Here is a 144179-nt window from a genome sequence, read left to right as displayed (position 1 = left end):
TCATGTCAGAATCTCGTCAATGTATGTCCAAGGGTTTGGCGGATAGAGACATTTAAATTTTTCGAGATTATTCGATAGTCAATTTTTGAATAGGCAAATATCTCCCGATCTGTATTAATGTGACAGACAAAACTTATGTCACTTTGAGGGAACGTATATGTCAACTTCATGTCATAGTCACGTCAATGTATGTCGAAGGGTTTGGAGGTTAGAGACATTTAAATTTTTAGAGATTATTCGAAAGTCAATTTTTGAAAAGGCAAATATCTCCCGATCTGTAGGAATCTGAGAGACAAAACTTATGTCACTTTGAGGGAACGTATATGTCAACTTCCTGTCAGAGTCACGTCAATGTATGTCCAAGATATTGAAGGATAGAGACATTTAAATTTTTAGAGATTATTCGAAAGTCAATTTTTGAAAAGGCAAATATCTCCCGATCTGTAGGAATCTGAGAGACAAAACTTAAGTCACTTTGAGGGAACGTATATGTCAATTTCATGTCAGAATCTCGTCAATGTATGTCCAAGTGTTTGGACGATACTGATATTTAAATTTTTCGAGATTATTCGAAAGTCAATTTTTTAAAGGCAAATATCTCCCGATCTGTAGGCATCTGAGAGACAAAACGTGTGTCACTTTGAGGGAACGTATATGTCAACTTCATGTCAGAATCTCGTCAATGTATGTCCAAGTGTTTGGACGATACAGACATTTTAATTTTTCGAGATTATTCGAAAGTCAATTTTTAAAATGGAAATATCTCCCGATCTGTAGGAATCTGAGAGACAAAACTTATGTCACTTTGAGGGAACGCATATGTCATCGTCATGTCAGAGTCACGTCAATGTATGTCCAAGGGTTTGCAGGATAGAGACATTTTAATTTTTCAGGGTTATTTTAAAGTCAATTATTCAAAGGCATATATCTCTCGATATGTAGGAATCTGAGAGACACAACTCATGTCACTATGAGGACATTTACATATCAACTTCATGTCAGAGTCAGTACAATGTACGAAAAAGGGTTTGAAGAATAGAGACATTTGAATTATTCCAGATTATTCGAAAATCAATTTTAAAAGGCAAATATCTCCCGATCTGTAGGAATCTGAGAGACAAAACTTATGTCACTTTGAGGGAACGTATTTGTCAACTTCATGTCAGAATCTCGTCAATGTATGTCCTAGGGTTTGGACGATAGAGACATTTTAATTTTTCGAGATTATTCGAAAGTCAATTTTTTAAAGGCAAATATCTCCCGATCTGTAGGAATCTGAGAGACAAAACTTATGCCACTTTGAGGGAACGTATATTTCAACTTCATGTCAGAGTCACGTCAATGTATGTCCAAGGGTTTGGAGGATAGAGACATTTGAATTTTTCGAGATTATTCGAAAGTCAATTTTTAAAGGCAAATATCTCCCGATCTGTTGGAATCTGAGAGACAAAACTTATGTCACTTTGAGGGAACGTATATGTCAACTTCATGTCAGAATCTCGTCAATGTATGTACTAGGGTTTGGACGATAGAGACATTTTAATTTTTCGAGATTATTCGAAAGTCAATTTTTAAAAGGCAAATATCTCCCGATCTGTAGGCATCTGAGAGACAAACCTTATGTCACTTTGAGGGAACGCATATGTCAAATTTATGTCAGAGTCTCGTCAAAGTATGTCCAAGGGTTTGGAGGATAGAGACATTTGAATTTTTCGAGATTATTCGAAAGTCAATTTTTGAAAAGGCAAATATCTCCCGATCTGTATTAATCTGAGAGACAAAACTTATGTCACTTTGAGGGAACGTATATGTCAACTTCATGTCATAGTCACGTCAATGTATGTCGAAGGGTTTGGAGGATAGAGGCATTTAAATTTTTAGAGATTATTCGAAAGAAAATTTTTAAAAGGCAAATTTCTCCCGATCTGTAGGAATCTAAGAGACAAAACTTATGTCACTTTGAGGGAACGTGTATGTCAAGTTCCTGTCCGAGTCACGTCAATGTATGTCCAAGGGTTTGGAGGATAGAGACATTTTAATTTTTCGATATTATTCGAAAGTCAATTTTTAAAAGGCAAATATCTCCCGATCTGAAGGAATCTGAGAGACAAAACTTATGTCACTTTGAGGGAACGTATATGTCAACTTCATGTCAGAGTCACGTCAATGTATGTCCATTGGTTTGGAGGATAGAGACATTTAAATTTTTAGAGATTATTCGAAAGTCAATTTTTGAAAGGCAAATATCTCCCGATCTGTAGGAATCTGAGAGACAAAACTTATGTTCCTTTGAGGGAACGTAATTGTAAACTTCCTGTCAGAGTCACGTCAATGTATGTCCAAGGGTTTGGACGATAGAGACATTTTAATTTTTCGAGATTATTCGAAAGTCAATTTTTAAAAGACAAATATCTCCCGATCTGTAGGCATCTGAGAGACAAACCTTATGTCACTTTGAGGGAACGCATATGTCAACTTCGTGTCAGAGTCTCGTCAAATGTATGTACAAGGGTTTTTAGGATAGAGACATTTTAATTTTTCGAGATTATTCGAAAGTCAATTTTTGAAAAGTCAAATATCTCCCGATCTGTATTAATCTGAGACACAAAACTTATGTCACTTTGAGGGAACGTATATATCAACTTCTTGTCGGAGTCACGTCAATGTATGTCCATGGGTTTGGAGGATAAAGACAATTAAATTTTTCGAGAATATTCGAAAGTCAATTTTTAAAAGAAAAATATCTCCCGATCTGTAGGCATCTGAGTGACAAAACTTATGTCACTGTGAGGGAACGTATATGTCAACTTCATGGCAGAGTCTTGTGAATGTATGTCCAAGGGTTTGGAGGATAGAGACATTTAAATGTTTAGAGAATATTCGAAAGTCAATTATTAAAAGGCAAATATCTCCCGATCTGTAGGAATCTGAGAGACAAAACTTATGTCACTTTGAGGGAACGTATATGTCAACTTCATGTCAGAATCTCGTCAATGTATGTCCAAGGGTTTGGGGGATAGAGACATTTTAATTTTTAGAGATTATTCGAAAGTCAATTATTAAAAGGCAAATATCTCCCGATCTGAGGAATCTGAGAGACAAAACGTATGTCACTTTGAGGGAACGTATATGTCAACTTCATGTCAGAATCTCGTCAATGTATGTCCAAGGGTTTGGGGGATAGAGACATTTTAATTTTTCGAGATTAATCGAAAGTCATTTTTTAAAAGGCAAATATCGCCCGATCTCTAGGCATCTAAGAGACAAACCTTATGTTACTTTGAGGGAACGCATATGTCAACTTCCTGTAAGAGGTACGTAAATGTTTGTCCAAGGGTTTGGAGGATAGAGACATTTTAATTTTTCGAGATTATTCGAAAGTCAATTTTTATAATTCAAATATCTCCCGATCTGTAGGAATCTGACAGACAAAACCTATGTCACTTTGAGGGAACGTATATGTCAACTTCCTGTCAGAGGTACGTAAATGTATGTCCAAGGGTTTGGAGGATAGAGACATTTTAATTTTTCGAGATAATTCGAAAGTCAATTTTTAAATGGCAAATATCTCCCGATCTGTATTAACCTGAGAGACAAAACTTATGTCACTTTGAGGGAACGTATATATCAACATTCTGTCAGAGTCACGTCAATGTATGTCCATGGGTTTGGAGGATAGAGACATTTAAATTATTAGAGATTATTCGAAAGTCAATTTTTAAAAGGCAAATATCTCCCGATCTGTTGGAATCTGAGAGACAAAACTTATGTCACTTTGAGGGAACGTATATGTCAACTTCATGTCAGAATCTCGTCAATGTATGTACTAGGGTTTGGACGATAGAGACATTTTAATTTTTCGAGATTATTCGAAAGTCAATTTTTAAAAGGCAAATATCTCCCGATCTGTAGGCATCTGAGAGACAAACGTTATGTCACTTTGAGGGAACGCATATGTCAAATTTATGTCAGAGTCTCGTCAAAGTATGTCCAAGGGTTTGGAGGATAGAGACATTTGAATTTTTCGAGATTATTCGAAAGTCAATTTTTGAAAAGGCAAATATCTCCCGATCTGTATTAATCTGAGAGACAAAACTTATGTCACTTTGAGGGAACGTATATGTCAACTTCATGTCATAGTCACGTCAATGTATGTCGAAGGGTTTGGAGGATAGAGGCATTTAAATTTTTAGAGATTATTCGAAAGAAAATTTTTAAAAGGCAAATTTCTCCCGATCTGTAGGAATCTAAGAGACAAAACTTATGTCACTTTGAGGGAACGTGTATGTCAAGTTCCTGTCCGAGTCACGTCAATGTATGTCCAAGGGTTTGGAGGATAGAGACATTTTAATTTTTCGATATTATTCGAAAGTCAATTTTTAAAAGGCAAATATCTCCCGATCTGAAGGAATCTGAGAGACAAAACTTATGTCACTTTGAGGGAACGTATATGTCAACTTCATGTCAGAGTCACGTCAATGTATGTCCATCGGTTTGGAGGATAGAGACATTTAAATTTTTAGAGATTATTCGAAAGTCAATTTTTGAAAGGCAAATATCTCCCGATCTGTAGGAATCTGAGAGACAAAACTTATGTTCCTTTGAGGGAACGTAATTGTAAACTTCCTGTCAGAGTCACGTCAATGTATGTCCAAGGGTTTGGACGATAGAGACATTTTAATTTTTCGAGATTATTCGAAAGTCAATTTTTAAAAGACAAATATCTCCCGATCTGTAGGCATCTGAGAGACAAACCTTATGTCACTTTGAGGGAACGCATATGTCAACTTCGTGTCAGAGTCTCGTCAAATGTATGTACAAGGGTTTTTAGGATAGAGACATTTTAATTTTTCGAGATTATTCGAAAGTCAATTTTTGAAAAGTCAAATATCTCCCGATCTGTATTAATCTGAGACACAAAACTTATGTCACTTTGAGGGAACGTATATATCAACTTCTTGTCGGAGTCACGTCAATGTATGTCCATGGGTTTGGAGGATAAAGACAATTAAATTTTTCGAGAATATTCGAAAGTCAATTTTTAAAAGAAAAATATCTCCCGATCTGTAGGCATCTGAGTGACAAAACTTATGTCACTGTGAGGGAACGTATATGTCAACTTCATGGCAGAGTCTTGTGAATGTATGTCCAAGGGTTTGGAGGATAGAGACATTTAAATGTTTAGAGAATATTCGAATGTCAATTATTAAAAGGCAAATATCTCCCGATCTGTAGGAATCTGAGAGACAAAACTTATGTCACTTTGAGGGAACGTATATGTCAACTTCATGTCAGAATCTCGTCAATGTATGTCCAAGGGTTTGGGGGATAGAGACATTTTAATTTTTAGAGATTATTCGAAAGTCAATTATTAAAAGGCAAATATCTCCCGATCTGAGGAATCTGAGAGACAAAACGTATGTCACTTTGAGGGAACGTATATGTCAACTTCATGTCAGAATCTCGTCAATGTATGTCCAAGGGTTTGGGGGATAGAGACATTTTAATTTTTCGAGATTAATCGAAAGTCATTTTTTAAAAGGCAAATATCGCCCGATCTCTAGGCATCTGAGAGACAAACCTTATGTTACTTTGAGGGAACGCATATGTCAACTTCCTGTAAGAGGTACGTAAATGTTTGTCCAAGGGTTTGGAGGATAGAGACATTTTAATTTTTCGAGATTATTCGAAAGTCAATTTTTATAATTCAAATATCTCCCGATCTGTAGGAATCTGACAGACAAAACCTATGTCACTTTGAGGGAACGTATATGTCAACTTCCTGTCAGAGGTACGTAAATGTATGTCCAAGGGTTTGGAGGATAGAGACATTTTAATTTTTCGAGATAATTCGAAAGTCAATTTTTAAATGGCAAATATCTCCCGATCTGTATTAACCTGAGAGACAAAACTTATGTCACTTTGAGGGAACGTATATATCAACATTCTGTCAGAGTCACGTCAATGTATGTCCATGGGTTTGGAGGATAGAGACATTTAAATTATTAGAGATTATTCGAAAGTCAATTTTTAAAAGGCAAGTATCTCCCGATCTGTAGGCATCTGAGAGACAAAACTTATGTCACTTTGAGGGAATGTATATGTCAACTTCATATCAGAGTCTCGTCAATGTATGTCCAAGGGTTTGGACGATACAGACATTTAAATTTTTCGAGATTATTCGAAAGTCAATTTTTGAAAAGGCAAATATCTCCCGATCTGTAGGAATCTGAGAGACAAAACTTATGTCACTTTGAGGGAATGCATATGTCAACCTCATGTCAGAGTCACGTCAATGTATGTCCAAGGGTTTGGAGGATAGAGACATTTAAATTTTTAGAGATTATTCAAAAGTCATTTTTTAAAATTCAAATATCTCCCGATCTGTAGGAATCTGAGAGACAAAACTTATGTCACTATGAGGGAACGTATATGTCAACTTCCTGTCAGAGTCACGTCAATGTATGTCCAAGGGGTTGTAGGATAGAGACATTTAAATTTTTAGAGATTATTCGAAAGTCAATTTTTAAAGGCAAATATCTCCCGATCTGTAGGAATCTGAGAGACAAAACTTATGTCACTTTGAGGGAACGTATGTGTCAACTTGCTGTCAGAGTCATGTCAATATATGTCCAAGGGTTTGGAGGATAGAGACATTTTAATTTTTCGAGATTATTCGAAAGTCAATTTGTTAAAGGCAAATATCTCCCGATCTGTAGAAATCTGAGAGACAAAACTTATGTCACTTTGAGGGAACGTATATGTCAACTCCATGTCAGAATCTCGTCAATGTATGTCCAAGGGTTTGGAGGATAGAGACATTTTAATTTTTAGAGATTATTCGAAAGTCAATTTGTGAAAAGGCAAATATCTCCCGATCTGTAGGAATCTGAGAGACAAAACTTATGTCACTTTGAGGGAACGTATATGTCAACTTCATGTCAGAATCTCGTCAATGTATGTCCAAGTGTTTGGACGATACAGACATTTTAATTTTTCGAGATTATTCGAAAGTCAATTATTTAAAGGCAAATATCTCCCGATCTGTTGGCATCTGAGAGACAAAACTTATGTCACATTGAGGGAACATATATGTCAACTTCCTGTCAGAGTCACGTCAAAGTATGTCCAAGAATTTGGAGTATAGAGACATTTAAATTTTTAGAGATTATTCGAAAGTCAATTTTTAAAAAACAAATATCTCCCGATTTGTAGGAATCTGAGAGACAAATCTTATGTCACTTTTAGGGAACGTGTATGTAAACTTCCTGTCAGAGTCACGCCAATGTATGTCCAAGGGTTTGGAGGATAGAGACATTTAAATTTTTAGAGATTATTCGAAAGTCAATTTTTAAAAGGCAAATATCTCCCGATCTGTAGGAATCAGAGAGACAAAACTTATGTCACTTTGAGGGAACGAATATGTCAACTTCATGTCAGAGTCTCGGCAATGTATGTCAAAAGGGTTTGGAGGATAGAGACATTTGAATTTTTCGAGATTATTCGAAAGTCAATTTTTGAAAAGGCAAATATCTCCCGATCTGTATTAATCTGAGAGACAAAACTTATGTCACTTTGCGGGAACGTATATGTCAACTTCATGTCATAGTCACGTCAATGGATGTGGGAGGGTTTGGAGGATAGAGACATTTAAATTTTAGAGATTATTAAAAAGTCAATTTTTAAAAAAACAAATATCTACCGATCTGTAGGAATCTGAGAGACAAAACTTATGTCACTTTGAGGGAACGTATATGTAAACTTCCTGTCAGAGTCACGCCAATGTATGTCCAAGGGTTTGGAGGATAGAGACATTTTAATTATTCGAGATTATTGGAAAGTCAATTTTTAAAGGCAAATATCTCCCGATCTGTAGGAATCTGACAGACAAAACTTATGTCACTTTGAGAGAACGTATATGTAAACTTCCTGTCAGAGTCAGGTCAATGCATGTCCAAGGGTTTGGACGATAGAGACATTTTAATTTTTCGAGATTATTCGAAAGTCAATTTTTAAAAGGCAAATATCTCCCGATCTGTAGGCATCTGAGAGACAAAAATTATGTCACTTTCAGGGAACGTATATGTAAACTGCCTGTCAGAATCTCGTCAATGTATGTCCAAGGGTTTGGACGATACAGACATTAAAATTTTTCGAGATTATTCGAAAGTCAATTTTTAAAAGGCAAATATCTCCCGATCTATATTCATCTGAGAGACAAACCTTATGTCACTTTGAGGGAACGCATATGTCAACTTCATGTCAGAGTCTCGTCAATGTATGTCCAAGGGTTTGGAGGATAGAGACATTTAAATTTTTCGAGATTATTCGAAAGTCAATTTTTGAAAAGGCAAATATATCCCGATCTGTATTAATCTGAGAGACAAAACTTATGTCACTTTGAGGGAACGTATATGTCAACTTTATGTCATAGTCACGTCGATGTATGTCCAAGGGTTTGGAGGATAGAGACATTTTAATTTTTCGACATTATTGGAAAGTCAATTTTTAAAAGGCAAATATCTCCCGATCTGTAGGAATGTGAGAGACAAATCTTATATCACTTTGAGTGAACTTATATGTCAACTTCATGTCAGAATCTTGTCAATGTATGTAAAAGGGTTTGGACGATAGAGACATTTAAATTTTTCGAGATTATTCGAAAGTCAATTTTTAAAAGGCAAATATCTCCCGATCTGTAGGCATCTGATAGACAAACCTTATGTCACTTTGAGGGAACGTATATGTCAACTTCATGTCAGAGTCTCGTCAATGTATGTCCAAGGGTTTGGAGGATAGAGACATTTTAAACTTTTCGAGATTATTCGAAAGTCAATTTTTGAAAAAACAAATATCTCCCGATCTGTATTAATCTGAGAGACAAAACTTATGTCACTTTGAGGGAACGTATATGTCAACTTCATGTCATAGTCATGTCAATGTATGTCGAAGGGTTTGGAGGATAGAGACATTTAAATTTTTAGAGATTATTCGAAAGTCAATTATTAAAAGGCAAATATCTCCCGATCTGTAGGAATCTGAGAGACAAAACTTATGTCACTTTCAGGGAACGTATATGTCAACTTCATGTCAGAATCTGGTCAATGTATGTCCAAGTGTTTGGACGATACAAACATTTTAATTTTTTGAGATTATTCGAAAGTCAATTATAAAAATCAAATATCTCCCGATGTGTAGGCATCTGAGAGACAAACCTTATGTCACTTTGAAGGAACGCATATGTAAACTTCATGTCAGAGTCTCGTCACTGTATGTCCAAGGGTTTGGAGGATAGAGACATTTAAATTTTTTGAGATTTTTCGAAAGTCAATTATTAAAAGGCAAATATCTCCCGATCTGTAGGAATCTGAGAGACAAAACTTATGTCACTTTGAGGGAACATATATGTCAACTTCCTGTCAGAGTCACGTCAATGTATGTCGAAGGGTTTGGAGGATAGAGACATTTAAATTTTTAGAGATTATTCGAAAGTCAATTTTTAAAAGGCAAATATCTCCCGATCGGTAGGAATCTGAGAGACAAAACTTATGTCACTTTGAGGGAACGTATATGTCAACTTCCTGTCAAAGTCACGTCAATGTATGTCAAAGGGTTTGGAGGATAGAGACATTTTAATTTTTCGAGATTATTGGAAAGTCAATTTTTAAAAGGCAAATGTCTCCCGATCTGTAGGAATCTGAGATACAAAACTGATGTCACTTTGAGGGAACGTATATGTTAACTTTATGTCACAATCTCGTCAATGTATGTCCAAGGGTTTGGACGATAGAGACATTTTAATATTTCGAGATTATTCGAAAGTCAATTTTTAAAAGGCAAATATCTCCCGATCTGTAGGAATCTGAGAGACAAAACTTATGTCACTTTGAGGGAACGTATATGTCAACTTCATGTCAGAGTCACATCAATTTATGTGCAAGGGTTTGGAGGATAGAGACATTTTAATTTTTCGAGATTATTCGAAAGTCAAGTTTTGAAAAGTCAAATATCCTCCGATCTGTAGGAATCTGAGTGACAAAACTTATGTCACTTTAAGGGAACGCATATGTCATCGTCATGTCGGAGTCACGTCAATGTATGTCTAAGGGTTTGCAGGATAGAGACATTTTAATTTTTCAGGGTTATTCGAAAGTCAATTATTCAAAGGCATATATCTCTCGATATGTAGGAATCTGAGAGACACAACTCATGTCACTATGAGGACATTTACATATCAACTTCATGTCAGAGTCACGACAATGTACGAAAAAGGGTTTGAAGAATAGAGATATTTGAATTATTCGAGATTATTAGAAAGCCAATTTTTAAAAGGAAAATATCTCCCGATCTGTAGGCATCTGAGAGACAAACCTTATGTCACTTTGAGGGAACGCATATGTCAACTTCATGTCAGAGTCTCGTCAATGTATGTGCAAGGGTTTGGAGGATAGAGACATTTAAATTTTTCGAGATTATTCGATAGTCAATTTTTTAAAAAGCAAATATCTCCCGATTTGTATTAATCTGAGAGACAAAACTTATGTCACTTTGAAGGAACGTATATGTCAACTTCATGTCATAGTCACGTCAATGTATGTCGAAGGGTTTGGAGGATAGAGACATTTAAATTTTTAGAGATTATTCGAAAGTCAATTTTTAAAAGGCAAATATCTCCCGATCTGTAGGAATCTGAGAGACAAAACTTATGTCACTTTGAGGGAACGTATATGTCAACTTCCTGTCAGAGTCACGTCAATGTATGTCAAAGGGGTTCGAGGATAGAGACATTTAAATTTTTAGAGATTATTCGAAAGTCAATTTTTGAAAAGGCAAATATCTCCCGATCTGTAGGAATCTGAGAGACAATACTTATGTCACTTTGAGGGAACTTATATGTCAACTTCATGTCAGAGTCACGTCAATGTATGTCCATGGGTTTGGAGGATAGAGACATTTAAATTTTTAGAGATTATTCGAAAGTCAATTTTTGAAAGGCAAATATCTCCCGATCTGTAGGAATCTGAGAGACAAAACTTATGTTCCTATGAGGGAACGTAATTGTAAACTTCCTGTCAGAGTCACGTCAATGTATGTCCAAGGGTTTGGACGATAGAGACATTTTAATTTTTCGAGATTATTCGAAAGTCAATTTTTAAAAGACAAGTATCTCCCGATCTGTAGGCATCTGAGAGACAAACCTTATGTCACTGTGAGGGAACGTATATGTCAACTTCATGGCAGAGTCTTGTGAATGTATGTCCAAGGGTTTGGAGGATAGAGACATTTAAATGTTTAGAGAATATTCGAAAGTCATTTTATTAAAAGGCAAATATCTCCCGATCTGTAGGCATCTGAGTGACAAAACTTATGTCACTGTGAGGGAACGTATATGTCAACTTCCTGTCAGAGTCACGTCAATGTATGTCCAAGGGGTTGTAGGATAGAGACATTTAAATTTTTAGAGATTATTCGAAAGTCAATTTTTAAAAGGCAAATATCTCCCGATCTGTAGGAATCTGAGAGACAAAACTTATGTCACTTTGAGGGAACGTATGTGTCAACTTCATGTCAGAATCTCGTCAATGTATGTCCAAGGGTTTGGAGGATAGAGACATTTTAATTTTTCGAGATTATTCGAAAGTCAATTTGTGAAAAGGCAAATATCTCCCGATCTGTAGGAATCTGAGAGACAAAACTTATGTCACTTTGAGGGAACGTATGTGTCAACTTCATGTCAGAATCTCGTCAATGTATGTCCAAGTGTTTGGACGATACAGACATTTTAATTTTTCGAGATTATTCGAAAGTCAATTTTTAAAATGGAAATATCTCCCGATCTGTAGGAATCTGAGAGACAAAACTTATGTCACTTTGAGGGAACGCATTTGTCATCGTCATGTCAGAGTCACGTCAATGTATGTCCAAGGGTTTGCAGGATAGAGACATTTTAATTTTTCAGGGTTATTTTAAAGTCAATTATACAAAGGCATATATCTCTCGATATGTAGGAATCTGAGAGACACAACTCATGTCACTATGAGGACATTTACATATCAACTTCATGTCAGAGTCAGGACAATGTACGAAAAAGGGTTTGAAGAATAGAGACATTTGAATTATTCCAGATTATTCGAAAATCAATTTTAAAAGGCAAATATCTCCCGATCTGTAGGAATCTGAGAGACAAAACTTATGTCACTTTGAGGGAACGTATTTGTCAACTTCATGTCAGAATCTCGTCAATGTATGTCCTAGGGTTTGGACGATAGAGACATTTTAATTTATCGAGATTATTCGAAAGTCAATTTTTTAAAGGCAAATATCTCCCGATCTGTAGGAATCTTAGAGAAAAAACTTATGCAACTTTGAGGGAACGTATATGTCAACTTCATGTCAGAGTCACGTCAATGTATGTGCAAGGGTTTGGAGGATAGAGACATTTTAATTTTTCGAGATTATTCGAAAGTCAATTTTTAAAGGCAAATATCTCCCGATCTGTTGGAATCTGAGAGACAAACCTTATGTCACTTTGAGGGAACGCATATGTCAACTTTATGTCAGAGTCTCGTCAAAGTATGTCCAAGGGTTTGGAGGATAGAGACATTTGAATTTTTCGAGATTATTCGAAAGTCAATTTTTGAAAAGGCAAATATCTCCCGATCTGTTTTAATCTGAGAGACAAAACTTATGTCACTTTGAGGGAACGTATATGTCAACTTCATGTCATAGTCACGTCAATGTATGTCGAAGGGTTTGGAGGATAGAGGCATTTAAATTTTTAGAGATTATTCGAAAGAAAATTTTTAAAAGGCAAATATCTCCCGATCTGTAGGAATCTGAGAGACAAAACTTATGTCACATTGAGTGAACGTGTATGTCAAGTTCCTGTCCGAGCCACGTCAATGTATGTCCAAGGGTTTGGAGGATAGAGACATTTTAATTTTTCGATATTATTCGAAAGTCAATTTTTAAAAGGCAAATATCTCCCGATCTGAAGGAATCTCAGAGACAAAACTTATGTCTCTTTGAGGGAACGTATATGTCAACTTCATGTCAGAGTCACGTCAATGTATGTCCATGGGTTTGGAGGATAGAGACATTTAAATTTTTAGAGATTATTCGAAAGTCAATTTTTGAAAGGCAAATATCTCCCGATCTGTAGGAATCTGAGAGACAAAACTTATGTTCCTTTGAGGGAACGTAATTGTAAACTTCCTGTCAGAGTCACGTCAATGTATGTCCAAGGGTTTGGACGATAGAGACATTTTAATTTTTCGAGATTATTCGAAAGTCAATTTTTAAAAGTCAAATATCTCCCGATCTGTAGGCATCTGAGAGACAAACCTTATGTCACTTTGAGGGAACGCATATGTCAACTTCGTGTCAGAGTCTCGTCAATGTATGTACAAGGGTTTTTAGGATAGAGACATTTTAATTTTTCGAGTTTATTCGAAAGTCAATTTTTGAAAAGTCAAATATCTCCCGATCTGTATTAATCTGAGAGACAAAACTTATGTCACTTTGAGGGAACGTATATATCAACTTCTTGTCTTAGTCACGTCAATGTATGTCCATGGGTTTGGAGGATAAAGACAATTAAATTTTTCGAGAATATTCGAAAGTCAATTTTTAAAAGACAAATATCTCCCGATCTGTAGGCATCTGAGTGACAAAACTTATGTCACTGTGAGGGAACGTATATGTCAACTTCATGGCAGAGTCTTGTGAATGTATGTCCAAGGGTTTGGAGGATAGAGACATTTAAATGTTTAGAGAATATTCGAAAGTCAATTATTAAAAGGCAAATATCTCCCGATCTGTTGGAATCTGAGAGACAAAACTTATGTCACTTTGAGGGAACGCGTATGTCAAGTTCCTGTCCGAGTCACGTCAATGTATGTCCAAGGGTTTGGAGGATAGAGACATTTAAATTTTTAGAGATTATTCGAAAGTCAATTATTAAAAGGCAAATATCTCCCGATCTGTAGGAATCTGAGAGACAAAACGTATGTCACTTTGAGGGAACGTATATGTCAACTTCATGTCAGAATCTCGTCAATGTATGTCCAAGGGTTTGGACGATAGAGACATTTTAATTTTTCGAGATTAATCGAAAGTCATTTTTTAAAAGGCAAATATCGCCCGATCTGTAGGCATCTGACAGACAAACCTTATGTTACTTTGAGGGAACGCATATGTCAACTTCCTGTAAGAGGTACGTAAATGTTTGTCCAAGGGTTTGGAGGATAGAGACATTTTAATTTTTCGAGATTATTCGAAAGTCAATTTTTATAATTCAAATATCTCCCGATCTGTAGGAATCTGACAGACAAAACTTATGTCACTTTGAGGGAACGTATATGTCAACTTCCTGTCAGAGGTACGTAAATGTATGTCCAAGGGTTTGGAGGATAGAGACATTTTAATTTTTCGAGATAATTCGAAAGTCAATTATTAAAAGGCAAATATCTCCCGATCTGTATTAACCTGAGAGACAAAACTTATGTCACTTTGAGGGAACGTATATATCAACATTCTGTCAGAGTCACGTCAATGTATGTCCATGGGTTTGGAGGATAGAGACAATTAAATTATTAGAGATTATTCGAAAGTCAATTTTAAAAGACAAGTATCTCCCGATCTGTAGGCATCTGAGATACAAAACTTATGTCACTTTGAGGGAATGTATATGTCAACTTCATATCAGAGTCTCGTCAATGTATGTCCAAGGGTGTGGACGATAGAGACATTTTAATTTTTCGAGATTATTCGAAAGTCAATTTTTGAAAAGGCAAATATCTCCCGATCTGTAGGAATCTGAGAGACAAAACTTATGTCACTTTGAGGGAATGCATATGTCAACCTCATGTCAGAGTCACGTCAATGTAAGTCCAAGGGTTTGGAGGATAGAGACATTTAAATTTTTAGAGATTATTCAAAAGTCATTTTTTAAAATTCAAATATCTCCCGATCTGTAGGAATCTGAGAGACAAAGCTTATGTCACTATGAGGGAACGTATATGTCAACTTCCTGTCAGAGTCACGTCAATGTATGTCCAAGGGGTTGTAGGATAGAGACATTTAAATTTTTAGAGATTATTCGAAAGTCAATTTTTAAAAGGCAAATATCTCCCGATCTGTAGGAATCTGAGAGACAAAACTTATGTCACTTTGAGGGAACGTATGTGTCAACTTGCTGTCAGAGTCATGTCAATGTATGTCCAAGGGTTTGGAGGATAGAGACATTTTAATTTTTCGAGATTATTCGAAAGTCAATTTGTTAAAGGCAAATATCTCCCGATCTGTAGGAATCTGAGAGACAAAACTTATGTCACTTTGAGGGAACGTATATGTCAAATTCATGTCAGAATCTCGTCAATGTATGTCCAAGGGTTTGGAGGATAGAGACATTTTAATTTTTCGAGATTATTCGAAAGTCAATTTGTGAAAAGGCAAATATCTCCCGATCTGTAGGAATCTGAGAGACAAAACTTATGTCACTTTGAGGGAACGTATATGTCAACTTCATGTCAGAATCTCGTCAATGTATGTCCAAGTGTTTGGACGATACAGACATTTTAATTTTTCGAGATTATTCGAAAGTCAATTATTTAAAGGCAAATATCTCCCGATCTGTTTTCATCTGAGAGACAAAACTTATGTCACATTGAGGGAACATATATGTCAACTTCCTGTCAGAGTCACGTCAAAGTATGTCCAAGGATTTGGAGGATAGAGACATTTAAATTTTTTGAGATTATTCGAAAGTCAATTTTTAAAAAACAAATATCTCCCGATTTGTAGGAATCTGAGAGACAAATCTTATGTCACTTTTAGGGAACGTATATGTAAACTTCCTGTCAGAGTCACGCCAATGTATGTCCAAGGGTTTGGAGGATAGAGACATTTAAATTTTTAGAGATTATTCGAAAGTCAATTTTTAAAAGGCAAATATCTCCCGATCTGTAGGAATCAGAGAGACAAAACTTATGTCACTTTGAGGGAACGAATATGTCAACTTCATGTCAGAGTCTCGGCAATATATGTCAAAGGGTTTGGAGGATAGAGACATTTGAATTTTTCGAGATTATTCGAAAGTCAATTTTTGAAAAGGCAAATATCTCCCGATCTGTATTAATCTGAGAGACAAAACTTATGTCACTTTGCGGGAACGTATATGTCAACTTCATGTCATAGTCACGTCAATGGATGTGGGAGGGTTTGGAGGATAGAGACATTTAAATTTTAGAGATTATTGGAAAGTCAATTTTTAAAAGGCAAATATCTCCCGATCTGTAGGAATCTGAGAGACAAAACGTATGTCACTTTGAGGGAACGTATATGTAAACTTCCTGTCAGAGTCACGCCAATGTATGTCCAAGGGTTTGGAGGATAGAGACATTTTAATTTTTTGAGATTATTCGAAAGTCAATTTTTGAAAAGGCAAATATCTCCCGATCTGTATTAATCTGAGAGACAAAACTTATGTCACTTTGAGGGAACGTATATGTAAACTTCCTGTCAGAGTCACGCCAATGTATGTCCAAGGGTTTGGAGGATAGAGACATTTTAATTTTTCGAGATTATTGGAAAGTCAATTTTTAAAAGGCAAATATCTCCCGATCTGTAGGAATCTGAGAGACAAAACGTATGTCACTTTGAGGGAACATATATGTCAATTTCATGTCAGAATCTCGTCAATGTATGTCCAAGGTTTTGGACGATAGAGACATTTTAATTTTTCGAGATTATTCGAAAGTCAATTTTTAAAAGGCAAATATCTCCCGATCTGTAGGAATCAGAGAGACAAAACTTATGTCACTTTGAGGGAACGAATATGTCAACTTCATGTCAGAGTCTCGGCAATGTATGTCAAAAGGGTTTGGAGGATAGAGACATTTGAATTTTTCGCGATTATTCGAAAGTCAATTTTTGAAAAGGCAAATATCTCCCGATCTGTATTAATCTGAGAGACAAAACTTATGTCACTTTGCGGGAACGTATATGTCAACTTCATGTCATAGTCACGTCAATGGATGTGGGAGGGTTTGGAGGATAGAGACATTTAAATTTTAGAGATTATTGGAAAGTCAATTTTTAAAAGGCAAATATCTCCCGATCTGTAGGAATCTGAGAGACAAAACGTATGTCACTTTGAGGGAACGTATATGTAAACTTCCTTCCAGAGTCACGCCAATGTATGTCCAAGGGTTTGGAGGATAGAGACATTTTAATTTTTCGAGATTATTCGAAAGTCAATTTTTGAAAAGGCAAATATCTCCCGATCTATATTAATCTGAGAGACAAAACTTATGTCACTTTGAGGGAACGTATATGTAAACTTCCTGTCAGAGTCACGCCAATGTATGTCCAAGGGTTTGGAGGATAGAGACATTTTAATTTTTCGAGATTATTGGAAAGTCAATTTTTAAAAGGCAAATATCTCCCGATCTGTAGGAATCTGAGAGACAAAACGTATGTCACTTTGAGGGAACGTATATGTCAATTTCATGTCAGAATCTCGTCAATGTATGTCCAAGGGTTTGGCGGATAGAGACATTTAAATTTTTCGAGATTATTCGATAGTCAATTTTTGAATAGGCAAATATCTCCCGATCTGTATTAATGTGACAGACAAAACTTATGTCACTTTGAGGGAACGTATATGTCAACTTCATGTCATAGTCACGTCAATGTATGTCGAAGGGTTTGGAGGTTAGAGACATTTAAATTTTTAGAGATTATTCGAAAGTCAATTTTTGAAAAGGCAAATATCTCCCGATCTGTAGGAATCTGAGAGACAAAACTTATGTCACTTTGAGGGAACGTATATGTCAACTTCCTGTCAGAGTCACGTCAATGTATGTCCAAGATATTGAAGGATAGAGACATTTAAATTTTTAGAGATTATTCGAAAGTCAATTTTTGAAAAGGCAAATATCTCCCGATCTGTAGGAATCTGAGAGACAAAACTTAAGTCACTTTGAGGGAACGTATATGTCAATTTCATGTCAGAATCTCGTCAATGTATGTCCAAGTGTTTGGACGATACTGATATTTAAATTTTTCGAGATTATTCGAAAGTCAATTTTTTAAAGGCAAATATCTCCCGATCTGTAGGCATCTGAGAGACAAAACGTGTGTCACTTTGAGGGAACGTATATGTCAACTTCATGTCAGAATCTCGTCAATGTATGTCCAAGTGTTTGGACGATACAGACATTTTAATTTTTCGAGATTATTCGAAAGTCAATTTTTAAAATGGAAATATCTCCCGATCTGTAGGAATCTGAGAGACAAAACTTATGTCACTTTGAGGGAACGCATATGTCATCGTCATGTCAGAGTCACGTCAATGTATGTCCAAGGGTTTGCAGGATAGAGACATTTTAATTTTTCAGGGTTATTTTAAAGTCAATTATTCAAAGGCATATATCTCTCGATATGTAGGAATCTGAGAGACACAACTCATGTCACTATGAGGACATTTACATATCAACTTCATGTCAGAGTCAGTACAATGTACGAAAAAGGGTTTGAAGAATAGAGACATTTGAATTATTCCAGATTATTCGAAAATCAATTTTAAAAGGCAAATATCTCCCGATCTGTAGGAATCTGAGAGACAAAACTTATGTCACTTTGAGGGAACGTATTTGTCAACTTCATGTCAGAATCTCGTCAATGTATGTCCTAGGGTTTGGACGATAGAGACATTTTAATTTTTCGAGATTATTCGAAAGTCAATTTTTTAAAGGCAAATATCTCCCGATCTGTAGGAATCTGAGAGACAAAACTTATGCCACTTTGAGGGAACGTATATTTCAACTTCATGTCAGAGTCACGTCAATGTATGTCCAAGGGTTTGGAGGATAGAGACATTTGAATTTTTCGAGATTATTCGAAAGTCAATTTTTAAAGGCAAATATCTCCCGATCTGTTGGAATCTGAGAGACAAAACTTATGTCACTTTGAGGGAACGTATATGTCAACTTCATGTCAGAATCTCGTCAATGTATGTACTAGGGTTTGGACGATAGAGACATTTTAATTTTTCGAGATTATTCGAAAGTCAATTTTTAAAAGGCAAATATCTCCCGATCTGTAGGCATCTGAGAGACAAACCTTATGTCACTTTGAGGGAACGCATATGTCAAATTTATGTCAGAGTCTCGTCAAAGTATGTCCAAGGGTTTGGAGGATAGAGACATTTGAATTTTTCGAGATTATTCGAAAGTCAATTTTTGAAAAGGCAAATATCTCCCGATCTGTATTAATCTGAGAGACAAAACTTATGTCACTTTGAGGGAACGTATATGTCAACTTCATGTCATAGTCACGTCAATGTATGTCGAAGGGTTTGGAGGATAGAGGCATTTAAATTTTTAGAGATTATTCGAAAGAAAATTTTTAAAAGGCAAATTTCTCCCGATCTGTAGGAATCTAAGAGACAAAACTTATGTCACTTTGAGGGAACGTGTATGTCAAGTTCCTGTCCGAGTCACGTCAATGTATGTCCAAGGGTTTGGAGGATAGAGACATTTTAATTTTTCGATATTATTCGAAAGTCAATTTTTAAAAGGCAAATATCTCCCGATCTGAAGGAATCTGAGAGACAAAACTTATGTCACTTTGAGGGAACGTATATGTCAACTTCATGTCAGAGTCACGTCAATGTATGTCCATCGGTTTGGAGGATAGAGACATTTAAATTTTTAGAGATTATTCGAAAGTCAATTTTTGAAAGGCAAATATCTCCCGATCTGTAGGAATCTGAGAGACAAAACTTATGTTCCTTTGAGGGAACGTAATTGTAAACTTCCTGTCAGAGTCACGTCAATGTATGTCCAAGGGTTTGGACGATAGAGACATTTTAATTTTTCGAGATTATTCGAAAGTCAATTTTTAAAAGACAAATATCTCCCGATCTGTAGGCATCTGAGAGACAAACCTTATGTCACTTTGAGGGAACGCATATGTCAACTTCGTGTCAGAGTCTCGTCAAATGTATGTACAAGGGTTTTTAGGATAGAGACATTTTAATTTTTCGAGATTATTCGAAAGTCAATTTTTGAAAAGTCAAATATCTCCCGATCTGTATTAATCTGAGACACAAAACTTATGTCACTTTGAGGGAACGTATATATCAACTTCTTGTCGGAGTCACGTCAATGTATGTCCATGGGTTTGGAGGATAAAGACAATTAAATTTTTCGAGAATATTCGAAAGTCAATTTTTAAAAGAAAAATATCTCCCGATCTGTAGGCATCTGAGTGACAAAACTTATGTCACTGTGAGGGAACGTATATGTCAACTTCATGGCAGAGTCTTGTGAATGTATGTCCAAGGGTTTGGAGGATAGAGACATTTAAATGTTTAGAGAATATTCGAAAGTCAATTATTAAAAGGCAAATATCTCCCGATCTGTAGGAATCTGAGAGACAAAACTTATGTCACTTTGAGGGAACGTATATGTCAACTTCATGTCAGAATCTCGTCAATGTATGTCCAAGGGTTTGGGGGATAGAGACATTTTAATTTTTAGAGATTATTCGAAAGTCAATTATTAAAAGGCAAATATCTCCCGATCTGAGGAATCTGAGAGACAAAACGTATGTCACTTTGAGGGAACGTATATGTCAACTTCATGTCAGAATCTCGTCAATGTATGTCCAAGGGTTTGGGGGATAGAGACATTTTAATTTTTCGAGATTAATCGAAAGTCATTTTTTAAAAGGCAAATATCGCCCGATCTCTAGGCATCTGAGAGACAAACCTTATGTTACTTTGAGGGAACGCATATGTCAACTTCCTGTAAGAGGTACGTAAATGTTTGTCCAAGGGTTTGGAGGATAGAGACATTTTAATTTTTCGAGATTATTCGAAAGTCAATTTTTATAATTCAAATATCTCCCGATCTGTAGGAATCTGACAGACAAAACCTATGTCACTTTGAGGGAACGTATATGTCAACTTCCTGTCAGAGGTACGTAAATGTATGTCCAAGGGTTTGGAGGATAGAGACATTTTAATTTTTCGAGATAATTCGAAAGTCAATTTTTAAATGGCAAATATCTCCCGATCTGTATTAACCTGAGAGACAAAACTTATGTCACTTTGAGGGAACGTATATATCAACATTCTGTCAGAGTCACGTCAATGTATGTCCATGGGTTTGGAGGATAGAGACATTTAAATTATTAGAGATTATTCGAAAGTCAATTTTTAAAAGGCAAATATCTCCCGATCTGTTGGAATCTGAGAGACAAAACTTATGTCACTTTGAGGGAACGTATATGTCAACTTCATGTCAGAATCTCGTCAATGTATGTACTAGGGTTTGGACGATAGAGACATTTTAATTTTTCGAGATTATTCGAAAGTCAATTTTTAAAAGGCAAATATCTCCCGATCTGTAGGCATCTGAGAGACAAACCTTATGTCACTTTGAGGGAACGCATATGTCAAATTTATGTCAGAGTCTCGTCAAAGTATGTCCAAGGGTTTGGAGGATAGAGACATTTGAATTTTTCGAGATTATTCGAAAGTCAATTTTTGAAAAGGCAAATATCTCCCGATCTGTATTAATCTGAGAGACAAAACTTATGTCACTTTGAGGGAACGTATATGTCAACTTCATGTCATAGTCACGTCAATGTATGTCGAAGGGTTTGGAGGATAGAGGCATTTAAATTTTTAGAGATTATTCGAAAGAAAATTTTTAAAAGGCAAATTTCTCCCGATCTGTAGGAATCTAAGAGACAAAACTTATGTCACTTTGAGGGAACGTGTATGTCAAGTTCCTGTCCGAGTCACGTCAATGTATGTCAAAGGGTTTGGAGGATAGAGACATTTTAATTTTTCGATATTATTCGAAAGTCAATTTTTAAAAGGCAAATATCTCCCGATCTGAAGGAATCTGAGAGACAAAACTTATGTCACTTTGAGGGAACGTATATGTCAACTTCATGTCAGAGTCACGTCAATGTATGTCCATCGGTTTGGAGGATAGAGACATTTAAATTTTTAGAGATTATTCGAAAGTCAATTTTTGAAAGGCAAATATCTCCCGATCTGTAGGAATCTGAGAGACAAAACTTATGTTCCTTTGAGGGAACGTAATTGTAAACTTCCTGTCAGAGTCACGTCAATGTATGTCCAAGGGTTTGGACGATAGAGACATTTTAATTTTTCGAGATTATTCGAAAGTCAATTTTTAAAAGACAAATATCTCCCGATCTGTAGGCATCTGAGAGACAAACCTTATGTCACTTTGAGGGAACGCATATGTCAACTTCGTGTCAGAGTCTCGTCAAATGTATGTACAAGGGTTTTTAGGATAGAGACATTTTAATTTTTCGAGATTATTCGAAAGTCAATTTTTGAAAAGTCAAATATCTCCCGATCTGTATTAATCTGAGACACAAAACTTATGTCACTTTGAGGGAACGTATATATCAACTTCTTGTCGGAGTCACGTCAATGTATGTCCATGGGTTTGGAGGATAAAGACAATTAAATTTTTCGAGAATATTCGAAAGTCAATTTTTAAAAGAAAAATATCTCCCGATCTGTAGGCATCTGAGTGACAAAACTTATGTCACTGTGAGGGAACGTATATGTCAACTTCATGGCAGAGTCTTGTGAATGTATGTCCAAGGGTTTGGAGGATAGAGACATTTAAATGTTTAGAGAATATTCGAAAGTCAATTATTAAAAGGCAAATATCTCCCGATCTGTAGGAATCTGAGAGACAAAACTTATGTCACTTTGAGGGAACGTATATGTCAACTTCATGTCAGAATCTCGTCAATGTATGTCCAAGGGTTTGGGGGATAGAGACATTTTAATTTTTAGAGATTATTCGAAAGTCAATTATTAAAAGGCAAATATCTCCCGATCTGAGGAATCTGAGAGACAAAACGTATGTCACTTTGAGGGAACGTATATGTCAACTTCATGTCAGAATCTCGTCAATGTATGTCCAAGGGTTTGGGGGATAGAGACATTTTAATTTTTCGAGATTAATCGAAAGTCATTTTTTAAAAGGCAAATATCGCCCGATCTCTAGGCATCTGAGAGACAAACCTTATGTTACTTTGAGGGAACGCATATGTCAACTTCCTGTAAGAGGTACGTAAATGTTTGTCCAAGGGTTTGGAGGATAGAGACATTTTAATTTTTCGAGATTATTCGAAAGTCAATTTTTATAATTCAAATATCTCCCGATCTGTAGGAATCTGACAGACAAAACCTATGTCACTTTGAGGGAACGTATATGTCAACTTCCTGTCAGAGGTACGTAAATGTATGTCCAAGGGTTTGGAGGATAGAGACATTTTAATTTTTCGAGATAATTCGAAAGTCAATTTTTAAATGGCAAATATCTCCCGATCTGTATTAACCTGAGAGACAAAACTTATGTCACTTTGAGGGAACGTATATATCAACATTCTGTCAGAGTCACGTCAATGTATGTCCATGGGTTTGGAGGATAGAGACATTTAAATTATTAGAGATTATTCGAAAGTCAATTTTTAAAAGGCAAATATCTCCCGATCTGTAGGCATCTGAGAGACAAAACTTATGTCACTTTGAGGGAATGTATATGTCAACTTCATATCAGAGTCTCGTCAATGTATGTCCAAGGGTTTGGACGATACAGACATTTAAATTTTTCGAGATTATTCGAAAGTCAATTTTTGAAAAGGCAAATATCTCCCGATCTGTAGGAATCTGAGAGACAAAACTTATGTCACTTTGAGGGAATGCATATGTCAACCTCATGTCAGAGTCACGTCAATGTATGTCCAAGGGTTTGGAGGATAGAGACATTTAAATTTTTAGAGATTATTCAAAAGTCATTTTTTAAAATTCAAATATCTCCCGATCTGTAGGAATCTGAGAGACAAAACTTATGTCACTATGAGGGAACGTATATGTCAACTTCCTGTCAGAGTCACGTCAATGTATGTCCAAGGGGTTGTAGGATAGAGACATTTAAATTTTTAGAGATTATTCGAAAGTCAATTTTTAAAGGCAAATATCTCCCGATCTGTAGGAATCTGAGAGACAAAACTTATGTCACTTTGAGGGAACGTATGTGTCAACTTGCTGTCAGAGTCATGTCAATATATGTCCAAGGGTTTGGAGGATAGAGACATTTTAATTTTTCGAGATTATTCGAAAGTCAATTTGTTAAAGGCAAATATCTCCCGATCTGTAGAAATCTGAGAGACAAAACTTATGTCACTTTGAGGGAACGTATATGTCAACTCCATGTCAGAATCTCGTCAATATATGTCCAAGGGTTTGGAGGATAGAGACATTTTAATTTTTAGAGATTATTCGAAAGTCAATTTGTGAAAAGGCAAATATCTCCCGATCTGTAGGAATCTGAGAGACAAAACTTATGTCACTTTGAGGGAACGTATATGTCAACTTCATGTCAGAATCTCGTCAATGTATGTCCAAGTGTTTGGACGATACAGACATTTTAATTTTTCGAGATTATTCGAAAGTCAATTATTTAAAGGCAAATATCTCCCGATCTGTTGGCATCTGAGAGACAAAACTTATGTCACATTGAGGGAACATATATGTCAACTTCCTGTCAGAGTCACGTCAAAGTATGTCCAAGAATTTGGAGTATAGAGACATTTAAATTTTTAGAGATTATTCGAAAGTCAATTTTTAAAAAACAAATATCTCCCGATTTGTAGGAATCTGAGAGACAAATCTTATGTCACTTTTAGGGAACGTGTATGTAAACTTCCTGTCAGAGTCACGCCAATGTATGTCCAAGGGTTTGGAGGATAGAGACATTTAAATTTTTAGAGATTATTCGAAAGTCAATTTTTAAAAGGCAAATATCTCCCGATCTGTAGGAATCAGAGAGACAAAACTTATGTCACTTTGAGGGAACGAATATGTCAACTTCATGTCAGAGTCTCGGCAATGTATGTCAAAAGGGTTTGGAGGATAGAGACATTTGAATTTTTCGAGATTATTCGAAAGTCAATTTTTGAAAAGGCAAATATCTCCCGATCTGTATTAATCTGAGAGACAAAACTTATGTCACTTTGCGGGAACGTATATGTCAACTTCATGTCATAGTCACGTCAATGGATGTGGGAGGGTTTGGAGGATAGAGACATTTAAATTTTAGAGATTATTAAAAAGTCAATTTTTAAAAAAACAAATATCTACCGATCTGTAGGAATCTGAGAGACAAAACTTATGTCACTTTGAGGGAACGTATATGTAAACTTCCTGTCAGAGTCACGCCAATGTATGTCCAAGGGTTTGGAGGATAGAGACATTTTAATTATTCGAGATTATTGGAAAGTCAATTTTTAAAGGCAAATATCTCCCGATCTGTAGGAATCTGACAGACAAAACTTATGTCACTTTGAGAGAACGTATATGTAAACTTCCTGTCAGAGTCAGGTCAATGCATGTCCAAGGGTTTGGACGATAGAGACATTTTAATTTTTCGAGATTATTCGAAAGTCAATTTTTAAAAGGCAAATATCTCCCGATCTGTAGGCATCTGAGAGACAAAAATTATGTCACTTTCAGGGAACGTATATGTAAACTGCCTGTCAGAATCTCGTCAATGTATGTCCAAGGGTTTGGACGATACAGACATTAAAATTTTTCGAGATTATTCGAAAGTCAATTTTTAAAAGGCAAATATCTCCCGATCTATATTCATCTGAGAGACAAACCTTATGTCACTTTGAGGGAACGCATATGTCAACTTCATGTCAGAGTCTCGTCAATGTATGTCCAAGGGTTTGGAGGATAGAGACATTTAAATTTTTCGAGATTATTCGAAAGTCAATTTTTGAAAAGGCAAATATATCCCGATCTGTATTAATCTGAGAGACAAAACTTATGTCACTTTGAGGGAACGTATATGTCAACTTTATGTCATAGTCACGTCGATGTATGTCCAAGGGTTTGGAGGATAGAGACATTTTAATTTTTCGACATTATTGGAAAGTCAATTTTTAAAAGGCAAATATCTCCCGATCTGTAGGAATGTGAGAGACAAATCTTATATCACTTTGAGTGAACTTATATGTCAACTTCATGTCAGAATCTTGTCAATGTATGTAAAAGGGTTTGGACGATAGAGACATTTAAATTTTTCGAGATTATTCGAAAGTCAATTTTTAAAAGGCAAATATCTCCCGATCTGTAGGCATCTGATAGACAAACCTTATGTCACTTTGAGGGAACGTATATGTCAACTTCATGTCAGAGTCTCGTCAATGTATGTCCAAGGGTTTGGAGGATAGAGACATTTTAAACTTTTCGAGATTATTCGAAAGTCAATTTTTGAAAAAACAAATATCTCCCGATCTGTATTAATCTGAGAGACAAAACTTATGTCACTTTGAGGGAACGTATATGTCAACTTCATGTCATAGTCATGTCAATGTATGTCGAAGGGTTTGGAGGATAGAGACATTTAAATTTTTAGAGATTATTCGAAAGTCAATTATTAAAAGGCAAATATCTCCCGATCTGTAGGAATCTGAGAGACAAAACTTATGTCACTTTCAGGGAACGTATATGTCAACTTCATGTCAGAATCTGGTCAATGTATGTCCAAGTGTTTGGACGATACAAACATTTTAATTTTTTGAGATTATTCGAAAGTCAATTATAAAAATCAAATATCTCCCGATGTGTAGGCATCTGAGAGACAAACCTTATGTCACTTTGAAGGAACGCATATGTAAACTTCATGTCAGAGTCTCGTCACTGTATGTCCAAGGGTTTGGAGGATAGAGACATTTAAATTTTTTGAGATTTTTCGAAAGTCAATTATTAAAAGGCAAATATCTCCCGATCTGTAGGAATCTGAGAGACAAAACTTATGTCACTTTGAGGGAACATATATGTCAACTTCCTGTCAGAGTCACGTCAATGTATGTCGAAGGGTTTGGAGGATAGAGACATTTAAATTTTTAGAGATTATTCGAAAGTCAATTTTTAAAAGGCAAATATCTCCCGATCGGTAGGAATCTGAGAGACAAAACTTATGTCACTTTGAGGGAACGTATATGTCAACTTCCTGTCAAAGTCACGTCAATGTATGTCAAAGGGTTTGGAGGATAGAGACATTTTAATTTTTCGAGATTATTGGAAAGTCAATTTTTAAAAGGCAAATGTCTCCCGATCTGTAGGAATCTGAGATACAAAACTGATGTCACTTTGAGGGAACGTATATGTTAACTTTATGTCACAATCTCGTCAATGTATGTCCAAGGGTTTGGACGATAGAGACATTTTAATATTTCGAGATTATTCGAAAGTCAATTTTTAAAAGGCAAATATCTCCCGATCTGTAGGAATCTGAGAGACAAAACTTATGTCACTTTGAGGGAACGTATATGTCAACTTCATGTCATAGTCACGTCAATGTATGTCGAAGGGTTTGGAGGATAGAGACATTTAAATTTTTAGAGATTATTCGAAAGTCAATTTTTAAAAGGCAAATATCTACCGATCTCTAGGAATCTGAGAGACAAAACTTATGTCACTTTGAGGGAACGCATATGTCATCGTCATGTCAGAGTCACGTCAATGTATGTCCAAGGGTTTGCAGGATAGAGACATTTTAATTTTTCAGGGATATTCGAAAGTCAATTATTCAAAGGCATATATCTCTCGATATTTAGGAATCTGAGAGACACAACTCATGTCACTATGAGGACATTTACATATCAACTTCATGTCAGAGTCAGGACAATGTTCGAAAAAGGGTTTGAAGAATAGAGACATTTGAATTATTCGAGATAATTCGAAAATCAATTTTTGAAAAGGCAAATATCTCCCGATCTGTAGGAATCTGAGAGACAAAACTTATGTCACATTGAGGGAACGTATATGCCAACTTCATGTCTTAGTCACGTCAATGTATGTCCAAGGGTTTTGAGGATAGAGACATTTTAATTTTTCGAGATTATTCGAAAGTCAATTTTTAAAAGGCAAATATCTCCCGATCTGTAGGAATCTGAGAGACAAAACTTATGTCACTTTGAGGGAACGTATATGTCAACTTCATGTCAGAATCTCGTCAATGTATGTCCTAGGGTTTGGACGATAGAGACATTTTAATTTTTCGAGATTATTCGATAGTCAATTTTTAAAAGGCAAATATCTCCCGATCTGTAGGCATCTCAGAGACAAACCTTATGCCACTTTGAGGGAACGCATATGTCAACTTCATGTCAGAGTCTCGTCAATGTATGTCCAAGGGTTTGGAGGATTGAGACATTTGAATTTTTCGAGATTATTCGAAAGTCAATTTTTGAAAAGGCAAATATCTCCCGATCTGTATTAATCTGAGAGACAAAGCTTATGTCACTTTGAGGGAACGTATATGTCAACTTCCTGTCAGAGTCACGTCGATGTATGTCCAAGGGTTTGGAGGATAGAGACATGTAAATTTTTAGAGATTATTCGAAGGTCAATTTTTGAAGAGGCAAATATCTCCCGATCTGTAGAAATCTGAGAGACAAAACTTATGTCACTTTGAGGGAACGTATATGTCAACTTCATGTCAGAATCTCGTCAATGTATGTCCAAGGGTTTGGAGGATAGACACATTTAAATTTTTAGAGATTATTCGAAAGTCAATTATTAAAATTCAAATATCTCAAGATCTGTAGGAATCTGAGAGACAAAACTTATGTCACTTTGAGGGAACGTATATGTCATCGTCATGTCGGAGTCACGTCAATGTATGTCTAAGGGTTTGCAGGATAGAGACATTTTAATTTTTCAGGGTTATTCGAAAGTCAATTATTCAAAGGCATATATCTCTCGATATGTAGGAATCTGAGAGACACAACTCATGTCACTATGAGGACATTTACATATCAACTTCATGTCAGAGTCACGACAATGTACGAAAAAGGGTTTGAAGAATAGAGATATTTGAATTATTCGAGATTATTAGAAAGCCAATTTTTAAAAGGAAAATATCTCCCGATCTGTAGGCATCTGAGAGACAAACCTTATGTCACTTTGAGGGAACGCATATGTCAACTTCATGTCAGAGTCTCGTCAATGTATGTGCAAGGGTTTGGAGGATAGAGACATTTAAATTTTTCGAGATTATTCGATAGTCAATTTTTTAAAAAGCAAATATCTCCCGATTTGTATTAATCTGAGAGACAAAACTTATGTCACTTTGAAGGAACGTATATGTCAACTTCATGTCATAGTCACGTCAATGTATGTCGAAGGGTTTGGAGGATAGAGACATTTAAATTTTTAGAGATTATTCGAAAGTCAATTTTTAAAAGGCAAATATCTCCCGATCTGTAGGAATCTGAGAGACAAAACTTATGTCACTTTGAGGGAACGTATATGTCAACTTCCTGTCAGAGTCACGTCAATGTATGTCAAAGGGGTTCGAGGATAGAGACATTTAAATTTTTAGAGATTATTCGAAAGTCAATTTTTGAAAAGGCAAATATCTCCCGATCTGTAGGAATCTGAGAGACAATACTTATGTCACTTTGAGGGAACTTATATGTCAACTTCATGTCAGAGTCACGTCAATGTATGTCCATGGGTTTGGAGGATAGAGACATTTAAATTTTTAGAGATTATTCGAAAGTCAATTTTTGAAAGGCAAATATCTCCCGATCTGTAGGAATCTGAGAGACAAAACTTATGTTCCTATGAGGGAACGTAATTGTAAACTTCCTGTCAGAGTCACGTCAATGTATGTCCAAGGGTTTGGACGATAGAGACATTTTAATTTTTCGAGATTATTCGAAAGTCAATTTTTAAAAGACAAGTATCTCCCGATCTGTAGGCATCTGAGAGACAAACCTTATGTCACTTTGAGGGAACGCATATGTCAACTTCGTGTCAGAGTCTCGTCAATGTATGTACAAGGGTTTTTAGGATAGAGACATTTTAATTTTTCGAGATTATTCGAAAGTCAATTTTTGAAAAGTCAAATATCTCCCGATCTGTATTAATCTGAGAGACAAAACTTATGTCACTTTGAGGGAACGTACATATCAACTTCCTGTCGGAGTCACGTCAATGTATGTCCATGGGTTTGGAGGACAAAGACAATTAAATTTTTCGAGATTATTCGAAAGTCAATTATTAAAAGACAAATATCTCCCGATCTGTAGGCATCTGAGAGACAAAACTTATGTCACTGTGAGGGAACGTATATGTCAACTTCATGTCAGAGTCTTGTCAATGTATGTCCAAGGGTTTGGAGGATAGAGACTTTTAAATGTTTAGAGATTATTCGAAAGTCAATTATTAAAAGGCAAATATCTCCCGATCTGTAGGAATCTGAGAGACAAAACTTATGTCACTTTGAGGGAACGTGTATGTCAAGTTCCTGTCCGAGTCACGTCAATGTTTGTCAAAGGGTTTGGAGGATAGAGACATTTAAATTTTTAGAGATTATTCGAAAGTCAATTATTAAAAGGCAAATATCTCCCGATCTGTAGGAATCTGAGAGACAAAACGTATGTCACTTTGAGGGATCGTATATGTCAACTTCATGTCAGAATCTCGTCAATGTATGTCCAAGGGTTTGGACGATAGAGACATTTTAATTTTTCGAGATTAATCGAAAGTCATTTTTTAAAATCAAATATCGCCCGATCTGTAGGCATCTGAGAGACAAACCTTATGTCACTTTGAGGGAACGCATATGTCAACTTCCTGTAAGAGGTACGTAAATGTTTGTCCAAGAGTTTGCAGGATAGAGACATTTTAATTTTTCGAGATTATTCGAAAGTCAATTTTTATAATTCAAATATCTCCCGATCTGTAGGAATCTGAGAGACAAAACTTATGTCACTTTGAGTGAACGTATATGTCAACTTCCTGTCAGAGGTACGTAAATGTATGTCCAAGGGTTTGGAGGATAGAGACATTTTAATTTTTCGATATAATTCGAAAGTCAATTTTTAAAAGGCAAATATCTCCCGATCTGTATTAACCTGAGAGACAAAACTTATGTCACTTTGAGGGAACGTATATAACAACATCCTCTCAGAGTCACGTCAATGTATGTCCATGGGTTTGGAGGATAGAGACATTTTAATTTTTCGAGATTATTCGAAAGTCAATTTTTGAAAAGGCAAATATCTCCCGATCTGTAGGAATCTGAGAGACAAAACTTATGTCACTTTGAGGGAATGCATATGTCAACTTCATGACAGAGTCACGTCAATGTATGTCCAAGGGTTTGGAGGATAGAGACATTTAAATTTTTAGAGATTATTCGAAAGTCATTTTTTAAAATTCAAATATCTCCCGATCTGTAGGAATCTGAGAGACAAAACTTATGTCACTTTGAGGGAACGTATATGTCAACGTCCTGTCAGAGTCACGTCAATGTATGTCCAAGGGTTTGTAGGATAGAGACATTTAAATTTTAAAGATTATTCGAAAGTCAATTTTTAAAAGGCAAATATCTCCCGATCTGTAGGAATCTGAGAGACAAAACTTATGTCACTTTGAGGGAAAGTATATGTCAACTTGCTGTCAGAGTCATGTCAATATATGTCCAAGGGTTTGGAGGATAGAGACATTTTAATTTTTCGAGATTATTCGAAAGTCAATTTGTTAAAGGCAAATATCTCCCGATCTGTAGGAATCTGAGAGACAAAACTTATTTCACTTTGAGGGAACGTATATGTCAACTTCATGTCAGAGTCACGTCAATGTATGTCCAAGGGTTTGGAGGATAGACACATTTAAATTTTTAGAGATTATTCGAAAGTCAATTATTAAAATTCAAATATCTCAAGATCTGTAGGAATCTGAGAGACAAAACTTATGTCACTTTGAGGGAACGTATATGTCAACTTCATGTCAGAATCTCGTCAATGTATGTCCAAGGGTTTGGAGCATAGAGACATTTTAATTTTTCGAGATTATTCGAAAGTCAATTTTTAAAAGGCAAATATCTCCCGATCTGTAGGAATCTGAGAGACAAAACTTATGTCACTTTGAGGGAACGTATATGTCAACTTCATGTCAGAATCTCGTCAATGTATGTCCAAGTGTTTGGACGATACAGACATTTTAATTTTTCGAGATTATTCGAAAGTCAATTATTTAAAGGCAAATATCTCCCGATCTGTTGGCATCTGAGAGACAAAACGTATGTCACTTTGAGGGAACGTATATATCAACTTCCTGTCAGAGTCACGTCAAAGTATTTCCAAGGATTTGCAGGATAGAGACATTTAAATTTCTAAAGATTATTCGAAAGTCAATTTTTAAAAAACAAATATCTCCCGATTTGTAGGAATCTGAGAGACAAATCTTATGTCACTTTTAGGGAACGTATATGTAAACTTCCTGTCAGAGTCACGCCAATGTATGTCCAAGGGTTTGGAGGATAGAGACATTTAAATTTTTAGAGATTATTCGAAAGTCAATTTTTAAAAGGCAAATATCTCCCGATCTGTTGGAATCTGAGAGACAAAACTTATGTCACTTTGAGGGAACGTATATGTCAACTTCATGTCAGAGTCTCGGCAATGTATGTCAAAGGGTTTGGAGGATAGAGACATTTGAATTTTTCGAGATTATTCGAAAGTCAATTTTTGAAAAGGCAAATATCTCCCGATCTGTATTAATCTGAGAGACAAAAGTTATGTCACTTTGAGGGAACGTATATGTCAACTTCATGTCATAGTCACGTCAATGGAAGTGGAAGGGTTTGGAGGATAGAGACATTTAAATTTTAGAGATTATTAGAAAGTCAATTTTAAAAAAAAACAAATATCCTCCGATCTGTAGGAATCTGAGAGACAAAACGTATGTCACTTTGAGGGAACGTATATGTAAACTTCCTGTCAGAGTCACGCCAATGTATGTCCAAGGGTTTGGAGGATAGAGAAATTTTAATTTTTCGAGATTATTGGAAAGTCAATTTTTAAAGGCAAATATCTCCCGATCTGTAGGAATCTGAGAGACAAAACTTAAGTCACGTTGAGGGAACGTACATGTCAACTTCATGTCAAAATCTCGTCAATGTATGTCCTAGGGTTTGGACGATAGAGACATTTTAATTTCTCGAGATTATTCGAAAGTCAATTTTTAAAAGGCAAATATCTCCCGATCTGTAGGAATCTGAGAGACAAAACTTATTTCACTTTGAGGGATCGTATATGTCAACTTCATGTCAGAGTCTCGTCAATGTATGTCCAAGGGTTTGGAGGATAGAGACATTTAAATTTTAGAGATTATTAGAAAGTCAATTTTTAAAAAACAAATATCTCCCGATCTGTAGGAATCTGAGAGACAAACCTTATGTCACTTTGAGGGAGCGCATATGTCAACTTCATGTCAGAGTCTCGTCAATGCATGTGTAAGGGTTTGGAGGATAGAGACATTTGAATTTTTCGAGATTATTCGTAAGTCAATTTTTGAAAAGGCAAATATCTCCCGATCTGTATTAATCTGTGAGACAAAACTTATGTCACTTTGAGGGAACGTATATGTCAACTTCATGTCATAGTCACGTCTATGTATGTTGAAGGGTTTGGAGGATAGAGACATTTAAATTTTTAGAGATTATTCGAAAGTCAATTTTTAAAAGCCAAATATCTCCCGATCTGTATGAATCTGAGAGACAAAACTTATGTCACTTTGAGGTAACGTAAATGTCAACTTCATGTCAGAGTCTCGTCAATGTATGTCCAAGGATTTGAAAATAGAGACATTTAAATTTTTAGATATTATTCGAAAGTCAATTTTTAAAAAAACAAATATCTCCCGATTTGTAGGAATCTGAGAGACAAAACTTATGTCACTTTGAGGGAACGTATATGTAAACTTCCTGTCAGAGTCAGGTCAATGTATGTCCAAGGGTTTGGAGGATAGAGACATTTAAATTTGTAGAGATTATTCGAAAGTCAATTTTTAAAAGGCAAATATCTCCCGATCTGTAGGAATCTGAGAGACAAAACTTATGTCACTTTGAGGGAACGTATATGTCAACTTCATGTCAGAATCTGGTCAATGTATGTCTAAGTGTTTGGACGATACAAACATTTTAATTTTTTGAGATTATTCGAAAGTCAATTTTTAAAAGGCAAATATCTCCCGATGTGTAGGCATCTGAGAGACAAACCTTATGTCACTTTGAGGGAACGTATATGTCAACTTCATGTCAGAGTCACGTCAATGTATTTGCAAGGGTTTAGAGGATAGAGACATTTAAATTTTTTGAGATTTTTCGAAAGTCAATTATTTAAAGGCAAATATCTCCCGATCTGTAGGAATCTGAGAGACAAAACTTATGTCACTTTGAGGGAACATATATGTCAACTTCCTGTCAGAGTCACGTCAATGTATGTCCAAGGGTTTGGAGGATAGAGACATATTTTTAGAAATTATTCGAAAGTCAATTTTTAAAAGGCAAATTTCTCCCGATCTGTAGGAATCTGAGAGACAAAACTTATGTCACTTTGAGGGAACGTACATGTCAACTTCCTGTCAAAGTCACGTCAATGTATGTCCAAGGGTTTGGAGGATAGAGACATTTTAATTTTTCGAGATTATTGGAAAGTCAATTTTTAAAAGGCAAATGTCTCCCGATCTGTAGGAATCTGAGATACAAAACTGATGTCACTTTGAGGGAACGTATATGTCAACTTCATGTCAGAGTCACGTCAATGTATTTGCAAGGGTTTGGAGGATAGAGACATTTTAATTTTTCGAGATTATTCGAAAGTCAAGTTTTGAAAAGTCAAATATCCTCCGATCTGTAGGAATCTGAGTGACAAAACTTATGTCACTTTAAGGGAACGCATATGTCATCGTCATGTCAGAGTCACGTCAATGTATGTCCAAGGGTTTGCAGGATAGAGACATTTAAATTTTTCAGGGTTATTCGAAATTCAATTATTCAAAGGCATATATCTCTCGATATGTAGGAATCTGAGAGACACAACTCATGTCACTATGAAGACATTTACATATCAACTTCATGTCAGAGTCACGACAATGTAGGAAAAAGGGTTTGAAGGATAGAGATATTTGAATTATTCGAGATTATTAGAAAGCCAATATTTAAAAGGAAAATATCTCCCGATCTGTAGGCATCTGAGAGACAAACCTTATGTCACTTTGAGGGAACGCATATGTCAACTTCATGTCAGAGTCTAGACAATGTATGTCCAAGGGTTTGGAGGATAGAGACATTTAAATTTTTCGAGATTATTCGATAGTCAATTTTTTAAAATGCAAATATCTCCCGATCTGTATTAATCTGAGAGACAAAACTTATGTCACTTTGAAGGAACGTATATGTCAACTTCATGTCATAGTCACGTCAATGTATGTCGAAGGGTTTGGAGGTTAGAGACATTTAAATTTTTAGAGATTATTCGAAAGTCAATTTTTAAAAGGCAAATATCTCCCGATCTGTAGGAATCTGAGAGACAAAACTTATGTCACTTTGAGGGAACGTATATGTCAACTTCCTGTCAGAGTCACGTCAATGTATGTCCAAGGGGTTGGAGGATAGAGACATTTAAATTTTTAGAGATTATTCGAAAGTCAATTATTGAAAAGGCAAATATCTCCCGATCTGTAGGAATCTGAGAGACAATACTTATGTCACTTTGAGGGAACGTATATGTCAACTTCATGTCAGAATCTCGTCAATGTATGTCCAAGTGTTTGGACGATACAGACATTTTAATTTTTCGAGATTATTCGAAAGTCAATTTTTAAAGGCAAATATCTCCCGATCTGTAGGCATCTGAGAGACAAAACGTATGTCACTTTGAGGGAACGTATATGTCAACTTCATGTCAAAATCTCGTCAATGTATGTACAAGGGTTTGGACGATAGAGACATTTTAATTTTTCGAGATTATTCGAAAGTCAATTTTTAAAAGGGAAATATCTACTGATCTGTAGGAATCTGAGAGACAAAACTTATGTCAGTTTGAGGGAACGCATATGTCATCGTCATGTCAGAGTCACGTCAATGTATGTCCAAGGGTTTGCAGGATAGAGACATTTTAATTTTTCAGGGTTATTCGAAAGTCAATTATTCAAAGGCATATATCTCTCGATATTTAGGAATCTGAGAGACACAACTCATGTCACTATGAGGACATTTACATATCAACTTCATGTCAGAGTCAGGAAAATGTACGAAAAAGGGTTTGAAGAATAGAGACATTTAAATTTTTCGAGATTATTCGAAAGTCAATTTTTAAAAGGCAAATATCTCCCGACCTGTAGGAATCTGAGAGACAAAACTTATGTCACTTTGAGGGAACGTATATGTCAACTTGCTGTTAGAGTCTCGTCAATGTATGTCCAAGGGTTTGGAGCATAGAGACATTTTAATTTTTCGAGATTATTCGAAAATCAATTTTTAAAAGGCAAATATCTCCCGATCTGTAGGAATCTAAGAGACAAAACATATGTCACTTTGAAGGAACGTACATGTCAACTTCATGTCAGAGTCACGTTAATTTATGTCATGTGTTTGGATTATAGAGACATTTAAATTATTAGAGATTATTCGAAAGTCAATTTTTAAAAGGCAAATATCTCCCGATCTGTAGGAATCTGAGAGACAAACCTTATGTCACTTTGAGGGAACGTATATGTCAACTTCCAGTCAGAATCTCGTCGATGTATGTCCAAGGGTTTGGACGATAGAGACATTTTAATTTTTCGAGATTATTCGAAAATCAATTTTTAAAAGGCAAATATCTCCCGATCTGTAGGCATCTGAGAGACAAACCTTATGTCACTTTGAGGGAACGCATATGTCAACTTCATGTCAGGGTCTCGTTAATGTATGTCCAAGGGTTTGGAGGATAGAGACATTTAAATTTTTCGAGATTATTCGAAAGTCAATTTGTGAAAAGGCAAATATCTCCCGATCTGTAGGAATCTGAGAGACAAAACTTATGTCACTTTGAGGGAACGTATATGTCAACTTCATGTCAGAATCTCGTCAATGTATGTCCAAGTGTTTGGACGATACAGACATTTTAATTTTTCGAGATTATTCGAAAGTCAATTATTTAAAGGCAAATATCTCCCGATCTGTTGTCATCTGAGAGACAAAACGTATGTCACTTTGAGGGAACGTATATGTCAACTTCATGTCAGAATCTCGTCAATGTATGTCCAAGGGTTTGGACGATAGAGACATTTGAATTTTTCGAGATTATTCGAAAGTCAATTTTTAAAAGGCAAATATCTCCCGATCTGTAGGAATCTGAGAGACAAAACTTATGTCACATTGAGGGAACATATATGTTAACTCCCTGTCAGAGTCACGTCAAAGTATGTCCAAGGATTTGGAGGATAGAGACATTTAAATTTTTAGAGATTATTCGAAAGTCAATTTTTAAAAAACAAATATCTCCCGATTTGTAGGAATCTGAGAGACAAATCTTATGTCACTTTTAGGGAACGTATATGTAAACTTCCTGTCAGAGTCACGCCAATGTATGTCCAAGGGTTTGGAGGATAGAGACATTTAAATTTTTAGAGATTATTCGAAAGTCAATTTTTAAAAGGCAAATATCTCCCGATCTGTAGGAATCTGAGAGACAAAACTTATGTCACTTTGAGGGAATGTATATGTCAACTTCGTGTCAGAGTCTCGGCAAGGTATGTCGAAGGGTTTGGAGGATAGAGACATTTGAATTTTTTGAGATTATTCGTAAGGCAATTTTTGAAAAGGCAAATATCTCCGGATCTGTATTAATCTGAGAGACAAAACTTATGTCACTTTGAGGGAACGTATATGTCAACTTCATGTCATAGTCACGTCTATGTATGTTGAAGGGTTTGAAGGATAGAGACATTTAAATTTTTAGAGATTATTCGAAAGTCAATTTTTAAAAGGCAAATATCTCCCGATCTGTATGAATCTGAGAGACAAAACTTATGTCACTTTGAGGGAACGTAAATGTCAACTTCATGCCAGAATCTCGTCAATGTATGTCAAAGTGTTTGGACGATACAGACATTTTAATTTTTCGAGATTATTCGAATTTCAATTTTTTAAAGGCAAATATCTCCCGATCTGTAGGCATCTGAGAGACAAAACGTATGTCACTTTGAGGGAACGTATATGTCAACTTCCTATCAGAGTCACGTCAAAGTATGTCCAAGGATTTGGAAAATAGAGACATTTAAATTTTTAGAGATTATTCGAAAGTCAATTTTTAAAAAAACAAATATCTCCCGATTTGTAGGAATCTGAGAGACAAAACTTATGTCACTTTGAGGGAACGTATATGTCAACTTCCTGTCAGAGTCACGTCAATGTATGTCCAAGGGTTTGGAGGATAGAGACATTTAAATTTGTAGAGATTATTCGAAAGTCAATTTTTAAAAGGCAAATATCTCCCGATCTGTAGGAATCTGAGAGACAAAACTTATGTCACTTTGAGGGAACGTATATGTCAACTTCCTGTCAGAGTCACGTCAATGTATGTGCAAGGGTTTGGAGGATAGAGACATTTTAATTTTTAGAGATTATTCGAAAGTCAATTTTTGAAAAGGCAAATATCTCCCGATCTGTAGGAATCTGAGAGACAAAACTTATGTCACTTTGAGGGAAAGTATATGTCAACTTCATGTCAGAATCTGGTCAATGTATGTCTAAGTGTTTGGACGATAGAGACATTTAAATTTTTTGAGATTATTCGAAAGTCAATTTTTAAAAGGCAAATATCTCTCGATGTGTAGGCATCTGAGAGACAAACCTTATGTCACTTTGAAGGAACGCATATGTCAACTTCATGTCAGAGTGTCGTCACTGTATGTCCAAGGGTTTGGAAGATAGAGACATTTAAATTTTTTGAGATTTTTCGAAAGTCAATTATTAAAAGGCAAATATCTCCCGATCTGTAGGAATCTGAGAGACAAAACTTATGTCACTTTGAGGGAACATATATGTCAACTTCCTGTCAGAGTCACGTCAATGTATGTCCAAGGGTTTGGAGGATAGAGACATTTAAATTTTTAGAGATTATTCGAAAGTCAATTTTTAAAAGGCAAATATCTCCCGATCTGTAGGAATCTGAGAGACAAACCTTATGTCACTTTGAGGGAACGTATATGTCAACTTCCTGTCAAAGTCACGTCAATGTATGTCCAAGGGTTTGGAGGATAGAGACATTTTAATTTTTCGAGATTATTGGGAAGTCAATTTTTAAAAGGCAAATGTCTCCCGATCTGTAGGAATCTGAGATACAAAACTGATGTCACTTTGAGGCAACGTATATGTTAACTTTATGTCACAATCTTGTCAATGTATGTCCAAGGGTTTGGACGATAGAGACATTTTAATTTTTCGAGATTATTCGAAAGTCAAGTTTTGAAAAGTCAAATATCCTCCGATCTGTAGGACTCTGAGTGACAAAACTTATGTCACTTTAAGGGAACGCATATGTCATCGTCATGTCAGAGTCACGTCCATGTATGTCCAAGGGTTTGCAGGATAGAGACATTTAAATTTTTCAGGGTTATTCGAAAGTCAATTATTCAAAGGCATATATCTCTCGATATGTAGGAATCTGAGAGACACAACTCATGTCACTATGAGGACATTTACATATCAACTTCATGTCAGAGTCACGACAATGTACGAAAAAGGGTTTGAAGAATAGAGATATTTGAATTATTCGAGATTATTAGAAAGCCAATTTTTAAAAGGAAAATATCTCCCGATCTGTAGGCATCTGAGAGACAAACCTTATGTCACTTTGAGGGAACGCATATGTCAACTTCATGTCAGAGTCTCGTCAATGTATGTCCAAGGGTTTGGAGGATAGAGACATTTAAATTTTTCGAGATTATTCGATAGTCAATTTTTTAAAAAGCAAATATCTCCCGATCTGTATTAATCTGAGAGTCAAAACTTATGTCACTTTGAAGGAACGTATATGTCAACTTCATGTCATAGTCACGTCAATGTATGTCGAAGGGTTTGGAGGATAGAGACATTTAAATTTTTAGAGATTATTCGAAAGTCAATTTTTAAAAGGCAAATATCTCCCGATCTGTAGGAATCTGAGAGACAAAACTTATGTCACTTTGAGGGAACGTATATGTCAACTTCCTGTCCGAGTCACGTCAATGTATGTCCAAGGGGTTGGAGGATAGAGACATTTAAATTTTTAGAGATTATTCGAATGTCAATTTTTGAAAAGGCAAATATCTCCCGATCTGTAGGAATCTGAGAGACAATACTTATGTTACTTTGAGGGAACGTATATGTCAACTTCATGTCAGAATCTCGTCAATGTATGTCCAAGTGTTTGGACGATACAGACATTTTAATTTTTCGAGATTATTCGAAAGACAATTTTTTAAAGGCAAATATCTCCCGATCTGTAGGCATCTGAGAGACAAAACGTATGTCACTTTAAAGGAACGTATATGTCAACTTCATGTCAAAATCTCGTCAATGTATGTAAAAGGGTTTGGACGATAGAGACATTTTAATTTTTCGAGATTATTCGAAAGTCAATTTTTAAAAGGGAAATATCTACTGATCTGTAGGAATCTGAGAGACAAAACTTATGTCAGTTTGAGGGAACGCATATGTCATCGTCATGTCAGAGTCACGTCAATGTATGTCCAAGGGTTTGCAGTATAGTGACATTTTAATTTTTCAGGGTTATTCGAAAGTCAATTATTCAAAGGCATATATCTCTCGATATTTAGGAATCTGAGAGACACAACTGATGTCACTATGAGGATATTTACATATCAACTTCATGTCAGAGTCAGAACAATGTACGAAAAAGGTTTTGAAGAATAGAGACATTTTAATTTTTCGACATTATTCGAAAGTCAATTTTTAAAAGGCAAATATCTCCCGATCTGTAGGAATCTGAGAGACAAAACTTATGTCACTTTGAGGGAACGTATATATCAACTTCATGTCAGAATCTCGTCAATGTATGTCCAAGGGTTTGGAGGATTGAGACATTTGAATTTTTCGAGATTATTCGAAAGTCAATTTTTGAAAAGGCAAATATCTCCCGATCTGTAATAATCTGAGAGACAAAGCTTATGTCACTTTGAGGGAACGTATATGTCAACTTCATGTCATAGTCACGTCAATGTATGTCGAAGGGTTTGGAGGATAGTTACATTTAAATTTTTAGAGATTATTCGAAAGTCAATTCTTAAAAGGCAAATATCTCCCGATCTGTAGGCATCTGAGAGACAAACCTTTTGCCACTTTGAGGGAACGCATATGTCAACTTCATGTCAGAGTCTCGTCAATGTATGTCCAAGGGTTTGGAGGATTGAGACATTTGAATTTTTCGAGATTATTCGAAAGTCAATTTTTGAAAAGGCAAATATCTCCCGATCTGTATTAATCTGAGAGACAAAGCTTATGTCACTTTGAGGGAACGTATATGTCAACTTCATGTCATAGTCACGTCAATGTATGTCGAAGGGTTTGGAGGATAGAGACATTTAAATTTTTATAGATTATTGGAAAGTCAATTCTTAAAATTCAAATATCTCCCGATCTGTAGGAATCTGAGAGACAAAACTTATGTCACTTTGAGGGAACGTATATGTCAACTTCATGTCAGAATCTCGTCAATGTATGTCCAAGTGTTTGGACGATACAGACATTTTAATTTTTCGAGATTATTCGAAAGTCAATTATTTAAAGGCAAATATACCCCGATCTGTAGGCATCTGAGAAACAAAACGTATGTCACTTTGAGGGAACGTATATGTCAACTTCATGTCAGAATCTAGTCAATGTATGTCCAAGGGTTTGGACGATAGAGACATTTGAATTTTTCGAGATTATTCGAAAGTCAATTTTTAAAAGGCAAATATCTCCCGATCTGTAGGAATCTGAGAGACAAAACTTATGTCACTTTAAGGGAACGTATATGTCAACTTCCTGTCAGAGTCACGTCAATGTATGTCCAAGGGTTTGGAGAATAGAGATATTTAAATTTTTAGAGATTATTCGAAAGTCAATTTTTGAAAAGGCAAATATCTCCCGATCTGTAGAAATCTGAGAGACAAAACTTATGTCACTTTGAGGGAACGTAAATGTCAACTTCATGTCAGAATCTCGTCAATGTATGTCCAAGTGTTTGGACGATACAGACATTTTAATTTTTCGAGATTATTCGAAAGTCAATTTTTTAAAGGCAAATATCCCCCGATCTGTAGGCATCTGAGAGACAAAACGTATGTCACTTTGAGGGAACGTATATGTCAACTACATGTCAGAATCTCGTCAATGTATGGCCAAGGGTTTGGACGATAGAGACATTTGAATTTTTCGAGATTATTCGAAAGTCAATTTTTAAAAGGCAAATATCTCCCGATCTGTAGGAATCTGAGAGACAAAACTTATGTCACTTTGAGGGAACGTATATGTCAACTTCCTGTCAGAGTCACGTCAATGTATGTCCAAGGGTTTGGAGGATAGAGACATTTTAATTTTTCGAGATTTTTGGAAAGTCAATTTTTAAAAGGCAAATATCTCCCGATCTGTAGGAATGTGAGAGACAAAACTTATGTCACTTTGAGGGAACGTATATGTCAACGTAATGTCAGAATCTCGTCAATGTATGTCATAGGGTTTGGACGATAGAGACATTTAAATTTTTCGAGATTATTCGAAAATCAATTTTTAAAAGGCAAATATCTCCCGATCTGTAGGTATCTGAGAGACAAAACTTATGTCACTTTGAGGGAACGTATGTGTCAACTTCATGTCAGAGTCACGTCAATGTATGTGCAAGGGTTTGGAGGATAGAGACATTTAAATTTTTCGAGATTATTCGAAAGTCAAGTTTTGAAAAGTCAAATATCCTTCGATCTGTAGGAATCTGAGAGACAAAACTTATGTCACTTTAAGGGAACGCATATGTCATCGTCATGTCAGAGTCACGTCAATGTATGTCCAAGGGTTTGCAGGATAGAGACATTTTAATTTTTCAGGGTTATTCGAAAGTCAATTATTCAAAGGCATATATCTCTCGATATGTAGGAATCTGAGAGACACAACTCATGTCACTATGAGGACATTTACATATCAACTTCATGTCATAGTCACGACAATGTACGAAAAAGGGTTTGAAGAATAGAGATATTTGAATTATTCGAGATTATTCGAAAGCCAATTTTTTAAAGGCAAATATCTCCCGATCTGTAGGCATCTGAGAGACAAACCTTATGTCACTTTGAGGGAACGCATATGTCAACTTCATGTCAGAGTCTCGTCAATGTATGTCCAAGGGTTTGGAGGATAGAGACATTTAAATTTTTCGAGATTATTCTATAGTCAATTTTTTAAAAAGCAAATATCTCCCGATCTGTATTAAACTAAGAGACAAAACTTATGTCACTTTGAGGGAACGTATATGTCAACTTCATGTCATAGTCACGTCAATGTATGTCGAAGGGTTTGGAGGATAGAGACATTTAAATTTTTAGAGATTATTCGAAAGTCAATTTTTAAAAGGCAAATATCTACCGATCTGTAGGAATCTGAGAGACAAAACTTATGTCACTTTGAGGGAACGCATATGTCATGATCATGTCAGAGTCACGTTAATGTATGTCCAAGGGTTTGCAGGATAGAGACATTTTAATTTTTCAGGGTTATTCGAAAGTCAATTATTCAAAGGCATATATCTCTCGATATTTAGGAATCTGAGGGACACAACTCATGTCACTATGAGGACATTTACATATCAACTTCATGTCAGATTCAGGACAATGTACGAAAAAGGGTTTGAAGAATAGAGACATTTGAATTATTCGAGATAATTCGAAAATCAATTTTTGAAAAGGCAAATATCTCCCGATCTGTAGGAATCTGAGAGACAAAACTTATGTCACATTGAGGGAACGTATATGCCAACTTCATGTCTGAGTCACGTCAATGTATGTCCAAGGGTTTTGAGGATAGAGACATTTTAATTTTTCGAGATTATTCGAAAGTCAATTTTTAAAAGGCAAATATCTCCCGATCTGTAGGAATCTGAGAGAAAAAACTTATGTCACTTTGAGGGAACGTATATGTCAACTTCATGTCAGAATCTCGTCAATGTATGTCCTAGGGTTTGGACGATAGAGACATTTTAATTTTTCGAGATTATTCGAAAGTCAATTTTTTAAAGGCAAATATCTCCCGATCTGTAGGCATCTGAGAGACAAAACGTATGTCACTTTGAGGGAACGTATATGTCAACTTCATGTCAAAATCTCGTCAATGTATGTACAAGGGTTTGGACGATAGAGTCATTTTAATTTTTCGAGATTATTCGAAAGTCAATATTTGAAAGGGAAATATCTACTGATCTGTAGGAATCTGAGAGACAAAACTTATGTCACTTTGAGGGAACGTATATGTCAACTTCATGTCAGAATCTCGTCAATGTATGTCCAAGTGTTTGGACGATACAGACATTTTAATTTTTCGAGATTATTCGAAAGTCAATTATTTAAAGGCAAATATCTACCGATCTGTTGTCATCTGAGAGACAAAACGTATGTCACTTTGAGGGAACGTATATGTCAACTTCATGTCAGAATCTCGTCAATGTATGTCCAAGGGTTTGGACGATAGAGACATTTGAATTTTTCGAGATTATTCGAAAGTCAATTTTTAAAAGGCAAATATCTCCCGATCTGTAGGAATCTGAGAGACAAAACTTATGTCACATTGAGGGAACATATATGTTAACTCCCTGTCAGAGTCACGTCAAAGTATGTCCAAGGATTTGGAGGATAGAGACATTTAAATTTTTAGAGATTATTCGAAAGTCAATTTTTAAAAAACAAATATCTCCCGATTTGTAGGAATCTGAGAGACAAATCTTATGTCACTTTTAGGGAACGTATATGTAAACTTCCTGTCAGAGTCACGCCAATGTATGTCCAAGGGTTTGGAGGATAGAGACATTTAAATTTTTAGAGATTATTCGAAAGTCAATTTTTAAAAGGCAAATATCTCCCGATCTGTAGGAATCTGAGAGACAAAACTTATGTCACTTTGAGGGAATGTATATGTCAACTTCGTGTCAGAGTCTCGGCAATGTATGTCGAAGGGTTTGGAGGATAGAGACATTTGAATTTTTCGAGATTATTCGAAAGTCAATTTTTGAAAAGGCAAATATCTCCCGATCTGTATTAATCTGAGAGACAAAACTTATGTCACTTTGAGGGAACGTATATGTCAACTTCATGTCATAGTCACGTCAATGGATGTGGAAGGGTTTGGAGGATAGAGACATTTAAATTTTAGAGATTATTAGAAAATCAATTCTTAAAAAAACAAATATTTTCCGATCTGTAGGAATCTGAGAGACAAAACTTATGTCACTTTGAGGGAACGTATATGTAAACTTCCTGTCAGAGTCACGCCAATGTATGTCCAAGGGTTTGGAGGATAGAGACATTTTAATTTTTCGAGATTATTGGAAAGTCAATTTTTAAAGGCAAATATATCCCGATCTGTAGGAATCTGAGAGACAAAACTTATGTCACGTTGAGGGAACGTACATGTCAACTTCATGTCAAATTCTCGTCAATGTATGTCCTAGGGTTTGGACGATAGAGACATTTAAATTTTTCGAGATTATTCGAAAGTCAATTTTTAAAAGGCAAATATCTCCCGATCTGTAGGAATCTGAGAGACAAAACTTATTTCACTTTGAGGGATCGTATATGTCAACTTCATGTCAGAGTCTCGTCAATGTATGTCCAAGGGTTTGGAGGATAGAGACATTTAAATTTTAGAGATTATTAGAAAGTCAATTATTAAAAAACAAATATCTCCCGATCTGTAGGAATCTGAGAGACAAACCTTATGTCACTTTGAGGGAGCGCATATGTCAACTTCATGTCAGAGTCTCGTCAATGTATGTCCAAGGGTTTGGAGGATAGAGACATTTGAATTTTTCGAGATTATTCGTAAGGCAATTTTTGAAAAGGCAAATATCTCCGGATCTGTATTAATCTGAGAGACAAAACTTATGTCACTTTGAGGGAACGTATATGTCAACTTCATGTCATAGTCACGTCTATGTATGTTGAAGGGTTTGAAGGATAGAGACATTTAAATTTTTAGAGATTATTCGAAAGTCAATTTTTAAAAGGCAAATATCTCCCGATCTGTATGAATCTGAGAGACAAAACTTATGTCACTTTGAGGGAACGTAAATGTCAACTTCATGCCAGAATCTCGTCAATGTATGTCAAAGTGTTTGGACGATACAGACATTTTAATTTTTCGAGATTATTCGAATTTCAATTTTTTAAAGGCAAATATCTCCCGATCTGTAGGCATCTGAGAGACAAAACGTATGTCACTTTGAGGGAACGTATATGTCAACTTCCTATCAGAGTCACGTCAAAGTATGTCCAAGGATTTGGAAAATAGAGACATTTAAATTTTTAGAGATTATTCGAAAGTCAATTTTTAAAAAAACAAATATCTCCCGATTTGTAGGAATCTGAGTGACAAAACTTATGTCACTTTGAGGGAACGTATATGTCAACTTCCTGTCAGAGTCACGTCAATGTATGTCCAAGGGTTTGGAGGATAGAGACATTTAAATTTGTAGAGATTATTCGAAAGTCAATTTTTAAAAGGCAAATATCTCCCGATCTGTAGGAATCTGAGAGACAAAACTTATGTCACTTTGAGGGAACGTATATGTCAACTTCCTGTCAGAGTCACGTCAATGTATGTGCAAGGGTTTGGAGGATAGAGACATTTTAATTTTTAGAGATTATTCGAAAGTCAATTTTTGAAAAGGCAAATATCTCCCGATCTGTAGGAATCTGAGAGACAAAACTTATGTCACTTTGAGGGAAAGTATATGTCAACTTCATGTCAGAATCTGGTCAATGTATGTCTAAGTGTTTGGACGATAGAGACATTTAAATTTTTTGAGATTATTCGAAAGTCAATTTTTAAAAGGCAAATATCTCTCGATGTGTAGGCATCTGAGAGACAAACCTTATGTCACTTTGAAGGAACGCATATGTCAACTTCATGTCAGAGTGTCGTCACTGTATGTCCAAGGGTTTGGAAGATAGAGACATTTAAATTTTTTGAGATTTTTCGAAAGTCAATTATCAAAAGGCAAATATCTCCCGATCTGTAGGAATCTGAGAGACAAAACTTATGTCACTTTGAGGGAACATATATGTCAACTTCCTGTCAGAGTCACATCAATGTATGTCCAAGGGTTTGGAGGATAGAGACATTTTAATTTTTCGAGATTATTCGAAAGTCAATTTTTAAAAGGCAAATATCTCCCGATCTGTAGGAATCTGAGAGACAAAACTTATGTCACTTTGAGGGAACGTGTATGTCAACTTCCTGTCCGAGTCACGTCAATGTATGTCCAAGGGGTTGGAGGATAGAGACATTTAAATTTTTAGAGATTATTCGAATGTCAATTTTTGAAAAGGCAAATATCTCCCGATCTGTAGGAATCTGAGAGACAATACTTATGTTACTTTGAGGGAACGTATATGTCAACTTCATGTCAGAATCTCGTCAATGTATGTCCAAGTGTTTGGACGATACAGACATTTTAATTTTTCGAGATTATTCGAAAGACAATTTTTTAAAGGCAAATATCTCCCGATCTGTAGGCATCTGAGAGACAAAACGTATGTCACTTTAAAGGAACGTATATGTCAACTTCATGTCAAAATCTCGTCAATGTATGTAAAAGGGTTTGGACGATAGAGACATTTTAATTTTTCGAGATTATTCGAAAGTCAATTTTTAAAAGGGAAATATCTACTGATCTGTAGGAATCTGAGAGACAAAACTTATGTCAGTTTGAGGGAACGCATATGTCATCGTCATGTCAGAGTCACGTCAATGTATGTCCAAGGGTTTGCAGTATAGTGACATTTTAATTTTTCAGGGTTATTCGAAAGTCAATTATTCAAAGGCATATATCTCTCGATATTTAGGAATCTGAGAGACACAACTCATGTCACTATGAGGACATTTACATATCAACTTCATGTCAGAGTCAGGACAATGTACGAAAAAGGTTTTGAAGAATAGAGACATTTTAATTTTTCGACATTATTCGAAAGTCAATTTTTAAAAGGCAAATATCTCCCGATCTGTAGGAATCTGAGAGACAAAACTTATGTCACTTTGAGGGAACGTATATATCAACTTCATGTCAGAATCTCGTCAATGTATGTCCAAGGGTTTGGAGGATTGAGACATTTGAATTTTTCGAGATTATTCGAAAGTCAATTTTTGAAAAGGCAAATATCTCCCGATCTGTAATAATCTGAGAGACAAAGCTTATGTCACTTTGAGGGAACGTATATGTCAACTTCATGTCATAGTCACGTCAATGTATGTCGAAGGGTTTGGAGGATAGAGACATTTAAATTTTTAGAGATTATTCGAAAGTCAATTCTTAAAAGGCAAATATCTCCCGATCTGTAGGCATCTGAGAGACAAACCTTTTGCCACTTTGAGGGAACGCATATGTCAACTTCATGTCAGAGTCTCGTCAATGTATGTCCAAGGGTTTGGAGGATTGAGACATTTGAATTTTTCGAGATTATTCGAAAGTCAATTTTTGAAAAGGCAAATATCTCCCGATCTGTATTAATCTGAGAGACAAAGCTTATGTCACTTTGAGGGAACGTATATGTCAACTTCATGTCATAGTCACGTCAATGTATGTCGAAGGGTTTGGAGGATAGAGACATTTAAATTTTTAGAGATTATTGGAAAGTCAATTCTTAAAATTCAAATATCTCCCGATCTGTAGGAATCTGAGAGACAAAACTTATGTCACTTTGAGGGAACGTATATGTCAACTTCATGTCAGAATCTCGTCAATGTATGTCCAAGTGTTTGTACGATACAGACATTTTAATTTTTCGAGATTATTCGAAAGTCAATTATTTAAAGGCAAATATACCCCGATCTGTAGGCATCTGAGAGACAAAACGTATGTCACTTTGAGGGAACGTATATGTCAACTTCATGTCAGAATCTAGTCAATGTATGTCCAAGGGTTTGGACGATAGAGACATTTGAATTTTTCGAGATTATTCGAAAGTCAATTTTTAAAAGGCAAATATCTCCCGATCTGTAGGAATCTGAGAGACAAAACTTATTTCACTTTGAGGGATCGTATATGTCAACTTCATGTCAAAGTCTCGTCAATGTATGTCCAAGGGTTTGGAGGATAGAGACATTTAAATTTTAGAGATTATTAGAAAGTCAATTATTAAAAAACAAATATCTCCCGATCTGTAGGAATCTGAGAGACAAACCTTATGTCACTTTGAGGGAGCGCATATGTCAACTTCATGTCAGAGTCTCGTCAATGTATGTCCAAGGGTTTGGAGGATAGAGACATTTGAATTTTTCGAGATTATTCGTAAGGCAATTTTTGAAAAGGCAAATATCTCCGGATCTGTATTAATCTGAGAGACAAAACTTATGTCACTTTGAGGGAACGTATATGTCAACTTCATGTCATAGTCACGTCTATGCATGTTGAAGGGTTTGAAGGATAGAGACATTTAAATTTTTAGAGATTATTCGAAAGTCAATTTTTAAAAGGCAAATATCTCCCGATCTGTATGAATCTGAGAGACAAAACTTATGTCACTTTGAGGGAACGTAAATGTCAACTTCATGCCAGAATCTCGTCAATGTATGTCAAAGTGTTTGGACGATACAGACATTTTAATTTTTCGAGATTATTCGAATTTCAATTTTTTAAAGTCAAATATCTCCCGATCTGTAGGCATCTGAGAGACAAAACGTATGTCACTTTGAGGGAACGTATATGTCAACTTCCTATCAGAGTCACGTCAAAGTATGTCCAAGGATTTGGAAAATAGAGACATTTAAATTTTTAGAGATTATTCGAAAGTCAATTTTTAAAAAAACAAATATCTCCCGATTTGTAGGAATCTGAAAGACAAAACTTATGTCACTTTGAGGGAACGTATATGTCAACTTCCTGTCAGAGTCACGTCAATGTATGTCCAAGGGTTTGGAGGATAGAGACATTTAAATTTGTAGAGATTATTCGAAAGTCAATTTTTAAAAGGCAAATATCTCCCGATCTGTAGGAATCTGAGAGACAAAACTTATGTCACTTTGAGGGAACGTATATGTCAACTTCCTGTCAGAGTCACGTCAATGTATGTGCAAGGGTTTGGAGGATAGAGACATTTTAATTTTTAGAGATTATTCGAAAGTCAATTTTTGAAAAGGCAAATATCTCCCGATCTGTAGGAATCTGAGAGACAAAACTTATGTCACTTTGAGGGAAAGTATATGTCAACTTCATGTCAGAATCTGGTCAATGTATGTCTAAGTGTTTGGACGATAGAGACATTTAAATTTTTTGAGATTATTCGAAAGTCAATTTTTAAAAGGCAAATATCTCTCGATGTGTAGGCATCTGAGAGACAAACCTTATGTCACTTTGAAGGAACGCATATGTCAACTTCATGTCAGAGTGTCGTCACTGTATGTCCAAGGGTTTGGAAGATAGAGACATTTAAATTTTTTGAGATTTTTCGAAAGTCAATTATTAAAAGGCAAATATCTCCCGATCTGTAGGAATCTGAGAGACAAAACTTATGTCACTTTGAGGGAACATATATGTCAACTTCCTGTCAGAGTCACGTCAATGTATGTCCAAGGGTTTGGAGGATAGAGACATTTTAATTTTTCGAGATTATTCGAAAGTCAATTTTTAAAAGGCAAATATCTCCCGATCTGTAGGAATCTGAGAGACAAAACTTATGTCACTTTGAGGGAACGTATATGTCAACTTCCTGTCCGAGTCACGTCAATGTATGTCCAAGGGGTTGGAGGATAGAGACATTTAAATTTTTAGAGATTATTCGAATGTCAATTTTTGAAAAGGCAAATATCTCCCGATCTGTAGGAATCTGAGAGACAATACTTATGTTACTTTGAGGGAACGTATATGTCAACTTCATGTCAGAATCTCGTCAATGTATGTCCAAGTGTTTGGACGATACAGACATTTTAATTTTTCGAGATTATTCGAAAGACAATTTTTTAAAGGCAAATATCTCCCGATCTGTAGGCATCTGAGAGACAAAACGTATGTCACTTTAAAGGAACGTATATGTCAACTTCATGTCAAAATCTCGTCAATGTATGTAAAAGGGTTTGGACGATAGAGACATTTTAATTTTTCGAGATTATTCGAAAGTCAATTTTTAAAAGGGAAATATCTACTGATCTGTAGGAATCTGAGAGACAAAACTTATGTCAGTTTGAGGGAACGCATATGTCATCGTCATGTCAGAGTCACGTCAATGTATGTCCAAGGGTTTGCAGTATAGTGACATTTTAATTTTTCAGGGTTATTCGAAAGTCAATTATTCAAAGGCATATATCTCTCGATATTTAGGAATCTGAGAGACACAACTCATGTCACTATGAGGACATTTACATATCAACTTCATGTCAGAGTCAGGACAATGTACGAAAAAGGTTTTGAAGAATAGAGACATTTTAATTTTTCGACATTATTCGAAAGTCAATTTTTAAAAGGCAAATATCTCCCGATCTGTAGGAATCTGAGAGACAAAACTTATGTCACTTTGAGGGAACGTATATATCAACTTCATGTCAGAATCTCGTCAATGTATGTCCAAGGGTTTGGAGGATTGAGACATTTGAATTTTTCGAGATTATTCGAAAGTCAATTTTTGAAAAGGCAAATATCTCCCGATCTGTAATAATCTGAGAGACAAAGCTTATGTCACTTTGAGGGAACGTATATGTCAACTTCATGTCATAGTCACGTCAATGTATGTCGAAGGGTTTGGAGGATAGAGACATTTAAATTTTTAGAGATTATTCGAAAGTCAATTCTTAAAAGGCAAATATCTCCCGATCTGTAGGCATCTGAGAGACAAACCTTTTGCCACTTTGAGGGAACGCATATGTCAACTTCATGTCAGAGTCTCGTCAATGTATGTCCAAGGGTTTGGAGGATTGAGACATTTGAATTTTTCGAGATTATTCGAAAGTCAATTTTTGAAAAGGCAAATATCTCCCGATCTGTATTAATCTGAGAGACAAAGCTTATGTCACTTTGAGGGAACGTATATGTCAACTTCATGTCATAGTCACGTCAATGTATGTCGAAGGGTTTGGAGGATAGAGACATTTAAATTTTTAGAGATTATTGGAAAGTCAATTCTTAAAATTCAAATATCTCCCGATCTGTAGGAATCTGAGAGACAAAACTTATGTCACTTTGAGGGAACGTATATGTCAACTTCATGTCAGAATCTCGTCAATGTATGTCCTAGGGTTTGGACGTTAGAGACATTTTAATTTTTCGAGATTATTCGAAAGTCAATTTTTAAAAGGCAAATATCTCCCGATCTGTAGGCATCTGAGAGACAAACCTTTTGCCACTTTGAGGGAACGCATATGTCAACTTCATGTCAGAGTCTCGTCAATGTATGTCCAAGGGTTTGGAGGATTGAGACATTTGAATTTTTCGAGATTATTCGAAAGTCAATTTTTGAAAAGGCAAATATCTCCCGATCTGTATTAATCTGAGAGACAAAGCTTATGTCACTTTGAGGGAACGTATATTTCAACTTCATGTCATAGTCACGTCAATGTATGTCGAAGGGTTTGGAGGATAGAGACATTTAAATTTTTAGAGATTATTGGAAAGTCAATTCTTAAAATTCAAATATCTCCCGATCTGTAGGAATCTGAGAGACAAAACTTATGTCACTTTGAGGGAACGTATATGTCAACTTCATGTCAGAATCTCGTCAATGTATGTCCAAGTGTTTGGACGATACAGACATTTTAATTTTTCGAGATTATTCGAAAGTCAATTTTTTAAAGGCAAATATACCCCGATCTGTAGGCATCTGAGAGACAAAACGTATGTCACTTTGAGGTAACGTATATGTCAACTTCATGTCAGAATCTAGTCAATGTATGTCCAAGGGTTTGGACGATAGAGACATTTGAATTTTTCGAGATTATTCGAAAGTCAATTTTTAAAAGGCAAATATCTCCCGATCTGTAGGAATCTGAGAGACAAAACTTATGTCACTTTGAGGGAACGTATATGTCAACTTCCTGTCAGAGTCACGTCAATGTATGTCCAAGGGTTTGGAGGATAGAGACATTTTAATTTTTCGAGATTTTTGGAAAGTCAATTTTTAAAAGGCAAATATCTCCCGATCTGTAGGAATCTGAGAGACAAAACTTATGTCACTTTGAGGGAACGTATATGTCAACTTCATGTCAGAATCTCGTCAATGTATGTCCAAGGGTTTGGACGATAGAGACATTTTAATTTTTCGATATTATTCGAAAATCAATTTTTATAAGGCAAATATCTCCCGATCTGTAGGAATCTGAGAGACAAAACTTATGTCACTTCTAGGGAACGTATATGTCAACTTCATGTCAGAGTCACGTCAATGTATGTGCAAGGGTTTGGAGGATAGAGACATTTTAATTTTTCGATATTATTCGAAAGTCAAGTTTTGAAAAGTCAAATATCCTTCGATCTGTAGGAATCTGAGAGACAAAACTTATGTCACTTTAAGGGAACGCATATGTCATCGTCATGTCAGAGTCACGTCAATGTATGTCCAAGAGTTTGCAGGATAGAGACATTTTAATTTTTCAGGGTTATTCGAAAGTCAATTATTCAAAGGCATATATCTCTCGATATGTAGGAATCTGAGAGACACAACTCATGTCACTATGAGGACATTTACATATCAACTTCATGTCAGAGTCACGACAATGTACGAAAAAGGGTTTGAAGAATAGAGATGTTTGAATTATTCGAGATTATTCGAAAGCCAATTTTTTAAAGGCAAATATCTCCCGATCTGTAGGCATCTGAGAGACAAACCTTATGTCACTTTGAGGGAACGCATATGTCAACTTCATGTCAGAGTCTCGTCAATGTATGTCCAAGGGTTTGGAGGATAGAGAAATTTAAATTTTTCGAGATTATTCGATAGTCAATTTTTTAAAAAGCAAATATCTCCCGATCTGTATTAAACTTAGAGACAAAACTTATGTCACATTAAGGGAACGTATATGTCAACTTCATATCAGAATCTCGTCAATGTATGTCCAAGGGTTTGGACGATAGAGACATTTTAATTTTTCGAGATTATTCGAAAGTCAATTTTTAAACGGCAAATATCTCCCGATCTGTAGGAATCTGAGAGACAAAACTTATGTCACTTTGAGGGAACGTATATGTCAACTTCATGTCAGAATCTCGTCAATGTATGTCCTAGGGTTTGGACGATAGAAACATTTTAATTTTTCGAGATTATTCGATAGTCAATTTTTAAAAGGCAAATATCTCCCGATCTGTAGGCATCTCAGAGACAAACCTTATGCCACTTTGAGGGAACGCATATGTCAACTTCATGTCAGAGTCTCGTCAATGTATGTCCAAGGGTTTGGAGGATTGAGACATTTGAATTTTTCGAGATTATTCGAAAGTCAATTTTTGAAAAGGCAAATATCTCCCGATCTGTATTAATCTGAGAGACGAAGCTTATGTGACTTTGAGGGAACGTATATGTCAACTTCCTGTCAGAGTCACGTCAATGTATGTCCAAGGGTTTGGAGGATAGAGACATTTAAATTTTTAGAGATTATTCGAAAGTCAATTTATGAAGAGGCAAATATCTCCCGATCTGTAGAAATCTGAGAGACAAAACTTATGTCACTTTGAGGGAACGTATATGTCAACTTCATGTCAGAATCTCGTCAATGTATGTCAAAGTGTTTGGACGATACAGACATTTTAATTTTTCGAGATTATTCGAAAGTCAATTTTTAAAGGCAAATATCTCCCGATCTGTAGGCATCTGAGAGACAAAACGTATGTCACTTTGAGGGAACGTATATGTCAACTTCATATCAGAATCTCGTCAATGTATGTCCAAGGGTTTGGACGATAGAGACATTTGAATTTTTAGAGATTATTCGAAAGTCAAGTTTTAAAAGGCAAATATCTCCCGATCTGTAGGAATCTGAGAGACAAAACTTATGTCACTTTGAGGGAACGTACATGTCAACTTCCTGTCAAAGTCACGTCAATGTATGTCCAAGGGTTTGGAGGATAGAGACATTTTAATTTTTCGAGATTATTGGAAAGTCAATTTTTAAAAGGCAAATGTCTCCCGATCTGTAGGAATCTGATATACAAAACTGATGTCACTTTGAGGGAACGTATATGTTAACTTAATGTCACAATCTCGTCAATGTATGTCCAAGGGTTTGGACGATAGAGACATTTTAATTTTTCGAGATTATTCGAAAGTCAATTTTTAAAAGGCAAATATCTCCCGATCTGTAGGAATCTGAGAGACAAAACTTATGTCACTTTGAGGGAACGTATATGTCAACTTCATGTCAGAGTCACGTCAATGTATTTGCAAGGGTTTGGAGGATAGAGACATTTTAATTTTTCGAGATTATTCGAAAGTCAAGTTTTGAAAAGTCAAATATCCTCCGATCTGTAGGAATCTGAGTGACAAAACTTATGTCACTTTAAGGGAACGCATATGTCATCGTCATGTCAGAGTCACGTCAATGTATGTCCAAGGGTTTGCAGGATAGAGACATTTTAATTTTTCAGGGTTATTCGAAATTCAATTATTCAAAGGCATATATCTCTCGATATGTAGGAATCTGAGAGACACAACTCATGTCACTATGAGGACATTTACATATCAACTTCATGTCAGAGTCACGACAATGTAGGAAAAAGGGTTTGAAGAATAGAGATATTTGAATTATTCGAGATTATTAGAAAGCCAATATTTAAAAGGAAAATATCTCCCGATCTGTAGGCATCTGAGATACAAACCTTATGTCACTTTGAGGGAACGCATATGTCAACTTCATGTCAGAGTCTCGACAATGTATGTCCAAGGGTTTGGAGGATAGAGACATTTAAATTTTTCGAGATTATTCGATAGTCAATTTTTTAAAAAGCAAATATCTCCCGATCTGTATTAATCTGAGAGACAAATCTTATGTCACTTTGAAGGAACGTATATGTCAACTTCATGTCATAGTCACGTCAATGTATGTCGAAGGGTTTGGAGGTTAGAGACATTTAAATTTTTAGAGATTATTCGAAAGTCAATTATTTAAAGGCAAATATCTCCCGATCTGTAGGAATCTGAGAGACAAAACTTATGTCACTTTGAGGGAACGTATATGTCAACTACCTGTCAGAGTCACGTCAATGTATGTCCAAGGGGTTGGAGGATAGAGACATTTAAATTTTTAGAGATTATTCGAAAGTCAATTTTTGAAAAGGCAAATATCTCCCGATCTGTAGGAATCTGAGAGACAATACTTATGTCACTTTGAGGGAACGCATATGTCAACTTCATGTCAGAATCTCGTCAATGTATGTCCAAGTGTTTGGACGATACAGACATTTTAATTTTTCGAGATTATTCGAAAGTCAATTTTTTAAAGGCAAATATCTCCCGATCTGTAGGCATCTGAGAGACAAAACGTATGTCACTTTGAGGGAACGTATATGTCAACTTCATGTCAAAATCTCGTCAATGTATGTACAAGGGTTTGGACGATAGAGACATTTTAATTTTTCGAGATTATTCGAAAGTCAATTTTTAAAAGGGAAATATCTACTGATCTGTAGGAATCTGAGAGACAAAACTTATGTCAGTTTGAGGGAACGCATATGTCATCGTCATGTCAGAGTCACGTCAATGTATGTCCAAGGGTTTGCAGGATAGAGACATTTAAATTTTTCGAGATTATTCGATAGTCAATTTTTTAAAAAGCAAATATCTCCCGATCTGTATTAAACTAAGAGAGAAAACTTATGTCACTTTGAGGGAACGTATATGTCAACTTCATGTCATAGTCACGTCAATGTATGTCCAAGGGTTTCCAGGATAGAGACATTTAAATTTTTAGAGATTATTCGAAAGTCAATTTTTAAAAGGCAAATATCTCCCGATCTGTAGGAATCTGAGAGACAAAATTTTGTCACTTTGAGGGAACGTATATGTCAACTGCCTGTCAGAGTCACGTCAATGTATGTCCAAGGGTTTTTAGGATAGAGACATTTAAATTTTTAAAGATTATTCGAAAGTCAATTTATGAAAAGGCAAATATCTCCCGATCTGTAGGAATCTGAGAGACAAAACTTAAGTCACTTTGAGGGAACGTATTTGTCAACTACATGTCAGAATCTCGTCAATGTATGTCGAAGGGTTTGGACAATAGAGACATTTTAATTTTTCGAGATTATTGGAAAGTCAATTTTTAAAAGGCAAATATCTCCCGATCTGTAGGAATCTGAGACACAAAACGTATGTCAGTTTGAGGGAACGTATATGTCAACTACATGTCAGAATCTCGTCAATGTATGTCGAAGGGTTTGGACAATAGAGACATTTTAATTTTTCGAGATTATTCGAAAGTCAATTTTTAAAAGGCAAATATCTCCCGATCTGTAGGCATCTGAGAGACAAACCTTATGTCACTTTGAGGGAACGCATATGTCAACTTCATGTCAGAGTCTCGTCAATGTATGTCCAAGGGTTTGGAGGATAGAGACATTTTAATTTTTCGAGATTATACGGTAGTCAATTTTTGAAAAGGCAAATATCTCCCGATCTGTATTAATCTGAGAGACAAAACTTATGTCACTTTGAGGGAACGTATATGTCAACTTCATGTCATAGTCACGTCAATGTATGTCGAAGGGTTTGGAAGATAGAGACATTTAAATTTTTAGAGATTATTCGAAAGTCAATTTTTAAAAGGCAAATATCTCCCGATCTGTAGGAATCTGAGAGACAAAAGTTATGTCACTTTGAGGGAACGTATATGTCAACTTCCTGTCAGAGTCACGTCAATGTATGTCCAAGGGGTTGGAGGATACAGACATTTAAATTTTTAGAGATTATTCGAAAGTCAATTTTTGAAAAGGCAAATATCTCCCGATCTGTATTAATCTGAGAGACAAAACTTAAGTCACTTTGAGGGAACGTATTTGTCAACTACATGTCAGAATCTCGTCAATGTATGTCCAAGTGTTTGGACGATACAGACATTTTAATTTTTCGAGATTATTCGAAAGTCAATTTTTTAAAGGCAAATATCTCCCGATCTGTAGGCATCTGAGAGGCAAAACGAATGTCACTTTGAGGGAACGTATATGTCAACGTCATGTCAAAATCTCGTCAATGTATATCCAAGGGTTTGGACGATAGAGACATTTTAATTTTTCGAGATTATTCGAAAGTCAATTTTTTAAAGGCAAATATGTCCCGATCTGTAGGCATCTGAGAGACAAAACGTATGTCACTTTGAGGGAACGTATATGTCAACGTCATGTCAAAATCTCGTCAATGTTAGTCCAAGGGTTTGCAGGATAGAGACATTTTAATTTTTCAGGGTTATTCGAAAGTCAATTATTCAAAGGCATATATCTCTCGATATTTAGGAATCTGAGAGACACAACTCATGTCACTATGAGGACATTTTCATATCAACTTCATGTCAGAGTCAGGACAATGTACGAAAAAGGGTTTGATGAAAAGAGACATTTGAATTATTCGAGATTATTCCAAAATCAATTTTTGAAAAGGCAAATATCTCCCGATCTGTAGGAATCTGAGAGACAAAACTTATGTCACTTTGAGGGAACGTATATTTCAACTTCATGTCAGAATCTCGTTAATGTATGTCCTAGGGTTTGGACAATACAGACATTTTAATTTTTCGAGATTATTCGAAAGTCAATTTTTAAAGGCAAATATCTCCCGATCTGTAGGAATCTGAGAGACAAAACTTATGTCACTTTGAGGGAACGTATATGTCAACTTCATGTCGGAGTCACGTCAATGTATGTCCAAGGGTTTGGAGTACAGAGACATTTAAATTTTTCGAGATTATTCGAAAGTCAATTATTAAAAGGCAAATATCTCCCGATCTGTTTTAATCTGAGAGGCAAACCTTATGTCACTGTGAGGGAACGTATATGTTAACTTCATGTCATAGTCTTGTCAATGTATGTCCAAGGGTTTGGAGGATAGAGACATTTGAATTTTTCGAGATTTTTCGAAAGTCAATTTTTGAAAAGGCAAATATCTCCCGATCTGTAGGAATCTGAGAGACAAAACTTATGTCACTTTGAGGGAACGTATATGTCAACTTCCTGTCAGAGTCACGTCAATGTATGTCCTAGGGTTTGGACGATAGAGAAATTTTAATTTTTCGAGATTATTCGAAAGTCAATTATTAAAAGGCAAATATCTCCCGATCTGTTGGCATCTGAGAGACAAACCTTATGTCACTTTGAGGGAACGCATATGTCAACTTCATGTCAGAGTCTCGTCAATGTATGTAAAAGGGTTTGGAGGATAGAGACATTTGAGTTTTTCGAGATTATTCGAAAGTCAATTATTAAAAGGCAAATATCTCCCGATCTGTAGGAATCTGAGAGACAAAACATATGTCACTTTGAGGGAACGTATATGTCAACTTCCTGTCAGAGTCACGTCAATGTATGTCCAAGGGTTTCGAGGATAGAGACATTTAAATTTTTAGAGATTATTCGAAAGTCAATTTTTGAAAAGGCAAATATCTCCCGATCTGTAGAAATCTGAGAGACAAAACTTATGTCACTTTGAGGGAACGTATATGTCAACTTCATGTCAGAATCTCGTCTATGTATGTCCAAGTGTTTGGACGATACAGACATTTTAATTTTTCGAGATTATTCGAAAGTCAATTTTTTAAAGGCAAATATCTCCCGATCTGTAGGCATCTGAGAGACAAAACGTATGCCACTTTGAGGAAACGTATATGTCAACTTCATGTCAGAATCTCGTCAATGTATGTCCAAGGGTTTGGACGATAGAGACATTTGAATTTTTCGAGATTATTCGAAAGTCAATTTTTAATAGGCAATTATCTCCCGATCTGTAGGAATCTGAGTGACAAAACTTATGTCACTTTGAGGGAACGTATATGTCAACTTCCTGTCAGAGTCACGTCAATGTATGTCCAAGGGTTTGGAGGATAGAGACATTTTAATTTTTCGAGATTATTGGTAAGTCAATTTTTAAAAGGCAAATATCTCCCGATCTGTAGGAATCTGAGAGACAAAACTTATGTCACTTTGAGGGAACGTATATGCCAACTTCATGTCAGAGTCACGTCAATGTATGTGCAAGGGTTTGGAGGATAGAGACATTTTAATTTTTCGAGATTATTCGAAAGTCAAGTTTTGAAAAGTCAAATATCCTTCGATCTGTAGGAATCTGAGAGACAAAACTTATGTCACTTTAAGGGAACGCATATGTCATCGTCATGTCAGAGTCACGTCAATGTATGTCCAAGAGTTTGCAGGATAGAGACATTTTAATTTTTCAGGGTTATTCGAAAGTCAATTATTCAAAGGCATATATCTCTCGATATGTAGGAATCTGAGAGACACAACTCATGTCACTATGAGGACATTTACATATCAACTTCATGTCAGAGTCACGACAATGTACGAAAAAGGGTTTGAAGAATAGAGATGTTTGAATTATTCGAGATTATTCGAAAGCCAATTTTTTAAAGGCAAATATCTCCCGATCTGTAGGCATCTGAGAGACAAACCTTATGTCACTTTGAGGGAACGCATATGTCAACTTCATGTCAGAGTCTCGTCAATGTATGTCCAAGGGTTTGGAGGATAGAGAAATTTAAATTTTTCGAGATTATTCGATAGTCAATTTTTTAAAAAGCAAATATCTCCCGATCTGTATTAAACTTAGAGACAAAACTTATGTCACATTAAGGGAACGTATATGTCAACTTCATATCAGAATCTCGTCAATGTATGTCCAAGGGTTTGGACGATAGAGACATTTTAATTTTTCGAGATTATTCGAAAGTCAATTTTTAAACGGCAAATATCTCCCGATCTGTAGGAATCTGAGAGACAAAACTAATGTCACTTTGAGGGAACGTATATGTCAACTTCATGTCAGAATCTCGTCAATGTATGTCCTAGGGTTTGGACGATAGAAACATTTTAATTTTTCGAGATTATTCGATAGTCAATTTTTAAAAGGCAAATATCTCCCGATCTGTAGGCATCTCAGAGACAAACCTTATGCCACTTTGAGGGAACGCATATGTCAACTTCATGTCAGAGTCTCGTCAATGTATGTCCAAGGGTTTGGAGGATTGAGACATTTGAATTTTTCGAGATTATTCGAAAGTCAATTTTTGAAAAGGCAAATATCTCCCGATCTGTATTAATCTGAGAGACAAAGCTTATGTGACTTTGAGGGAACGTATATGTCAACTTCCTGTCAGAGTCACGTCAATGTATGTCCAAGGGTTTGGAGGATAGAGACATTTAAATTTTTAGAGATTATTCGAAAGTCAATTTATGAAGAGGCAAATATCTCCCGATCTGTAGAAATCTGAGAGACAAAACTTATGTCACTTTGAGGGAACGTATATGTCAACTTCATGTCAGAATCTCGTCAATGTATGTCAAAGTGTTTGGACGATACAGACATTTTAATTTTTCGAGATTATTCGAAAGTCAATTTTTAAAGGCAAATATCTCCCGATCTGTAGGCATCTGAGAGACAAAACGTATGTCACTTTGAGGGAACGTATATGTCAACTTCATATCAGAATCTCGTCAATGTATGTCCAAGGGTTTGGACGATAGAGACATTTGAATTTTTAGAGATTATTCGAAAGTCAAGTTTTAAAAGGCAAATATCTCCCGATCTGTAGGAATCTGAGAGACAAAACTTATGTCACTTTGAGGGAACGTACATGTCAACTTCCTGTCAAAGTCACGTCAATGTATGTCCAAGGGTTTGGAGGATAGAGACATTTTAATTTTTCGAGATTATTGGAAAGTCAATTTTTAAAAGGCAAATGTCTCCCGATCTGTAGGAATCTGATATACAAAACTGATGTCACTTTGAGGGAACGTATATGTTAACTTAATGTCACAATCTCGTCAATGTATGTCCAAGGGTTTGGACGATAGAGACATTTTAATTTTTCGAGATTATTCGAAAGTCAATTTTTAAAAGGCAAATATCTCCCGATCTGTAGGAATCTGAGAGACAAAACTTATGTCACTTTGAGGGAACGTATATGTCAACTTCATGTCAGAGTCACGTCAATGTATTTGCAAGGGTTTGGAGGATAGAGACATTTTAATTTTTCGAGATTATTCGAAAGTCAAGTTTTGAAAAGTCAAATATCCTCCGATCTGTAGGAATCTGAGTGACAAAACTTATGTCACTTTAAGGGAACGCATATGTCATCGTCATGTCAGAGTCACGTCAATGTATGTCCAAGGGTTTGCAGGATAGAGACATTTTAATTTTTCAGGGTTATTCGAAATTCAATTATTCAAAGGCATATATCTCTCGATATGTAGGAATCTGAGAGACACAACTCATGTCACTATGAGGACATTTACATATCAACTTCATGTCAGAGTCACGACAATGTAGGAAAAAGGGTTTGAAGAATAGAGATATTTGAATTATTCGAGATTATTAGAAAGCCAATATTTAAAAGGAAAATATCTCCCGATCTGTAGGCATCTGAGATACAAACCTTATGTCACTTTGAGGGAACGCATATGTCAACTTCATGTCAGAGTCTCGACAATGTATGTCCAAGGGTTTGGAGGATAGAGACATTTAAATTTTTCGAGATTATTCGATAGTCAATTTTTTAAAAAGCAAATATCTCCCGATCTGTATTAATCTGAGAGACAAATCTTATGTCACTTTGAAGGAACGTATATGTCAACTTCATGTCATAGTCACGTCAATGTATGTCGAAGGGTTTGGAGGTTAGAGACATTTAAATTTTTAGAGATTATTCGAAAGTCAATTATTAAAAGGCAAATATCTCCCGATCTGTAGGAATCTGAGAGACAAAACTTATGTCACTTTGAGGGAACGTATATGTCAACTACCTGTCAGAGTCACGTCAATGTATGTCCAAGGGGTTGGAGGATAGAGACATTTAAATTTTTAGAGATTATTCGAAAGTCAATTTTTGAAAAGGCAAATATCTCCCGATCTGTAGGAATCTGAGAGACAATACTTATGTCACTTTGAGGGAACGCATATGTCAACTTCATGTCAGAATCTCGTCAATGTATGTCCAAGTGTTTGGACGATACAGACATTTTAATTTTTCGAGATTATTCGAAAGTCAATTTTTTAAAGGCAAATATCTCCCGATCTGTAGGCATCTGAGAGACAAAACGTATGTCACTTTGAGGGAACGTATATGTCAACTTCATGTCAAAATCTCGTCAATGTATGTACAAGGGTTTGGACGATAGAGACATTTTAATTTTTCGAGATTATTCGAAAGTCAATTTTTAAAAGGGAAATATCTACTGATCTGTAGGAATCTGAGAGACAAAACTTATGTCAGTTTGAGGGAACGCATATGTCATCGTCATGTCAGAGTCACGTCAATGTATGTCCAAGGGTTTGCAGGATAGAGACATTTAAATTTTTCGAGATTATTCGATAGTCAATTTTTTAAAAAGCAAATATCTCCCGATCTGTATTAAACTAAGAGAGAAAACTTATGTCACTTTGAGGGAACGTATATGTCAACTTCATGTCATAGTCACGTCAATGTATGTCCAAGGGTTTCCAGGATAGAGACATTTAAATTTTTAGAGATTATTCGAAAGTCAATTTTTAAAAGGCAAATATCTCCCGATCTGTAGGAATCTGAGAGACAAAATTTTGTCACTTTGAGGGAACGTATATGTCAACTGCCTGTCAGAGTCACGTCAATGTATGTCCAAGGGTTTTTAGGATAGAGACATTTAAATTTTTAAAGATTATTCGAAAGTCAATTTATGAAAAGGCAAATATCTCCCGATCTGTAGGAATCTGAGAGACAAAACTTAAGTCACTTTGAGGGAACGTATTTGTCAACTACATGTCAGAATCTCGTCAATGTATGTCGAAGGGTTTGGACAATAGAGACATTTTAATTTTTCGAGATTATTGGAAAGTCAATTTTTAAAAGGCAAATATCTCCCGATCTGTAGGAATCTGAGACACAAAACGTATGTCAGTTTGAGGGAACGTATATGTCAACTACATGTCAGAATCTCGTCAATGTATGTCGAAGGGTTTGGACAATAGAGACATTTTAATTTTTCGAGATTATTCGAAAGTCAATTTTTAAAAGGCAAATATCTCCCGATCTGTAGGCATCTGAGAGACAAACCTTATGTCACTTTGAGGGAACGCATATGTCAACTTCATGTCAGAGTCTCGTCAATGTATGTCCAAGGGTTTGGAGGATAGAGACATTTTAATTTTTCGAGATTATACGGTAGTCAATTTTTGAAAAGGCAAATATCTCCCGATCTGTATTAATCTGAGAGACAAAACTTATGTCACTTTGAGGGAACGTATATGTCAACTTCATGTCATAGTCACGTCAATGTATGTCGAAGGGTTTGGAAGATAGAGACATTTAAATTTTTAGAGATTATTCGAAAGTCAATTTTTAAAAGGCAAATATCTCCCGATCTGTAGGAATCTGAGAGACAAAAGTTATGTCACTTTGAGGGAACGTATATGTCAACTTCCTGTCAGAGTCACGTCAATGTATGTCCAAGGGGTTGGAGGATACAGACATTTAAATTTTTAGAGATTATTCGAAAGTCAATTTTTGAAAAGGCAAATATCTCCCGATCTGTATTAATCTGAGAGACAAAACTTAAGTCACTTTGAGGGAACGTATTTGTCAACTACATGTCAGAATCTCGTCAATGTATGTCCAAGTGTTTGGACGATACAGACATTTTAATTTTTCGAGATTATTCGAAAGTCAATTTTTTAAAGGCAAATATCTCCCGATCTGTAGGCATCTGAGAGGCAAAACGAATGTCACTTTGAGGGAACGTATATGTCAACGTCATGTCAAAATCTCGTCAATGTATATCCAAGGGTTTGGACGATAGAGACATTTTAATTTTTCGAGATTATTCGAAAGTCAATTTTTTAAAGGCAAATATGTCCCGATCTGTAGGCATCTGAGAGACAAAACGTATGTCACTTTGAGGGAACGTATATGTCAACGTCATGTCAAAATCTCGTCAATGTTAGTCCAAGGGTTTGCAGGATAGAGACATTTTAATTTTTCAGGGTTATTCGAAAGTCAATTATTCAAAGGCATATATCTCTCGATATTTAGGAATCTGAGAGACACAACTCATGTCACTATGAGGACATTTTCATATCAACTTCATGTCAGAGTCAGGACAATGTACGAAAAAGGGTTTGATGAAAAGAGACATTTGAATTATTCGAGATTATTCCAAAATCAATTTTTGAAAAGGCAAATATCTCCCGATCTGTAGGAATCTGAGAGACAAAACTTATGTCACTTTGAGGGAACGTATATTTCAACTTCATGTCAGAATCTCGTTAATGTATGTCCTAGGGTTTGGACAATACAGACATTTTAATTTTTCGAGATTATTCGAAAGTCAATTTTTAAAGGCAAATATCTCCCGATCTGTAGGAATCTGAGAGACAAAACTTATGTCACTTTGAGGGAACGTATATGTCAACTTCATGTCGGAGTCACGTCAATGTATGTCCAAGGGTTTGGAGTACAGAGACATTTAAATTTTTCGAGATTATTCGAAAGTCAATTATTAAAAGGCAAATATCTCCCGATCTGTTTTAATCTGAGAGGCAAACCTTATGTCACTGTGAGGGAACGTATATGTTAACTTCATGTCATAGTCTTGTCAATGTATGTCCAAGGGTTTGGAGGATAGAGACATTTGAATTTTTCGAGATTTTTCGAAAGTCAATTTTTTAAAGGCAAATATCTCCCGATCTGTAGGAATCTGAGAGACAAAACTTATGTCACTTTGAGGGAACGTATATGTCAACTTCCTGTCAGAGTCACGTCAATGTATGTCCTAGGGTTTGGACGATAGAGAAATTTTAATTTTTCGAGATTATTCGAAAGTCAATTATTAAAAGGCAAATATCTCCCGATCTGTTGGCATCTGAGAGACAAACCTTATGTCACTTTGAGGGAACGCATATGTCAACTTCATGTCAGAGTCTCGTCAATGTATGTAAAAGGGTTTGGAGGATAGAGACATTTGAGTTTTTCGAGATTATTCGAAAGTCAATTATTAAAAGGCAAATATCTCCCGATCTGTAGGAATCTGAGAGACAAAACATATGTCACTTTGAGGGAACGTATATGTCAACTTCCTGTCAGAGTCACGTCAATGTATGTCCAAGGGTTTCGAGGATAGAGACATTTAAATTTTTAGAGATTATTCGAAAGTCAATTTTTGAAAAGGCAAATATCTCCCGATCTGTAGAAATCTGAGAGACAAAACTTATGTCACTTTGAGGGAACGTATATGTCAACTTCATGTCAGAATCTCGTCTATGTATGTCCAAGTGTTTGGACGATACAGACATTTTAATTTTTCGAGATTATTCGAAAGTCAATTTTTTAAAGGCAAATATCTCCCGATCTGTAGGCATCTGAGAGACAAAACGTATGCCACTTTGAGGAAACGTATATGTCAACTTCATGTCAGAATCTCGTCAATGTATGTCCAAGGGTTTGGACGATAGAGACATTTGAATTTTTCGAGATTATTCGAAAGTCAATTTTTAATAGGCAATTATCTCCCGATCTGTAGGAATCTGAGTGACAAAACTTATGTCACTTTGAGGGAACGTATATGTCAACTTCCTGTCAGAGTCACGTCAATGTATGTCCAAGGGTTTGGAGGATAGAGACATTTTAATTTTTCGAGATTATTGGTAAGTCAATTTTTAAAAGGCAAATATCTCCCGATCTGTAGGAATCTGAGAGACAAAACTTATGTCACTTTGAGGGAACGTATATGCCAACTTCATGTCAGAGTCACGTCAATGTATGTGCAAGGATTTGGAGGATAGAGACATTTAAATTTTTCGAGATTATTCGAAAGTCAAGTTTTGAAAAGTCAAATATCCTCCGATCTGTAGGAATCTGAGAGACAAAACTTATGTCACTTTAAGGGAACGCATATGTCATCGTCATGTCAGAGTCACGTCAATGTATGTCCAAGGTTTTGCAGGATAGAGACATTTTAATTTTTCAGGGTTATTCGAAAGTCAATTATTCAAAGGCATATATCTCTCGATATGTAGGAATCTGAGAGACACAACTCATGTCACTATGAGGACATTTACATATCAACTTCATGTCTGAGTCACGACAATGTACGAAAAAGGGTTTGAAGAATAGAGATATTTGAATTATTCGAGATTATTCGAAAGCCAATTATTAAAAGGCAAATATCTCCCGATCTGTAGGCATCTGAGAGACAAACCTTATGTCACTTTGAGGGAACGCATATGTCAACTTCATGTCAGAGTCTCGTCAAAGTATGTCCAAGGGTTTGGAGGATAGAGACATTTAAATTTTTCAAGATTATTCGATAGTCAATTTTTTAAGAAGCAAATATCTCCCGATCTGTATTAAACTAAGAGACAAAACTTATGTCACTTTGAGGGAACGTATATGTCAACTTCATGTCATAGTCACGTCAATGTATGTCCAAGGGTTTGGAGGATAGAGACATTTAAATTTTTAGAGATTATTTGAAAGTCAATTTTTAATAGGCAAATATCTCCCGATCTGTAGGAATCTGAGAGACAAAACTTATGTCACTTTGAGGGAACGTATATGTAAACTTCCTGTCAGAGTCACGCCAATGTATGTCAAAGGGTTTGGAGGATAGAGACATTTTAATTTTTCGAGATTATTGGAAAATCAATTTTTAAAAGGGAAATATCCCCCGATCTGTAGGAATCTGAGAGACAAAACTTATGTCACTTTGAGGGAACGTATATGTCAACTTCATGTAAGAATCTCGTCAATGTATGTCCAAGGGTTTGGACAAAAGAGACATTTTAATTTTTCGAGATTATTCGAAAGTCAATTTTTAAAAGGCAAATATCTCCCGATCTGTAGGCATCTGAGAGACAAACCTTATGTCACTTTGAGGGAACGCATATGTCAACTTCATGTCAGAGTCTCGTCAATGTATCTCCAAGGGTTTGCAGGATAGAGACATTTTAAATTTTCGAGATTATACGATAGTCAATTTTTGAAAAGGCAAATATCTCCCGATCTGTATTAATCTGAGAGACAAAACTTATGTCACTTTGAGGGATCGTATATGTCAACTTCATGTCATAGTCACGTCAATGTATGTCGAAGGGTTTGGAAGATAGTGACATTTAGATTTTTAGAGATTATTCGAAAGTCAATTTTTAAAAGGCAAATATATCCCGATCTGTAGGAATCTGAGAGACAAAAGTTATGTCACTTTGAGGGAACGTATATGTCAACTTCCTGTCAGAGTCACGTCAATGTATGTCTAAGGGGTTGGAGGATAGAGACATTTCAATTTTTAGAGATTATTCGAAAGTCAATTTTTGAAAAGGCAAATATCTCCCGATCTGTATTAATCTGAGAGACAAAACTTATGTCACTTTGAGGGAAAGTATTTGTCAAATACATGTCAGAATCTCGTCAATGTATGTCCAAGTGTTTGGACGATACAGACATTTTAATTTTTCGAGATTATTCGAAAGTCAATTTTTTAAAGGCAAATATCTCCCGATCTGTAGGCATCTGAGAGGCAAAACGAATGTCACTTTGAGGGAACGTATATGTCAACGTCATGTCAAAATCTAGTCAATGTATATCCAAGGGTTTGGACGATAGAGACATTTTAATTTTTCGAGATTATTCGAAAGTCAATTTTTGAAAAGGCAAATATCTCCCGATCTGTAGGCATCTGAGAGACAAAACGTATGTCACTTTGAGGGAACGTATATGTCAACGTCATGTCAAAATCTCGTCAATGTTAGTCCAAGGGTTTGCAGGATAGAGACATTTTAATTTTTCAGGGTTATTCGAAAGTCAATTATTCAAAGGCATATATCTCTCGATATTTAGGAATCTGAGAGACACAACTCATGTCACTATGAGGACATTTTCATATCAACTTCATGTCAGAGTCAGGACAATGTACGAAAAAGGGTTTGAAGAATAGAGACATTTGAATTATTCGAGATTATTCGAAAATCAATTTTTGAAAAGGCAAATATCTCCCGATCTGTAGGAATCTGAGAGACAAAACTTATGTCACTTTGAGGGAACGTATATTTCAACTTCATGTCAGAATCTCGTTAATGTATGTCCTAGGGTTTGGACAATAGAGACATTTTAATTTTTCGAGATTATTCGAAAGTCAATTTTTAAAGGCAAATATCTCCCGATCTGTAGGAATCTGAGAGACAAAACTTATGTCACTTTGAGGGAACGTATATGTCAACTTCATGTCAGAATCTCGTCAATGTATGTCCTAGGGTTTGGACGATAGAGAAATTTTAATTTTTCGAGATTATTCGAAAGTCAATTTTTAAAAGGCAAATATCTCCCGATCTGTAGGCATCTGAGAGACAAACCTTATGTCACTTTGAGGGAACGCATATGTCAACTTCATGTCAGAGTCTCGTCAATGTATGTCCAAGGGTTTGGAGGATAGAGAAATTTGAATTTTTCGAGATTATTCGAAAGTCAATTATTAAAAGGCAAATATCTCCCGATCTGTAGGAATCTGAGAGACAAAACTTATGTCACTTTGAGGGAACGTATATGTCAACTTCCTGTCAGAGTCACGTCAAAGTATGTCCAAGGGTTTCGAGGATAGAGACATTTAAATTTTTAGAGATTATTCGAAAGTCAATTTTTGAAAAGGCAAATATCTCCCGATCTGTAGAAATCTGAGAGACAAAACTGATGTCACTTTGAGGAAACGTATATGTCAACTTCATGTCGGAATCTCGTCAATGTATGTCCAAGTGTTTGGACGATACAGACATTTTAATTTTTCGAGATTATTCGAAAGTCAATTTTTAAAGGCAAATATCTCCCGATCTGTAGGCATCTGAGAGACAAAACGTATGTCACTTTGAGGGAACGTATATGTCAACTTCATGTCAGAATCTCGTCAATGTATGTCCAAGGGTTTGGACGATAGAGACATTTGAATTTTTCGAGATTATTCGAAAGTCAATTTTTAATAGGCAATTATCTCCCGATCTGTAGGAATCTGAGTGACAAAACTTATGTCACTTTTAGGGAACGTATATGTCAACTTCCTGTCAGAGTCACGTCAATGTATGTCCAAGGGTTTGGAGGATAGAGACATTTTAATTTTTCGAGATTATTCGAAAGTCAAGTTTTGAAAAGGCAAATATCTCCCGATCTGTAGAAATCTGAGAGACAATACTTATGTCACTTTGAGGGAACGTATATGTCAACTTCATGTCAGAATCTCGTCAATGTATGTCCAAGTGTTTGGACGATACAGACATTTTAATTTTTCGAGATTATTCGAAAGTCAATTTTTTAAAGGCAAATATCTCCCGATCTGTAGGCATCTGAGAGACAAAACGTATGCCACTTTGAGGGAACGTATATGTCAACTTCATGTCAGAATCTCGTCAATGTATGTCCAAGGGTTTGGACGATAGAGACATTTGAATTTTTCGAGATTGTTCGAAAGTCAATTTTTAATAGGCAATTATCTCCCGATCTGTAGGAATCTGAGTGACAAAACTTATGTCACTTTGAGGGAACGTATATGTCAACTTCCTGTCAGAGTCACGTCAATGTATGTCCAAGGGTTTGGAGGATAGAGACATTTTAATTTTTCGAGATTATTGGTAAGTCAATTTTTAAAAGGCAAATATCTCCCGATCTGTAGGAATCTGAGAGACAAAACTTATGTCACTTTAAGGGAACGCATATGTCATCGTCATGTCAGAGTCACGTCAATGTATGTCCAAGGGTTTGCAGGATAGAGACATTTTAATTTTTCAGGGTTATTCGAAAGTCAATTATTCAAAGGCATATATCTCTCGATATGTAGGAATCTGAGAGACACAACTCATGTCACTATGAGGACATTTACATATCAACTTCATGTCTGAGTCACGACAATGTACGAAAAAGGGTTTGAAGAATAGAGATATTTGAATTATTCGAGATTATTCGAAAGCCAATTTTTAAAAGGCAAATATCTCCCGATCTGTAGGCATCTGAGAGACAAACCTTATGTCACTTTGAGGGAACGCATATGTCAACTTCATGTCAGAGTCTCGTCAAAGTATGTCCAAGGGTTTGGAGGATAGAGACATTTAAATTTTTCAAGATTATTCGATAGTCAATTTTTTAAGAAGCAAATATCTCCCGATCTGTATTAAACTAAGAGACAAAACTTATGTCACTTTGAGGGAACGTATATGTCAACTTCATGTCATAGTCACGTCAATGTATTCCAAGGGTTTGGAGGATAGAGACATTTAAATTTTTAGAGATTATTTGAAAGTCAATTTTTAATAGGCAAATATCTCCCGATCTGTAGGAATCTGAGAGACAAAACTTATGTCACTTTGAGGGAACGTATATGTTAACTTCCTGTCAGAGTCACGCCAATGTATGTCAAAGGGTTTGGAGGATAGAGACATTTTAATTTTTCGAGATTATTGGAAAATCAATTTTTAAAAGTTAAATATCTCCCGATCTGTAGGAATCTGAGAGACAAAACTTATGTCACTTTGAGGGAACGTATATGTCAACTTCATGTAAGAATCTCGTCAATGTATGTCCAAGGGTTTGGACAAAAGAGACATTTTAATTTTTCGAGATTATTCGAAAGTCAATTTTTAAAAGGCAAATATCTCCCGATCTGTAGGCATCTGAGAGACAAACCTTATGTCACTTTGAGGGAACGTATATGTCAACTTCATGTCATAGTCACGTCAATGTATGTCGAAGGGTTTGGAAGATAGTGACATTTAGATTTTTAGAGATTATTCGAAAGTCAATTTTTAAAAGGCAAATATCTCCCGATCTGTAGGAATCTGAGAGACAAAAGTTATGTCACTTTGAGGGAACGTATATGTCAACTTCATGTCATAGTCACGTCAATGTATGTCGAAGGGTTTGGAAGATAGTGACATTTAGATTTTTAGAGATTATTCGAAAGTCAATTTTTAAAAGGCAAATATCTCCCGATCTGTAGGAATCTGAGAGACAAAAGTTATGTCACTTTGAGGGAACGTATATGTCAACTTCCTGTCAGAGTCACGTCAATGTATGTCTAAGGGGTTGGAGGATAGAGACATTTAAATTTTTAGAGATTATTCGAAAGTCAATTTTTGAAAAGGCAAATATCTCCCGATCTGTATTAATCTGAGAGACAAAACTTATGTCACTTTGAGGGAAAGTATTTGTCAACTACATGTCAGAATCTCGTCAATGTATGTCCAAGTGTTTGGACGATACAGACATTTTAATTTTTCGAGATTATTCGAAAGTCAATTTTTTAAAGGCAAATATCTCCCGATCTGTAGGCATATGAGAGGCAAAACGAATGTCACTTTGAGGGAACGTATATGTCAACGTCATGTCAAAATCTCGTCAATGTATATCCAAGGGTTTGGACGATAGAGACATTTTAATTTTTCGAGATTATTCGAAAGTCAATTTTTTAAGGGCAAATATCTCCCGATCTGTATGCATCTGAGAGACAAAACGTATGTCACTTTGAGGGAACGTATATGTCAACGTCATGTCAAAATCTCGTCAATGTTAGTCCAAGGGTTTGCAGGATAGAGACATTTTAATTTTTCAGGGTTATTCGAAAGTCAATTATTCAAAGGCATATATCTCTCGATATTTAGGAATCTGAGAGACACAACTCATGTCACTATGAGGACATTTTCATATCAACTTCATGTCAGAGTCAGGACAATGTACGAAAAAGGGTTTGAAGAATAGAGACATTTGAATTATTCGAGATTATTCGAAAATCAATTTTTGAAAAGGCAAATATCTCCCGATCTGTAGGAATCTGAGAGACAAAACTTATGTCACTTTGAAGGAACGTATATTTCAACTTCATGTCAGAATCTCGTTAATGTATGTCCTAGGGTTTGGACAATAGAGACATTTTAATTTTTCGAGATTATTCGAAAGTCAATTTTTAAAGGCAAATATCTCCCGATCTGTAGGAATCTGAGAGACAAAACTTATGTCACTTTGAGGGAACGTATATGTCAACTTCATGTCAGAATCTCGTCAAAGTATGTCCTAGGGTTTGGACGATAGAGAAATTTTAATTTTTCGAGATTATTCGAAAGTCAATTTTTAAAAGGCAAATATCTCCCGATCTGTAGGCATCTGAGAGACAAACCTTATGTCACTTTGAGGGAACGCATATGTCAACTTCATGTCAGAGTCTCGTCAATGTATGTCCAAGGGTTTGGAGGATAGAGACATTAGAATTTTTCGAGATTATTCGAAAGTCAATTATTAAAAGGCAAATATCTCCCGATCTGTAGGAATCTGAGAGACAAAACTTATGTCACTTTGAGGGAACGTATATGTCAACTTCATGTCAGAATCTCGTCAATGTATGTCCAAGTGTTTGGACGATACAGACATTTTAATTTTTCGAGATTATTCGAAAGTCAATTTTTTAAAGGCAAATATCTCCCGATCTGTAGGCATCTGAGAGACAAAACGTATGCCACTTTGAGGGAACGTATATGTCAACTTCATGTCAGAATCTCGTCAATGTATGTCCAAGGGTTTGGACGATAGAGACATTTGAATTTTTCGAGATTATTCGAAAGTCAAGTTTTGAAAAGTCAAATATCCTCCGATCTGTAGGAATCTGAGAGACAAAACTTATGTCACTTTAAGGGAACACATATGTCATCGTCATGTCAGAGTCACGTCAATGTATGTCCAAGGGTTTGCAGGATAGAGACATTTTAATTTTTCAGGGTTATTCGAAAGTCAATTATTCAAAGGCATATATCTCTCGATATGTAGGAATCTGAGAGACACAACTCATGTCACTATGAGGACATTTACATATCAACTTCATGTCTGAGTCACGACAATGTACGAAAAAGGGTTTGAAGAATAGAGATATTTGAATTATTCGAGATTATTCGAAAGCCAATTTTTAAAAGGCAAATATCTCCCGATCTGTAGGCATCTGAGAGACAAACCTTATGTCACTTTGAGGGAACGCATATGTCAACTTCATGTCAGAGTCTCGTCAAAGTATGTCCAAAGGTTTGGAGGATAGAGACATTTAAATTTTTCAAGATTATTCGATAGTCAATTTTTTAAGAAGCAAATATCTCCCGATCTGTATTAAACTAAGAGACAAAACTTATGTCACTTTGAGGGAACGTATATGTCAACTTCATGTCATAGTCACGTCAATGTATGTCAAAGGGTTTGGAGGATAGAGACATTTAAATTTTTAGAGATTATTTGAAAGTCAATTTTTAATAGGCAAATATCTCCCGATCTGTAGGAATCTGAGAGACAAAACTTATGTCACTTTGAGGGAACGTATATGTAAACTTCCTGTCAGAGTCACGCCAATGTATGTCAAAGGGTTTGGAGGATAGAGACATTTTAATTTTTCGAGATTATTGGAAAGTCAATTTTTAAAAGGGAAATATCTCCCGATCTGTAGGAATCTGAGAGACAAAACTTATGTCACTTTGAGGGAACGTATATGTCAACTTCATGTAATAATCTCGTCAATGTATGTCCAAGGGTTTGGACAAAAGAGACATTTTAATTTTTCGAGATTATTCGAAAGTCAATTTTTAAAAGGCAAATATCTCCCGATCTGTAGGCATCTGAGAGACAAACCTTATGTCACTTTGAGGGAACGTAGATGTCAACTTCATGTCAGAGTCTCGTCAAAGTAAGTCCAAGGGTTTGGAGAATAGAGACATTTTAATTTTTCGAGATTATACGATAGTAAATTTTTGAAAAGGCAAATATCTCCCGATCTGTATTAATCTGAGAAACAAAACTTATATCACTTTGAGGGAACGTATATGTCAACTTCATGTCATAGTCACGTCAATGTATGTCGAAGGGTTTGGAGGATAGAGACATTTAAATTTTTAGAGATTATTCGAAAGTCAATTTTTAAAAGGCAAATATCTCCCGATCTGTAGGAATCTGAGAGACAAAACTTATGTCACTTTGAGGGAACGTATATGTCAACTTCCTGTCAGAGTCACGTCAATGTATGTCCAAGGGTTTGGAGGATAGAGACATTTAAATTTTTAGAGATTATTCGAAAGTCAATTTTTTAAAGGCAAATATCTCCCGATCTGTAGGCATCTGAGAGGCAAAACGAATGTCACTTTGAGGGAACGTATATGTCAACGTCATGTCAAAATCTCGTCAATGTATATCCAAGGGTTTGGACGATAGAGACATTTTAATTTTTCGAGATTATTCGAAAGTCAATTTTATAAAGGCAAATATCTCCCGATCTGTATGCATCTGAGAGACAAAACGTATGTCACTTTGAGGGAACGTATATGTCAACGTCATGTCAAAATCTCGTCAATGTTAGTCCAAGGGTTTGCAGGATAGAGACATTTTAATTTTTCAGGGTTATTCGAAAGTCAATTATTCAAAGGCATATATCTCTCGATATTTAGGAATCTGAGAGACACAACTCATGTCACTATGAGGACATTTTCATATCAACTTCATGTCAGAGTCAGGACAATGTACGAAAAAGGGTTTGAAGAATAGAGACATTTGAATTATTCGAGATTATTCGAAAATCAATTTTTGAAAAGGCAAATATCTCCCGATCTGTAGGAATCTGAGAGACAAAACTTATGTCACTTTGAAGGAACGTATATTTCAACTTCATGTCAGAATCTCGTTAATGTATGTCCTAGGGTTTGGACAATAGAGACATTTTAATTTTTCGAGATTATTCGAAAGTCAATTTTTAAAGGCAAATATCTCCCGATCTGTAGGAATCTGAGAGACAAAACTTATGTCACTTTGAGGGAACGTATATGTCAACTTCATGTCAGAATCTCGTCAAAGTATGTCCTAGGGTTTGGACGATAGAGAAATTTTAATTTTTCGAGATTATTCGAAAGTCAATTTTTAAAAGGCAAATATCTCCCGATCTGTAGGCATCTGAGAGACAAACCTTATGTCACTTTGAGGGAACGCATATGTCAACTTCATGTCAGAGTCTCGTCAATGTATGTCCAAGGGTTTGGAGGATAGAGACATTAGAATTTTTCGAGATTATTCGAAAGTCAATTATTAAAAGGCAAATATCTCCCGATCTGTAGGAATCTGAGAGACAAAACGTATGTCACTTTGAGGGAACGTATATGTCAACTTCATGTCAGAATCTCGTCAATGTATGTCCAAGTGTTTGGACGATACAGACATTTTAATTTTTCGAGATTATTCGAAAGTCAATTTTTTAAAGGCAAATATCTCCCGATCTGTAGGCATCTGAGAGACAAAACGTATGCCACTTTGAGGGAACGTATATGTCAACTTCATGTCAGAATCTCGTCAATGTATGTCCAAGGGTTTGGACGATAGAGACATTTGAATTTTTCGAGATTATTCGAAAGTCAAGTTTTGAAAAGTCAAATATCCTCCGATCTGTAGGAATCTGAGAGACAAAACTTATGTCACTTTAAGGGAACGCATATGTCATCGTCATGTCAGAGTCACGTCAATGTATGTCCAAGGGTTTGCAGGATAGAGACATTTTAATTTTTCAGTGTTATTCGAAAGTCAATTATTCAAAGGCATATATCTCTCGATATGTAGGAATCTGAGAGACACAACTCATGTCACTATGAGGACATTTACATATCAACTTCATGTCTGAGTCACGACAATGTACGAAAAAGGGTTTGAAGAATAGAGATATTTGAATTATTCGAGATTATTCGAAAGCCAATTTTTAAAAGGCAAATATCTCCCGATCTGTAGGCATCTGAGAGACAAACCTTATGTCACTTTGAGGGAACGCATATGTCAACTTCATGTCAGAGTCTCGTCAAAGTATGTCCAAAGGTTTGGAGGATAGAGACATTTAAATTTTTCAAGATTATTCGATAGTCAATTTTTTAAGAAGCAAATATCTCCCGATCTGTATTAAACTAAGAGACAAAACTTATGTCACTTTGAGGGAACGTATATGTCAACTTCATGTCATAGTCACGTCAATGTATGTCAAAGGGTTTGGAGGATAGAGACATTTAAATTTTTAGAGATTATTTGAAAGTCAATTTTTAATAGGCAAATATCTCCCGATCTGTAGGAATCTGAGAGACAAAACTTATGTCACTTTGAGGGAACGTATATGTAAACTTCCTGTCAGAGTCACGCCAATGTATGTCAAAGGGTTTGGAGGATAGAGACATTTTAATTTTTCGAGATTATTGGAAAGTCAATTTTTAAAAGGGAAATATCTCCCGATCTGTAGGAATCTGAGAGACAAAACTTATGTCACTTTGAGGGAACGTATATGTCAACTTCATGTAAGAATCTCGTCAATGTATGTCCAAGGGTTTGGACAAAAGAGACATTTTAATTTTTCGAGATTATTCGAAAGTCAATTTTTAAAAGGCAAATATCTCCCGATCTGTAGGCATCTGAGAGACAAACCTTATGTCACTTTGAGGGAACGTAGATGTCAACTTCATGTCAGAGTCTCGTCAAAGTAAGTCCAAGGGTTTGGAGAATAGAGACATTTTAATTTTTCGAGATTATACGATAGTCAATTTTTGAAAAGGCAAATATCTCCCGATCTGTATTAATCTGAGAAACAAAACTTATATCACTTTGAGGGAACGTATATGTCAACTTCCTGTCAGAGTCACGTCAATGTATGTCCAAGGGTTTGGAGGATAGAGACATTTAAATTTTTAGAGATTATTCGAAAGTCAATTTTTTAAAGGCAAATATCTCCCGATCTGTAGGCATCTGAGAGGCAAAACGAATGTCACTTTGAGGGAACGTATATGTCAACGTCATGTCAAAATCTCGTCAATGTATATCCAAGGGTTTGGACGATAGAGACATTTTAATTTTTCGAGATTATTCGAAAGTCAATTTTTTAAAGGCAAATATCTCCCGATCTGTATGCATCTGAGAGACAAAACGTATGTCACTTTGAGGGAACGTATATGTCAACGTCATGTCAAAATCTCGTCAATGTTAGTCCAAGGGTTTGCAGGATAGAGACATTTTAATTTTTCAGGGTTATTCGAAAGTCAATTATTCAAAGGCATATATCTCTCGATATTTAGGAATCTGAGAGACATAACTCATGTCACTATGAGGACATTTTCATATCAACTTCATGTCAGAGTCAGGACAATGTACGAGAAAGGGTTTGAAGAATAGAGACATTTGAATTATTCGAGATTATTCGAAAATCAATTTTTGAAAAGGCAAATATCTCCCGATCTGTAGGAATCTGAGAGACAAAACTTATGTCACTTTGAAGGAACGTATATTTCAACTTCATGTCAGAATCTCGTTAATGTATGTCCTAGGGTTTGGACAATAGAGACATTTTAATTTTTCGAGATTATTCGAAAGTCAATTTTTAAAGGCAAATATCTCCCGATCTGTAGGAATCTGAGAGACAAAACTTATGTCACTTTGAGGGAACGTATATGTCAACTTCATGTCAGAATCTCGTCAAAGTATGTCCTAGGGTTTGGACGATAGAGAAATTTTAATTTTTCGAGATTATTCGAAAGTCAATTTTTAAAAGGCAAATATCTCCCGATCTGTAGGCATCTGAGAGACAAACCTTATGTCACTTTGAGGGAACGCATATGTCAACTTCATGTCAGAGTCTCGTCAATGTATGTCCAAGGGTTTGGAGGATAGAGACATTAGAATTTTTCGAGATTATTCGAAAGTCAATTATTAAAAGGCAAATATCTCCCGATCTGTAGGAATCTGAGAGACAAAACTTATGTCACTTTGAGGGAACGTATATGTCAACTTCATGTCGGAATCTCGTCAATGTATGTCCAAGTGTTTGGACGATACAGACATTTTAATTTTTCGAGATTATTCGAAAGTCAATTTTTTAAAGGCAAATATCTCCCGATCTGTAGGCATCTGAGAGACAAAACGTATGCCACTTTGAGGGAACGTATATGTCAACTTCATGTCAGAATCTCGTCAATGTATGTCCAAGGGTTTGGACGATAGAGACATTTGAATTTTTCGAGATTATTCGAAAGTCAAGTTTTGAAAAGTCAAATATCCTCCGATCTGTAGGAATCTGAGAGACAAAACTTATGTCACTTTAAGGGAACGCATATGTCATCGTCATGTCAGAGTCACGTCAATGTATGTCCAAGGGTTTGCAGGATAGAGACATTTTAATTTTTCAGGGTTATTCGAAAGTCAATTATTCAAAGGCATATATCTCTCGATATGTAGGAATCTGAGAGACACAACTCATGTCACTATGAGGACATTTACATATCAACTTCATGTCTGAGTCACGACAATGTACGAAAAAGAGTTTGAAGAATAGAGATATTTGAATTATTCGAGATTATTCGAAAGCCAATTTTTAAAAGGCAAATATCTCCCGATCTGTAGGCATCTGAGAGACAAACCTTATGTCACTTTGAGGGAACGCATATGTCAACTTCATGTCAGAGTCTCGTCAAAGTATGTCCAAAGGTTTGGAGGATAGAGACATTTAAATTTTTCAAGATTATTCGATAGTCAATTTTTTAAGAAGCAAATATCTCCCGATCTGTATTAAACTAAGAGACAAAACTTATGTCACTTTGAGGGAACGTATATGTCAACTTCATGTCATAGTCACGTCAATGTATGTCAAAGGGTTTGGAGGATAGAGACATTTAAATTTTTAGAGATTATTTGAAAGTCAATTTTTAATAGGCAAATATCTCCCGATCTGTAGGAATCTGAGAGACAAAACTTATGTCACTTTGAGGGAACGTATATGTAAACTTCCTGTCAGAGTCACGCCAATGTATGTCAAAGGGTTTGGAGGATAGAGACATTTTAATTTTTCGAGATTATTGGAAAGTCAATTTTTAAAAGGGAAATATATCCCGATCTGTAGGAATCTGAGAGACAAAACTTATGTCACTTTGAGGGAACGTATATGTCAACTTCATGTAAGAATCTCGTCAATGTATGTCCAAGGGTTTGGACAAAAGAGACATTTTAATTTTTCGAGATTATTCGAAAGTCAATTTTTAAAAGGCAAATATCTCCCGATCTGTAGGCATCTGAGAGACAAACCTTATGTCACTTTGAGGGAACGTAGATGTCAACTTCATGTCAGAGTCTCGTCAAAGTAAGTCCAAGGGTTTGGAGAATAGAGACATTTTAATTTTTCGAGATTATACGATAGTCAATTTTTGAAAAGGCAAATATCTCCCGATCTGTATTAATCTGAGAAACAAAACTTATATCACTTTGAGGGAACGTATATGTCAACTTCATGTCATAGTCACGTCAATGTATGTCGAAGGGTTTGGAGGATAGAGTCATTTAAGTTTTTAGAGATTATTCGAAAGTCAATTCTTAAAAGGCAAATATCTCCCGATCTGTAGGAATCTGAGAGACAAAACTTATGTCACTTTGAGGGAACATATATGTCAACTTCCTGTCAGAGTCACGTCAATGTATGTCCAAGGGTTTGGAGGATAGAGACACTTAAATTTTTAGAGATTATTCGAAAGTCAATTTTTGAAAAGGCAAATATCGCCCGATCTGTAGAAATCTGAGAGACAAAACTTATGTCACTTTGAGGGAACGTATATGTCAACTTCATGTCAGAATCTCGTCAATGTATGTCCAAGTGTTTGGACGATACAGACATTTAAATTTTTCGAGATTATTCGAAAGTCAATTTTTTAAGGCAAATATCTCCCGATCTGTAGGCATCTGAGAGACAAAACGAATGTCACTTTGAGGGAACGTATATGTCAACTTCATGTCAGAGTCACGTCAATGTATGTGCAAGGGTTTGGAGGATAAAGACATTTTAATTTTTCGAGATTATTCGAAAGTCAAGTTTTGAAAAGTCAAATATCCTTCGATCTGTAGGAATCTGAGAGACAAAACTTATGTCACTTTAAGGGAACGCATATGTAATCGTCATGTCAGAGTCACGTCAATGTATGTCCAAGGGTTTGCAGGATAGAGACATTTTAATTATTCAGGGTTATTCGAAAGTCAATTATTCGAAGGCATATATCTCTCGATATGTAGGAATCTGAGAGACACAACTCATGTCACTATGAGGACATTTACATATCAACTTCATGTCAGAGTCACGACAATGTACGAAAAAGGGTTTGAAGAATAGAGATATTTGAATTATTCGAGATTATTCGAAAGCCAATTTTTTAAAGGCAAATATCTCCCGATCTGTAGGCATCTGAGAGACAAACCTTATGTCACTTTGAGGGAACGCATATGTCAACTTCATGTCAGAGTCTCGTCAATGTATGTCCAAGGGTTTGGAGGATAGAGACATTTAAATTTTTCGAGATTATTCGATAGTCAATTTTTTAAAAAGCAAATATCTCCCGATCTGTATTAAACTAAGAGACAAAACTTATGTCACTTTGAGGGAACGTATATGTCAACTTCATGTCATAGTCACGTCAATGTATGTCGAAGGGTTTGGAGGATAGAGACATTTAAATTTTTAGAGATTATTCGAAAGTCAATTTTTAAAAGGCAAATATCTACCGATCTGTAGGAATCTGAGAAACAAAACTTATGTCACTTTGAGGGAACGCATATGTCAGAGTCACGTCAATGTATGTCCAAGGGTTTGCATTATAGAGACATTTTAATTTTTCAGGGATATTCGAAAGTCAATTATTCAAAGGCATATATCTCTCGATATTTAGGAATCTGAGAGACAAAACTCATGTCACTATGTGGACATTTACATATCAACTTCATGTCAGAGTCAGGACAATGTACGAAAAAGGGTTTGAAGAATAGAGACATTTGAATTATTCGAGATAATTCGAAAATCAATTTTTGAAAAGGCAAATATCTCCCGATCTGTAGGAATCTGAGGGACAAAACTTATGTCACATTGAGGGAACGTATATGCCAACTTCATGTCTGAGTCACGTCAATGTATGTCCAAGGGTTTTGAGGATAGAGACATTTTAATTTTTCGAGATTATTCGAAAGTCAATTTTTAAAAGGCAAATATCTCCCGATCTGTAAGAATCTGAGAGACAAAACTTATGTCACTTTGAGGGAACGTATATGTCAACTTCATGCCAGAATCTCGTCAATGTATGTCCTAGGGTTTGGACGATAGAGACATTTTAATTTTTCGAGATTATTCGATAGTCAATTTTTAAAAGGCAAATATCTCCCGATCTGTAGGCATCTCAGAGACAAACCTTATGCCACTTTGAGGGAACGCATATGTCAACTTCATGTCAGAGTCTCGTCAATGTATGTCCAAGGGTTTGGAGGATTGAGACATTTGAATTTTTCGAGATTATTCGAAAGTCAATTTTTGAAAAGGCAAATATCTCCCGATCTGTATTAATCTGAGAGACAAAGCTTATGTCACTTTGAGGGAACGTATATGTCAACTTCCTGTCAGAGTCACGTCAATGTATGTCCAAGGGTTTGGAGGATAGAGACATGTAAATTTTTAGAGATTATTCGAAAGTCAATTTTTGAAGAGGCAAATATCTCCCGATCTGTAGAAATCTGAGAGACAAAACTTATGTCACTTTGAGGGAACGTATATGTCAACGTCATGTCAGAATCTCTTCAATGTATGTCCAAGGGTTTGGACGATAGAGGCATTTTAATTTTTCGATATTATTCGAAAATCAATTTTTAAAAGGCAAATATCTCCCGATCTGTAGGAATCTGGGAGACAAAACTTATGTCACTTTGAGGGAACGCATATGTCATCGTCATGTCAGAGTCACGTCAATGTATGTCCAAGGGTTTGCAGGATAGAGATATTTTAATTTTTCAGGGTTATTCGAAAGTCAATTATTCAATGGCATATATCTTTCGATACGTAGGAATCTGAGAGACACAACTCATGTCACTATGAGGACATTTACATATCAACCTCATGTCAGAGTCACGACAATGTACGAAAAAGGGTTTGAAGAATAGAGATATTTGAATTATTCGAGATTATTCGAAAGCCAATTATTAAAAGGCAAATATCTCCCGATCTGTAGGCATCTGAGAGACAAACCTTATGTCACTTTGAGGGAACGCATATGTCAACTTCATGTCAGAGTCTCGTCAATGTATGTCCAAGGGTTTGGAGGATAGAGACATTTGAATTTTTCGGGATTATTCGAAAGTCAATTATTAAAAGGCAAATATCTCCCGATCTGTAGGCATCTGAGAGACAAACCTTATGTCACTTTGAGGGAACGCATATGTCAACTTCCTGTCAGAGTCACGTCATTGTATGTCCAAGGGTTTCGAGGATAGAGACATTTAAATTTTTAGAGATTATTCGAAAGTCAATTTTTGAAAAGGCAAATATCTCCCGATCTGTAGAAATCTGAGAGACAAAACTTATGTCACTTTGAGGGAACGTATATGTCAATTTCATGTCAGAATCTCGTCAATGTATGTCCAAGTGTTTGGACGATACAGACATTTTAATTTTTCGAGATTATTCGAAAGTCAATTTTTTAAAGGCAAATATCTCCCGATCTGTAGGCATCTGAGAGACAAAACGTATGCCACTTTGAGGGAACGTATATATCAACTTCATGTCAGAATCTCGTCAATGTATGTCCAAGGGTTTGGACGATAGAGACATTTGAATTTTTCGAGATTATTCGAAAGTCAATTTTTAATAGGCAATTATCTCCCGATCTGTAGGAATCTGAGAGACAAAACTTATGTCACTTTGAGGGAACGTATATGTCAACTTCCTGTCAGAGTCACGTCAATGTATGTCCAAGGGTTTGGAGGATAGAGACATTTTAATTTTTCGAGATTATTGGTAAGTCAATTTTTAAAAGGCAAATATCTCCCGATCTGTAGGAATCTGAGAGACAAAACTTATGTCACTTTGAGGGAACGTATATGTCAACTTCATGTCAGAGTCACGTCAATGTATGTGCAAGGATTTGGAGGATAGAGACATTTAAATTTTTCGAGATTATTCGAAAGTCAAGTTTTGAAAAGTCAAATATCCTCCGATCTGTAGGAATCTGAGAGACAAAACTTATGTCACTTTAAGGGAACGCATATGTCATCGTCATGTCAGAGTCACGTCAATGTATGTCCAAGGGTTTGCAGGATAGAGACATTTTAATTTTTCAGGGTTATTCGAAAGTCAATTATTCAAAGGCATATATCTCTCGATATGTAGGAATCTGAGAGACACAACTCATGTCACTATGAGGACATTTACATATCAACTTCATGTCTGAGTCACGACAATGTACGAAAAAGGGTTTGAAGAATAGAGATATTTGAATTATTCGAGATTATTCGAAAGCCAATTTTTAAAAGGCAAATATCTCCCGATCTGTAGGCATCTGAGAGACAAACCTTATGTCACTTTGAGGGAACGCATATGTCAACTTCATGTCAGAGTCTCGTCAATGTATGTCCAAGGGTTTGGAGGATAGAGACATTTAAATTTTTCGAGATTATTCGATAGTCAATTTTTTAAGAAGCAAATATCTCCCGATCTGTATTAAACTAAGAGACAAAACTTATGTCACTTTGAGGGAACGTATATGTGAACATCATGTCATAGTCACGTCAATGTATGTCGAAGGGGTTGGAGGATAGAGACATTTAAATTTTTAGAGATTATTCGAAAGTCAATTTTTAAAAGGCAAATATCTACCGATCTGTAGGAATCTGAGAAACAAAACTTATGTCACTTTGAGGGAACGCATATGTCAGAGTCACGTCGATGTATGTCCAAGGGTTTGCAGGATAGAGACATTTTAATTTTTCAGGGATATTCGAAAGTCAATTATTCAAAGGCATATATCTCTCGATATTTAGGAATCTGAGAGACAAAACTCATGTCACTATGTGGACATTTACATATCAACTTCATGTCAGAGTCAGGACAATGTACGAAAAAGGGTTTGAAGAATAGAGACATTTGAATTATTCGAGATAATTCGAAAATCAATTTTTGAAAAGGCAAATATCTCCCGATCTGTAGGAATCTGAGGGACAAAACTTATGTCACATTGAGGGAACGTATATGCCAACTTCATGTCTGAGTCACGTCAATGTATGTCCAAGGGTTTTGAGGATAGAGACATTTTAATTTTTCGAGATTATTCGAAAGTCAATTTTTAAAAGGCAAATATCTCCCGATCTGTAAGAATCTGAGAGACAAAACTTATGTCACTTTGAGGGAACGTATATGTCAACTTCATGCCAGAATCTCGTCAATTTATGTCCTAGGGTTTGGACGATAGAGACATTTTAATTTTTCGAGATTATTCGATTGTCAATTTTTAAAAGGCAAATATCTCCCGATCTGTAGGCATCTCAGAGACAAACCTTATGCCACTTTGAGGGAACGCATATGTCAACTTCATGTCAGAGTCTCGTCAATGTATGTCCAAGGGTTTGGAGGATTGAGACATTTGAATTTTTCGAGATTATTCGAAAGTCAATTTTTGAAAAGGCAAATATCTCCCGATCTGTATTAATCTGAGAGACAAAGCTTATGTCACTTTGAGGGAACGTATATGTCAAATTCCTGTCAGAGTCACGTCAATGTATGTCCAAGGGTTTGGAGGATAGAGACATGTAAATTTTTAGAGATTATTCGAAAGTCAATTTTTGAAGAGGCAAATATCTCCCGATCTGTAGAAATCTGAGAGACAAAACTTATGTCACTTTGAGGGAACGTATATGTCAACGTCATGTCAGAATCTCGTCAATGTATGTCCAAGGGTTTGGACGATAGAGGCATTTTAATTTTTCGAGATTATTCGAAAATCAATTTTTAAAAGGCAAATATCTCCCGATCTGTAGGAATCTGAGAGACAAAACTTATGTCACTTTGAGGGAACGCATATGTCATCGTCATGTCAGAGTCACGTCAATGTATGTCCAAGGGTTTGCAGGATAGAGATATTATAATTTTTCAGGGTTATTCGAAAGTCAATTATTCATTGGCATATATCTTTCGATACGTAGGAATCTGAGAGACACAACTCATGTCACTATGAGGACATTTACATATCAACCTCATGTCAGAGTCACGACAATGTACGAAAAAGGGTTTGAAGAATAGAGATATTTGAATTATTCGAGATTATTCGAAAGCCAATTATTAAAAGGCAAATATCTCCCGATCTGTAGGCATCTGAGAGACAAACCTTATGTCACTTTGAGGGAACGCATATGTCAACTTCATGTCAGAGTCTCGTCAATGTATGTCCAAGGGTTTGGAGGATAGAGACATTTGAATTTTTCGGGATTATTCGAAAGTCAATTATTAAAAGGCAAATATCTCCCGATCTGTAGGAATCTGAGAGACAAAACTTATGTCACTTTGAGGGAACGTATATGTCAACTTCCTGTCAGAGTCACGTCATTGTATGTCCAAGGGTTTCGAGGATAGAGACATTTAAATTTTTAGAGATTATTCGAAAGTCAATTTTTGTAAAGGCAAATATCTCCCGATCTGTAGAAATCTGAGAGACAAAACTTATGTCACTTTGAGGGAACGTATATGTCAACTTCCTGTCAGAGTCACGTCAATGTATGTCCAAGGGTTTTGAGGATAGAGACATTTTAATTTTTCGAGATTATTCGAAAGTCAATTTTTAAAAGGCAAATATCTCCCGATCTGTAAGAATCTGAGAGACAAAACTTATGTCACTTTGAGGGAACGTATATGTCAACTTCATGCCAGAATCTCGTCAATGTATGTCCTAGGGTTTGGACGATAGAGACATTTTAATTTTTCGAGATTATTCGATAGTCAATTTTTAAAAGGCAAATATCTCCCGATCTGTAGGCATCTCAGAGACAAACCTTATGCCACTTTGAGGGAACGCATATGTCAACTTCATGTCAGAGTCTCGTCAATGTATGTCCAAGGATTTGGAGGATTGAGACATTTGAATTTTTCGAGATTATTCGAAAGTCAATTTTTGAAAAGGCAAATATCTCCCGATCTGTATTAATCTGAGAGACAAAGCTTATGTCACTTTGAGGGAACGTATATGTCAACTTCCTGTCAGAGTCACGTCAATGTATGTCCAAGGGTTTGGAGGATAGAGACATGTAAATTTTTAGAGATTATTCGAAAGTCAATTTTTGAAGAGGCAAATATCTCCCGATCTGTAGAAATCTGAGAGACAAAACTTATGTCACTTTGAGGGAACGTATATGTCAACGTCATGTCAGAATCTCTTCAATGTATGTCCAAGGGTTTGGACGATAGAGGCATTTTAATTTTTCGATATTATTCGAAAATCAATTTTTAAAAGGCAAATATCTCCCGATCTGTAGGAATCTGAGAGACAAAACTTATGTCACTTTGAGGGAACGCATATGTCATCGTCATGTCAGAGTCACGTCAATGTATGTCCAAGGGTTTGCAGGATAGAGATATTTTAATTTTTCAGGGTTATTCGAAAGTCAATTATTCAATGGCATATATCTTTCGATACGTAGGAATCTGAGAGACACAACTCATGTCACTATGAGGACATTTACATATCAACCTCATGTCAGAGTCACGACAATGTACGAAAAAGGGTTTGAAGAATAGAGATATTTGAATTATTCGAGATTATTCGAAAGCCAATTATTAAAAGGCAAATATCTCCCGATCTGTAGGCATCTGAGAGACAAACCTTATGTCACTTTGAGGGAACGCATATGTCAACTTCATGTCAGAGTCTCGTCAATGTATGTCCAAGGGTTTGGAGGATAGAGACATTTGAATTTTTCGGGATTATTCGAAAGTCAATTATTAAAAGGCAAATATCTCCCGATCTGTAGGAATCTGAGAGACAAAACTTATGTCACTTTGAGGGAACGTATATGTCAACTTCCTGTCAGAGTCACGTCATTGTATGTCCAAGGGTTTCGAGGATAGAGACATTTAAATTTTTAGAGATTATTCGAAAGTCAATTTTTGAAAAGGCAAATATCTCCCGATCTGTAGAAATCTGAGAGACAAAACTTATGTCACTTTGAGGGAACGTATATGTCAATTTCATGTCAGAATCTCGTCAATGTATGTCCAAGTGTTTGGACGATACAGACATTTTAATTTTTCGAGATTATTCGAAAGTCAATTTTTTAAAGGCAAATATCTCCCGATCTGTAGGCATCTGAGAGACAAAACGTATGCCACTTTGAGGGAACGTATATATCAACTTCATGTCAGAATCTCGTCAATGTATGTCCAAGGGTTTGGACGATAGAGACATTTGAATTTTTCGAGATTATTCGAAAGTCAATTTTTAATAGGCAATTATCTCCCGATCTGTAGGAATCTGAGAGACAAAACTTATGTCACTTTGAGGGAACGTATATGTCAACTTCCTGTCAGAGTCACGTCAATGTATGTCCAAGGGTTTGGAGGATAGAGACATTTTAATTTTTCGAGATTATTGGTAAGTCAATTTTTAAAAGGCAAATATCTCCCGATCTGTAGGAATCTGAGAGACAAAACTTATGTCACTTTGAGGGAACGTATATGTCAACTTCATGTCAGAGTCACGTCAATGTATGTGCAAGGATTTGGAGGATAGAGACATTTAAATTTTTCGAGATTATTCGAAAGTCAAGTTTTGAAAAGTCAAATATCCTCCGATCTGTAGGAATCTGAGAGACAAAACTTATGTCACTTTAAGGGAACGCATATGTCATCGTCATGTCAGAGTCACGTCAATGTATGTCCAAGGGTTTGCAGGATAGAGACATTTTAATTTTTCAGGGTTATTCGAAAGTCAATTATTCAAAGGCATATATCTCTCGATATGTAGGAATCTGAGAGACACAACTCATGTCACTATGAGGACATTTACATATCAACTTCATGTCTGAGTCACGACAATGTACGAAAAAGGGTTTGAAGAATAGAGATATTTGAATTATTCGAGATTATTCGAAAGCCAATTTTTAAAAGGCAAATATCTCCCGATCTGTAGGCATCTGAGAGACAAACCTTATGTCACTTTGAGGGAACGCATATGTCAACTTCATGTCAGAGTCTCGTCAATGTATGTCCAAGGGTTTGGAGGATAGAGACATTTAAATTTTTCGAGATTATTCGATAGTCAATTTTTTAAGAAGCAAATATCTCCCGATCTGTATTAAACTAAGAGACAAAACTTATGTCACTTTGAGGGAACGTATATGTCAACATCATGTCATAGTCACGTCAATGTATGTCGAAGGGTTTGGAGGATAGAGACATTTAAATTTTTAGAGATTATTCGAAAGTCAATTTTTAAAAGGCAAATATCTACCGATCTGTAGGAATCTGAGAAACAAAACTTATGTCACTTTGAGGGAACGCATATGTCAGAGTCACGTCAATGTATGTCCAAGGGTTTGCAGGATAGAGACATTTTAATTTTTCAGGGATATTCGAAAGTCAATTATTCAAAGGCATATATCTCTCGATATTTAGGAATCTGAGAGACAAAACTCATGTCACTATGTGGACATTTACATATCAACTTCATGTCAGAGTCAGGACAATGTACGAAAAAGGGTTTGAAGAATAGAGACATTTGAATTATTCGAGATAATTCGAAAATCAATTTTTGAAAAGGCAAATATCTCCCGATCTGTAGGAATCTGAGGGACAAAACTTATGTCACATTGAGGGAACGTATATGCCAACTTCATGTCTGAGTCACGTCAATGTATGACCAAGGATTTTGAGGATAGAGACATTTTAATTTTTCGAGATTATTCGAAAGTCAATTTTTAAAAGGCAAATATCTCCCGATCTGTAAGAATCTGAGAGACAAAACTTATGTCACTTTGAGGGAACGTATATGTCAACTTCATGCCAGAATCTCGTCAATTTATGTCCTAGGGTTTGGACGATAGAGACATTTTAATTTTTCGAGATTATTCGATAGTCAATTTTTAAAAGGCAAATATCTCCCGATCTGTAGGCATCTCAGAGACAAACCTTATGCCACTTTGAGGGAACGCATATGTCAACTTCATGTCAGAGTCTCGTCAATGTATGTCCAAGGGTTTGGAGGATTGAGACATTTGAATTTTTCGAGATTATTCGAAAGTCAATTTTTGAAAAGGCAAATATCTCCCGATCTGTATTAATCTGAGAGACAAAGCTTATGTCACTTTGAGGGAACGTATATGTCAAATTCCTGTCAGAGTCACGTCAATGTATGTCCAAGGGTTTGGAGGATAGAGACATGTAAATTTTTAGAGATTATTCGAAAGTCAATTTTTGAAGAGGCAAATATCTCCCGATCTGTAGAAATCTGAGAGACAAAACTTATGTCACTTTGAGGGAACGTATATGTCAACGTCATGTCAGAATCTCGTCAATGTATGTCCAAGGGTTTGGACGATAGAGGCATTTTAATTTTTCGAGATTATTCGAAAATCAATTTTTAAAAGGCAAATATCTCCCGATCTGTAGGAATCTGAGAGACAAAACTTATGTCACTTTGAGGGAACGCATATGTCATCGTCATGTCAGAGTCACGTCAATGTATGTCCAAGGGTTTGCAGGATAGAGATATTAAAAATTTTCAGGGTTATTCGAAAGTCAATTATTCATTGGCATATATCTTTCGATACGTAGGAATCTGAGAGACACAACTCATGTCACTATGAGGACATTTACATATCAACCTCATGTCAGAGTCACGACAATGTACGAAAAAGGGTTTGAAGAATAGAGATATTTGAATTATTCGAGATTATTCGAAAGCCAATTATTAAAAGGCAAATATCTCCCGATCTGTAGGCATCTGAGAGACAAACCTTATGTCACTTTGAGGGAACGCATATGTCAACTTCATGTCAGAGTCTCGTCAATGTATGTCCAAGGGTTTGGAGGATAGAGACATTTGAATTTTTCGGGATTATTCGAAAGTCAATTATTAAAAGGCAAATATCTCCCGATCTGTAGGAATCTGAGAGACAAAACTTATGTCACTTTGAGGGAACGTATATGTCAACTTCCTGTCAGAGTCACGTCATTGTATGTCCAAGGGTTTCGAGGATAGAGACATTTAAATTTTTAGAGATTATTCGAAAGTCAATTTTTGTAAAGGCAAATATCTCCCGATCTGTAGAAATCTGAGAGACAAAACTTATGTCACTTTGAGGGAACGTATATGTCAACTTCATGTCAGAATCTCGTCAATGTATGTCCAAGTGTTTGGACGATACAGACATTTTAATTTTTCGAGATTATTCGAAAGTCAATTTTTTAAAGGCAAATATCTCCCGATCTGTAGGCATCTGAGAGACAAAACGTATGCCACTTTGAGGGAACGTATATATCAACTTCATGTCAGAATCTCGTCAATGTATGTCCAAGGGTTTGGACGATAGAGACATTTGAATTTTTCGAGATTATTCGAAAGTCAATTTTTAATAGGCAATTATCTCCCGATCTGTAGGAATCTGAGAGAAAAAACTTATGTCACTTTGAGGGAACGTATATGTCAACTTCCTGTCAGAGTCACGTCAATGTATGTCCAAGGGTTTGGAGGATAGAGACATTTTAATTTTTCGAGATTATTGGTAAGTCAATTTTTAAAAGGCAAATATCTCCCGATCTGTAGGAATCTGAGAGACAAAACTTATGTCACTTTGAGGGAACGTATATGTCAACTTCATGTCAGAGTCACGTCAATGTATGTGCAAGGATTTGGAGGATAGAGACATTTAAATTTTTCGAGATTATTCGAAAGTCAAGTTTTGAAAAGTCAAATATCCTCCGATCTGTAGGAATCTGAGAGACAAAACTTATGTCACTTTAAGGGAACGCATATGTCATCGTCATGTCAGAGTCACGTCAATGTATGTCCAAGGGTTTGCAGGATAGAGACATTTTAATTTTTCAGGGTTATTCGAAAGTCAATTATTCAAAGGCATATATCTCTCGATATGTAGGAATCTGAGAGACACAACTCATGTCACTATGAGGACATTTACATATCAACTTCATGTCTGAGTCACGACAATGTACGAAAAAGGGTTTGAAGAATAGAGATATTTGAATTATTCGAGATTATTCGAAAGCCAATTTTTAAAAGGCAAATATCTCCCGATCTGTAGGCATCTGAGAGACAAACCTTATGTCACTTTGAGGGAACGCATATGTCAACTTCATGTCAGAGTCTCGTCAATGTATGTCCAAGGGTTTGGAGGATAGAGACATTTAAATTTTTCGAGATTATTCGATAGTCAATTTTTTAAGAAGCAAATATCTCCCGATCTGTATTAAACTAAGAGACAAAACTTATGTCACTTTTTAGGGAACGTATATGTCAACATCATGTCATAGTCACGTCAATGTATGTAAAAGGGTTTGGAGGATAGAGACATTTAAATTTTTAGAGATTATTTGAAAGTCAATTTTTAATAGGCAAATATCTCCCGATCTGTAGGAATCTGAGAGACAAAACTTATGCCACTTTGAGGGAACGTATATGTAAACTTCCTGTCAGAGTCACGCCAATGTATGTCAAAGGGTTTGGAGGATAGAGACATTTCAATTTTTCGAGATTATTGGAAAGTCAATTTTTAAAAGTGAAATATCTCCCGATCTGTAGGAATCTGAGAGACAAAACTTATGTCACTTTGAGGGAACGTAGATGTCAACTTCATGTCAGAGTCTCGTCAAAGAAAGTCCAAGGGTTTGGAGAATAGAGACATTTTAATTTTTCGAGATTATACGATAGTCAATTTATGAAAAGGCAAATATCTCCCGATCTGTATTAATCTGAGAGACAAAACTTATATCACTTTGAAAGAACGTATATGTCAACTTCATGTCATAGTCACGTCAATGTATGTCGAAGGGTTTGGAGGATAGAGACATTTAAATTTTTAGAGATTATTCGAAAGTCAATTCTTAAAAGGCAAATATCTCCCGATCTGTAGGAATCTGAGAGACAAAACTTATGTCACTTTGAGGGAACGTATATGTCAACTTCCTGTCAGAGTCACGTCAATGTATGTCCAAGGGTTTGGAGGATAGAGACATTTAAATTTTTAGAGATTATTCGAAAGTCAATTTTTGAAAAGGCAAATATCTCCCGATCTGTAGAAATCTGAGAGACAAAACTTATGTCACTTTGAGGGAACGTATATGTCAACTTCATGTCAGAATCTCGTTAATGTATGTCCAAGTGTTTGGACGATACAGACATTTAAATTTTTCGAGAATATTCGAAAGTCAATTTTTTAAAGGCATATATCTCCCGATCTGTAGGCATCTGAGAGACAAAACGTATGTCACTTTGAGGGAACGTATATGTCAACTTCATGTCAGAGTCACGTCAATGTATGTGCAAGGGTTTGGAGGATAGAAACATTTAAATTTTTCGAGATTATTCGAAAGTCAAGTTTTGAAAAGTCAAATATCCTTCGATCTGTAGGAATCTGAGAGACAAAACTTATGTCACTTTAAGGGAACGCATATGTCATCGTCATGTCAGAGTCACGTCAATGTATGTCCAAGGGTTTGCAGGATAGAGACATTTTAATTATTCAGGGTTATTCGAAAGTCAATTATTCAAAGGCATATATCTCTCGATATGTAGGAATCTGAGAGACACAACTCATGTCACTATGAGGACATTTACATATCAACTTCATGTCAGAGTCACGACAATGTACGAAAAAGGGTTTGAAGAATAGAGATATTTGAATTATTCGAGATTATTCGAAAGCCAATTTTTTAAAGGCAAATATCTCCCGATCTGTAGGCATCTGAGAGACAAACCTTATGTCACTTTGAGGGAACGCATATGTCAACTTCATGTCAGAGTCTCGTCAATGTATGTCCAAGGGTTTGGAGGATAGAGACATTTAAATTTTTCAAGATTATTCGATAGTCATTTTTTTAAAAGCAAATATCTCCCGATCTGTATTAAACTAAGAGACAAAACTTATGTCACTTTGAGGGAACGTATATGTCAACTTCATGTCATAGTCACGTCAATGTATGTCGAAGGGTTTGGAGGATAGAGACATTTAAATTTTTAGAGATTATTCGAAAGTCAATTTTTAAAAGGCAAATATCTACCGATCTCTAGGAATCTGAGAGACAAAACTTATGTCACTTTGAGGGAACGCATATGTCATCGTCATGTCAGAGTCACGTCAATGTATGTCCAAGGGTTTGCAGGATAGAGACATTTTAATTTTTCAGGGATATTCGAAAGTCAATTATTCAAAGGCATATATCTCTCGATATTTAGGAATCTGAGAGACACAACTCATGTCACTATGAGGACATTTACATATCAACTTCATGTCAGAGTCAGGACAATGTTCGAAAAAGGGTTTGAAGAATAGAGACATTTGAATTATTCGAGATAATTCGAAAATCAATTTTTGAAAAGGCAAATATCTCCCGATCTGTAGGAATCTGAGAGACAAAACTTATGTCACATTGAGGGAACGTATATGCCAACTTCATGTCTTAGTCACGTCAATGTATGTCCAAGGGTTTTGAGGATAGAGACATTTTAATTTTTCGAGATTATTCGAAAGTCAATTTTTAAAAGGCAAATATCTCCCGATCTGTAGGAATCTGAGAGACAAAACTTATGTCACTTTGAGGGAACGTATATGTCAACTTCATGTCAGAATCTCGTCAATGTATGTCCTAGGGTTTGGACGATAGAGACATTTTAATTTTTCGAGATTATTCGATAGTCAATTTTTAAAAGGCAAATATCTCCCGATCTGTAGGCATCTCAGAGACAAACCTTATGCCACTTTGAGGGAACGCATATGTCAACTTCATGTCAGAGTCTCGTCAATGTATGTCCAAGGGTTTGGAGGATTGAGACATTTGAATTTTTCGAGATTATTCGAAAGTCAATTTTTGAAAAGGCAAATATCTCCCGATCTGTATTAATCTGAGAGACAAAGCTTATGTCACTTTGAGGGAACGTATATGTCAACTTCCTGTCAGAGTCACGTCGATGTATGTCCAAGGGTTTGGAGGATAGAGACATGTAAATTTTTAGAGATTATTCGAAGGTCAATTTTTGAAGAGGCAAATATCTCCCGATCTGTAGAAATCTGAGAGACAAAACTTATGTCACTTTGAGGGAACGTATATGTCAACTTCATGTCAGAATCTCGTCAATGTATGTCAAAGTGTTTGGACGATACAGACATTTTAATTTTTCGAGATTATTCGAAAGTCAATTTTTTAAAGGCAAATATCTCCCGATCTGTAGGCATCTGAGAGACAAAACGTATGTCACTTTGAGGGAACGTATATGTCAACTTCATATCAGAATCTCGTCAATGTATGTCCAAGGGTTTGGACGATAGAGACATTTGAATTTTTAGAGATTATTCGAAAGTCAATTTTTAAAAGGCAAATATCTCCCGATCTGTAGGAATCTGAGAGACAAAACATATGTCATTTTGAGGGAACGTATATGTCAACTTCCTGTCAGAGTCACGTCAATGTATGTCCAAGGGTTTGGAGGATAGAGACATTTTAATTTTTCGAGATTATTGAAAAGTCAATTTTTAAAAGGCAAATATCTCCCGATCTGTAGGAATTTGAGAGACAAAACTTATGTCACTTTGAGGGAACGTATATGTCAACGTCATGTCAGAATCTCGTCAATGTATGTCCAAGGGTTTGGACGATAGAGGCATTTTAATTTTTCGAGATTATTCGAAAATCAATTTTTAAAAGGCAAATATCTCCCGATCTGTAGTAATCTGAGAGACAAAACTTATGTCACTTTGAGGGAACGTATATGTCAACTTCATGTCAGAGTCACGTCAATGTATGTGCAAGTGTTTGGAGGATAGAGACATTTAAATTTTTCGAGATTATTCGAAAGTCAAGTTTTGAAAAGTCAAATATCCTCCGATCTGTAGGAATCTGAGAGACAAAACTTATGTCACTTTAAGGGAACGCATATGTCATCGTCATGTCAGAGTCACGTCAATGTATGTCCAAGGGTTTGCAGGATAGAGACATTTTAATTTTTCAGGGTTATTCGAAAGTCAATTATTCAATGGCATATATCTCTCGATATGTAGGAATCTGAGAGACACAACTCATGTCACTATGAGGACATTTACATATCAACTTCATGTCAGAGTCACGACAATGTACGAAAAAGGGTTTGAAGGATAGAGATATTTGAATTATTCGAGATTATTCGAAAGCCTATTTTTAAAAGGCAAATATCTCCCGATCTGTAGGCATCTGAGAGACAAACCTTATGTCACTTTGAGGGAACGCATATGTCAACTTCATGTCAGAGTCTCGTCAATGTATGTCCAAGGGTTTGGAGGATAGAGACATTTAAATTTTTCGAGATTATTCGATAGTCAATTTTTTAAAAAGCAAATATCTCCCGATCTGTATTAAACTAAGAGAGAAAACTTATGTCACTTTGAGGGAACGTATATGTCAACTTCATGTCATAGTCACGTCAATGTATGTCCAAGGGTTTCCAGGATAGAGACATTTAAATTTTTAGAGATTTTTCGAAAGTCAATTTTTAAAAGGCAAATATCTCCCGATCTGTAGGAATCTGAGAGACAAAATTATGTCACTTTGAGGGAACCTATATGTCAACTGCCTGTCAGAGTCACGTCAATGTATGTCCAAGGGTTTGGAGGATAGAGACATTTAAATTTTTAGAGATTATTCGAAAGTCAATTTTTGAAAAAGCAAATATCTCCCGATCTGTAGGAATCTGAGAGACAAAACTTATATCACTTTGAGGGAACGTATATGTAAACTTCATGTCAGAGTCACGCCAATGTATGTCCAAGGGTTTGGAGGATAGAGACATTTTAATTTTTCGAGATTATTGGAAAGTCAATTTTTAAAAGGGAAATATCTCCCGATCTATAGGAATCTGAGAAACAAAACTTACGTCATTTTGAGGGAACGTATATGTCAACGTCATGTCAGAATCTCGTCAATGTATGTCCAAGGGTTTGGACAATAGAGACATTTTAATTTTTCGAGATTATTCGAAAGTCAATTTTTAAAAGGCAAATATCTCCCGATCTGTAGGCATCTGAGAGACAAACCTTATGTCACTTTGAGGGAACGCATATGTCAACTTCATGTCAGAGTCTCGTCAATGTATGTGCAAGGGTTTGGAGGATAGAGACATTTAAATTTTTCGAGATTATTCGAAAGTCAAGTTTTGAAAAGTCAAATATCCTCCGATCTGTAGGAATCTGAGAGACAAAACTTATGTCACTTTAAGGGAACGCATATGTCATCGTCATGTCAGAGTCACGTCAATGTATGTCCAAGGGTTTGCAGGATAGAGACATTTTAATTTTTCAGGATTATTCGAAAGTCAATTATTCAATGGCATATATCTCTCGATATGTAGGAATCTGAGAGACACAACTCATGTCACTATGAGGACATTTACATATCAACTTCATGTCAGAGTCACGACAATGTACGAAAAAGGGTTTGAAGAATAGAGATATTTGAATTATTCAGGATTATTCGAAAGCCAATTTTTAAAAGGCAAATATCTCCCGATCTGTAGGCATCTGAGAGACAAACCTTATGTCACTTTGAGGGAACGCATATTTCAACTTCATGTCAGAGTCTCGTCAATGTATGTCCAAGGGTTTGGAGGATAGAGACATTTAAATTTTTCGAGATTATTCGATAGTCAATTTTTTAAAAAGCAAATATCTCCCGATCTGTATTAAACTAAGAGAGAAAACTTATGTCACTTTGAGGGAACGTATATGTCAACTTCATGTCATAGTCACGTCAATGTATGTCCAAGGGTTTCCAGGATAGAGACATTTAAATTTTTAGAGATTATTCGAAAGTCAATTTTTAAAAGGCAAATATCTCCCGATCTGTAGGAATCTGAGAGACAAAATTATGTCACTTTGAGGGAACGTATATGTCAACTGCCTGTCAGAGTCACGTCAATGTATGTCCAAGGGTTTGGAGGATAGAGACATTTAAATTTTTAGAGATTATTCGAAAGTCAATTTTTGAAAAGGCAAATATCTCCCGATCTGTAGGAATCTGAGAGACAAAACTTATGTCACTTTGAGGGAACGTATATGTAAACTTCCTGTCAGAGTCACGCCAATGTATGTCCAAGGGTTTGGAGGATAGAGACATTTTAATTTTTCGAGATTATTGGAAAGTCAATTATTAAAAGGGAAATATATCCCGATCTATAGGAATCTGAGAAACAAAACTTACGTCACTTTGAGGGAACGTACATGTCAACGTCATGTCAGAATCTCGTCAATGTATGTCCAAGGGTTTGGACAATAGAGACATTTTAATTTTTCGAGATTATTCGAAAGTCAATTTTTAAAAGGCAAATATCTCCCGATCTGTAGGCATCTGAGAGACAAACCTTATGTCACTTTGAGGGAACGCATATGTCAACTTCATGTCAGAGTCTCGTCAATGTATGTCCAAGGGTTTGGAGGATAGAGACATTTAAATTTTTCGAGATTATACGATAGTCAATTTTTGAAAAGGCAAATATCTCCCGATCTGTAGGCATCTGAGAGACAAAACGAATGTCACTTTGAGGGAACGTATATGTCAACTTCATGTCAGAGTCACGTCAATGTATGTCCAAGGGTTTGGAGGATAGAGACATTTAAATTTTTAGAGATTATTCGAAAGTCAATTTTTAATAGGCAAATATCTCCCGATCTGTAGGATTCTGAGAGACCAACCTTATGACACTTTGAGGGAACGCATATGTCAACTTCATGTCAGAGTCACGTCAATGTATGTCCAACGGTTTGGAGGATAGAGACATTTAAATTTTTCGAGATTATTCAAAACGCAATTTTTAAAATGCAAATATCTCCCCATCTGTAGGCATCTGAGAGACAAACTTATTGTCACTTTGAGGGAACGTATATGTCAACTTAATGTCAGAGTTACGTCAATGTATGTCAAAGGGTTTGGAGGATAGAGACATTTTAATTTTTCGAGATTATTCGAAAGTCAATTTGTGAAAGGCAAATATCTCCCGATCTGTAGGAATCTGAGAGACAAAACTTATATCACTTTGAGGGAACTGATATGTCATCGTCATGTCAGAGTCACGTCAATGTATGTCCAAGGGTTTGCAGGATAGAGACATTTTAAGTTTTTAAGGGTTATTCGAAAGTCAATTATTCAAAGGCATATATCTCTCGATATTTAGGAATCTGAGAGACACAACTCATGTCACTATGAGGACATTTACATATCAACTTCATGTCAGAGTCAGGACAATGTACGAAAAAGGGTTTGAAGAATAGAGACATTTGAATTATTCGAGATTATTCGAAAATCAATTTTTAAAAGGCAAATATCTCCCGATCTGTAGGAATCTGAGAGACAAAACTTATGTCACTTTGAGGGAACGTATATGTCAACTTCATGTCAGAATCTCGTCAATGTATTTCCTAGGGTTTGGACGATAGAGACATTTTAATTTTTCGAGATTATTCGAAAGTCAATTTTTAAAAGGCAAATATCTCCCGATCTGTAAGCATCTGAGAGACAGACCTTATGCCACATTGAGGGAACGCATATGTCAACTTCATGTCAGAATCTCGTCAATGTATGTCCAAGGGTTTGGAGGATAGAGACATTTAAATTTTTAGAGATTATTCGAAAGTCAATTTTTGAAAAGGCTAATATCTCCCGATCTGTAGGAATCTGAGAGACAAAACTTATGTCACTTTGAGGGAACGTATATGTAAACGTCCTGTCAGAGTCACGCCAATGTATGTCTAAGGGTTTGGAGGATAGAGACATTTTAATTTTTCGAGATTATTGGAAAGTCAATTTTTAAAAGGCAAATATCTCCCGATCTGTAGGAATCTGAGAGACAAAACGTATGTCAGTTTGAGGGAACGTATATGTCAACTTCATGTCAGAATCTCGTCAATGTATGTCCAAGGGTTTGGAGGATAGAGACATTTTAATTTTTCGAGATTATACGATAGTCAATTTTTGAAAAGGCAAATATCTCCCGATCTGTATTAATCTGAGAGACAAAAGTTATGTCACTTTGAGGGAACGTATATGTCAACTTCATGTCATAGTCACGTCAATGTATGTCGAAGGGTTTGGAAGATAGAGACATTTAAATTTTTATATATTATTCGAAAGTCAATTTTTAAAAGGCAAATATCTCCCGATCTGTAGGAATCTGAGAGACAAAACTTATGTCACTTTGAGGGAACGTATATGTCAACTTCCTGTCAGAGTCTCGTCAATGTATGTCCAAGGGGTTGGAGGATAGAGACATTTAAATTTTTAGAGATTATTCGAAAGTCAATTTTTTAAAGGCAAATATCTCCCGATCTGTAGGCATCTGAGAGACAAAACGAATGTCACTTTGAGGGAACGTATATGTCAACGTCATGTCAAAATCTCGTCAATGTATGTCCAAGGGTTTGGACGATAGAGACATTTTAATTTTTCGAGATTATTCGAAAGTCAATTTTTTAAAGGCAAATATCTCCCGATCTGTAGGCATCTGAGAGACAAAACGTATGTCACTTTGAGGGAACGTATATGTCAACGTCATGTCAAAATCTCGTCAATGTTAGTCCAAGGGTTTGCAGGATAGAGACATTTTAATTTTTCAGGGTTATTCGAGAGTCAATTATTCAAAGGCATATATCTCTCGATATTTAGGAATCTGAGAGACACAACTCATGTCACTATGAGGACATTTTCATATCAACTTCATGTCAGAGTCAGGACAATGTACGAAAAAGGGTTTGAAGAATAGAGACATTTGAATTATTCGAGATTATTCGAAAATCAATTTTTGAAAAGGCAAATATCTCCCGATCTGTAGGAATCTGAGAGACAAAACTTATGTCACTTTGAGGGAACGTATATTTCAACTTCATGTCAGAATCTCGTTAATGTATGTCCTAGGGTTTGGACAATAGAGACATTTTAATTTTTCGAGATTATTCGAAAGTCAATATTTAAAGGCAAATATCTCCCGATCTGTAGGAATCTGAGAGACAAAACTTATGTCACTTTGAGGGAACGTATATGTCAACTTCATGTCAGAATCTCGTCAATGTATGTCCTAGGGTTTGGACGATAGAGAAATTTTAATTTTTCGAGATTATTCGAAAGTCAATTTTTAAAAGGCAAATATCTCCCGATCTGTAGGCATCTGAGAGACAAAACGTATGCCACTTTGAGGGAACGTATATGTCAACTTCATGTCAGAATCTCGTCAATGTATGTCCAAGTGTTTGGACGATAGAGACATTTGAATTTTTCGAGATTATTCGAAAGTCAATTTTTAATAGGCAATTATCTCCCGATCTGTAGGAATCTGAGAGACAAAACTTATGTCACTTTGAGGGAACGTATATGTCAACTTCCTGTCAGAGTCACGTCAATGTATGTCCAAGGGTTTCGAGGATAGAGACATTTAAATTTTTAGAGATTATTCGAAAGTCAATTTTTGAAAAGGCAAATATCTCCCGATCTGTAGAAATCTGAGAGACAAAACTTATGTCACTTTGAGGGAACGTATATGTCAACTTCATGTCAGAATCTCGTCAATGTATGTCCCAGTGTTTGGACGATACAGACATTTTAATTTTTCGAGATTATTCGAAAGTCAATTTTTTAAAGGCAAATATCTCTCGATCTGTAGGCATCTGAGAGACAAAACGTATGCCACTTTGAGGGAACGTATATGTCAACTTCATGTCAGAATCTCGTCAATGTATGTCCAAGGGTTTGGACGATAGAGACATTTAAATTTTTCGAGATTATTCGAAAGTCAATTTTTAATAGGCAATTATCTCCCGATCTGTAGGAATCTGAGAGACAAAACTTATGTCACTTTGAGGGAACGTATATGTCAACTTCCTGTCAGAGTCACGTCAATGTATGTCCAAGGGTTTGGAGGATAGAGACATTTTAATTTTTCGAGATTATTGGTAAGTCAATTTTTAAAAGGCAAATATCTCCCGATCTGTAGGAATCTGAGAGACAAAACTTATGTCACTTTGAGGGAACGTATATGTCAACTTCGTGTCAGAGTCACGTCAATGTATGTGCAAGGATTTGGAGGATAGAGACATTTAAATTTTTCGAGATTATTCGAATGTCAAGTTTTGAAAAGTCAAATATCCTCCGATCTGTAGGAATCTGAGAGACAAAACTTATGTCACTTTAAGGGAACGCATATGTCATCGTCATGTCAGAGTCACGTCAATGTATGTCCAAGGGTTTGCAGGATAGAGACATTTTAATTTTTCAGGGTTATTCGAAAGTCAATTATTCAAAGGCATATATCTCTCGATATGTAGGAATCTGAGAGACACAACTCATGTCACTATGAGGACATTTACATATCAACTTCATGTCTGAGTCACGACAATGTACGAAAAAGGGTTTGAAGAATAGAGATATTTGAATTATTCGAGATTATTCGAAAGCCAATTTTTAAAAGGCAAATATCTCCCGATCTGTAGGCATCTGAGAGACAAACCTTATGTCACTTTGAGGGAACGCATATGTCAACTTCATGTCAGAGTCTCTTCAATGTATATCCAAGGGTTTGGAGGATAGAGACATTTAAATTTTTCGAGATTATTCGATAGTCAATTTTTAAGAAGCAAATATCTCCCGATCTGTATTAAACTAAGAGACAAAACTTATGTCACTTTGAGGGAACGTATATGTAAACTTCATGTCATAGTCACGTCAATGTATGTCCAAGGGTTTGGAGGATAGAGACATTTAAATTTTTAGAGATTATTTGAAAGTCAATTTTTAATAGGCAAATATCTCCCGATCTGTAGGAATCTGAGAGACAAAACTTATGTCACTTTGAGGGAACGTATATGTAAACTTCCAGTAAGAGTCACGCCAATGTATGTCAAAGGGTTTGGAGGTTAGAGACATTTTAATTTTTCGAGATTATTGGAAAGTCAATTTTTAAAAGGCAAATATCTCCCTATCTGTAGGCATCTGAGAGACAAACCTTATGTCACTTTGAGGGAACGTAGATGTCAACTTCATGTCAGAGTCTCGTCAAAGTAAGTCCAAGGGTTTGGAGAATAGAGACATTTTAATTTTTCGAGATTATACGATAGTCAATTTTTGAAAAGGCAAATATCTCCCGATCTGTATTAATCTGAGAGACAAAACTTATGTCACTTTGAGGGAACGTATATGTCAACTTCATGTCATAGTCTCGTCAATGTATGTCGAAGGGTTTGGAGGATAGAGACATTTAAATTTTTAGAGATTATTCGAAAGTCAATTTTTAAAAGGCAAATATCTCCCGATCTGTAGGAATCTGAGAGACAAAACTTATGTCACTTTGAGGGAACGTATATGTCAACTTCCTGTCAGAGTCACGTCAATGTATGTCCAAGGGGTTGGAGGATAGAGACATTTAAATTTTTAGAGATTATTCGAAAGTCAATTTTTGAAAAGGCAAATATCTCCCGATCTGTATTAATCTGAGAGACAAAACGTATGTCACTTTGAGGGAACGTATTTGTCAACTACATGTCAGAATCTCGTCAATGTATGTCCAAGTGTTTGGACGATACAGACATTTTAATTTTTCGAGATTATTCGAAAGTCAATTTTTAAAGGCAAATATCTCCCGATCTGTAGGCATCTGAGAGACAAAACGAATGTCACTTTGAGGGAACGTATATTTCAACGTCATGTCAAAATCTCGTCAATGTATGTCCAAGGGTTTGGACGATAGAGACATTTTAATTTTTCGAGATTATTCGAAAGTCAATTATTTAAAGGCAAATATCTCCCGATCTGTAGGCATCTGAGAGACAAAACTTATGTCACTTTGAGGGAACGTATATGTCAACGTCATGTCAAAATCTCGTCAATGTTAGTCCAAGGGTTTGCAGGATAGAGACATTTTAATTTTTCAGGGTTATTCGAAAGTCAATTATTCAAAGGCATATATCTCTCGATATGTAGGAATCTGAGAGACACAACTCATGTCACTATGAGGACATTTACATATCAACTTCATGTCAGAGTCACGACAATGTACGAAAAAGGGTTTGAAGAATAGAGATATTTGAATTATTCGAGATTATTCGAAAGCCAATTTTTTAAAGGCAAATATCTCCCGATCTGTAGGCATCTGAGAGACAAACCTTATGTCACTTTGAGGGAACGCATATGTCAACTTCATGTCAGAGTCTCGTCAATGTATGTCCAAGGGTTTGGAGGATAGAGACATTTAAATTTTTCGAGATTATTCGATAGTCAATTTTTTTAAAAGCAAATATCTCCCGATCTGTATTAAACTAAGAGACAAAACTTATGTCACTTTGAGGGAACGTATATGTCAACTTCATGTCATAGTCACGTCAATGTATGTCGAAGGGTTTGGAGGATAGAGACATTTAAATTTTTAGAGATTATTCGAAAGTCAATTTTTAAAAGGCAAATATCTACCGATCTCTAGGAATCTGAGAGACAAAACTTATGTCACTTTGAGGGAACGCATATGTCATCGTCATGTCAGAGTCACGTCAATGTATGTCCAAGGGTTTGCAGGAAGGAGACATTTTAATTTTTCAGGGATATTCGAAAGTCAATTATTCAAAGGCATATATCTCTCGATATTTAGGAATCTGAGAGACACAACTCATGTCACTATGAGGACATTTACATATCAACTTCATGTCAGAGTCAGGACAATGTACGAAAAAGGGTTTGAAGAATAGAGACATTTGAATTATTCGAGATAATTCGAAAATCAATTTTTGAAAAGGCAAATATCTCCCGATCTGTAGGAATCTGAGAGACAAAACTTATGTCACATTGAGGGAACGTATATGCCAACTTCATGTCTGAGTCACGTCAATGTATGTCCAAGGGTTTTGAGGATAGAGACATTTTAATTTTTCGAGATTATTCGAAAGTCAATTTTTAAAAGGCAAATATCTCCCGATCTGTAGGAATCTGAGAGACAAAACTTATGTCACTTTGAGGGAACGTATATGTCAACTTCATGTCAGAATCTCGTCAATGTATGTCCTAGGGTTTGGACGATAGAGACATTTTAATTTTTCGAGATTATTCGATAGTCAATTTTTAAAAGGCAAATATCTCCCGATCTGTAGGCATCTCAGAGACAAACCTTATGCCACTTTGAGGGAACGCATATGTCAACTTCATGTCAGAGTCTCGTCAATGTATGTCCAAGGGTTTGGAGGATTGAGACATTTGAATTTTTCGAGATTATTCGAAAGTCAATTTTTGAAAAGGCAAATATCTCCCGATCTGTATTAATCTGAGAGACAAAGCTTATGTCACTTTGAGGGAACGTATATGTCAACTTCCTGTCAGAGTCACGTCGATGTATGTCCAAGGGTTTGGAGGATAGAGACATGTAAATTTTTAGAGATTATTCGAAGGTCAATTTTTGAAGAGGCAAATATCTCCCGATCTGTAGAAATCTGAGAGACAAAACTTATGTCACTTTGAGGGAACGTATATGTCAACTTCATGTCAAAATCTCGTCAATGTATGTCAAAGTGTTTGGACGATACAGACATTTTAATTTTTCGAGATTATTCGAAAGTCAATTTTTTAAAGGCAAATATCTCCCGATCTGTAGGCATCTGAGAGACAAAACGTATGTCACTTTGAGGGAACGTATATGTCAACTTCATATCAGAATCTCGTCAATGTATGTCCAAGGGTTTGGACGATAGAGACATTTGAATTTTTAGAGATTATTCGAAAGTCAATTTTTAAAAGGCAAATATCTCCCGATCTGTAGGAATCTGAGAGACAAAACATATGTCATTTTGAGGGAACGTATATGTCAACTTCCTGTCAGAGTCACGTCAATGTATGTCCAAGGGTTTGGAGGATAGAGACATTTTAATTTTTCGAGATTATTGGAAAGTCAATTTTTAAAAGGCAAATATCTCCCGATCTGTAGGAATTTGAGAGACAAAACTTATGTCACTTTGAGGGAACGTATATGTCAACGTCATGTCAGAATCTCGTCAATGTATGTCCAAGGGTTTGGACGATAGAGGCATTTTAATTTTTCGAGATTATTCGAAAATCAATTTTTAAAAGGCAAATATCTCCCGATCTGTAGTAATCTGAGAGACAAAACTTATGTCACTTTGAGGGAACGTATATGTCAACTTCATGTCAGAGTCACGTCAATGTATGTTCAAGTGTTTGGAGGATAGAGACATTTAAATTTTTCGAGATTATTCGAAAGTCAAGTTTTGAAAAGTCAAATATCCTCCGATCTGTAGGAATCTGAGAGACAAAACTTATGTCACTTTAAGGGAACGCATATGTCATCGTCATGTCAGAGTCACGTCAATGTATGTCCAAGGGTTTGCAGGATAGAGACATTTTAATTTTTCAGGGTTATTCGAAAGTCAATTATTCAATGGCATATATCTCTCGATATGTAGGAATCTGAGAGACACAACTCATGTCACTATGAGGACATTTACATATCAACTTCATGTCAGAGTCACGACAATGTACGAAAAAGGGTTTGAAGGATAGAGATATTTGAATTATTCGAGATTATTCGAAAGCCAATTTTTAAAAGGCAAATATCTCCCGATCTGTAGGCATCTGAGAGACAAACCTTATGTCACTTTGAGGGAACGCATATGTCAACTTCATGTCAGAGTCTCGTCAATGTATGTCCAAGGGTTTGGAGGATAGAGACATTTAAATTTTTCGAGATTATTCGATAGTAAATTTTTTAAAAAGCAAATATCTCCCGATCTGTATTAAACTAAGAGAGAAAACTTATGTCACTTTGAGGGAACGTATATGTCAACTTCATGTCATAGTCACGTCAATGTATGTCCAAGGGTTTCCAGGATAGAGACATTTAAATTTTTAGAGATTTTTCGAAAGTCAATTTTTAAAAGGCAAATATCTCCCGATCTGTAGGAATCTGAGAGACAAAATTATGTCACTTTGAGGGAACCTATATGTCAACTGCCTGTCAGAGTCACGTCAATGTATGTCCAAGGGTTTGGAGGATAGAGACATTTAAATTTTTAGAGATTATTCGAAAGTCAATTTTTGAAAAAGCAAATATCTCCCGATCTGTAGGAATCTGAGAGACAAAACTTATATCACTTTGAGGGAACGTATATGTAAACTTCCTGTCAGAGTCACGCCAATGTATGTCCAAGGGTTTGGAGGATAGAGACATTTTAATTTTTCGAGATTATTGGAAAGTCAATTTTTAAAAGGGAAATATCTCCCGATCTATAGGAATCTGAGAAACAAAACTTACGTCATTTTGAGGGAACGTATATGTCAACGTCATGTCAGAATCTCGTCAATGTATGTCCAAGGGTTTGGACAATAGAGACATTTTAATTTTTCGAGATTATTCGAAAGTCAATTTTTAAAAGGCAAATATCTCCCGATCTGTAGGCATCTGAGAGACAAACCTTATGTCACTTTGAGGGAACGCATATGTCAACTTCATGTCAGAGTCTCGTCAATGTATGTGCAAGGGTTTGGAGGATAGAGACATTTAAATTTTTCGAGATTATTCGAAAGTCAAGTTTTGAAAAGTCAAATATCCTCCGATCTGTAGGAATCTGAGAGACAAAACTTATGTCACTTTAAGGGAACGCATATGTCATCGTCATGTCAGAGTCACGTCAATGTATGTCCAAGGGTTTGCAGGATAGAGACATTTTAATTTTTCAGGGTTATTCGAAAGTCAATTATTCAATGGCATATATCTCTCGATATGTAGGAATCTGAGAGACACAACTCATGTCACTATGAGGACATTTACATATCAACTTCATGTCAGAGTCACGACAATGTACGAAAAAGGGTTTGAAGAATAGAGATATTTGAATTATTCAGGATTATTCGAAAGCCAATTTTTAAAAGGCAAATATCTCCCGATCTGTAGGCATCTGAGAGACAAACCTTATGTCACTTTGAGGGAACGCATATTTCAACTTCATGTCAGAGTCTCGTCAATGTATGTCCAAGGGTTTGGAGGATAGAGACATTTAAATTTTTCGAGATTATTCGATAGTCAATTTTTTAAAAAGCAAATATCTCCCGATCTGTATTAAACTAAGAGAGAAAACTTATGTCACTTTGAGGGAACGTATATGTCAACTTCATGTCATAGTCACGTCAATGTATGTCCAAGGGTTTCCAGGATAGAGACATTTAAATTTTTAGAGATTATTCGAAAGTCAATTTTTAAAAGGCAAATATCTCCCGATCTGTAGGAATCTGAGAGACAAAATTATGTCACTTTGAGGGAACGTATATGTCAACTGCCTGTCAGAGTCACGTCAATGTATGTCCAAGGGTTTGGAGGATAGAGACATTTAAATTTTTAGAGATTATTCGAAAGTCAATTTTTGAAAAGGCAAATATCTCCCGATCTGTAGGAATTTGAGAGACAAAACTTATGTCACTTTGAGGGAACGTATATGTAAACTTCCTGTCAGAGTCACGCCAATGTATGTCCAAGGGTTTGGAGGATAGAGACATTTTAATTTTTCGAGATTATTGGAAAGTCAATTATTAAAAGGGAAATATCTCCCGATCTATAGGAATCTGAGAAACAAAACTTACGTCACTTTGAGGGAACGTACATGTCAACGTCATGTCAGAATCTCGTCAATGTATGTCCAAGGGTTTGGACAATAGAGACATTTTAATTTTTCGAGATTATTCGAAAGTCAATTTTTAAAAGGCAAATATCTCCCGATCTGTAGGCATCTGAGAGACAAACCTTATGTCACTTTGAGGGAACGCATATGTCAACTTCATGTCAGAGTCTCGTCAATGTATGTCCAAGGGTTTGGAGGATAGAGACATTTAAATTTTTCGAGATTATACGATAGTCAATTTTTGAAAAGGCAAATATCTCCCGATCTGTAGGCATCTGAGAGACAAAACGAATGTCACTTTGAGGGAACGTATATGTCAACTTCATGTCATAGTCACGTCAATGTATGTCCAAGGGTTTGGAGGATAGAGACATTTAAATTTTTAGAGATTATTCGAAAGTCAATTTTTAAAAAGCAAATATCTCCCGATCTGTAGGAATCTGAGAGACAAACCTTATGTCACTTTGAGGGAACGTATATGTCAACTTCCTGTCAGAGTCACGTCAATGTATGTCCAAGGGGTTGGAGGATAGAGACATTTAAATTTTTAGAGATTATTCGAAAGTCAATTTTTGAAAAGGCAAATATCTCCCGATCTATAGGAATCTGAGAGACAAAACTTATGTCACTTTGTGGGAACGTATATGTCAACTTCATGTCAGAATCTCGTCAATGTATGTCCAAGGGTTTGGAGGATAGAGACATTTAAATTTTTAGAGATTATTCGAAAGTCAATTTTTAAAAGTTAAATATCTACCGATCTGTAGGAATCTGAGAGACAAAACTTATATCACTTTGAGGGAACTGATATGTCATCGTCATGTCAGAGTCACGTCAATGTATGTCCAAGGGTTTGCAGGATAGAGACATTTTAAGTTTTTAAGGGTTATTCGAAAGTCAATTATTCAAAGGCATATATCTCTCGATATTTAGGAATCTGAGAGACACAACTCATGTCACTATGAGGACATTTACATATCAACTTCATGTCAGAGTCAGGACAATGTACGAAAAAGGGTTTGAAGAATAGAGACATTTGAATTATTCGAGATTATTCGAAAATCAATTTTTAAAAGGCAAATATCTCCCGATCTGTAGGAATCTGAGAGACAAAACTTATGTCACTTTGAGGGAACGTATATGTCAACTTCATGTCAGAATCTCGTCAATGTATTTCCTAGGGTTTGGACGATAGAGACATTTTAATTTTTCGAGATTATTCGAAAGTCAATTTTTAAAAGGCAAATATCTCCCGATCTGTAAGCATCTGAGAGACAGACCTTATGCCACATTGAGGGAACGCATATGTCAACTTCATGTCAGAATCTCGTCAATGTATGTCCAAGGGTTTGGAGGATAGAGACATTTAAATTTTTCGAGATTATACGATAGTCAATTTTTGAAAAGGCAAATATCTCCCGATCTGTAGGCATCTGAGAGACAAAACGAATGTCACTTTGAGGGAACGTATATGTCAACTTCATGTCATAGTCACGTCAATGTATGTCCAAGGGTTTGGAGGATAGAGACATTTAAATTTTTAGAGATTATTCGAAAGTCAATTTTTAAAAAGCAAATATCTCCCGATCTGTAGGAATCTGAGAGACAAACCTTATGTCACTTTGAGGGAACGTATATGTCAACTTCCTGTCAGAGTCACGTCAATGTATGTCCAAGGGGTTGGAGGATAGAGACATTTAAATTTTTAGAGATTATTCGAAAGTCAATTTTTGAAAAGGCAAATATCTCCCGATCTATAGGAATCTGAGAGACAAAACTTATGTCACTTTGTGGGAACGTATATGTCAACTTCATGTCAGAATCTCGTCAATGTATGTCCAAGGGTTTGGAGGATAGAGACATTTAAATTTTTAGAGATTATTCGAAAGTCAATTTTTAAAAGTTAAATATCTACCGATCTGTAGGAATCTGAGAGACAAAACTTATATCACTTTGAGGGAACTGATATGTCATCGTCATGTCAGAGTCACGTCAATGTATGTCCAAGGGTTTGCAGGATAGAGACATTTTAAGTTTTTAAGGGTTATTCGAAAGTCAATTATTCAAAGGCATATATCTCTCGATATTTAGGAATCTGAGAGACACAACTCATGTCACTATGAGGACATTTACATATCAACTTCATGTCAGAGTCAGGACAATGTACGAAAAAGGGTTTGAAGAATAGAGACATTTGAATTATTCGAGATTATTCGAAAATCAATTTTTAAAAGGCAAATATCTCCCGATCTGTAGGAATCTGAGAGACAAAACTTATGTCACTTTGAGGGAACGTATATGTCAACTTCATGTCAGAATCTCGTCAATGTATTTCCTAGGGTTTGGACGATAGAGACATTTTAATTTTTCGAGATTATTCGAAAGTCAATTTTTAAAAGGCAAATATCTCCCGATCTGTAAGCATCTGAGAGACAGACCTTATGCCACATTGAGGGAACGCATATGTCAACTTCATGTCAGAATCTCGTCAATGTATGTCCAAGGGTTGGAGGATAGAGACATTTAAATTTTTAGAGATTATTCGAATGTCAATTTTTGAAAAGGCTAATATCTCCCGATCTGTAGGAATCTGAGAGACAAAACTTATGTCACTTTGAGGGAACGTATATGTAAACGTCCTGTCAGAGTCACGCCAATGTATGTCTAAGGGTTTGGAGGATAAAGACATTTTAATTTTTCGAGATTATTGGAAAGTCAATTTTTAAAAGGCAAATATCTCCCGATCTGTAGGAATCTGAGAGACAAAACGTATGTCAGTTTGAGGGAACGTATATGTCAACTTCATGTCAGAATCTCGTCAATGTATGTCCAAGGGTTTGGAGGATAGAGACATTTTAATTTTTCGAGATTATACGATAGTCAATTTTTGAAAAGGCAAATATCTCCCGATCTGTATTAATCTGAGAGACAAAAGTTATGTCACTTTGAGGGAACGTATATGTCAACTTCATGTCATAGTCACGTCAATGTATGTCGAAGGGTTTGGAAGATAGAGACATTTAAATTTTTATATATTATTCGAAAGTCAATTTTTAAAAGGCAAATATCTCCCGATCTGTAGGAATCTGAGAGACAAAACTTATGTCACTTTGAGGGAACGTATTTGTCAACTACATGTCAGAATCTCGGCAATGTATGTCCAAGTGTTTGGACGATACAGACATTTTAATTTTTCGAGATTATTCGAAAGTCAATTTTTTAAAGGCAAATATCTCCCGATCTGTAGGCATCTGAGAGACAAAACGAATGTCACTTTGAGGGAACGTATATGTCAACGTCATGTCAAAATCTCGTCAATGTATGTCCAAGGGTTTGGACGATAGAGACATTTTAATTTTTCGAGATTATTCGAAAGTCAATTTTTTAAAGGCAAATATCTCCCGATCTGTAGGCATCTGAGAGACAAAACGTATGTCACTTTGAGGGAACGTATATGTCAACGTCATGTCAAAATCTCGTCAATGTTAGTCCAAGGGTTTGCAGGATAGAGACATTTTAATTTTTCAGGGTTATTCGAAAGTCAATTATTCAAAGGCATATATCTCTCGATATTTAGGAATCTGAGAGACACAACTCATGTCACTATGAGGACATTTTCATATCAACTTCATGTCAGAGTCAGGACAATGTACGAAAAAGGGTTTGAAGAATAGAGACATTTGAATTATTCGATATTATTCGAAAATCAATTTTTGAAAAGGCAAATATCTCCCGATCTGTAGGAATCTGAGAGACAAAACTTATGTCACTTTGAGGGAACGTATATGTCAACTTCATGTCAGAATCTCGTCAATGTATGTCCTAGGGTTTGGACGATAGAGAAATTTTAATTTTTCGTGATTATTCGAAAGTCAATTTTTAAAAGGCAAATATCTCCCGATCTGTAGGCATCTGAGAGACAAAACGTATGCCACTTTGAGGGAACGTATATGTCAACTTCATGTCAGAATCTCGTCAATGTATGTCCAAGTGTTTGGACGATAGAGACATTTGAATTTTTCGAGATTATTCGAAAGTCAATTTTTAATAGGCAATTATCTCCCGATCTGTAGGAATCTGAGAGACAAAACTTATGTCACTTTGAGGGAACGTATATGTCAACTTCCTGTCAGAGTCACGTCAATGTATGTCCAAGGGTTTCGAGGATAGAGACATTTAAATTTTTAGAGATTATTCGAAAGTCAATTTTTGAAAAGGCAAATATCTCCCGATCTGTAGGAATCTGAGAGACAAAACTTATGTCACTTTGAGGGAACGTATATGTCAACTTCATGTCAGAATCTCGTCAATGTATGTCCAAGTGTTTGGACAATACAGACATTTTAATTTTTCGAGATTATTCGAAAGTCAATTTTTTAAAGGCAAATATCTCTCGATCTGTAGGCATCTGAGAGACAAAACGTATGCCACTTTGAGGGAACGTATATGTCAACTTCATGTCAGAATCTCGTCAATGTATGTCCAAGGGTTTGGACGATAGAGACATTTAAATTTTTCGAGATTATTCGAAAGTCAATTTTTAATAGGCAATTATCTCCCGATCTGTAGGAATCTGAGAGACAAAACTTATGTCACTTTGAGGGAACGTATATGTCAACTTCCTGTCAGAGTCACGTCAATGTATGTCCAAGGGTTTGGAGGATAGAGACATTTTAATTTTTCGAGATTATTGGTAAGTCAATTTTTAAAAGGCAAATATCTCCCGATCTGTAGGAATCTGAGAGACAAAACTTATGTCACTTTGAGGGAACGTATATGTCAACTTCATGTCAGAGTCACGTCAATGTATGTGCAAGGATTTGGAGGATAGAGACATTTAAATTTTTCGAGATTATTCGAATGTCAAGTTTTGAAAAGTCAAATATCCTCCGATCTGTAGGAATCTGAGAGACAAAACTTATGTCACTTTAAGGGAACGCATATGTCATCGTCATGTCAGAGTCACGTCAATGTATGTCCAAGGGTTTGCAGGATAGAGACATTTTAATTTTTCAGGGTTATTTGAAAGTCAATTATTCAAAGGCATATATCTCTCGATATGTAGGAATCTGAGAGACACAACTCATGTCACTATGAGGACATTTACATATCAACTTCATGTCTGAGTCACGACAATGTACGAAAAAGGGTTTGAAGAATAGAGATATTTGAATTATTCGAGATTATTCGAAAGCCAATTTTTAAAAGGCAAATATCTCCCGATCTGTAGGCATCTGAGAGACAAACCTTATGTCACTTTGAGGGAACGCATATGTCAACTTCATGTCAGAGTCTCTTCAATGTATGTCCAAGGGTTTGGAGGATAGAGACATTTAAATTTTTCGAGATTATTCGATAGTCAATTTTTAAGAAGCAAATATCTCCCGATCTGTATTAAACTAAGAGACAAAACTTATGTCACTTTGAGGGAACGTATATGTAAACTTCATGTCATAGTCACGTCAATGTATGTCCAAGGGTTTGGAGGATAGAGACATTTAAATTTTTAGAGATTATTTGAAAGTCAATTTTTAATAGGCAAATATCTCCCGATCTGTAGGAATCTGAGAGACAAAACTTATGTCACTTTGAGGGAACGTATATGTAAACTTCCTGTAAGAGTCACGCCAATGTATGTCAAAGGGTTTGGAGGTTAGAGACATTTTAATTTTTCGAGATTATTGGAAAGTCAATTTTTAAAAGGGAAATATCTCCCGATCTGTAGGAATCTGAGCGACAAAACTTACGTCACTTTGAGGGAACGTATATGTCAACTTCATGTAAGAATCTCGTCAATGTATGTCCAAGGGTTTGGACAATAGAGACATTTTAATTTTTCGAGATTATTAAAAGTCAATTTTTAAAAGGCAAATATCTCCCTATCTGTAGGCATCTGAGAGACAAACCTTATGTCACTTTGAGGGAACGTAGATGTCAACTTCATGTCAGAGTCTCGTCAAAGTAAGTCCAATGGTTTGGAGAATAGAGACATTTTAATTTTTCGAGATTATACGATAGTCAATTTTTGAAAAGGCAAATATCTCCCGATCTGTATTAATCTGAGATGCAAAACTTATGTCACTTTGAGGGAACGTATATGTCAACTTCATGTCATAGTCACGTCAATGTATGTCGAAGGGTTTGGAGGATAGAGACATTTAAATTTTTAGAGATTATTCGAAAGTCAATTTTTAAAAGGCAAATATCTCCCGATCTGTAGGAATCTGAGAGACAAAACTTATGTCACTTTGAGGGAACGTATATGTCAACTTCCTGTCAGAGTCACGTCAATGTATGTCCAAGGGGTTGGAGGATAGAGACATTTAAATTTTTAGAGATTATTCGAAAGTCAATTTTTGAAAAGGCAAATATCTCCCGATCTGTATTAATCTGAGAGACAAAACTTATGTCACTTTGAGGGAACGTATTTGTCAACTACATGTCAGAATCTCGTCAATGTATGTCCAAGTGTTTGGCCGATACAGACATTTTAATTTTTCGAGATTATTCGAAAGTCAATTTTTTAAAGGCAAATATCTCCCGATCTGTAGGAATCTGAGAGACAAAACGTATGTCAGTTTGAGGGAACGTATATGTCAACTTCATGTCAGAATCTCGTCAATGTATGTCCAAGGGTTTGGAGGATAGAGACATTTTAATTTTTCGAGATTATACGATAGTCAATTTTTGAAAAGGCAAATATCTCCCGATCTGTATTAATCTGAGAGACAAAAGTTATGTCACTTTGAGGGAACGTATATGTCAACTTCATGTCATAGTCACGTCAATGTATGTCGAAGGGTTTGGAAGATAGAGACATTTAAATTTTTATATATTATTCGAAAGTCAATTTTTAAAAGGCAAATATCTCCCGATCTGTAGGAATCTGAGAGACAAAACTTATGTCACTTTGAGGGAACGTATTTGTCAACTACATTTCAGAATCTCGTCAATGTATGTCCAAGTGTTTGGACGATACAGACATTTTAATTTTTCGAGATTATTCGAAAGTCAATTTTTTAAAGGCAAATATCTCCCGATCTGTAGGCATCTGAGAGACAAAACGAATGTCACTTTGAGGGAACGTATATGTCAACGTCATGTCAAAATCTCGTCAATGTATGTCAAAGGGTTTGGACGATAGAGACATTTTAATTTTTCGAGATTATTCGAAAGTCAATTTTTTAAAGGCAAATATCTCCCGATCTGTAGGCATCTGAGAGACAAAACGTATGTCACTTTGAGGGAACGTATATGTCAACGTCATGTCAAAATCTCGTCAATGTTAGTCCAAGGGTTTGCAGGATAGAGACATTTTAATTTTTCAGGGTTATTCGAAAGTCAATTATTCAAAGGCATATATCTCTCGATATTTAGGAATCTGAGAGACACAACTCATGTCACTATGAGGACATTTTCATATCAACTTCATGTCAGAGTCAGGACAATGTACGAAAAAGGGTTTGAAGAATAGAGACATTTGAATTATTCGAGATTATTCGAAAATCAATTTTTGAAAAGGCAAATATCTCCCGATCTGTAGGAATCTGAGAGACAAAACTTATGTCACTTTGAGGGAACGTATATTTCAACTTCATGTCAGAATCTCATTAATGTATGTCCTAGGGTTTGGACAATAGAGACATTTTAATTTTTCGAGATTATTCGAAAGTCAATATTTAAAGGCAAATATCTCCCGATCTGTAGGAATCTGAGAGACAAAACTTATGTCACTTTGAGGGAACGTATATGTCAACTTCATGTCAGAATCTCGTCAATGTATGTCCTAGGGTTTGGACGATAGAGAAATTTTAATTTTTCGAGATTATTCGAAAGTCAATTTTTAAAAGGCAAATATCTCCCGATCTGTAGGCATCTGAGAGACAAAACGTATGCCACTTTGAGGGAACGTATATGTCAACTTCATGTCAGAATCTCGTCAATGTATGTCCAAGTGTTTGGACGATAGAGACATTTGAATTTTTCGAGATTATTCGAAAGTCAATTTTTAATAGGCAATTATCTCCCGATCTGTAGGAATCTGAGAGACGAAAACTTATGTCACTTTGAGGGAACGTATATGTCAACTTCCTGTCAGAGTCACGTCAATGTATGTCCAAGGGTTTCGAGGATAGAGACATTTAAATTTTTAGAGATTATTCGAAAGTCAATTTTTGAAAAGGCAAATATCTCCCGATCTGTAGGAATCTGAGAGACAAAACTTATGTCACTTTGAGGGAACGTATATGTCAACTTCATGTCAGAATCTCGTCAATGTATGTCCAAGTGTTTGGACGATACAGACATTTTAATTTTTCGAGATTATTCGAAAGTCAATTTTTTAAAGGCAAATATCTCTCGATCTGTAGGCATCTGAGAGACAAAACGTATGCCACTTTGAGGGAACGTATATGTCAACTTCATGTCAGAATCTCGTCAATGTATGTCCAAGGGTTTGGACGATAGAGACATTTAAATTTTTCGAGATTATTCGAAAGTCAATTTTTAATAGGCAATTATCTCCCGATCTGTAGGAATCTGAGAGACAAAACTTATGTCACTTTGAGGGAACGTATATGTCAACTTCCTGTCAGAGTCACGTCAATGTATGTCCAAGGGTTTGGAGGATAGAGACATTTTAATTTTTCGAGATTATTGGTAAGTCAATTTTTAAAAGGCAAATATCTCCCGATCTGTAGGAATCTGAGAGACAAAACTTATGTCACTTTGAGGGAACGTATATGTCAACTTCATGTCAGAGTCACGTCAATGTATGTGCAAGGATTTGGAGGATAGAGACATTTAAATTTTTCGAGATTATTCGAATGTCAAGTTTTGAAAAGTCAAATATCCTCCGATCTGTAGGAATCTGAGAGACAAAACTTATGTCACTTTAAGGGAACGCATATGTCATCGTCATGTCAGAGTCACGTCAATGTATGTCCAAGGGTTTGCAGGATAGAGACATTTTAATTTTTCAGGGTTATTTGAAAGTCAATTATTCAAAGGCATATATCTCTCGATATGTAGGAATCTGAGAGACACAACTCATGTCACTATGAGGACATTTACATATCAACTTCATGTCTGAGTCACGACAATGTACGAAAAAGGGTTTGAAGAATAGAGATATTTGAATTATTCGAGATTATTCGAAAGCCAATTTTTAAAAGGCAAATATCTCCCGATCTGTAGGCATCTGAGAGACAAACCTTATGTCACTTTGAGGGAACGCATATGTCAACTTCATGTCAGAGTCTCTTCAATGTATGTCCAAGGGTTTGGAGGATAGAGACATTTAAATTTTTCGAGATTATTGGAAAGTCAATTTTTAATAGGCAAATATCTCCCGATCTGTAGGAATCTGAGAGACAAAACTTATGTCACTTTGAGGGAACGTATATGTAAACTTCCTGTAAGAGTCACGCCAATGTATGTCAAAGGGTTTGGAGGTTAGAGACATTTTAATTTTTCGAGATTATTGGAAAGTCAATTTTTAAAAGGGAAATATCTCCCGATCTGTAGGAATCTGAGAGACAAAACTTACGTCACTTTGAGGGAACGTATATGTCAACTTCATGTAAGAATCTCGTCAATGTATGTCCAAGGGTTTGGACAATAGAGACATTTTAATTTTTCGAGATTATTAAAAGTCAATTTTTAAAAGGCAAATATCTCCCTATCTGTAGGCATCTGAGAGACAAACCTTATGTCACTTTGAGGGAACGTAGATGTCAACTTCATGTCAGAGTCTCGTCAAAGTAAGTCCAAGGGTTTGGAGAATAGAGACATTTTAATTTTTCGAGATTATACGATAGTCAATTTTTGAAAAGGCAAATATCTCCCGATCTGTATTAATCTGAGAGGCAAAACTTATGTCACTTTGAGGGAACGTATATGTCAACTTCATGTCATAGTCACGTCAATGTATGTCGAAGGGTTTGGAGGATAGAGACATTTAAATTTTTAGAGATTATTCGAAAGTCAATTTTTAAAAGGCAAATATCTCCCGATCTGTAGGAATCTGAGAGACAAAACTTATGTCACTTTGAGGGAACGTATATGTCAACTTCCTGTCAGAGTCACGTCAATGTATGTCCAAGGGGTTGGAGGATAGAGACATTTAAATTTTTAGAGATTATTCGAAAGTCAATTTTTGAAAAGGCAAATATCTCCCGATCTGTATTAATCTGAGAGACAAAACTTATGTCACTTTGAGGGAACGTATTTGTCAACTACATGTCAGAATCTCGTCAATGTATCTCCAAGTGTTTGGACGATACAGACATTTAAATTTTTCGAGATTATTCGAAAGTCAATTTTTTAAAGGCAAATATCTCCCGATCTGTAGGCATCTGAGAGACACAACTCATGTCACTATGAGGACATTTTCATATCAACTTCATGTCAGAGTCAGGACAATGTACGAAAAAGGGTTTGAAGAATAGAGACATTTGAATTATTCGAGATTATTCGAAAATCAATTTTTGAAAAGGCAAATATCTCCCGATCTGTAGGAATCTGAGAGACAAAACTTATGTCACTTTGAGGGAACGTATATGTCAACTTCGTGTCAGAATCTCGTCAATGTATGTCCAAGGGTTTGGACGATAGAGACATTTGAATTTTTCGAAAGTCAATTTTTAATAGGCAATTATCTCCCGATCTGTAGGCATCTGAGATACAAAACGTATGCCACTTTGAGGGAACGTATATGTCAACTTCATGTCAGAATCTCGTCAATGTATGTCCAAGGGTTTGGACGATAGAGACATTTGAATTTTTCGAGATTATTCGAAAGTCAATTATTAATAGGCAATTATCTCCCGATCTGTAGGAATCTGAGAGACAAAACTTATGTCACTTTGAGGGAACGTATATGTCAACCTCCTGTCAGAGTCACGTCAATGTATGTCCAAGGGTTTGGACAATAGAGACATTTTAATTTTTCGAGATTATTCGAAAGTCAATTTTTAAAAGGCAAATATCTCCCGATCTGTAGGCATCTGAGAGACAAACCTTATGTCACTTTGAGGGAACGCATATGTCAACTTCATGTCAGAGTCTCGTCAATGTATGTCCAAGGGTTTGGAGGATAGAGACATTTAAATTTTTCGAGATTATACGATAGTCAATTTTTGAAAAGGCAAATATCTCCCGATCTGTAGGCATCTGAGAGACAAAACGAATGTCACTTTGAGGGAACGTATATGTCAACTTCATGTCATAGTCACGTCAATGTATGTCCAAGGGTTTGGAGGATAGAGACATTTAAATTTTTAGAGATTATTCGAAAGTCAATTTTTAAAAAGCAAATATCTCCCGATCTGTAGGAATCTGAGAGACAAACCTTATGTCACTTTGAGGGAACGTATATGTCAACTTCCTGTCAGAGTCACGTCAATGTATGTCCAAGGGGTTGGAGGATAGAGACATTTAAATTTTTAGAGATTATTCGAAAGTCAATTTTTGAAAAGACAAATATCTCCCGATCTATAGGAATCTGAGAGACAAAACTTATGTCACTTTGTGGGAACGTATATGTCAACTTCATGTCAGAATCTCGTCAATGTATGTCCAAGGGTTTGGAGGATAGAGACATTTAAATTTTTAGAGATTATTCGAAAGTCAATTTTTAAAAGTTAAATATCTACCGATCTGTAGGAATCTGAGAGACAAAACTTATATCACTTTGAGGGAACGCATATGTCATCGTCATGTCAGAGTCACGTCAATGTATGTCCAAGGGTTTGCAGGATAGAGACATTTTAAATTTTTAAGGGTTATTCGAAAGTCAATTATTCAAAGGCATATATCTCTCGATATTTAGAAATCTGAGAGACACAACTCATGTCACTATGAGGACATTTACATATCAACTTCATGTCAGAGTCAGGACAATGTACGAAAAAGGGTTTGAAGAATAGAGACATTTGAATTATTCGAGATTATTCGAAAATCAATTTTTAAAAGGCAAATATCTCCCGATCTGTAGGAATCTGAGAGACAAAACTTATGTCACTTTGAGGGAACGTATATGTCAACTTCATGTCAGAATCTCGTCAATGTATTTCCTAGGGTTTGGACGATAGAGACATTTTAATTTTTCGAGATTATTCGAAAGTCAATTTTTAAAAGGCAAATATCTCCCGATCTGTAAGCATCTGAGAGACAAACCTTATGCCACATTGAGGGAACGCATATGTCAACTTCATGTCAGAATCTCGTCAATGTATGTCCAAGGGTTTGGAGGATAGAGACATTTAAATTTTTAGAGATTATTCGAAAGTCAATTTTTGAAAAGGCTAATATCTCCCGATCTGTAGGAATCTGAGAGACAAAACTTATGTCACTTTGAGGGAACGTATATGTAAACGTCCTGTCAGAGTCACGCCAATGTATGTCTAAGGGTTTGGAGGATAGAGACATTTTAATTTTTCGAGATTATTGGAAAGTCAATTTTTAAAAGGCAAATATCTCCCGATCTGTAGGAATCTGAGAGACAAAACGTATGTCAGTTTGAGGGAACGTATATGTCAACTTCATGTCAGAATCTCGTCAATGTATGTCCAAGGGTTTGGAGGATAGAGACATTTAAATTTTTCGAGATTATTCGATAGTCAATTATTAAGAAGCAAATATCTCCCGATCTGTATTAAACTAAGAGACAAAACTTATGTCACTTTGAGGGAACGTATATGTAAACTTCCTGTAAGAGTCACGCCAATGTATGTCAAAGGGTTTGGAGGTTAGAGACATTTTAATTTTTCGAGATTATTGGAAAGTCAATTTTTAAAAGGGAAATATCTCCCGATCTGTAGGAATCTGAGAGACAAAACTTACGTCACTTTGAGGGAACGTATATGTCAACTTCATGTAAGAATCTCGTCAATGTATGTCCAAGGGTTTGGACAATAGAGACATTTTAATTTTTCGAGATTATTCGAAAGTCAATTTTTAAAAGGCAAATATCTCCCTATCTGTAGGCATCTGAGAGACAAACCTTATGTCACTTTGAGGGAACGTATATGTCAACTTCATGTAAGAATCTCGTCAATGTATGTCCAAGGGTTTGGAGAATAGAGACATTTTAATTTTTCGAGATTATACGATAGTCAATTTTTGAAAAGGCAAATATCTCCCGATCTGTATTAATCTGAGAGACAAAACTTATGTCACTTTGAGGGAACGTATATGTCAACTTCATGTCATAGTCACGTCAATGTATGTCGAAGGGTTTGGAGGATAGAGACATTTAAATTTTTAGAGATTATTCGAAAGTCAATTTTTAAAAGGCAAATATCTCCCGATCTGTAGGAATCTGAGAGACAAAACTTATGTCACTTTGAGGGAACGTATATGTCAACTTCCTGTCAGAGTCACGTCAATGTATGTCCAAGGGGTTGGAGGATAGAGACATTTAAATTTTTCGAGATTATTCGAAAGTCAATTTTTGAAAAGGCAAATATCTCCCGATCTGTATTAATCTGAGAGACAAAACTTATGTCACTTTGAGGGAACGTATTTGTCAACTACATGTCAGAATCTCGTCAATGTATGTCCAAGTGTTTGGACGATACAGACATTTTAATTTTTCGAGATTATTCGAAAGTCAATTTTTTAAAGGCAAATATCTCCCGATCTGTAGGCATCTGAGAGACAAAACGAATGTCACTTTGAGGGAACGTATATGTCAACGTCATGTCAAAATCTCGTCAATGTATGTCCAAGGGTTTGGACGATAGAGACATTTTAATTTTTCGAGATTATTCGAAAGTCAATTTTTTAAAGGCAAATATCTCCCGATCTGTAGGCATCTGAGAGACAAAACGTATGTCACTTTGAGGGAACGTATATGTCAACGTCATGTCAAAATCTCGTCAATGTTAGTCCAAGGGTTTGCAGGATAGAGACATTTTAATTTTTCAGGGTTATTCGAAAGTCAATTATTCAAAGGCTTATATCTCTCGATATTTAGGAATCTGAGAGACACAACTCATGTCACTATGAGGATATTTTCATATCAACTTCATGTCAGAGTCAGGACAATGTACGAAAAAGGGTTTGAAGAATAGAGACATTTGAATTATTCGAGATTATTCGAAAATCAATTTTTGAAAAGGCAAATATCTCCCAATCTGTAGGAATCTGAGAGACAAAACTTATGTCACTTTGAGGGAACGTATATTTCAACTTCATGTCAGAATCTCGTTAATGTATGTCCTAGGGTTTGGACGATAGAGAAATTTTAATTTTTCGAGATTATTCGAAAGTCAATTATTAAAAGGCAAATATCTCCCGATCTGTAGGCATCTGAGAGACAAAACGTATGCCACTTTGAGGGAACGTATATGTCAACTTCATGTCAGAATCTCGCCAATGTATGTCCAAGGGTTTGGACGATAGAGACATTTGAATTTTTCGAGATTACTCGAAAGTCAATTTTTAATAGGCAATTATCTCCCGATCTGTAGGAATCTGAGAGACAAAACTTATGTCACTTTGTGGGAACGTATATGTCAACTTCCTGTCAGAGTCACGTCAATGTATGTCCAAGGGTTTGGAGGATAGAGACATTTAAATTTTTAGAGATTATTCGAAAGTCAATTTTTGAAAAGGCAAATATCTCCCGATCTGTAGAAATCTGAGAGACAAAACTTATGTCACTTTGAGGGAACGTATACGTCAACTTCATGTCAGAATCTCGTCAATGTATGTCCAAGTGTTTGGACGATACAGACATTTAAATTTTTCGAGATTATTCGAAAAACAATTTTTTAAAGGCAAATATCTCCCGATCTGTAGGCATCTGAGAGACAAAACGTATGTCACTTTGAGGGAACGTATATGTCAACTTCATTTCAGAATCTCGTCAATGTATGTCCAAGGGTTTGGACGATAGAGACATTTGAATTTTTCGAGATTATTCGAAAGTCAATTTTTAATAGGCAATTATCTCCCGATCTGTAGGAATCTGAGAGACAAAACTTATGTCACTTTGAGGGAACGTATATGTCAACTTCCTGTCAGAGTCACGTCAATGTATGTCCAAGGGTTTGGAGGATAGAGACATTTTAATTTTTCGAGATTATTGGTAAGTCAATTTTTAAAAGGCAAATAACTCCCGATCTGTAGGAATCTGAGAGACAAAACTTATGTCACTTTGAGGGAACGTATATGTCAACTTCACGTCAGAGTCACGTCAATGTATGTGCAAGGATTTGGAGGATAGAGACATTTAAATTTTTCGAGATTATTTTAAAGTCAAGTTTTGAAAAGTCAAATATCCTCCGATCTGTAGGAATCTGAGAGACAAAACTTATGTCACTTTAAGGGAACGCATATGTCATCGTCAAGTCAGAGTCACGTCAATGTATGTCCAAGGGTATGCAGGATAGAGACATTTTAATTTTTCAGGGTTATTCGAAAGTCAATTATTCAAAGGCATATATCTCTCGATATGTAGGAATCTGAGAGACACAACTCATGTCACTATGAGGACATTTACATATCAACTTCATGTCAGAGTCACGACAATGTACGAAAAAGGGTTTGAAGAATAGAGATATTTGAATTATTCGAGATTATTCGAAAGCCAATTTTTAAAAGGCAAATATCTCCCGATCTGTAGGCATCTGAGAGACAAACCTTATGTCACTTTGAGGGAACGCATATGTCAACTTCATGTCAGAGTCTCGTCAATGTGTGTCCAAGGGTTTGGAGGATAGAGTCATTTAAATTTTTCGAGATTATTCGATAGTAAATTTTTTAAAAAGCAAATATCTCCCGATCTGTATTAAACTAAGAGACAAAACTTATGTCACTTTGAGGGAACGTATATGTCAACTTCATGTCATAGTCACGTCAATGTATGTCCAAGGGTTTGGAGGATAGAGACATTTAAATTTTTAGAGATTATTTGAAAGTCAATTTTTAAAAGGCAAATATCTCCCGATCTGTAGGAATCTGAGATACAAAACTTATGTCGCTTTGAGGGAACGTATATGTCAACTTCCTGTCAGAGTCACGTCAATGTATGTCCAAGGGTTTGGAGGATAGAGACATTTAAATTTTTCGAGATTATTCGAAAGTCAATTTTTGAAAAGGCAAATATCTCCCGATCTGTAGGAATCTGAGAAACAAAACTTATGTCACTTTGAGGGAACGTATATGTAAACATCCTGTCAGAGTCACGCCAATGTATGTCCAAGGGTTTGGAGGATAGAGACATTTTAATTTTTCGAAATTATTGGAAAGTCAATTTTTAAAAGGGAAATATCTCCCGATCTGTAGGAATCTGAGAGACAAAACTTACGTCACTTTGAGGGAACGTATATGTCAACTTCATGTAAGAATCTCGTCAATGTATGTCCAAGGGTTTGGACAATAGAGACATTTTAATTTTTCGAGATTATTAAAAGTCAATTTTTAAAAGGCTAATATCTCCCTATCTGTAGGCATCTGAGAGACAAACCTTATGTCACTTTGAGGGAACGTAGATGTCAACTTCATGTCAGAGTCTCGTCAAAGTAAGTCCAAGGGTTTGGAGAATAGAGACATTTAAATTTTTCGAGATTATACGATAGTCAATTTTTGAAAAGGCAAATATCTCCCGATCTGTATTAATCTGAGAGACAAAACTTATGTCACTTTGAGGGAACGTATATGTCAACTTCATGTCATAGTCACGTCAATGTATGTCCAAGGGGTTGGAGGATAGAGACATTTAAATTTTTAGAGATTATTCGAAAGTCAATTTTTAAAAGGCAAATATCTCCCGATCTGTAGGAATCTGAGAGACAAAACTTATGTCACTTTGAGGGAACGTATATGTCAACTTCCTGTCAGAGTCACGTCAATGTATGTCCAAGGGGTTGGAGGATAGAGACATTTAAATTTTTAGAGATTATTCGAAAGTCAATTTTTGAAAAGGCAAATATCTCCCGATCTGTAGGCATCTGAGAGACAAAACTTATGTCACTTTGAGGGAACGTATTTGTCAACTACATGTCAGAATCTCGTCAATGTATGTCCAAGTGTTTGGACGATACAGACATTTTAATTTTTCGAGATAATTCGAAAGTCACTTTTTTAAAGGCAAATATCTCCCGATCTGTAGGCATCTGAGAGACAAAACGAATGTCACTTTGAGGGAACGTATATGTCAACGTCATGTCAAAATCTCGTCAATGTATGTCCAAGGGTTTGGACGATAGAGACATTTTAATTTTTCGAGATTATTCGAAAGTCAATTTTTTAAAGGCAAATATCTCCCGATCTGTAGGCATCTGAGAGACAAAACGTATGTCACTTTGAGGGAACGTATATGTCAACGTCATGTCAAAATCTCGTCAATGTTAGTCCAAGGGTTTGCAGGATAGAGACATTTTAATTTTTCAGGGTTATTCGAAAGTCAATTATTCAAAGGCATATATCTCTCGATATTTAGGAATCTGAGAGACACAACTCATGTCACTATGAGGACATTTTCATATCAACTTCATGTCAGAGTCAGGACAATGTACGAAAAAGGGTTTGAAGAATAGAGACATTTGAATTATTCGAGATTATTCGAAAATCAATTTTTGAAAAGGCAAATATCTCCCGATCTGTAGGAATCTGAGAGACAAAACTTATGTCACTTTGAGGGAACGTATATTTCAACTTCATGTCAGAATCTCGTTAATGTATGTCCTAGGGTTTGGACGATAGAGAAATTTTAATTTTTCGAGATTATTCGAAAGTCAATTTTTAAAAGGCAAATATCTCCCGATCTGTAGGCATCTGAGAGACAAAACGTATGCCACTTTGAGGGAACGTATATGTCAACTTCATGTCAGAATCTCGTCAATGTATGTCCAAGGGTTTGGACGATAGAGACATTTGAATTTTTCGAGATTATTCGAAAGTCAATTTTTAATAGGCAATTATCTCCCGATCTGTAGGAATCTGAGAGACAAAACTTATGTCACTTTGAGGGAACGTATATGTCAACTTCCTGTCAGAGTCACGTCAATGTATGTCCAAGGGTTTCGAGGATAGAGACATTTAAATTTTTAGAGATTATTCGAAAGTCAATTTTTGAAAAGGCAAATATCTCCCGATCTGTAAAAATCTGAGAGACAAAACTTATGTCACTTTGAGGGAACGTATATGTCAACTTCGTGTCAGAATCTCGTCAACGTATGTCCAAGTGTTTGGACGATACAGACATTTTAATTTTTCGAGATTATTCGAAAGTCAATTTTTAAAGGCAAATATCTCCCGATCTGTAGGCATCTGAGAGACACAACGTATGCCACTTTGAGGGAACGTATATGTCAACTTCATGTCAGAATCTCGTCAATGTATGTCCAAGGGTTTGGACGATAGAGACATTTGAATTTTTCGAGATTATTCGAAAGTCAATTTTTAATAGGCAATTATCTCCCGATCTGTAGGAATCTGAGAGACAAAACTTATGTCACTTTGAGGGAACGTATATGTCAACTTCCTGTCAGAGTCACGTCAATGTATGTCCAAGGGTTTGGAGGATAGAGACATTTTAATTTTTCGAGATTATTGGTAAGTCAATTTTTAAAAGGCAAATATCTCCCGATCTGTAGGAATCTGAGAGACAAAACTTATGTCACTTTGAGGGAACGTATATGTCAACTTCATGTCAGAGTCACGTCAATGTATGTGCAAGGATTTGGAGGATAGAGACATTTAAATTTTTCGAGATTATTCGAATGTCAAGTTTTGAAAAGTCAAATATCCTCCGATCTGTAGGAATCTGAGAGACAAAACTTATGTCACTTTAAGGGAACGCATATGTCATCGTCATGTCAGAGTCACGTCAATGTATGTCCAAGGGTTTGCAGGATAGAGACATTTTAATTTTTCAGGGTTATTCGAAAGTCAATTATTCAAAGGCATATATCTCTCGATATTTAGGAATCTGAGAGACACAACTCATGTCACTATGAGGACATTTACATATCAACTTCATGTCAGAGTCACGACAATGTACGAAAAAGGGTTTGAAGAATAGAGATATTTGAATTATTCGAGATTATTCGAAAGCCAATTTTTAAAAGGCAAATATCTCCCGATCTGTAGGCATCTGAGAGACAACCCTTATGTCACTTTGAGGGAACGCATATGTCAACTTCATGTCAGAGTCTCGTCAATGTATGTCCAAGGGTTTGGAGGATAGAGTAATTTAAATTTTTCGAGATTATTCGATAGTCAATTTTTTAAAAAGCAAATATCTCCCGATCTGTATTAAACTAAGAGACAAAACTTATGTCACTTTGAGGGAACGTATATGTCAACTTCATGTCATAGTCACGTCAATGTATGTCCAAGGGTTTGGAGGATAGAGACATTTAAATTGTTAGAGATTATTTAAAAGTCAATTTTTAAAAGGCAAATATCTCCCGATCTGTAGGAATCTGAGATACAAAACTTATGTCACTTTGAGGGAACGTATATGTCAACTTCCTGTCAAAGTCACGTCAATGTATGTCCAAGGGTTTGGAGGATAGAGACATTTAAATTTTTCGAGATTATTCGAAAGTCAATTTTTGAAAAGGCAAATATCTCCCGATCTGTAGGAATCTGAGAGACAAAACTTATGTCACTTTGAGGGAACGTATATGTAAACATCCTGTCAGAGTCACGCCAATGTATGTCCAAGGGTTTGGAGGATAGAGACATTTTAATTTTTCGAAATTATTGGAAAGTCAATTTTTAAAAGGGAAATATCTCCCGATCTGTAGGAATCTGAGAGACAAAACTTATGTCGCTTTCAGGGAACGTGTATGTCAACTTCATGTCAAAATCTCGTCAATGTATGTCCAAGTGTTTGGACGATACAGACATTTTAATTTTTCGAGATTATTCGAAAGTCAATTATTTAAAGGCACATATCTCCCGATCTGTAGGCATCTGAGAGACAAAACTTATGTCACTTTGAGGGAACGCATATGTCATCGTCATGTCATAGTCTCGTCAATGTATGTCCAAGGGTTTGCAGGATAGAGACATTTTAATTTTTCAGGGTTATTCGAAAGTCAATTATTCAAAGGCATATTTCTCTCGATATTTAGGAATCTGAGAGACACAACTCATGTCACTATGAGGACATTTACATATCAACTTCATGTCAGTGTCAGGACAATGTACGAAAAAGGGTTTGAAGAATAGAGACATTTGAATTATTCGAGATTATTCGAAAATCAATTTTTGAAAAGGCAAATATCTCCCGATCTGTAGGAATCTGAGAGACAAAACTTATGTCACTTTGAGGGAACGTATATGTCAACTTCATGTCGGAATCTCGTTAATGTATGTCCTAGGGTTTGGACGATAGAGACATTTTAATTTTTCGAGATTATTCGAAAGTCAATATTTAAAGGCAAATATCTCCCGATCTGTAGGAATCTGAGAGACAAAACTTATGTCACTTTGAGGGAACGTATATGTCAACTTCATGTCATTGTCACGTCAATGTATGTCGAAGGGTTTGGAGGATAGAGACATTTAAATTTTTAGAGATTATTCGAAAGTCAATTTTTAAAAGGCAAATATCTCCCGATCTGTAGGCATCTGAGAGACAAACCTTATGTCACTTTGAGGGAACGCATATGTCAACTTCATGTCAGAGTCTCGTCAATGTATGTCCAAGGGTTTGGAGGATAGAGACATTTAAATTTTTCGAGATTATTCGATAGTCAATTTTTAAGAAGCAAATATCTCCCGATCTGTATTAAACTAAGAGACAGAACTTATGTCACTTTGAGGGAACGTATATGTCCACTTCATGTCATAGTCACGTCACTGTATGTCCAAGGGTTTGGAGGATAGAGACATTTAAATTTTTAGAGATTATTTGAAAGTCATTTTTTAATAGGCAAATATCTCCCGATCTGAAGGAATCTGAGAGACAAAACTTGTCACTTTGAGGGAACGTATATGTAAACTTCCTGTCAGAGTCACGCCAATGTATGTCAAAGGGTTTGGAGGTTAGAGAGATTTTAATTTTTCGAGATTATTGGAAAGTCAATTTTTAAAAGGGAAATATCTCCCGATCTGTAGTAATCTGAGAGACAAAACTTACGTCACTTTGAGGGAACGTATATGTCAACTTCATGTAAGAATCTCGTCAATGTATGTCCAAGGGTTTGGACAATAGAGACATTTTAATTTTTCGAGATTATTCGAAAGTCAATTTTTAAAGGGCAAATATCTCCCTATCTGTAGGCATCTGAGAGACAAACCTTATGTCACTTTGAGGGAACGTAGATGTCAACTTCATGTCAGAGTCTCGTCAAAGTAAGTCCAAGGGTTTGGAGAATAGAGACATTTTAATTTTTCGAGATTATACGATAGTCAATTTTTGAAAAGGCAAATATCTCCCGATCTGTATTAATCTGAGAGACAAAACTTATATCACTTTGAGGGAACGTATATGTCAACTTCATGTCATAGTCACGTCAATGTATGTCGAAGGGTTTGGAGGATAGAGACATTTAAATTTTTAGAGATTATTCGAAAGTCAATTCTTAAAAGGCAAATATCTCCCGATCTGTAGGAATCTGAGAGACAAAACTTATGTCACTTTGAGGGAACGTATATGTCAACTTCCTGTCAGAGTCACGTCAATGTATGTCCAAGGGTTTGGAGGATAGAGACATTTTAATTTTTCGAGATTATTGGTAAGTCAATTTTTAAAAGGCAAATAACTCCCGATCTGTAGGAATCTGAGAGACAAAACTTATGTCACTTTGAGGGAACGTATATGTCAACTTCATGTCAGAGCCACGTCAATGTATGTGCAAGGATTTGGAGGATAGAGACATTTAAATTTTTCGAGATTATTTTAAAGTCAAGTTTTGAAAAGTCAAATATCCTCCGATCTGTAGGAATCTGAGAGACAAAACTTATGTCACTTTAAGGGAACGCATATGTCATCGTCAAGTCAGAGTCACGTCAATGTATGTCCAAGGGTATGCAGGATAGAGACATTTTAATTTTTCAGGGTTATTCGAAAGTCAATTATTCAAAGGCATATATCTCTCGATATGTAAGAATCTGAGAGACACAACTCATGTCACTATGAGGACATTTTCATATCAACTTCATGTCAGAGTCACGACAATGTACGAAAAAGGGTTTGAAGAATAGAGATATTTGAATTATTCGAGATTATTCGAAAGCCAATTTTTAAAAGGCAAATATCTCCCGATCTGTAGGCATCTGAGAGACAAACCTTATGTCACTTTGAGGGAACGCATATGTCAACTTCATGTCAGAGTCTCGTCAATGTATGTCCAAGGGTTTGGAGGATAGAGTCATTTAAATTTTTCGAGATTATTCGATAGTCAATTTTTTAAAAAGCAAATATCTCCCGATCTGTATTAAACTAAGAGACAAAACTTATGTCACTTTGAGGGAACGTATATGTCAACTTCATGTCATAGTCACGTCAATGTATGTCCAAGGGTTTGGAGGATAGAGACATTTAAATTTTTAGAGATTATTTGAAAGTCAATTTTTAAAAGGCAAATATCTCCCGATCTGTAGGAATCTGAGATACAAAACTTATGTCACTTTGAGGGAACGTATATGTCAACTTCCTGTCAGAGTCACGTCAATGTATGTCCAAGGGTTTGGAGGATAGAGACATTTAAATTTTTCGAGATTATTCGAAAGTCAATTTTTGAAAAGGCAAATATCTCCCGATCTGTAGGAATCTGAGAGACAAAACTTATGTCACTTTGAGGGAACGTATATGTAAACATCCTGTCAGAGTCACGCCAATGTATGTCCAAGGGTTTGGAGGATAGAGACATTTTAATTTTTCGAAATTATTGGAAAGTCAATTTTTAAAAGGGAAATATCTCCCGATCTGTAGGAATCTGAGAGACAAAACTTACGTCACTTTGAGGGAACGTATATGTCAACTTCATGTAAGTATCTCGTCAATGTATGTCCAAGGGTTTGGACAATAGAGACATTTTAATTTTTCGAGATTATTCGAAAGTCAATTTTAAAAGGCAAATATCTCCCTATCTGTAGGCATCTGAACGACAAACCTTATGTCACTTTGAGGGAACGTAGATGTCAACTTCATGTCAGAGTCTCGTCAAAGTAAGTCCAAGGGTTTGGAGAATAGAGACATTTTAATTTTTCGAGATTATACGATAGTCAATTTTTGAAAAGGCAAATATCTCCCGATCTGTATTAATCTGAGAGACAAAACTTATGTCACTTTGAGGGAACGTATATGTCAACTTCATGTCATAGTCACGTCAATGTATGACGAAGGGTTTGGAGGATAGAGATATTTAAATTTTTAGAGATTATTCGAAAGTCAATTTTTAAAAGGCAAATATCTCCCGATCTGTAGGAATCTGAGAGACAAAACTTATGTCACTTTGAGGGAACGTATATGTCAACTTCCTGTCAGAGTCACGTCAATGTATGTCCAAGGGGTTGGAGGATAGAGACATTTAAATTTTTCGAGATTATTCGAAAGTCAATTTTTGAAAAGGCAAATATCTCCCGATCTGTATTAATCTGAGAGACAAAACTTATGTCACTTTGAGGGAACGTATTTGTCAACTACATGTCAGAATCTCGTCAATGTATGTCCAAGTGTTTGGACGATACAGACATTTTAATTTTTCGAGATTATTCGAAAGTCAATTTTTTAAAGGCAAATATCTCCCGATCTGTAGGCATCTGAGAGACAAAACGAATGTCACTTTGAGGGAACGTATATGTCAACGTCATGTCAAAATCTCGTCAATGTATGTCCAAGGGTTTGGACGATAGAGACATTTTAATTTTTCGAGATTATTCGAAAGTCAATTTTTTAAAGGCAAATATCTCCCGATCTGTAGGCATCTGAGAGACAAAACGTATGTCACTTTGAGGGAACGTATATGTCAACGTCATGTCAAAATCTCGTCAATGTTAGTCCAAGGGTTTGCAGGATAGAGACATTTTAATTTTTCAGGGTTATTCGAAAGTCAAATATTCAAAGGCATATATCTCTCGATATTTAGGAATCTGAGAGACACAACTCATGTCACTATGAGGACATTTTCATATCAACTTCATGTCAGAGTCAGGACAATGTACGAAAAAGGGTTTGAAGAATAGAGACATTTGAATTATTCGAGATTATTCGAAAATCAATTTTTGAAAAGGCAAATATCTCCCGATCTGTAGGAATCTGAGAGACAAAACTTATGTCACTTTGAGGGAACGTATATTTCAACTTCATGTCAGAATCTCGTTAATGTTTGTCCTAGGGTTTGGACGATAGAGAAATTTTAATTTTTCGAGATTATTCGAAAGTCAATTTTTAAAAGGCAAATATCTCCCGATCTGTAGGCATCTGAGAGACAAAACGTATGCCACTTTGAGGGAACGTATATGTCAACTTCATGTCAGAATCTCGTCAATGTATGTCCAAGGGTTTGGACGATAGAGACATTTGAATTTTTCGAGATTATTCGAAAGTCAATTTTTAATAGGCAATTATCTCCCGATCTGTAGGAATCTGAGAGACAAAACTTATGTCACTTTGAGGGAACGTATATGTCAACTTCCTGTCAGAGTCACGTCAATGTATGTCCAAGGGTTTCGAGGATAGAGACATTTAAATTTTTAGAGATTATTCGAAAGTCAATTTTTGAAAAGGCAAATATCTCCCGAACTGTAGAAATCTGAGAGACAAAACTTATGTCACTTTGAGGGAACGTATATGTCAACTTCGTGTCAGAATCTCGTCAATGTATGTCCAAGGGTTTGGACGATAGAGACATTTGAATTTTTCGAGATTATTCGAAAGTCAATTTTTAATAGGTAATTATCTCCCGATCTGTAGGAATCTGAGAGACAAAACTTATGTCACTTTGAGGGAACGTATATATCAACTTCCTGTCAGAGTCACGTCAATGTATGTCCAAGGGTTTGGAGGATAGAGACATTTTAATTTTTCGAGATTATTGGTAAGTCAATTTTTAAAAGGCAAATATCTCCCGATCTGTAGGAATCTGAGAGACAAAACTTATGTCACTTTGAGGGAACGTATATGTCAACTTCATGTCAGAGTCACGTCAATGTATGTGCAAGGATTTGGAGGATAGAGACATTTAAATTTTTCGAGATTATTCGAATGTCAAGTTTTGAAAAGTCAAATATCCTCCGATCTGTAGGAATCTGAGAGACAAAACTTATGTCACTTTAAGGGAACGCATATGTCATCGTCATGTCAGATTCACGTCAATGTATGTCCAAGGGTTTGCAGGATAGAGACATTTTAATTTTTCAGGGTTATTCGAAAGTCAATTATTCAAAGGCATATATCTCTCGATATGTAGGAATCTGAGAGACACAACTCATGTCACTATGAGGACATTTACATATCAACTTCATGTCTGAGTGACGACAATGTACGAAAAAGGGTTTGAAGAATAGAGATATTTGAATTATTCGAGATTATTCGAAAGCCAATTTTTAAAAGGCAAATATCTCCCGATCTGTAGGCATCTGAGAGACAAACCTTATGTCACTTTGAGGGAACGCATATGTCAACTTCCTGTCAGAGTCACGTCAATGTATGTCCAAGGGTTTGGAGGATAGAGACATTTTAATTTTTCGAGATTATTGGTAAGTCAATTTTTAAAAGGCAAATATCTCCCGATCTGTAGGCATCTGAGAGACAAACCTTATGTCACTTTGAGAGAACGCATATGTCAACTTCATGTCAGAGTCTCGTCAATGTATGTCCAAGGGTTTGGAGGATAGAGTCATTTAAATTTTTCGAGATTATTCGATAGTCAATTTTTTAAAAAGCAAATATCTCCCGAACTGTAGAAATCTGAGAGACAAAACTTATGTCACTTTGAGGGAACGTATATGTCAACTTCGTGTCAGAATCTCGTCAATGTATGTCCAAGTGTTTGGACGATACAGACATTTTAATTTTTCGAGATTATTCGAAAGTCAATTTTTAAAGGCAAATATCTCCCGATCTGTAGGCATCTGAGAGACAAAACGTATGCCACTTTGAGGGAACGTATATGTCAACTTCATGTCAGAATCTCGTCAATGTATGTCCAAGGGTTTGGACGATAGAGACATTTGAATTTTTCGAGATTATTCGAAAGTCAATTTTTAATAGGTAATTATCTCCCGATCTGTAGGAATCTGAGAGACAAAACTTATGTCACTTTGAGGGAACGTATATGTCAACTTCCTGTCAGAGTCACGTCAATGTATGTCCAAGGGTTTGGAGGATAGAGACATTTTAATTTTTCGAGATTATTGGTAAGTCAATTTTTAAAAGGCAAATATCTCCCGATCTGTAGGAATCTGAGAGACAAAACTTATGTCACTTTGAGGGAACGTATATGTCAACTTCCTGTCAGAGTCACGTCAATGTATGTCCAAGGGTTTGGAGGATAGAGACATTTTAATTTTTCGAGATTATTGGTAAGTCAATTTTTAAAAGGCAAATATCTCCCGATCTGTAGGAATCTGAGAGACAAAACTTATGTCACTTTAAGGGAACGCATATGTCATCGTCATGTCAGATTCACGCCAATGTATGTCCAAGGGTTTGCAGGATAGAGACATTTTAATTTTTCAGGGTTATTCGAAAGTCAATTATTCAAAGGCATATATCTCTCGATATGTAGGAATCTGAGAGACACAACTCATGTCACTATGAGGACATTTACATATCAACTTCATGTCTGAGTGACGACAATGTACGAAAAAGGGTTTGAAGAATAGAGATATTTGAATTATTCGAGATTATTCGAAAGCCAATTTTTAAAAGGCAAATATCTCCCGATCTGTAGGCATCTGAGAGACAAACCTTATGTCACTTTGAGGGAACGCATATGTCAACTTCATGTCAGAGTCTCGTCAATGTATGTCCAAGGGTTTGGAGGATAGAGACATTTAAATTTTTCGAGATTATTCGATAGTCAATTTTTAAGAAGCAAATATCTCCCGATCTGTATTAAACTAAGAGACAAAACTTATGTCACTTTGAGGGAACGTATATGTCAACTTCATGTCATAGTCACGTCAATGTATGCCCAAGGGTTTGGAGGATAGAGACATTTAAATTTTTAGAGATTATTTGAAAGTCAATTTTTAATAGGCAAATATCTCCCGATCTGTAGGAATCTGAGAGACAAAACTTATGTTACTTTGAGGGAACGTATATGTAAACTTCCTGTCGTAGTCACGCCAATGTATGTCAAAGGGTTTGGAGGAAAGAGAAATTTTAATTTTTCGAGATTATTGGAAAGTCAATTTTTAAAAGGGAAATATCTCCCGATCTGTAGGAATCTGAGAGACAAAACTTACGTCACTTTGAGGGAACGTATATGTCAACTTCATGTAAGAATCTCGTCAATGTATGTCCAAGGGTTTGGACAATAGAGACATTTTAATTTTTCGAGATTATTCGAAAGTCAATTTTTAAAAGGCAAATATCTCCCTATCTGTAGGCATCTGAGAGACAAACCTTATGTCACTTTGAGGGAACGTAGATGTCAACTTCATTTCAGAGTCTCGTCAAAGTAATTCCAAGGGTTTGGAGAATAGAGACATTTTAATTTTTCGAGATTATACGATAGTCAATTTTTGAAAAGGCAAATATCTCCCGATCTGTATTAATCTGAGAGACAAAACTTATGTCACTTTGAGGGAACGTATATGTCAACTTCATGTCATAGTCACGTCAATGTATGTCGAAGGGTTTGGAGGATAGAGACATTTAAATTTTTAGAGATTATTCGAAAGTCAATTCTTAAAAGGCAAATATCTCCCGATCTGTAGGAATCTGAGAGACAAAAGTTATGTCACTTTGAGGGAACGTATATGTCAACTTCCTGTCAGAGTCACGTCAATGTATGTCCAAGGGTTTGGAGGATAGAGACATTTAAATTTTTAGAGATTATTCGAAAGTCAATTTTTGAAAAGGCAAATATCTCACGATCTGTAGAAATCTGAGAGACAAAACTTATGTCACTTTGAGGGAACGTATATGTCAACTTCATGTCAGAATCTCGTCAATGTATGTCCAAGCGTTTGGACGATACAGACATTTAAATTTTTCGAGATTATTCGAAAAACAATTTTTTAAAGGCAAATATCTCCCGATCTGTAGGCATCTGAGAGACAAAACGTATGTCACTTTGAGGGAACGTATATGTCAACTTCATGTCAGAATCTCGTCAATGTATGTCCAAGGGTTTGGACGATAGAGACATTTGAATTTTTCGAGATTATTCGAAAGTCAATTTTTAAAAGGCAAATATCTCCCGATCTGTAGGCATCTGAGAGACAAAACGTATGCCACTTTGAGGGAACGTATATGTCAACTTCATGTCAGAATCTCGTCAATGTATGTCCAAGGGTTTGGACGATAGAGACATTTGAATTTTTCGAGATTATTCGAAAGTCAATTTTTAATAGGCAATTATCTCCCGATCTGTAGGAATCTGAGAGACAAAACTTATGTCACTTTGAGGGAACGTATATGTCAACTTCCTGTCAGAGCCACGTCAATGTATGTCCAAGGGTTTCGAGGATAGAGACATTTAAATTTTTAGAGATTATTCGAAAGTCAATTTTTGAAAAGGCAAATATCTCCCGAACTGTAGAAATCTGAGAGACAAAACTTATGTCACTTTGAGGGAACGTATATGTCAACTTCGTGTCAGAATCTCGTCAATGTATGTCCAAGTGTTTGGACGATACAGACATTTTAATTTTTCGAGATTATTCGAAAGTCAATTTTTAAAGGCAAATATCTCCCGATCTGTAGGCATCTGAGAGACAAAACGTATGCCACTTTGAGGGAACGTATATGTCAACTTCATGTCAGAATCTCGTCAATGTATGTCCAAGGGTTTGGACGATAGAGACATTTGAATTTTTCGAGATTATTCGAAAGTCAATTTTTAATAGGTAATTATCTCCCGATCTGTAGGAATCTGAGAGACAAAACTTATGTCACTTTGAGGGAACGTATATATCAACTTCCTGTCAGAGTCACGTCAATGTATGTCCAAGGGTTTGGAGGATAGAGACATTTTAATTTTTCGAGATTATTGGTAAGTCAATTTTTAAAAGGCAAATATCTCCCGATCTGTAGGAATCTGAGAGACAAAACTTATGTCACTTTGAGGGAACGTATATGTCAACTTCATGTCAGAGTCACGTCAATGTATGTGCAAGGATTTGGAGGATAGAGACATTTAAATTTTTCGAGATTATTCGAATGTCAAGTTTTGAAAAGTCAAATATCCTCCGATCTGTAGGAATCTGAGAGACAAAACTTATGTCACTTTAAGGGAACGCATATGTCATCGTCATGTCAGATTCACGTCAATGTATGTCCAAGGGTTTGCAGGATAGAGACATTTTAATTTTTCAGGGTTATTCGAAAGTCAATTATTCAAAGGCATATATCTCTCGATATGTAGGAATCTGAGAGACACAACTCATGTCACTATGAGGACATTTACATATCAACTTCATGTCTGAGTGACGACAATGTACGAAAAAGGGTTTGAAGAATAGAGATATTTGAATTATTCGAGATTATTCGAAAGCCAATTTTTAAAAGGCAAATATCTCCCGATCTGTAGGCATCTGAGAGACAAACCTTATGTCACTTTGAGGGAACGCATATGTCAACTTCCTGTCAGAGTCACGTCAATGTATGTCCAAGGGTTTGGAGGATAGAGACATTTTAATTTTTCGAGATTATTGGTAAGTCAATTTTTAAAAGGCAAATATCTCCCGATCTGTAGGCATCTGAGAGACAAACCTTATGTCACTTTGAGAGAACGCATATGTCAACTTCATGTCAGAGTCTCGTCAATGTATGTCCAAGGGTTTGGAGGATAGAGTCATTTAAATTTTTCGAGATTATTCGATAGTCAATTTTTTAAAAAGCAAATATCTCCCGAACTGTAGAAATCTGAGAGACAAAACTTATGTCACTTTGAGGGAACGTATATGTCAACTTCGTGTCAGAATCTCGTCAATGTATGTCCAAGTGTTTGGACGATACAGACATTTTAATTTTTCGAGATTATTCGAAAGTCAATTTTTAAAGGCAAATATCTCCCGATCTGTAGGCATCTGAGAGACAAAACGTATGCCACTTTGAGGGAACGTATATGTCAACTTCATGTCAGAATCTCGTCAATGTATGTCCAAGGGTTTGGACGATAGAGACATTTGAATTTTTCGAGATTATTCGAAAGTCAATTTTTAATAGGTAATTATCTCCCGATCTGTAGGAATCTGAGAGACAAAACTTATGTCACTTTGAGGGAACGTATATGTCAACTTCCTGTCAGAGTCACGTCAATGTATGTCCAAGGGTTTGGAGGATAGAGACATTTTAATTTTTCGAGATTATTGGTAAGTCAATTTTTAAAAGGCAAATATCTCCCGATCTGTAGGAATCTGAGAGACAAAACTTATGTCACTTTGAGGGAACGTATATGTCAACTTCCTGTCAGAGTCACGTCAATGTATGTCCAAGGGTTTGGAGGATAGAGACATTTTAATTTTTCGAGATTATTGGTAAGTCAATTTTTAAAAGGCAAATATCTCCCGATCTGTAGGAATCTGAGAGACAAAACTTATGTCACTTTAAGGGAACGCATATGTCATCGTCATGTCAGATTCACGCCAATGTATGTCCAAGGGTTTGCAGGATAGAGACATTTTAATTTTTCAGGGTTATTCGAAAGTCAATTATTCAAAGGCATATATCTCTCGATATGTAGGAATCTGAGAGACACAACTCATGTCACTATGAGGACATTTACATATCAACTTCATGTCTGAGTGACGACAATGTACGAAAAAGGGTTTGAAGAATAGAGATATTTGAATTATTCGAGATTATTCGAAAGCCAATTTTTAAAAGGCAAATATCTCCCGATCTGTAGGCATCTGAGAGACAAACCTTATGTCACTTTGAGGGAACGCATATGTCAACTTCATGTCAGAGTCTCGTCAATGTATGTCCAAGGGTTTGGAGGATAGAGACATTTAAATTTTTCGAGATTATTCGATAGTCAATTTTTAAGAAGCAAATATCTCCCGATCTGTATTAAACTAAGAGACAAAACTTATGTCACTTTGAGGGAACGTATATGTCAACTTCATGTCATAGTCACGTCAATGTATGCCCAAGGGTTTGGAGGATAGAGACATTTAAATTTTTAGAGATTATTTGAAAGTCAATTTTTAATAGGCAAATATCTCCCGATCTGTAGGAATCTGAGAGACAAAACTTATGTTACTTTGAGGGAACGTATATGTAAACTTCCTGTCGTAGTCACGCCAATGTATGTCAAAGGGTTTGGAGGAAAGAGAAATTTTAATTTTTCGAGATTATTGGAAAGTCAATTTTTAAAAGGGAAATATCTCCCGATCTGTAGGAATCTGAGAGACAAAACTTACGTCACTTTGAGGGAACGTATATGTCAACTTCATGTAAGAATCTCGTCAATGTATGTCCAAGGGTTTGGACAATAGAGACATTTTAATTTTTCGAGATTATTCGAAAGTCAATTTTTAAAAGGCAAATATCTCCCTATCTGTAGGCATCTGAGAGACAAACCTTATGTCACTTTGAGGGAACGTAGATGTCAACTTCATTTCAGAGTCTCGTCAAAGTAATTCCAAGGGTTTGGAGAATAGAGACATTTTAATTTTTCGAGATTATACGATAGTCAATTTTTGAAAAGGCAAATATCTCCCGATCTGTATTAATCTGAGAGACAAAACTTATGTCACTTTGAGGGAACGTATATGTCAACTTCATGTCATAGTCACGTCAATGTATGTCGAAGGGTTTGGAGGATAGAGACATTTAAATTTTTAGAGATTATTCGAAAGTCAATTCTTAAAAGGCAAATATCTCCCGATCTGTAGGAATCTGAGAGACAAAAGTTATGTCACTTTGAGGGAACGTATATGTCAACTTCCTGTCAGAGTCACGTCAATGTATGTCCAAGGGTTTGGAGGATAGAGACATTTAAATTTTTAGAGATTATTCGAAAGTCAATTTTTGAAAAGGCAAATATCTCACGATCTGTAGAAATCTGAGAGACAAAACTTATGTCACTTTGAGGGAACGTATATGTCAACTTCATGTCAGAATCTCGTCAATGTATGTCCAAGCGTTTGGACGATACAGACATTTAAATTTTTCGAGATTATTCGAAAAACAATTTTTTAAAGGCAAATATCTCCCGATCTGTAGGCATCTGAGAGACAAAACGTATGTCACTTTGAGGGAACGTATATGTCAACTTCATGTCAGAATCTCGTCAATGTATGTCCAAGGGTTTGGACGATAGAGACATTTGAATTTTTCGAGATTATTCGAAAGTCAATTTTTAATAGGCAATTATCTCCCGATCTGTAGGAATCTGAGAGACAAAACTTATGTCACTTTGAGGGAACGTATATGTCAACTTCCTGTCAGAGTCACGTCAATGTATGTCCAAGGGTAAGGAGGATAGAGACATTTTAATTTTTCGAGATTATTGGTAAGTCAATTTTTAAAAGGCAAATAACTCCCGATCTGTAGGAATCTGAGAGACAAAACTTATGTCACTTTGAGGGAACGTATATGTCAACTTCATGTCAGAGTCACGTCAATGTATGTGCAAGGATTTGGAGGATAGAGACATTTAAATTTTTCGAGATTATTTTAAAGTCAAGTTTTGAAAAGTCAAATATCCTCCGATCTGTAGGAATCTGAGAGACAAAACTTATGTCACTTTAAGGGAACGCATATGTCATCGTCAAGTCAGAGTCACGTCAATCTATGTCCAAGGGTATGCAGGATAGAGACATTTTAATTTTTCAGGGTTATTCGAAAGTCAATTATTCAAAGGCATATATCTCTCGATATGTAGGAATCTGAGAAACACAACTCATGTCACTATGAGGACATTTACATATCAACTTCATGTCAGAGTCACGACAATGTACGAAAAAGGGTTTGAAGAATAGAGATATTTGAATTATTCGAGATTATTCGAAAGCCAATTATTAAAAGGCAAATATATCCCGATCTGTAGGCATCTGAGAGACAAACCTTATGTCACTTTGAGAGAACGCATATGTCAACTTCATGTCAGAGTCTCGTCAATGTATGTCCAAGGGTTTGGAGGATAGAGTCATTTAAATTTTTCGAGATTATTCGATAGTCAATTTTTTAAAAAGCAAATATCTCCCGATCTGTATTAAACTAAGAGACAAAACTTATGTCACTTTGAGGGAACGTATATGTCAACTTCATGTCATAGTCACGTAAATGTATGTCCAAGGGTTTGGAGAATAGAGACATTTAAATTTTTAGAGATTATTTGAAAGTCAATTTTTAAAAGGCAAATATCTCCCGATCTGTAGGAATCTGAGATACAAAACTTATGTCACTTTGAGGGAACGTATATGTCAACTTCCTGTCAGAGTCACGTCAATGTATGTCCAAGGGTTTGGAGGATAGAGACATTTAAATTTTTCGAGATTATTCGAAAGTCAATTTTTGAAAAGGCAAATATCTCCCGATCTGTAGGAATCTGAGAGACAAAACTTATGTCACTTTGAGGGAACGTATATGTAAACATCCTGTCAGAGTCACGCCAATGTATGTCCAAGGGTTTGGAGGATAGAGACATTTTAATTTTTCGAAATTATTGGAAAGTCAATTTTTAAAAGGGAAATATCTCCCGATCTGTAGGAATTTGAGAGACAAAACTTATGTCACTTTCAGGGAACGTGTATGTCAACTTCATGTCAGAATCTCGTCAATGTATGTCCAAGTGTTTGGACGATACAGACATTTTAATTTTTCGAGATTATTCGAAAGTCAATTTTTTAAAGGCACATATCTCCTGATCTGTAGGCATCTGAGAGACAAAACGTATGTCACTTTGAGGGAACGTATATGTCAACGTCGTGTCAAAATCTCGTCAATGTATGTCCAAGGGTTTGGACGATAGAGACATTTTAATTTTTCGAGATTATTCGAAAGTCAATTTTTAAAAGGGAAATATCTACCGATCTGTAGGAATTTGAGAGACAAAACTTATGTCACTTTCAGGGAACGTGTATGTCAACTTCATGTCAGAATCTCGTCAATGTATGTCCAAGTGTTTGGACGATACAGACATTTTAATTTTTCGAGATTATTCGAAAGTCAATTTTTAAAGGCACATATCTCCTGATCTGTAGGCATCTGAGAGACAAAACTTATGTCACTTTGAGGGAACGCATATGTCATCGTCATGTCATAGTCTCGTCAATGTATGTCCAAGGGTTTGCAGGATAGAGACATTTTAATTTTTCAGGGTTATTCGAAAGTCAATTATTCAAAGGCATATTTCTCTCGATATTTAGGAATCTGAGAGACACAACTCATGTCACTATGAGGACATTTAATATCAACTTCATGTCAGTGTCAGGACAATGTACGAAAAAGGGTTTGAAGAATAGAGACATTTGAATTATTCGAGATTATTCGAAAATCAATTTTTGAAAAGGCAAATATCTCCCGATCTGTAGGAATCTGAGAGACAAAACTTATGTCACTTTGAGGGAACGTATATGTCAACTTCATGTCGGAATCTCGTTAATGTATGTCCTAGGGTTTGGACGATAGAGACATTTTAATTTTTCGAGATTATTCGAAAGTCAATTTTTAAAGGCAAATATCTCCCGATCTGTAGGAATCTGAGAGACAAAACTTATGTCACTTTGAGGGAACGTATATGTCAACTTCATGTCATTGTCACGTCAATGTATGTCGAAGGGTTTGGAGGATAGAGACATTTAAATTTTTAGAGATTATTCGAAAGTCAATTTTTAAAAGGCAAATATCTCCCGATCTGTAGGAATCTGAGAGACAAAACTTATGTCACTTTGAGGGAACGTATATGTGAACTTCCTGTCAGAGTCACGTCAATGTATGTCCAAGGGTTTGGAGGATAGAGACATTTAAATTTTTAGAGATTATTCGAAAGTCAATTTTTGAAATGGCAAATATCTCCCGATCTGTAGGAATCTGAGAGACAAAACTTATGTCACTTTGAGGGAACGTAT

The sequence above is a fragment of the Zootermopsis nevadensis genome, unplaced genomic scaffold (assembly GCF_977971745.1).
Source record: "Zootermopsis nevadensis isolate Lab colony 2312 unplaced genomic scaffold, Znev_1.0 Znev_ptg000028l, whole genome shotgun sequence".
In the NCBI taxonomy this organism is placed as follows: Eukaryota; Metazoa; Arthropoda; class Insecta; order Blattodea; family Termopsidae; genus Zootermopsis; species Zootermopsis nevadensis.
This window is presented reverse-complemented; position numbering follows the sequence as displayed.